This window comes from Camponotus floridanus, unplaced genomic scaffold (assembly GCF_003227725.1).
Source record: "Camponotus floridanus strain SB8 unplaced genomic scaffold, Cflo_v7.5 scaffold35, whole genome shotgun sequence".
NCBI lineage: Eukaryota > Metazoa > Arthropoda > Insecta > Hymenoptera > Formicidae > Camponotus > Camponotus floridanus.
The window spans coordinates 1,230,983-1,357,443 of NW_020229492.1; the positions used below are offsets into that span (position 1 = coordinate 1,230,983).

The 126,461-nt window shown below is 28.5% G+C and overlaps 6 protein-coding genes, 4 long non-coding RNA genes and 3 pseudogenes across 10 annotated transcripts; 3 read left to right on the forward strand and 10 right to left on the reverse strand.

The window, feature by feature from the left end:
* Nucleotides 1–3,026: 3,026 nt before the first annotated feature.
* LOC105254333 (NADH dehydrogenase [ubiquinone] flavoprotein 1, mitochondrial) lies at nt 3,027–6,394 on the reverse strand. The gene is made up of 6 exons (XM_011262946.2): nt 6,289–6,394; nt 6,068–6,132; nt 5,224–5,892; nt 3,988–4,220; nt 3,726–3,929; nt 3,027–3,422 (listed from the first exon to the last, which is right to left on the reverse strand). Exons 1-6 carry the CDS (start codon nt 6,365–6,367, stop codon nt 3,236–3,238), a joined length of 1,437 nt encoding a protein of 478 aa, XP_011261248.1. The 5' UTR covers nt 6,368–6,394; the 3' UTR covers nt 3,027–3,235.
* A 7,743-nt stretch (nt 6,395–14,137) lies between these two features.
* LOC112638681 lies at nt 14,138–16,860 on the forward strand (annotated as a pseudogene).
* A 304-nt stretch (nt 16,861–17,164) lies between these two features.
* Nucleotides 17,165–29,339, reverse strand: LOC105257361 (cytochrome P450 4C1). The gene is made up of 12 exons (XM_025410816.1): nt 29,073–29,339; nt 23,405–23,514; nt 23,072–23,162; nt 21,938–22,123; nt 19,662–19,755; nt 19,047–19,149; nt 18,788–18,893; nt 18,445–18,551; nt 18,305–18,373; nt 17,898–18,066; nt 17,541–17,720; nt 17,165–17,466 (listed from the first exon to the last, which is right to left on the reverse strand). Exons 1-12 carry the CDS (start codon nt 29,224–29,226, stop codon nt 17,300–17,302), a joined length of 1,536 nt encoding a protein of 511 aa, XP_025266601.1. The 5' UTR covers nt 29,227–29,339; the 3' UTR covers nt 17,165–17,299.
* A 4,421-nt stretch (nt 29,340–33,760) lies between these two features.
* On the reverse strand, nt 33,761–34,753 carry LOC112638689 (cytochrome P450 4C1-like). Its single transcript, XM_025410817.1, has 4 exons — nt 34,634–34,753; nt 34,495–34,563; nt 34,088–34,256; nt 33,761–33,930 (listed from the first exon to the last, which is right to left on the reverse strand). The coding sequence occupies exons 1-4, from the start codon at nt 34,718–34,720 to the stop codon at nt 33,770–33,772; spliced, it is 486 nt and encodes a 161-aa protein (XP_025266602.1). The 5' UTR covers nt 34,721–34,753; the 3' UTR covers nt 33,761–33,769.
* Nucleotides 34,754–45,387: 10,634 nt separating this feature from the next.
* On the reverse strand, nt 45,388–46,684 carry LOC112638690. The gene is made up of 2 exons (XR_003123122.1): nt 46,570–46,684; nt 45,388–45,652 (listed from the first exon to the last, which is right to left on the reverse strand). It is a non-coding gene; the product is annotated as an uncharacterized LOC112638690 (long non-coding RNA).
* A 2,991-nt stretch (nt 46,685–49,675) lies between these two features.
* On the forward strand, nt 49,676–51,628 carry LOC112638682 (annotated as a pseudogene).
* Nucleotides 51,629–53,593: 1,965 nt separating this feature from the next.
* Nucleotides 53,594–61,064, reverse strand: LOC112638683 (annotated as a pseudogene).
* Nucleotides 59,137–60,607, reverse strand: LOC112638692. Its single transcript, XR_003123124.1, has 3 exons — nt 60,240–60,607; nt 60,002–60,168; nt 59,137–59,700 (listed from the first exon to the last, which is right to left on the reverse strand). It is a non-coding gene; the product is annotated as an uncharacterized LOC112638692 (long non-coding RNA).
* Nucleotides 61,065–64,958: 3,894 nt separating the features above from the next.
* Nucleotides 64,959–78,375, reverse strand: LOC112638684 (cytochrome P450 4C1-like). The gene is made up of 8 exons (XM_025410798.1): nt 78,095–78,375; nt 72,073–72,182; nt 71,751–71,841; nt 69,089–69,311; nt 66,294–66,400; nt 65,873–66,011; nt 65,119–65,231; nt 64,959–65,041 (listed from the first exon to the last, which is right to left on the reverse strand). The coding sequence occupies exons 1-8, from the start codon at nt 78,246–78,248 to the stop codon at nt 64,959–64,961; spliced, it is 1,020 nt and encodes a 339-aa protein (XP_025266583.1). The 5' UTR covers nt 78,249–78,375.
* On the reverse strand, nt 70,780–71,741 carry LOC112638693. The gene is made up of 3 exons (XR_003123125.1): nt 71,374–71,741; nt 71,136–71,302; nt 70,780–70,834 (listed from the first exon to the last, which is right to left on the reverse strand). It is a non-coding gene; the product is annotated as an uncharacterized LOC112638693 (long non-coding RNA).
* Nucleotides 78,376–83,239: 4,864 nt separating the features above from the next.
* Nucleotides 83,240–96,842, reverse strand: LOC112638688 (cytochrome P450 4C1-like). Its single transcript, XM_025410815.1, has 12 exons — nt 96,674–96,842; nt 90,652–90,761; nt 90,330–90,420; nt 87,927–88,112; nt 85,671–85,764; nt 85,212–85,314; nt 84,920–85,025; nt 84,531–84,637; nt 84,390–84,458; nt 83,983–84,151; nt 83,626–83,805; nt 83,240–83,551 (listed from the first exon to the last, which is right to left on the reverse strand). The coding sequence occupies exons 1-12, from the start codon at nt 96,825–96,827 to the stop codon at nt 83,385–83,387; spliced, it is 1,536 nt and encodes a 511-aa protein (XP_025266600.1). The 5' UTR covers nt 96,828–96,842; the 3' UTR covers nt 83,240–83,384.
* On the reverse strand, nt 89,069–90,303 carry LOC112638691. The gene is made up of 3 exons (XR_003123123.1): nt 89,953–90,303; nt 89,715–89,881; nt 89,069–89,413 (listed from the first exon to the last, which is right to left on the reverse strand). It is a non-coding gene; the product is annotated as an uncharacterized LOC112638691 (long non-coding RNA).
* A 20,025-nt stretch (nt 96,843–116,867) lies between the features above and the next one.
* On the forward strand, nt 116,868–125,720 carry LOC112638686 (cytochrome P450 4C1-like). The gene is made up of 12 exons (XM_025410809.1): nt 116,868–117,149; nt 119,828–119,937; nt 120,184–120,274; nt 122,629–122,814; nt 123,612–123,705; nt 123,844–123,946; nt 124,099–124,204; nt 124,441–124,547; nt 124,627–124,695; nt 124,920–125,088; nt 125,266–125,445; nt 125,520–125,720. Exons 1-12 carry the CDS (start codon nt 116,996–116,998, stop codon nt 125,684–125,686), a joined length of 1,536 nt encoding a protein of 511 aa, XP_025266594.1. The 5' UTR covers nt 116,868–116,995; the 3' UTR covers nt 125,687–125,720.
* The last annotated feature ends 741 nt before the right edge of the window (nt 125,721–126,461 follow it).

A 126,461-nucleotide genomic window follows, 5' to 3' on the forward strand; every position in this document is an offset into this window, starting at 1 on the left:
AAATGATCCCAGGAATCTGTCTTTAAAAGATTGATTATGAATTTTGGGACATCCTGTATATATATATATATATATATATATATATATATATATATATATATATATATATATGCATATACAGTGTGTTTCGGAACGATATCGATCAACTTTCTCAACATATTCGGCAGATTATTCTAAAGAAGATTCATATCGATTCGTTTTCGAAATATTGGAAGTTTAATAAACCAAAATTACACATTCATATTCATTCTTTATAATTTAATTGTATATTTCTGTAAATTTTCCTGTAATTTTTCTTTAATGAGATTTTCTTTAATAAGATATTCTTTGCTTAAGAATGTTTTATATGTACAATCTCAGCAAAAAGTAAATCAATATCAAAATATTGACGAATATATCTACTTTTGATGTACTTTGAGTAAGAAATTGTGTGGGATATTACAATTTGATCAGAGATATATTTTTTAATATTTATTGCGATTTTACTGAGATATTCCGAATTTTGTTAATCGAAATGATTAACTTTTGATAGAGAATTTCGCCTTGTGACAGATATATGACTAACTTCATTGAATTATATTTAATATCTTTTTAACCAGTTAATACTTGTATAATATTATTTGACTAAATATTTCCTCTGTATCTAAACTACACTTTTGCAAATTTTAAATAAATTCTGAATATTATTTCCATGTGCTTTTGTCATGTGCTTTTGAATCGACGTGGTTATACGTTTCCCATAAAAACACATGTTAATTCGGTGCAAATTAAAATCCTTATAACTTGTAAACGCTTTAGTGAATCAATTTAAAAATTGTAAAGATATAAATATAATTCAATGAAAATTGTAAAGATATTAAATATAATTCAATGAAATTAGCCATGTATCTGACACAAGGCGAAATTCTCTGCCAAAAGTTAACCATTTCGATTAAGGATGTTTTGTACCTATATTATATATTTATACTATATATTAATACTATATATTTTCAAAATATTGAGACTTTAATGAAAATTATACTGAAGATTCTAAACATATGTAAGGACATTCTGTACAATTTTCATTAAATTCTCAATATTTTGAAAATAGATACAAAACATCCTTAAGAAGCCAAAATTACACATTCATATTTACACATACTTTATAATTTACCTGTAATTTTTCTTTAATGAGATTTTATATTCTTTGCTTAAAATGACATGCAGAACACACTGGTAAAGTTGATTAATTTCACTCTGAAACACTCTGTATATATATGAATATGTATTAAAAGAGAATAAAGAGATAACAACGGACCTACCATAAAAGACAGTGTGTGCGCTTACTAACTCGACCAGGATAGCTCTCCGAAATAGACGGGCTACCCCGAAAAAAATGTAACGGCTAACTTAAATCTTATTATTTAAGTAACTAATGATAATTCGAGAAAAAAAAATCGCGAAAAAGACAGTTCCGATTTTAGCGGCGCTAAGGAGCGAGAGAGAGAGAGAAAAAGAAAGAGAGAGAGCGAGCGAGAACGAGAGCGAAAAAGAGAGCGAGACAGACAATATCCGTCTGTTGTATCCGTGAACGAATGAGTGTGCTTTTGTATATATGTATTGTATACGCACATTGTACCGTATCTTTAAAGCCACATTAATTATCCGTACTGTAGTCGGCGGAAACGTTAGCGCTAGCGAATTCTCTTGTATGATGAACGAATAAATGCAAAGTATCGTTCGATAAGAACACTTGTAGTGGCGAATATTTTTATCGAACGGTTGCGGGCTCACTTCTTACGTTTCCCCCATAAATAACGAGCGGATCGTGTGCATGATTCATAGAGAAAGGAAGCGGTTCCCCCTATCCTTCATTCCGAATGCGCGTTTCCGTGGCAAAAATATTTTCCATTCGATATAACGATATCGTTTGTCTCAGCGTTACCTGCATAATACACCGCCAGTGCCGTTACTATAATTCGTGTAACTTCTAGCATTCGCATCGTGCGCGATGTACCATAATTCCCACAAAGACTACACTGAGGAAAAAATTATCTTGAAATAAAAAAATTTTAGTTAACTCAAGAAAGCTATTTATTCGGTGGGTAATAATCACGTATTCGGTGGGTACTAATCACGTATTTATTTGTATTCAAAACGTCAGTTTGCTTAAGTATTTATTTACGTATGTTTAAAAATATATATATCCTTAAAAAAATATAATTTTTAATCAAATATTTTTATTTTAATTTTACAAAATATTTATTAAAATGCATTTTTTGTTCCCAAAAATTTTAAATTTTTTAATTTAAAAAAATAATATATTTAATTTAATAAATTATAGTATATATTTAACGAACATAGTATTTAAATATAAAAAATATATAAATGAAAATAATGTACTTAATATAATATGCATATTTAATTAAAATTAAATGAGTCTGCTTAAATGAAATAAATGATTCCTTCCATTTACAGTAAAAGTTTCAAGAAAACAAATTTATTTGATTTAAAAAAATTTTTCCCTCAGTGTACGTAAAAGCATGTACGCTGTTTGCATGGGAGAGTGCAAATGTGAAAAAATAAATGTTAATCTTAGGGCCCTAAGTAAATTCGATTGATATTTGAAGATGAATCAAATTTTTCTTGTATTTTACGCATGCGATGTCCCCAACATTTCTCTCTCTGACATCATATATTTTTCTAGAAATCTAAAGTTGGCCTGCTGTCTCTTGGCATTTCATTTCAGGGATATTATTATCGAAGAAGAAGCGGATTGCTCATGTAATTCACAAGAGCTTCCTTAATGTCTAGCATCGTAACCAATTCTGATATTGACGACATCAATTTCCTTCGCGCTAAAGTGTCCGAGATAAAATATCACATGAGTTGATCCAAAACGCATCGCTTCGCAGACTTACTCTTCTCTCTGAATGCGTTACGAGCTTCTTGGCCTAATTTGCAATCTTTCTAAGGAAAAGGAATATCTACTTGCAATCTACATATATGTATATAAATATAATAAATATATAAATATATATAGTTTTTTTCTCTTATATTTCTTTTATTAATCGAATCATCAGGATGAACGATCAGCCCGGATTCGAAAGACATTGTTACATGAGAATCGTGACTATCGCATGTAAATTCACTTATATACACTGAAAATAAATATATAAAATCTTACCGGGATTGCTCTAAATATTTTTTTTTCTCTATTACATATTAATCTCCGGTTCCTATGCTGCTCGATTTTTCAATTGGACATGGCACGCTTTTGTTCTTTCAAGCGCGCCTCGATCTCTGGCCTAAAATGTCTGATTAAACCTTGTACAGGCCACGCGGCGCCGTCCGCCAGAGCGCAGATTGTGTGCAGTTCTATTTGTTTTGTAAGCTCCCATAGCATATCTATCTCGTGCACTTCGGCGTTACCATCGACGAACCTAAGAGAAAAAAATTTATATATTTGTAATAAAATCTAAATAATAATTTTATAAATTATAGTCAATTAATCAAAGATTCATTGGAAATAATGTAATCGATAAAAACTAGCGAAAAAATTTTTTTGTTTATTTGTTACGACGTTTCGACCATATGGTTGTAGTTCTTTTCAAGTATATACTGGAATATGAAACGTTGTAAATAAACAAAAAAATTTTTGGCTAGTTTTGGTCGCTTACATTATTTTCAATGAACCTCTAAATAATAATTTTTTCGAATTAGCAATTATAAGTTTGCATACTTACCTCTTTAGTATTTTAAACATCCAACTGATACCCTCCCGACAAGGTGTGCATTGCCCACATGATTCGTGCTTGTAGAAGCTTATCAAACGAGTGATAGCTTTGATTATATCCGTCTGCTTATTCATCACAATTACCGCGGCCGTGCCGAACGAGCTTTGCACTCTGATAAGGTCATCAAAGTCCAGCAACACGGTGTCGCACGCACTGAAAGAATATTTCAATCGTGATTTTTGTTGGATCATCGGATAAGCCGGATGTTTACCTCTTGGGAATGACGGGAGTTGAAGAGCCTCCAGGAATGACACCTAGTAAATTATCCCATCCCCCGATTACACCTCCTGCATGCCTGTCAATGAGTTCTCTTAAAGGGATGGACATTTCCTCCTCGACAGTACAAGGATTGTTTACGTGTCCAGAGATGTTAAAAAGCTTAGTTCCATGATTGCGTGGGCGACCAAATGAAGCAAACCATGCTCCACCTCGGCGACAAATTGTCTGTTATGAATAAATAATATTACGAAGGTAAAAAAATAATGTATAATAATATACAGGGTGTTTCAGACTACACGTACCACCCATTTAAAAACTAGAGAAATGGTTATTTCAAATAAGTAAAAACATTTTCTTTATAAATCGGGTGCGCTCTATCAAATGGTGATATTTTCAACTTCTGGTTCCGGCCGGAAATAGGCGATTCAGACCGGAAGTGCATTTTTTTAAATGGAACCCCCTATTTTCCATTGCATATTCTTGTAACTTACCTCGAAAGCTTTCCAAAACACTATAATAAATTATTTTTCCATGAAGTACTTTTCGAGTTATAAGGCTTGAAATCATTTCTTTTCGAGTTATAAGGATTGAAATCATTTCTTAATTTTACATAAACCATAAAATATCTTGTAAAATATTCATTTTTCGATTACTTCACCTTAATACTTTTATGTATAAAATAATGAGAGTAATCAATTGGTGTAAAGAAAACATACAGTTGATTTTAATAAAAAATATGGATTTAATTGCAAATTACATATTTTTTCTTAGAAACAACTATGTGTGTTTTCTTTACACCAATTGATTCCTCTCATTATTTTGTACATAAAAGTATTAAGGTAAGATAATCGAAAAATGAATATTTTACTAGATATTTTATGGTTTATGTAAAATTAAGAAATTATGTCTCATAACTCGAAAAGTACTCAATGAAAAAATACTTTATTATAGTGTTTTGGAAAGCTCTCGAGATAAGCTACAAGAATAAGTAATGAAAAATAGGGGGTTCTATTTAAAAAAATGCAGTTCCGGTCTGAATCGTCTATTTCCGGTCGGAACCAGACGTTGAAAATATCACCATTTGATAGAGCGCACTCGATTTATAAAGAAAATGTTTTTATTTTTTTGAAATAATCACTTCTCTAGTTTTTAAATGGGTAGTACGGATGGTGTGAAACACTCCATATAAGAGTATAAAAAAATCTTAATATCAGTATGTAATACGTACAGGCGCGACTGCTACAGTTTCGACATTAGTAACAGTCGTAGGACATCCAAATACCCCGACATCGGCCGGGAAGGGTGGTTTTAGTCTCGGTTTGCCTTGCTTGCCCTCGATGGATTCGATAAGAGCGGTCTCCTCGCCGCAAATGTACGCGCCCGCTCCTCGTACAATAAAGATATCGAAATCATATCCAGAGCCACAGGAGTTCTTTCCGATCAGACCAGCTTGATAAGCTTCGGCTACGGCGACTTGCATGTTGGACGCCTCGTTGTAAAATTCACCACGAATATAAATATAAGCGGCACAGGCACCCATAGCACGACCGGCAATCAAACAGCCCTCCACGAGCTTGTGCGGATCGTGTCGCAGAATCTCGCGATCCTTACATGTTCCCGGTTCACCCTCGTCGCCGTTGATCACCAGATACTTGGGTCTGCCATCCGCTGGCTTGTTCATGAAGGACCATTTCATCCCAGAAGGAAAGCCGGCTCCACCGCGACCTCTCAAGCCGGAAATTTTGATCTCGTTGATGATCCAATCGCTGCCTTTGTCCAATATCTCCTTAGTTTTGTACCAGTCGCCACGGCTCATGGCACCTTTCAACCGCCAGTCATGTCTGCCGTATAGGTTTGTAAAGACACGATCCTCATCGGACAGAGGTGAACCCTGTTTCTGTAAAAGAAAAAAGATGCTGATAAGATGGATAGTGACATTTAGCGTTTCATGCTATCATACTATTTTCTGCAGTTAAAATAATATAAGCATATATATTGAAGGTATGAAGCAAAGAAGATGAAAGATGTAAAGTACAATTAAGAAATAGTTTAATGTTGAAAAAGAGTCTTACTTTTCCTTCAGGGGCGGCATCGGCGAACGTTCTCTGCTGGCTGCTCAAACTAGATCCGAGGAGACCTTTAAATAGTGCAACTTATTTAATTACATAACCTCGCTCCCATGAAATATATCGCAATAGATGAAAATATTATTTTTGAAGTATGACATACGTTCAGGACATCGGCGATTTTTGACAATGCGCACTTTGATGACGAATGAATGCTCGAAACTCACCTAATTGCCTCCTCGAAATCTGCAAACAACGCACTATGCCACTTGCCATCTTGCCACCATCTTGCAGGGCACGAACCATTGAATCAGCTGATCGAGAAATGCCTCAGACATTATTTACTCAATCGGTCAAAGGATATATATCGATCGTCGATATACTTATGTGTCGATATCAATGCCATTTGCGTGACTGTTCTAGGAAATTTATGAATCTCACAACTCTCAGCTGTGGTTTTAAATAGTTTGACCAGAGAGAAGACCGAAAGCCAAGATGAAATAAATATTTTTCTATATTATTATATATATTTATATATTTTTATTTACAAAACACAAAATGCCTGCTGTGGAATAAAAATATTTTTAACCGTTTAACCGTTATAAATCTTAATCAGCAGTAAACTGATCTTTGATATTTATTAATCATTTTTTTAATTATTTAGAAATTTAATTATTAACACATGTATAGAATTTGTCAAATTAATCATTGATTCTTCTGAAGTTTTTATAATTAAGCCTCGAAAAATATAGATGTTGCAAAATATTTTAAGTCTCTTTCTTTATATAAAATATAAAGAATTCATATGTTCCATTCTAATATAGCTAACATTATTTATATATTTTTATTATAATTTTTATAGCAGCTTAATATTTTTATGCTTAATACTTTATATAATACAATGTACTAAATTATAAAATTTAATATAATTACAAAATAGTATTACTATTAATAAATAAATTGTATTCATATTCTTTTAGTCTCTAATCATTAGTTTCTAATCATTTCCAATCATTATGCATATCATTTGCATTTCTATCCAATATATTCTCTTCTTCGAGTTCTTGGATTATTATGATTTATTGTATTCTTTTGTGTTAACATCATAACAAATATCATCACTTGCCATGTTTATTTCTTCCATCGGAATACTTTCTATGGACATTTGTTCTCAGGTATAGATATTCAAATCACTGTAGTTGCCTTTTTCTATTATCTATTCTCTATTCTTTTTTCGATTATTGTCTCTTTTTCTTTCATTTTATTTAAACATATTTTACATTAACTTTTGTATTAAATTCTGTATTAAAAGAAAATAAAAAATTTTTCCTCCTCCTTATGGTATCTCCACCTTAACGGAGGCATTTACCGGGTGAGGAGGTTTGAGTACTCTTATTTAAAAATATTAATATAACAAATATTTATATAATCTTGGTATCTCTTTTAATCTTCTCCTTTTGGCATGGGTGACCCTATCAGTATAAATTACGGTCGATATTCATAATTCACTTTTATATTTAAGGTCATACTTAAAATTATCTTAAATATAAGAAAAGTCTATATGAATATCGGCGTATATTACCATCGACATAGCTCTCAGGTTTATTAGAGTACTCAAACCTTCTCATCCCGCAAATACCTCCATTAAGGTGAAGATATTATCGAAAATGAAAAATTTTATTTTTTTTCAATACAAAATTTAATACAAAAGTTAATGTAAAATATAATATAATTTCAAATGTAATACAAAATAATCTATAACATGGAATAATTTATTACACGAAAATGTCCAAAATATATGTATAATATTTTATAATTTAAATTTACTAAAAATTTTTACATAGTCCAGACAAGATTAACGATGATTAATCCCTAAGATTATTAAAATTTTAATATATTTTCCTTAGCATTAAAGGAATATTTTAAAAAATTTTAATGATCACCTAATAGCTCTAACAATTCTTTTTTTTTTACGTGGAGAAAATACTCCTTACCCCGGCATACCCCGGCCTATAACCTATTTAGCGGGCTCTCACATACCTAAAATTTCGTATTACATAAAAGTACATAAATTTTGTATTACATAAATACATAAAATTTCGCAAAAAAATTTGTATTACTATAAAAATTATTGAATGTTAACAATTTAATTTTCATCCTTATATAAATAAAATACCTATAAAAAGAAACAATCAAAAAATATTGACCCCTTAAAAATTCTTAATATTAATAATTTAATTATTGAAATATTTATTAATCTGTTTTCCCTAATATTATTTAAACCTACATTTCCTGATTATTTAAGAGATGCATACCCAGCCAACACGGAGACATCTTATAGTAGCTTTTTATGAGTTACATAAATTTTTATGAGTTCTTCAATTTTTTTCAAAAAGAGATGCTAAGGTACTCAGATTGTGATCTTATGCGCCATCTAAATGGACACTTTGTGAGTTAATTATAATGAGTTCTTTAAGAATAGTATTATGAACTTATTCTGAGGACGAGATCGTAGAAAAGTTAGTTATGCATATTATTGCAAATTGTAAAAATTTCGATAATTAAGAAAATTTGTGCAATTTATAATAGGTTTTTAATGATTTTCTAAATATTCTATAATTATTTTAAATTCAGTTTGTCAGACATTAAACTGATAAATAGTTATATCAGCAAGAGATGCGGTTCACACACAATTATGTTGCGTAGCACATGGATGTGGCTCTCCCAGTTTGTATGCGTATGAGCAGTGTGTCCTCTTTCTGGCACTACTGCTCATAAAAGGAAAAAAATTATACTTTAAATCTTATGTGTTAATTACTAGTCCTTTATATACGTTTCCTGATAAATCTTGAATAGTTAAGTTAAGAGTGGCAAGTAAAGAAACACATTTCTGATATTAAAATGATATTTTTCTGACTGTATGAATGTTATAACAGGTTTATATATGGGAACTCATAATCAGCTGCTTATCATTTAGTGTTCAAGAGTTTCAAAAAGTAATATTTTTAAATCACATCTTGAATTCATTTAATGCAAATTATAAAGAGGTCAAAAATATGAGTTCTTTATAAACATATTATGAAAAGTTTGCTGTCTGGGTAATATATTAATCACGTAAATTAATCACATAATAGCCCTAACAATCCTTTACTTCTTAAAAGGAATATTAAAAAATCCGAACGATTACCTAATAGCTCTATAACAATCCTATTTTTCGATTAAGTGAAATTATTCGAGGAAAGCCTATCTCTAATCACGTATTTTAATTACGTGCCCTAATTACATTTTCTAACCGCGTGTCCTAACTGCGTGAATAAATGTCCGACATTACGTACTATTGTACGTAAAGCTTTTCTTCAGGCCAGTTGAACTTACTTTTCGTTGATCTTGGCCTTTTTCACTCGATCTTTAATCAGAGATTGAAAAAGGAGATAAACACTCCCTTTTTTGCCGATTAATTAAAGGCAAATGAGCGTAAATATTTCACGCTCATCGTAACAATTGCTCGATTTTATGATCGTTCGTTAAATATTTGAATATAATTTTATTTTAACTCAAATAAAGCCAAATTACTACAAATTTCTGCATATTTCTAATAAAATATAAAACTCATGTGTGTGTATAACTTTTATCATATTACAAATTATTTAATTAATTAATTATTTGGCTTTATATTAAGTTAAAGTAAAGTTTAAAAACAATATCTACAAACAAATTCTACGATGGATGAGCTATAAGAAATTAGAATAAAATAAGAGCGCGTTATAAAAATAAAGTAGCATAAAAAATTGATAAAATTATTAATGCGTACTCTTTATTTAATAAATTAGACAAGATCTTTACAAAATATTTTCTTTTCTTGATTCTCTTTTTTTAATTAATACTTCAATATATTTTCGCAATAGATGCAAAGCATTTCGAAAGAATTTATTAAAAGTTATTTCATTTAAATAATTCTAGCTCATCCATTTTAAAGCAACGGATTACTACAATCTACAGTCTACATCTACAATCTCTACAAATTGGTTATCTTAAAGTTAAATAAAAGTGTTTCTCACTCACCGGCACTGATGCGCAACAGCGGAGTTATCGAAGCTACGTTGTCTGTAACATACAAATATAAAATTTATTTATAATAATGTTCACAAAATGCAATCAATATTTCAAAAAATTTTTATCGTTCGAAATTTTATATCCGATGTGTAAAATAATAAGCAGAGATAAACTTGTGGAAAAATTTTATAAATTTTTGAAACTGTTTTTTAAATAGAAAGTTTTATATGACTTTTATAAAAATTCTTTTCTCTAATTTTCTCTTTAATTCATTTAAATAATAAGACCGAATTATTATGCGTACAATTTATACCAATTGGTATACAAATAATAATAAATATTCACCATCAGGTTGCTCCGCCGATGCAAGATGCCTCTTCCAGGCCTCCTCCTCCTCTCATGTTGTTGACGCGCGATACTTTTAACAACACTCCCGTACTCACGAGCGATATTTTTACATCGCTATTTTTGTTATTTTTCGCGCGATACTAAACGGCACTTCCGCACTAATTCGGTACGATTAAAAATTTAGTCGCGCGATGTATATATTTAATATATATATACTTTGTACGACACTCCCGATTTCGGAAAATGCGACGACGCGAGAATATTACAACGCGAAAACACGGTAACGAAGCGCTTGCCGTCCGCGGCACCGAGGACGCGAAAGGGTACTTAACTTTCCATTCAGACACCTTAAGATTTATCATAAATTGGAAAATTTAAGATAAACCTCAAGGCACCGTCCAGGTACTAAGCTCTCCCACCGTGACAAGTATTCCATGGGAGGGTTATATTATATTTTATATATAATTTTATATATAATATATAATTAATTTTGTAATATACTATATAAATTTTAATTCGCAAGTATAAACGATAAATAAAAATATAAAAGATAAGAGAAAATCTATTATATAAAGCAATGTTCAAAGTAATTGTTAGAGAAAGAATTTGATAATATATAGAACGTCTCACATCACTACCTCACTGCTCGAAGGCCACTGAGGGAATGATCGTAGGTCAAAAACATTATCGCGCTACTGTTTACATCGCCAAGGTTGACTATGTAGAGAGAGAATTTGATAATATATGAAACGTCACTACTTTATTGTTCAAGGTTACTGTACGAATGATCGTAAGTCATAAACATTACCACAATACTGTTTATATCGCCAAGGCCGACTTATACTATATGTTATAATTCGTCGTTGAAATATTCTACGAATGATTGCCAATTAAGAAAATTTAAAACATTGGTCGAAATTTATTTAATTCTAATAAGTATCGTTAGAGAAATTATTATAATAAGGTAAATATTACGGTAATATTATATATATTAAGGTAATATTCAGAAAATAGGAATAATTTCTGCTTGCATATAAATAACATAATCATAACTAATGATCTACAATCCATCTAATCTATACATGTACATATAAATATATGTACGAGTCAAATATATATATATAAATTTAGTATTGTTTGAATACATTCAAAGTTATTTATAGATAAATTTATGGAATTTATGGAATTAATAAGCAAGAAAAATGAAAGCGTTTTCTATTTTTTGACCAACACAAGTAATGCAAAATATTGGTAAGAGATATTTTAGATAATTATTAGGTGACATGTGGCACTTCAATATTCTTATAAGACTAAAATTATTAATTTTAATGTTAGAAATTATAAAAAGTATTGTTCATTTTAATTTTCTGTACATTTTAAATAATTTGTAATGTCACAACATATGTTTGTTTCGCAGTTTGTTTCATAATAGAAAGCATACAACCGCGAATATAATTTAGCATAAAATTATTTTCTTTCATAAAATTTAATGTACTATATTTAATTTACCATATTTTTTATATTTTTTACAAACATTTGAAGATTTGTTTAATAAACATGTTCTATGTATTTTGTACTAAATTGCAATCATCAATGGCTGATCTGCATGGAATTTCTATTTTTGTTCGACTTACTTTGTAATAAACTTGATCATAATTGATCATAAACTCAACTGATGAGAGAAATGTAAATTTCGTTAGCTTGATCGGAAATAATTGGAACTGGGCATTTATATGGACTTTGTAATATAGAAAGAAACTACAGCTTTATATATTTTAACTCGCATTATTATTTCATATGAGATTTTTTATTTTCGCGGAATCTTTCACTTATTAATTACAGTGACGTAATTTTTAAATATCACCTGAGGAATTATAAGAAATGTGAATTATTAGACAGCATTAATAAGAAGGAAGCCAAAAAACATCTTACAGATATCTAAAATATGATAACACTTGAAGTCATTTTTAAGATGTTTTTTAGAGATATGTGTTGTCTGAATTTATATATACAGGGTGAATCATAATGGTTGTAACAACCTTTTACCATTAGAGATCAATTACCGACTGCAACTGTAATCAATTGAATGATTCATAGATGATAGCTGCTTGGATCGACCGTGTCTGCAGTAACGTACAAGCGTGTTAAATACTGTGAATTAAATAATATACATATTCTATGCATACTTTTCTAATATATTTAACTTTTTTATGTACATATTTTTCTTTCTACACGGTTTTTTTCTAATAACGCGATTTCTTATTATTGTGAAACGTATCTGCCACATAAAAAGAGATATCTTTTGCATTCGTGTATTTTTTAATACGATTTTTTTTTAAATAATGACTTTTTAATACATAGAATTTGACGGCGATTTTTTTCATTCTTACACAAATCATTTTAACGCGTAAAAAGAGTTGGATTGGTAAAGATACAAAAGTATTCTTTTTTTATTAAAAAAATGCGTAATTCTGCTTTCTACAAGAATTATTCTGCTTATTATTAATTTTCTAAGTTATAACTTTTACATTCTTAATATCTACAGCAGAATATTTCTTGTAGAAAGTAGAATTACGCATTTTTTTTTTATAAAAAAAGAATACTTTTGTATCGTTTACCAATCCAACTCTTTTTACACGTTAAAATGATTTGTGTAAGAATGGAAAAAATCGCCGTCAAATTCTATGTATTAAAATACCATTATTTAAAAAAAATCGTATTAAAAAATACACGAATGCAAAAGATATCTCTTTTTATGTGGCAGATACATTTCACAATAATAAGAAATCGCGTTATTAGAAAAAAACCGTGTAGAAAGAAAAATATGTACATAAAAGAGTTAAATATATTAGAAAAGTATGCATAGAATATGTATATTATTTGATTCACAGTATTTAACTCGCTTGTACGTTACTGCAGACACGGTCGATCCAAGCAGCTGTCATCTATGAATTATTCGATTGATTACAGTTGCAGTCGATAATTGATTTCTAATGGTAAAAGGTTGTTACAACCATTATGATTCACCCTGTATGTACATACATACATACGTATACATATACTCAATAAAAAAAGAAAACAAATAATAAATATTAAATTTAATATAAAAATTTAAGAAAGAAAAAAATTTAATAATATATATTATTAAATTTTATTTATTAAATTTATTATTATATTGTTAATATATATTATTTAAAAAAAAGGAATAAAAATTACGTATATGTAGAAAATGATTTGAAACTATTTCACATTAATTATTTGTGTACTATACATACATATTTTAACACGCATGTGTTAAATTTAATCTTCCACTCCATTACATTATGTTTGTTACACAGAACTGATTAATTACACAGACCTGCGAGGTTCAATTACAAAAAGCAGAGTAGGTGAATCTAATAGATTTTGTGACGCTGGAAACGAATTTGGCTGCAGAATTTTCCCAGCACGGTTCAGGATTTTGTGCAATTTGTAGTTGGATATCTAAAATGTCTAAAAATTGCACATAATTTGTAAAACTTTTTTTGTTAATAACTCTTGATAATAACTTTTTAATAAATAACGAGTGACAGCTAAAACGTTTTGAATGTTACTCAGGACAGTGACAACATATGTCAAGGTCAAGATCATTAACTTCACTTTGTTTGGTGGCAGAAATTTTTCGAATCAAATAATATGGCTTTTCTCGCAGCTGTTGGTTTGTCAGCTCTACTCCACTATTTCTCCTACTTAATTTTTCCCTTAATTTTGGATTGCGATATATTGCTCAGTTTTAAGGAGATATTCCTCAAACCTGTATGTAAGTACATTTATTTATAATGTTATTTATACGAGTCTAAAAGCAACGGGAAACTTTCCTTTGAGGGCCATAAATTAGATGAAATAAATGATGAAATAAAGAACGCTCGTTTGTGCATACGATTTATATAATTGCGCCAGAAGAATTCCAGATAGAACTTCCTTTATATACAGGGTGTCAGGAAATTTTTTGCAGTTCCGAAGTGTAAAGGTAAATTGGCTTAAATTAAGAAAAAGGTCTTCTACTGTTTTGCGATATTTGCGAATAATTAACGAAAAATTAATTAAAGAAAATCGACCAATGCGCGAGGAGAAGAGCCTTCGCCGCGCGCCGCCATTATGTTACAGTGACACCGTCTTCAATACCACGTATTTCTAGCCACGCGCATTGGCCGATTTTCTTTAATTAATTTTTCGTTAATTATTGCAAATATCGCAAAACAGTAGAAATTCCTTATTAATTTGAGCCAATCTACTTTTACACTTCCGGACTGCAAAAAATTTCCTGACACCCTATATAATATTTCATAACATAATTACATATTTAAAAAATTTTTTTATATAAAAAAACTCTGTACTGCAAAATTTGTTATAACTTATATGGATCGTGTAAAATAGAGAAGCTTATAAAATATAAATGTTTAATAAAATCTATATTGATTTATTTTGTTGCCACAGCTTCTTTGAAAGGCAAAATCGTATAGATAACAGGTGCGTCCAGCGGTATTGGAGAGCAGTTAGCCTACGTATTAGCTAAAGCAGGTTACAAATTTAATCTTGTCCGCTCGGAGAGTCGCTGAATTGGAACAAGTGAAAAAGAAATGTCTGGAAGGTAAATTGATATATTCCTTCCAATAAATTAACGATTTTTCTTCACATAATTTGAAATATAAAATTGTATAAAATTGTATAAAAATATGCTGAGATTTTTATAAACGTTTCACTCTCTTTTCTTCAGAAAACAAATATTTAAACGACAATGATGTGGAAGTGTACTCTTTAGATGTGCTTAATTTGGACGATTTGCTTAACTACTCGCACGAAAAAGCATTCCTACATGTAATCAACAAATTTGGCAAAGTACGTTTCACGTATTTATGATTTACGATCACGTTGATTTGCGCAATTCGATGAAATCTTTTATGTATATTTGTTATTTTTTATTATATTAATATTTATTATTTATTTACTATTTATTATTTATTAATTAATACTTATTATTTTTTATTTGATCGAAAAAAAATCTTACTACAGTATGCATTTCAGTTGGATATACTCGTTAATAATGCTGGTTGAAATCAACAAGGATCGAAATCAGCAATGGGAAAACATTCAAATAGCAGTCGATAGAGAAATATTTGAATTGAATGTATTGTCCATTGTATATCTTTAAGTAGATTAGCAGTTAAGTATTTTTTACAAACAGGCTATGGCCAAATTGTCATCAACTCTAGCGCCGCGGGATTTTTTCCGGCAATTATGTCAGGGTCTTATAATGGTATTAAACATGCGTTACATGTAAGTACTTTTAAGCCGTATACGATAATTTTGTTGAACGAATAATTTTGCGCAAATTTTTAAGAGAAATAGGTAATAACATTATATTATTTGCAGGATTATTTTAAATCCTTAATGTTAGAATATTCTAAGCATATCGATGTGACAATCGTTTGTCCGGGTCCGATACAGACGAATTTTCGGGCCAAAAGCTTTACAGAAAGATCTTGTGTAGTATGTATTATTACATGAAACACATTTCAATAAAAAGTAACAAAAAGAGTGAATAAAACTCACAATTTCGCTCGTTTTTCCGAGAGTATTTTAGTGAAACTCTCTCTCTCGAGTTTCGTGAAACACTCTGTACATTTTGCGCGTTAATTGATTATAATATATACACATATTTAATCAATTGCTGTAATTTGGTTTGTTTAGAAATACGGTATAAACACTAAAATAGACAAAAATAAAATAAGCGCAAATCATTGCGCAACTTTAATGGGCATAGCAATTGCAAATAAGCTGGACGAAGTATGGATTGTCAAACCGTATGTGTTGCGATTGGTCTACATATTTTATTGTTTCCCAAATTTTGGAAAACAGTATATATATATATATATATATATATATATATATGTATAGTACATATATATATCCGTTTCATTTATAATTCTCTTACTTACTAGTATATAATTAAATTGATCAAAAAATTCATTTTGGTTTTAAATTTTACTTTTATTAGATTATCCATTTACTAATCGAAACTTGATTAAAAATTTTATTGATAATCTCATGTATTATGTAAGATGAAAAGAATTTGAAAAAGCAGAATATAAATATATTTAGAATACATAGCACAAAAATTATAAATATAATTATATTACAATTAAAGTTATTATATAAAGTGTATTTGCACTTATAAAATTATAGAAAAAAAAAGAACAAAAGAAATTAATTTTTCGATTGATTTTAATATAATTGTATGAAATTAATAATACAAATTTATGTTTTTACGAAGGTTCTTGAAGTCCCTAGGTCCAAAATATCTAATGAACCTACGGGATGCTAAGGTTCCTAGTCAGAATTAATTGTTATTTTTAAAACAGTCTAATGATAATTAGTATTTATTTTCAAATTTGTCAATTTTAAAATTTATCATTGCTTTTCGAGCTTTTTACCTCTCACTCTCACAATAGCTTTCTTGAATAATGAATAATAAAGTTCAATGGCGCACAGAGAGTCGTAGTTTTCGGGGATGGGGTATATTATATATATAAGATTTGGATTGCAATTTGTGTCAACTATATCTACGCTGGTTATGCACACCTCCGCCGAATGTTTAACCAGGATATTCAACCAGAACAGAATCGAGGGTATTAAGAAAGATGCAAACAATATCCATCTCCATATTTTTATAATTAAATATAATGTTCATATACAATGCGTATTTTGTTTACAATTGCATATATATAATATATATAGCGATTTTCTCGCAATTTACACATTTTACACTCATGTAGTATTTACGATAGTTTTAAACGGCTATTTGCATTTGATGGGGATAAATCTCATATGAACCGGATGAGAAGGACGAAGTATTAAATCGACCCTCAGTTCAATATCCTTTAAATTCTTAACGGGCTCCAAATAAAAATTGTATACCAAAGGAGCTATAATAGCCTTCAATTCCAACAGACCGAATCGTTGACCTAATAATATACAAAATTCAAAGTCTCTCAAAAACTATTAGCATGAAGAAAAATGAAAATCCCAACCAATTCACCTATGCAATTTCTTGGTCCTGCGCTGAATGGTATGTAGGAATAAGGATGACGATTTCGTATGTTTTCGGGCAAAAATCTATCAGGATCAAATATTTCTGGATTTGGCCAAAAATTAGGATCTCTGTGTACTCCGTAAATATTAAGATGTAAGTTTGTTCCAGCAGGTACGACATATGAATCTGAAAAGTATTAAAAAATTTCAAAATTGAAAATAAAAGTTCAAAATTTAAAAAATAATAATTTTTTAGAAAAATAAAATGTACATAATATTTTATTTTTAAAATGTAATGTACTATACTAAATTTTACGTTCGATACTATATGTTTCGTGTTATGTGACATAAAATGATTAATTACGTAATTTTACATCTTCCGTAGTTTTGCGTAATATTAAAAACACGCTGGGATATAAACGTAACGCTTCTTTTAAACATCTTTCTAAATATGATAAATTTTGCAATGATTTCATGTTAAGTTTCCCTCCGTTCTCTTGCATCACGGTATTAACTTCAACTCTCACACGTTCCTATGTCATCGATAATAATAATTAAAATATATTTTTAATATTTTTATATGCATAAATATAAATAAATTTGTAATAAATCAAAACATATTGTTCATATTTGTTTTGAGATGTTTTAATTTTTCTGGAATTTATATATTGATATATGTATAGAAAAATATACTGTAAAGAAAAACTTGATATTTGTAATTTTATTAAAAATCTCAATATAAATAATATATTATAAGATATTGAAATATACCTGAACATCTTTGTGTTCAGCTAATAATAACAAAGCAAACATTATACCCGCTGCTGTAGTATCATGACCCTGTAATCAGACCGTCATATTGTTTAAATAATATGTACAAAAAATTGAAAAAAAATATTACATATATGTACTTCAAACATGAAAGTATCGACTTCCTCTCTTATGTCCAAATCAGTTAAAGAACTTTCTCGAGATGCCGCTATTAAAAGGTGCAACATGGCTAGCCGTTTTTTTTTAACTAGAAATAAGCAAGGCATATTATCATCATATTTGCATGTCGCGCTTTAACTACATAACATTGTTCTCGTTTAAAATTTAAACTTTTTTATAAATAGTAATAATTTATTTTTATAGTGAACATGTATTGCATCATTTCGTGTAATTATAAATATATATTTAGTGTAAATAGAGTATAATTTATAATTTTAGATTGTAAAGTCGAATTTAAGTTAGAAGTTCTGAGTTCTCACATACTTCCAAATACTTCGACATCTTCTGCCTCCGTCTCTTTATTATCTCCAAGATTCTTTAAGTGTCGATTACCTGTACGTTCATGATAAAGTTTTCTTTCCGCAATGACCTATACACAAATACTATATTAATTTTTGTATTAAATAGCAGTGGCATATTGTATTACATTATAAATATTAATAATATGTTATTAATATTACGAGATTTATTATACTTTTTAAAAGTGTTTGAAGGACTTGTGATAACATGACTCATAACGTACTTTTTCTGTAAATCCATGTAATATCTTCAAGATTTTTTTTTGTTTTCTTCCTTGTGTTGTTAATAAGAATATGAATTCAATATACAACCAAAGCCTTAATCCTCTAAACCGAAATTCATTAAGTTATATAATATCAATAAAAATGTTATTATTTTGTAAAGTCATCATGAAGAAATAGAGTAATCTTAACTCTAAATAATCATAGGTTATAGATAATATATAAAAAATTTTAAACTATGTGCGAGGAAAAAAAGTTATGTAGATCTTTCTAAAAACATTGTATTTTTGTTTTAGCTAAATATTTTGTTATCACAGCTAAATATTTTTTAATCTACAAATTTTGTTCAAACAATTTATTTCCCTTAATTTTTTAATGGTTTCATGATTAAAAGCAATTTGAAATAAAATATTTAATGCAGCATACACAATACATTTTAATTGCTAATTACGGGCTTAAACAAATCAATATTTATATTAACATTTATATAAACAGTTCTTCATCTTCACATGACTTTAATAATCAATCTATTGTTTTAAATGTATAGCTATATTATTATAATGAAGCATCATAGATATGTACACAATTATTTATTATTCTGTCATATATTGAATTACCTATAAATTATCAATTCGATTATTTCATGCATTGCATTTCGATACTGATGTTGGAATTCGCCGAATTTTTCCAGAGAGACGCCCATGGCAGTTTCTAAAATATATTTACTATACAGAGTTTTCAGAAATCGTGCACATAAAATGTACAGTATGATTGTCCATGCCAGTAAAGACAACTTTTTCCTCTGCTAGAAGTGCGTTTAAATACTACTTTTTAAACGGGAACAATTAATTAAATTACGCATAAATCACAGGAGTAGGCGCACACAGTTTTACGATATTATTAAAGATTTTATGAAAACTATGCATATTTCAATAACGCTATTTGGATACAATTTATTTAATAAGAGAACATAATTCTAAATGATATCACTGAAAAAACGATTGAAAATAAAATAAATGGAATAGAGAACATGTGAATAATTTTGATTCCAACGGTTCTCATATAGCATAGAAGTTTGCATCAACATTGCTGCAATGTTACAACATTGCACATTGCAGTGTAATGCTGCAAAAGTATTGCAGAGATATTATTTTGTAATATTACTTTGGCAATATTGCAGCAACACTTTAACATAAAGAAAATGTATAACATGTGTTTCTTTACTTGCCGCTACGACGGCACCAGACTTAACTAACTCGTATTCGAATTTTCGTCTAAAGTGGATATAAGGTCTACAAAAGACTAATGCAGTAATTATATTTCTTGTCTTGAATCGATTTAATTTCTAATTAATTGACTTGATTTATTTAATATTCTAAATTTTAATAAGGGATCTAAATTATTGAACAAATAATTTATTTAATAATCTAGATCTTTCGTTGGGATTCAGAATATTAAACAGACTTTTCTTCACTGAATGGATAAATAAAAAATAGTTAATTTATTGCACGTATTAAAATTTTGGTGTCGAAGGTATGTAAAATAATTGTATGTATATTATTGAGATAAAAATTTAATAAGAAAACATGTATAGATAAAAAACTAATTACTAATAAATTTATTAATATAAAACATTAATAAATATTTTTTAAAAGCGTGAAATTTTTTTAAAAGGAAATTTTTTTTCCTATTTTTTTAAAACATTTTCTTAATCTTTTCGAAGTTTATTTATGAAATTTAAAACGGTCTGCATTTGTACCAAAACGCATTTTAATATTACAAATACATTGCATCGTAACATTACTACAATCTTACATTGCAATATTCCTAAAAGTCGACATTTTTTAATGTTGCTGCAATCTCACAGCAATGGTGCAGCAACATTTTGCAGTAAATCTGCAATGTTGCAATATTGCGGTGAAAGACTGCTGCAATGTGTATGCAATCTGTGCGCTGTATGGGTCTAAAAAAATTAAAAAGAAAACTTAAAATAGTGAACAGCTCAACCTAACCTCAAGCACGCCGTACGATATTGAAAAATACATCGGGTTTTCCGTGTACACGCAATGAGCGTTATTCGTATTAAATTACTTAATAACGTATCTAATATAGATAAAAAGATGTACGCTTACACATGAAAATAAAAAAAAAACTTTTTTTTTACAAAATTTTTTACGATTAGCGATACCCACATACATATATATTTATAAGTACATAATTATAAGAAATTTCATTAAATTTGAACAGAAAAAGATTTGTTAAACAAAACACATTTGTTAAAAATATAAATAAATAAAAAATATTTTTTATAGAAAATATGGGAATTATATACTTTCAACTCATCTACTTCATTGAACTTAAAATCGCAAATTCAAAATAATAATCACTATTAATCATTTAATTGAAACAGTTAGATGAGTTTACTTATGTCTGCCAAATTCCTTCCTCTATAAATTGATACATCACTAATTAATCGTCATTACTACGCGCGAAAAATCTGACTTTACTAATATAATGTCGTACACCATATCTGATTCAACTGCCTAAAGGGCATATATCTGGCCTAGAGCACATATTCGTTAGCTTAAAGTTATTTTTATTTTAAAAGTAGTGTGCGGACAAATTTTTAAATAAAAAAGTTATTTCTTCTGGCACGCACAGTCAAGCTGTGCATTTTGTCCACGAATACTGGCATGTGATCGAAGATTATTACGGTGAATATTTCATTGATAGCTTTGACAATAAAAATTCGAATATTATTTATTTGCATTGTACCATTGTGCATGCGTGTGTCTACGTCTCGCAGTATGTGTGTGTGTGTGTGTGTGTGTGCATGTGATACTTCGTGTAGAAACAAATTCTTTTCTTAAGTTATAGTCATTTAGATTATTACCGCATATTGCGTTTAGCGTATATTCACTAATAAATGGTAATAAATCCTTCACAACTGTCCCTCCGACATCCTTCAAAGATTTTGTCATGCAATCACCTTCCTTGATAAAGATATCAACAAACTGATTTAATATATTAAAATGGAATGCAGGAGTTAACATCTTTCGCCGTGTTTGCCATTTAACGCCTGAAACAAAAACAAGATAAAATTATATGATAAAATACAAATAATAGAATATAAGACTTATATTATATATATTATAGTGTCTCTATTACAATTAATTTAATATTTGTTTATTGGATATTATTAAATAACAATATTATTCTACATTTATTTTTTTTCTTTCGCAAAATTCTTTTATAATACTTTATTACTACTTAAATGTATTTTTTTATGAAATTTCTACGCTAAGTGTTGAAAGTATTAACTTGAATTTAATTATTATTTTGTAATTAAATCTTTATATCAATCAAAAACAAATTGCAGAAGGCTAAAAACCAAACGCCCATGTACGAGCATAAAAATAAAAAAATATGTAATTATTATCAATAATTTACATTAAATTATAATAATTTAAATAGAAAATCGATCGACAAACGTTTCGGCTTAATCCAGGTTCTTATCAATGTCAATTACGAAAATATTATAAAACATGAGCAAAAATATTATAAAAAAGTTCATAACTTACAAAATATAAATCCTGCATTGAAGATAATAACTACTAGAAAAGTTTCCACTTCAATCTTTGCCCCAGAATGAAGATGTTTTGGAGCAAAAATCCAAATCAATTCATTTAAAAAGCTTTAATTATTATTTTGTGTTTCTTCTAAACAACGTTCCAACAATTCATTAGCCGAACCTAACCAAAATATAAATGCCGACACAATGCTCTATTGTGCACCACGCAGCCGGAATGCTGAGCGCGCGGCGGAAATCGCTCCTTACCAGGTGCTATGACTTTATCAATTTTGTGAATCGAGCTAAATCTTCTTGCAGACATATTTTTCATACCAAATATTTGCAAAATATGCAAAAAAATCATTCTTTCCGCTAAACTAGAATACTCCCAATAATACACGATAACAAACTGTAATAATGTTTGTACGTTTTTATATGTTAACATTATTATGGTACCTGTACTGGTGAGGAGACCTGTGCCCAACCAGGGATGTAGTATATTATATCCAGGACTTTTATCGATGTGCTTAGTGCTGTTTAATATTTTCTAAAATCATCGGAAACATCTATTTAGTAGCATTCAATCTCAGATGCACAAATAATTTACTAATTGTATCTCATATTTTAATCTAATCTGTATAGAGGTCTGTATTGATTTTTTTTATGTTTTTAAGGAATATTTTAAGAATATTTTTAACAAAAATCTTCTTGTGAAATACAAGATTACCTAATCTCTAGCTAAAGTAATGTCTATAGAGAATTAAATCTTGTCAGAAATTTCTTTATTACCTCCAAATCATCTGGATGACGGATGGACACAACAAATATGTGAAATGCCCATACCTTTGAAATAGGATAATACTTATCACATAGCATACACATTTTTTTCCATTGTTCCACTAAAAAATATATTAAGTATCCATACAAATAATACTAAAAAATATATTAAATATCCATACAAAAATTAAATTAAATAAATTATAATTAATTAAATTTGAATAAAATTGAAAATTATTTTGAATAATAATAATTAAATATTAATTCAATATTGGCAAATTTAGAGACACAGCGCAATAGTTGGAGAGCAAGAAAGAAATAGCATTTCTTTCCTTCTAATTATTCGTATATTTCAAATTAAATATAATTACACTGACACACAAAAGCGAACGTTTTGAATGATCTTTTGATCCCTCCTCAGTTCAATGCGATAACGCATTAAATTATAAAAATATAACGAACTGTCTTCTAACGAAAGATAACGAAAAATAACGTTGTGTAGCTAATGTTAAATTATATCTCGCAGATATCTGGTATATTTTACATTATTTTAAATAATTCCTCATATTATAGTACTGTAATGTGCCAATGTGTTAAATCCAGAGTCTGTAAACTCCTTTTGTTGGAATTTGTACCAGCGTTAATAACGCCTATCTAGAAGTCTGCTTTCAGATAATATGAACTATCTTCTGAAAAAATCAATATGGTAAATCAAAAAATACCATAGGTCAAATACGATTAAAGACATGTGTTACAATATATTGTTGTCAATTGTAGTATTAATTAATTGTTTAACACTACAATTGACAACAATACATTGTATTACCATTACATGAAACTTTATATATTGCTGCATGAAATTTTTGGCATTATGTTTTTATGACAAAACTACGAAATTTATCTAGAACGAAATAAAATAATCTCGTGTAATTATCGCTTATAAAAAGATGCCATGCACAAATTTTTAAAAATTGAAAATACATTAGAGAATGAACGTAATGAAGAAATATCTGGTACAAGTCCACAACATTCATGTAAAATAGTTGAAAGGACAAATGAAAATAAGAATTTTCAGGATTATATTAGTTTTGAATATAATATTGAACATAATCTAAGTATAGGAACTGTGAGTATATCAAAAAAATTAGTGCTGTTTGCACTAGATTTAAGAATAATAATAGGTTAATTTATTTATTTCATTATTTATATATTAACTTTCATTCACACACGTGTTATATACATTTTTATTTTAAGACAATAAACGCTAAGGAAGAAAGTACAAGTGCTGTCGATTATAAAAAACTTAAAGATATAGGTATCTGGCCATTATGTCTAACTCAATCTCAGAAAACAATTTTAATAAAAAAAGGTCTTGAAAGACATTACCTACATTACTATCCAAAAAATGACAAAAACAGATTCTTTTCTAAGATATATTATAACAGAAAAATGAGCAATGGAGAACTAATTGATAGGACATGGTCAATATATTTATAAACAGAAAAATCGTATTTTTTGTTTCTCAAGCAAGTTATTTCGAACTGGTTTAGGTTAACATGAAACCAATGGGTTTAATGACTGGCAGCACACATCAGAGTGATTAAAGCAGCATGAATTGTCTAAAGTACATTTTAAATCGATGGATATGTGGAATGACGCACGCAAAGGACTTATAAACAAAAATAATATTATTCACGTGTCTGAAAAATTATTTATCCAAGAAAAACAAAAATGGAGTATATAGTAATATTTTAGAAAGAATAATATCTATTATCTAATACCTATCCGAGCGTAATATGGCCTTAAGGGATTTATCTGACGTGCTTTTCACAAAAAATAATGGAATGGGAATTTCTTAGGATTAATTGAACTTATGTCTCGATACGATCCTGTTTTGATGGAACATGTCAATGAAGTAAAAAATAAAGTTTATTATCTCAGCAAAGATATACAGAATGAATTAATATCATTGATGGGAAATTAAATTAGTAATACAGCGACTGATCGTGTAAGGGCTGCCAAATATTTTTTAATCCTTGCACACCTGATACTTTCTATGAGGAGCAACTATCCTGCATAATACGTTACGTTTATGCACATGAAGACGAAGTACAAATTTGTCAAAGTTTTACAAGTTTTTTGGTTGTCAAAGACAGTAGCGGATTAGGATTAACACAAACCTTAAAAGAACATCTAACAGATCTTGGACTTGATTTAAAAAATTGTAGAGGACAAGGATATGATAACCGGGCATATATGAAAGAACACAGATCTTGTGTTCAGTAACAAATATTATGAGAAAATTAAAGAGCACTATTTTTACTCCATGTGGTTGCCATAATTTAAATCTCGTACTTTTCGATATTGCTAGTGTTTCTCCCAAGGCTATTACATTTTTTAGAGTTATTCAACGCATATACATTTTTCTGTCAGCTTCTAACTATAGATACGATATTGCGAAAAATATTTACATTTAAAGTTTACACCGAAATCATGATCTGAAACTAAATGGGAATGCCGGACAGAAAATGTAAAAGCTGTACGGTTTCAAGTTAAAGAACTTATAAAAACATTTGAAGAAATTTTAAGCGAATCTAAAGACGCAAAAGTTGCTACTGGAACACAATCTTTGTTGAAAGAAATTAAATCTTATCAATTTATAACATCAACCGTTATATGATACGAATTATTTGTAGAAGTGAGCAGAGTGATTAAATTGTTGCAACAAAAAAGTATGCAAATAGATGTCGCAATATTACTTCTAAAGGCTCTATTCAACAAACTATCAACTTTTAGAACTACTGTACGATTGCGACGAAAGTGTGCGAATTGCAAAAAATATTGCAGCAGAGAGTAGCATAATACCTTATTTTCCTCAAAAAAGGATTGCTGTTACAAAACGTTTGATTATAAATGTGCTGATGAAATAATAGCCTCAGAGGAGGAAAAATTCGCATGGAATATTTCCTTTTAATCATTGACAAGGCCATATAATCATTTATTGAACTTTATTATTGATTCAAATTATATCAATTATATAATTTTAGAGACAATTTTGGGTTTTTATATAGTTTTTGTAATATTAAAAATTTATCTGAGGAAATACTGAAAAAAACTGTAACGACCTGTACATTATATTACAAGATGAAAGTGACTCTGATATAAGTGGATTAGAACTATTGGAAAAATTAAGATCATTAATTTATATAATTTCTGATAATGAACAAAATTGTCTGTTTGATGTATTAAAATACCTGTTTAAAACCAAATTCAGTTCAGTTTATCCAAATATATATATAGCACTTCGTATATTGCTAACTCTACCAGTAACGATTGCTTTTTCAGAAAGGAGTTTTCCAAAATTAAAATTAATTAAAAACTATCTTCGTTCTTGTATATTGCATGAAAGACTATCGAGCATAGCAATGATGTCGATAGAAAATGACATACCTCATGAGACTGATTTTAATAACATAATTGTTTTTGCCGCAGCAAAAGCGAGAAAAATACATTATTAAGTTTACATATAATTTTTATTATATTTAAGTTTACGTATTATTGTATAAAATTTTTTTAAATCCCAAAGCAAAAAGTCAAGTATTTGTTATTTTTAAATATGTAATACAAAAATAACTATTTCTATATTTATAAAATAATACACATTATAATAACAAAAAGCGAACGCCTATGAAGGCCGCAGCACACACTTTTGCATAAGCGCATAACCATAAGCATAAGGAAATTGATTGGTCCCCAAGTATATGCATAAGAAAATGAACCAATCAATTTTCTTATGCTTATGGTTATGCGCTTATGCAAAAGTGTGTGCTGCGGCCTTGATTCCTCTTCAGCGCAATGTTAATAATATGCATTACAGTATGTTATATAAGTGTGTAATGCATTGAATTATAAAAATATTTGCCCTTTACCCTAGATTAGAACGCATGTAATGTGCCAATGTGTTAAATTCCAAAAGATTATCTGAAACATTCATTTTTGTTAATGTAATTTATTATTATTTATTTAAATTTATTTTAAAATATATAGAGTAATCAAAAGGAAGGAAGTATTGTCTCTTTCTTGAGCTCTAATTATTTATTGTGCTGTCTCTTGTAGAAAAAGTAATAAGGTTTTAAAAAGGACCTGATTAATATGCCTTAAAATTAATTGGTCTTTACTAGGTATAGAACACTTGGACCCTACATGGCTTGTAACAAATGGCGCTTTAGGGCCTGATAGAGAAATATTATCAGGAAACACTATCAGAACCGCATAAGAAAATTTTATATTGTTTGCAATTGATATTCATTTCTTCATGGATATTTATTCTGTCTTCTACGATATACAGAATGTCAGGAACATTTTTGCAGTCCCGAAGTGTGAAGGCGGATTGGCTCAAATATAAAAAGAAAGATACTATACTATTTTGCGATATTCGCAATAATTAACGAAAAATTAAGTTAAAAAATCGGTCAATGCACGTGGCTAGAAGTGCGTGACGGTCTTATTGTAACATAATGGCGGCGCGCGGCGAAGAAGTGATTGGGTAGGGGAAAAGCATTCGCCGCGCACCTACACACTGAGAATTTAATATAAAAAAAAATTAAACGTCTGCGATTAATTTTTGGAGCTCTAGGGCTCCTTTCGCAAAAAATATAAATGATAGCTGTCATTCAACTGTTAGCGTGTCGTTTATTTCGTGTCGTTTCTGCTGGTCCGTCTCTTGTCCGAGTGATGTATCGCCCTTCGCGCTTTGTACCGCTGAGAGGGCTTTTTGCATCGGGCTTTCTCGGATGGATCAGCCTTGACGAAGTCGCGTCGCTCCTATAGACCATGCATGCATAATCATTGAAGAAGGCTCGAATTGAGTCCGAAACGTTTGGAATAAAACGAATGGATTGTTAAAATTGAATTGCTGTTTTGGAAATTATTTTATCCACGCCCTACAACTGCGTTGGCTCTTTACTGCCTTTCACTATTCATTTTGATTTGTTAATTTAGAGGAGCCTTTAACTTTGTTTATTTTATTTCAATATTATTAACTTCTTTTGAGTTTTTTATAAATTAGTATTACATGAATTTTTCATTTTAAAAATGGGGCACAGTTAAAAAATCTTTATAAGTGCCTTTTTAATTATTTTCAATAAAGCTTGAGTTTCAAAATTATATAATAAAATAATTTAATAAAACCTAACCTAAAATTAAACTATAAATTAAACATCGGATAGTTATTAGTTTTTTTATTATATGTCCTTAGTAATATTTAATAACGCCCCATTATTGATGATGATAGGATAACCTTTTCTATGGCATCCCTATATTATTCTTATCAGGACCAATAGTTTCATGTACTAGCTCTAAAAATTTTCTACACGGGGTGTCTCTAATTTGCTAATTTTGATTTAATCTTTTATTATCGATTCAAAAATTTTAGCGAGACTAATTTTATTGTTATTTTTAATATTAACGTATTTTAATTATGGGAACAGACAAATAATAAAAAAAATTAATAACAAATGGTTATTTCAAAAAGAAATGCTCAGATATGTAATCTGCATGTAATAATCTTGGTATACATTTAGAGCAAAAATTTATAAATTTAATATTTTTGCTTGAATATATGCATGAATGACGAGTCATTTGTCAATTAATGCAAATAGAGTAGAAATGTTGTACTTGCCTGCTGAAAGTTGGGCTAGGTGTGAGTGACCAAAAATCGGAACGCTCGGAAGTCCCGGTATGAGATGAAGAAGTCGTCCTTTTCTTCCATAATGTGCGTAGTAGTAATATATCGATAAAATAAATATGAATAATAACAATATATTTATAAACATTGTTCCTTAACGTTGATATTTTTAACTGTCAAATTAAGCTTTTTCAGTTTATTGTTTCTTCGATTCTTCACATGTGTCACAAAATGGTATAAATTCTCCGACAGAATTGATAATTATCTTGTTTTTAAATGTTAATTCTAAATAGAAAGAGACATAAAGAGAGAAAGAATAATAGAAAGATCACTGAAATGTAAATCGTATATTCTTTTTATAATTAACTTTTATTTATGATTAACTAAAAGATTCATGAAACAATATGATTAATTTGTTCATTATTTATGTAATAAAAAATCTATGAATACAATAAAAATATTTTAAATTTTTCGATCATTACTTGCAATTGTTTTTTATTGTAAAAGATAAAATTTCGTGAAAATTTATTGTAAAATAATTAACAGTATCATAAATAGGATCATTATTATTTTTATATCAATTCTTATATTAATTCTTGTCGCAAATATTTAACATATAAATTGGTTTTAGTATTAACATTTTAATTATAATTTTATGTAGGTTATAACTGTATGAATGTATATAATTCTTAAGCAATTATATCACAATATCCACTTAAAATTCATTTCTGTGCAAATCTTTGTTCGAAAGTATCTTACTAGGAAGAACACGGAAGTGTCCGCCTCCGATTTTGATGAGCTTTTAATATGTTGTTTTCTAGACAAAAATTGGGAACACGTATTTTTTTATACTTGCTTATTATTATTATTATTATTATTATTATTATTATTATAATTGTTATTTTTATTATTTCATCTTGTGCCACCTTAAATTAAACAAGTTTAGAGTTTCGTGCGTCACTTTATGCATACATTTTGAGCTTATTTATATTTAACTGGCCGTCACGATCTGTCTTTCTTCCGCGCAAGCAGCTCAGATTTCACTCTCGGTCGTGCTTTTGCGATTATTTCGCACCGCGACACATTCGACAAACGCAAATTATCACTTACTACGCTCTATTCACCGGCGTAATAAGCGCAACGAAGACGCAAATACTCTAACGCACACACTACAATATAATACAATAGACGCTCACACGCACATTTAACAATCGACGATATCCACGCAATCAGACACAAAAAATCGCCCCGAGATAATTTGCGGGAATATTCCACGCGGCGACGACAGCGATACGACAACACGGGCGATGTACGCTTTTCGCGTTCTTCGGTGCTTCGCGGAAATTGATGCGTAAAAGACCGCATCTGGCGCCCAACTTATCGATATATCGAGACTACTTCCGCTCCGCCGCGGTTCGCGCGCGAACGCCCTCCATCCCTATTCCGCGGAGCGCGAGTATATGATCTTCGTTATTTTTTTTGACGACGATTTTGCTCCCCCCTCGCGCACGCTCCTCACCAACACCCCGAAGAGTGGCGAGATTAATAATTTGAATTGGTTAAAAACGTCGCAAAAATTGATTAATTTTTAATATCTTACCGCATATTAAATATAAATTTGATTTACTATATCAATGTTATTTTAGTTATGCACGCGAAAAAAACATAATTACATAGATAAATGTTCGTGTTAGTTATCTTCTGTTATGGAAAAACAGGATGCGCGAAAAATCGAGCGCATGGATGGACACGAATAGGTGTATTACAGAGAAGTTTATAATTAATTCTGGAAAATGACTTTTCGAAACATAATTTAATAATATATAGTTGGATTCGTAAAAAAATAACCTTTCACTTGGTAATAAAGAAATTTCAAAATTAAAAAAAAATATATTTAGTGGTGGAGGTATTTTAAAAAATTAAAAAAATAAAATTGTTTTGTTATTATTGTAAAGTACTCTTGAAGCCATTTAATTTTTAATTTGAAAATTTTTTCTATTTCTTATATTTTTTTAAATATTCATCTCGAAAGGAAAAAACCGATTTTTTTCAAAGAGGTGTTTTAGACACGCGTACGGGCACTAAATGGGTATAAAAAAAATACGTGTCCTTTTGTCTAGAAAACAACATATTAAAAGCTCGTCAAAATCGGAGGGGGACACTTCCTTGCTTTCCCTTGTTAGATCTATAAATATACTTTATAGTTTTATAAAAAGAGTTTTTTATAATAAACCAAAATTATTTAATTAAGCACTCGCAAATTGTATCAATAAACAAAGAATTATTTTTTTGGCTTTATTTAATTTATATCATAATCATTATTCTATTATATTGTGTTTTCATATAATATACAAATTGTATAATTATCGTGATTTCTTATAAGGGTTTATTCTATCGTTTTGTTGTGTATCTAATTGTTAAACATATTTCTGTAAAAATACTTTTGTTATAATATATATTTAATAAAATTATAACAAAATATAAAAATCGTACAAAACTGATAGCTTGTGATATTTCAAAAATTTATTAAATATTTATATAAAAATCATGCTTTTAAAATAATTATATTATTATTAACCATTATTGGGATTTTACAATAGTATTATAAAATTTTATTTAATATATTACCTGATAAATTTTCGAATAAAATGACTAAAACACTGGAATGTTTAAAATGCAATTGTAAATTTCTCCAAGCAGATACACATGTAAGTAAAACAGATCTCCTCGAACTAATAATGTAAATTTCACAGACTTATACTTATAGCCGTTTATCAACTCAAAAGCATATTAATAATCAGAATTTTATGCTTTGATATATCGACGGTTCAATAATTCCACTTTGCTTGACACAAACTCACACATAGACACGCGCGCGCACGCACGTACGCACGTGTGTATCTTGATGCTGTTACTGCTGTGACTTTTGCTTCCAGTCTGCTCTATATATGTATATATACATATATGAAAGTACTATACAGGAAAGCATAGACATAGTAAGTATAGACCGAGCATCCATTGTGTAAGCGTTAAGCATACGAAAAGAAAGACAAAAGATGTAAGATGAGTTTCTTTCTCTTTTCAATGCCGGAGAAGTGGGGAGCACTTCTTCACATCTTTTCGCGCCGGTTCGTCATGGAGGGGCGAGGAGATGAGGAGAAGTGCTCTTGGACGAAAATAACATGTTGTTAGGATTGGTCCCATAATAACTGTACCAATGGCGATTCTTATTATGTATGTCATAATTGTGATTCGGAATAGAATAATAACCTTGTGCCTAGTAATAATAACTTTAACTTTAGTTGGCACTGAAAATAATTATATTTATAGTAATTACAACTATTTCTTTAATCCTTTCTAAAAAAGGTATATTATGTCGAAAGTCTCGAAATATATCGTTGCTCCTTTTTTTAAATATTGATATGCGCGTTGTGACTTGCTTCATGTTATTTGCGGTTGTGAAATCAGCTATCAATTTTGACAGTTTGCGTAAAATAAAATAAAATTATGCTTAAAAATAATATTATCTTATAATATAAGGATTATAATCCCATACAACACCGAAATTTTGCAATAACATTACATAGATTTAACATTGAAACATTGTAATATAATTACTATTATTATGGTTAATATTATGGTGAAATGTATTTATAATATTAAAATGCGTTTTGCTACATGTGCAGAATGCTTTAAGTTTAATAAAAAAACTTTTAAAATATAAAAAGATGTTTAAGCAGGATAAAAAAACACGTCTTTGAAAAACGTCCATTAATTTTATTAATTAGTGTTTATAAAATGTTTCTTATCAAATACTTATCTCGATAATATATATACAATTATCTTACATACACTCAGAATATTTTAATACGTGGAATAAATGGATTATTTTATAAATATCATTTATATATCATTAATCTAATGACTCGACTAGTTTGTGTCATTACAGAAGATCGATATTGAAAGCAACATGATAATAAAACGAGATGTCACTTCCACGCCAAAAAAATTGTTGTTGAAGTGTTTATAGTGCATATATACGCATATATATATATATATATTTTTTTTTTTAAGTATTTTTTTTTACAAAAACTTGATATTTGTACTTTGATTAAAAATCTCAATTTAAATAATATATCATAAGATATTGAGGTACCTGAACATCTTTGTGTTTAGCTAATAATAACAAAGCAAACATTATACTCGCTGCTGTAGTATCAGCCCAGTAATCAGATCATTTAGAAAATGGTGCATATATATCTCCGTTTCATTTATAATTCTTTTACTTACTATTATGTAATTAAATCGATCAAAAATTCATTCATGTTTTAAATTTTATTTTCGTTAGATTATCCATTTACTAAACGAAACTGGATTTAAAATTTTATTGATAATGTATTATATATATTATATATATTATATGTATTATATAAAATGAATTTGAAACAGCAGAATATGAATATATTTAGAATACATAGCACAAAAAATTATAAATATAATTATATTACAATTGAAGTGATTATATAAAGTGGGTTTGCATTTATAAAAGAAAGAGGACAAAACAACTGAATTTTTCGATTAATTTTAATATAATTGTATGAAATTAATAATACATAAATTTTATGATTTTACAAAGGTTATTGAAATCCATAAGTCCAAAATATCTAATGAAACTACGGGATTCTAATCTTCTATCTGAATGATAGGTAGGAATAAGGATGACGATTTCGTATGTTTTCGGGCAAGAATCTATCAGGATCAAATATTTCTGGATTTGGCCAAAAATTAGGATCTCTGTGTGCTCCGTAAATATTAAGATGTATATTTGTTCCAGCAGGTACGACATATGAATCTGAAAAGTATTACAAAATTTCAAAATTTTAAAAATAATAATTTTTTAGAAAAATAAAATGTACGTAATATTGTATTTTTAAAATGTAATATACTATACTAAATTTTACGTTCGATAGTATACGCTTCGTGTTATGTGACATAAAGTGATTAATTACGTAATTTTACATCTTCCGCAGTTTTGCGTAATATTAAAAACATGCTGGGATATAAACGTAACGCTTCTTTTAAACATCTTTCTAAATATGATAAATTTTGCAATGATTTCATGGTAAGTTTCCCTCCGTTCTCTTGCATCACGGTATTAACTTCAACTCTCACACGTTCCTATGTCATCGATAATAATAATTACAATATATTTTTAATATTTTTATATGCATAAATATAAATAAATTTGTAATAAATCAAAACATATTGTTCATATTTGTTTTGAGATGTTTTAATTTTTCCAGAATTTATATATTAATATATGTATAGAAAAATACACTGTAAAGAAGAACTTGATATTTGTAATTTTATTAAAAATCTCAATATAAATAATATATTATAAGATATTGAAGTATACCTGAACATCTTTGTCTTCAGCTAATAATAACAAAGCAAACATTATACCCACTGCTCTAGTATCATGACCCTGTAATCAGATCATCATATTGTTTTAAATAATATACAAAAAATTAAAAAAAAATATTACATACACGTACTTCAAACATGAAAGTATCGACTTCCTCTCTTATGTCCAAATCAGTTAAAGAACTTTCTCGAGATGCCGCTATTAAAAGGTCCAACATGGCTAGCCGTTTTTTTTTAACTAGAAATAAGCAAGGCATATTAGCATCATATTTGCATATCGCGCTTTAACTACATAACATTGTTCTCGTTTAAAATTTATACTTTCTTATAAATAGTAATAATTTATTTTGATAGTGAACATGTATTGCATCATTTCGTGTAATTATACATATATATTTAGTGTAAATAGAGTATAATTTTAGATTGTCAAGTTGAATTTAAGTTAGAAGCTCTGAGTTCTTATATACTTCCGAATACTTCGACATCTCTTGCCTCCGTCTCTTTATTATCTCTAATAATATTTAAATATCGATTACCTGTACGTTCATGATAAAGTTTTCTTTCCGCAATGACCTATATACACAAATACTATATTTAACTAAGTTATTACTATATTTATTTTTGTATTAAATAGCAGTGGTATATTATATTACATTATAAATGTTAATAATATGTTATTAATATTACGAGATATATTGTAATTTTTAAAAGTGTTTGAAGGACTTGAGATAACATGACTCATAACGTACTTTTTTGTAAATCCATGCAATATCTTCAAGATTTTTTTTGTTTTCTTCCTTGTGGTGTTAATAAGAATATGAATTCAATATACAACCAAAGCCTTAATCCTCTAAACCGAAATTCATTAAGTTATATAATATCAATAAAAATGTTATTATTTTGTAGTCATCATGAAGAAATAGAGTAATCTTAACTCTAAATAAACATAGGTTATAGATAATATATAAAAAATTTTAAACTATGTGTGAGGAGAAAAAGTTATGTAGATCTTTCTAAAAACATTGTATTTTTGTTTTAGCTAAATATTTTGTTATCACAGCTAAATATTTTTTAATCTACAAATTTTGCTCAAACAATTTATTTCCCTTAATTTTTTAATGGTTTCATGATTAAAAGCAATTTGAAATAAAATATTTAATGCAGCATACACAATAAATTTTAATTGCTAATTACGAACTAAAACAAATCAATATTTATATTATCATTGATATAAACAGTTGTTTAGCTTCACATGACTTTAATAATCAATCTATTTTTTAAATGTATAGCTATATTATTAATGTAACATCATAGATATATCACACAATTATTTATTATACTGTCATATATTGAATTACCTATAAACTATCAATTCGATTATTTCATGAATTGCATTTCGATACTGTTGTTGGAATTCGCCGAATTTTTCCAGAGAGATGTCCTTGACAGTTTCTAAAATATATTTATTATATATTTATGTACATATATATTTATATTTATATATATTTATATATATATATATATATATATTATATACATATATATTTATAAGTACATAACTATAAGAAATTTCATTAAATTTGAACAGAAACAGATTTGTTAAACAAAATACATTTGTTGAAAATATAAATAAATAAAAAATATTTTTTATAGAAAGTATGGGAATTATATACTTTCAATTCATCTACTTCATTGAACTTAAAATCGCAAATTCAAAATAATAATCACTATTAATCATTCAATTGAAACAGTTAGATGAGTTTGCTTATGTCTGCCAAATTTCTTCCTCTATAAATTGATATATCACTAATTAATCCTCATTACTACGCGCGAAAAATCCGACTTTACTAATTTCTTGTCGTACACCATATCTGATTCAACTGCCTGTTTGGTGTAGAGCACTCATTCGTTAGCTTAAAGTTATTTTTATTTCAAAAGTAGTCTTCGGACAAATTTTTAAATAAAAGAGTTATTTCTTCTGGCACGCACAGTCAAGCTTTGCATTTTGTCCACGAATTCTGGCATACTCTGTGTCGTGATCGAAGATTATTACGGGGAATATTTCATTGATAGCTTTGACAATAAAAAATCGAATATTATTTATTTGCATTGTACTATTGTATCCATGCGTGTGTCTACGTCGCGGTATGTGTGTGTGTGTGTGTGTGTGTGTGTGTGTGTGTGTGTGTGTGTGTGTGTGTGTGTGTATATGCATGTGATACTTCGTGTAGAAACAAATTCTTTTCTTAAGTTATAGAATTCATATCAATATCATTTAGAATATTATCGCATATTGCGTTTAGCGTATATTCACTGATAAATGGTAATAAATCCTTCACAACTGTCCCTCCGACATCCTTCAAAGATTTTGTCATGCAATCACCTTCCTTGATCAAGATATCAACAAACTGATTTAATATATTGAAATGGAATGCAGGAGTTAACATTTTTCGCCGTGTTTGCCATTTAATGCCTGAAACAAAAACAAGATAAAATTATGCGATAAAATACAAATAATAGAATATAAGATTTATATTATACATATTATAGTGTCTCTCTTACAATTAATTTAATGCTTGTTTATTGGATATTATTAAATAACAATATTATTCTACATTTATTTTTTTTTGTATCGCAAAAATCTTTTATAATACTTTAAATGTATTTTTTTATGAAATTTCTACGCTAAGTGTTGAAAGTATTAACTTGAATTTAATTATTATTTTGTAATTAAATCTTTATATCAATCAAAAACAAATTGCAGAAGGCTAAAAACCAAGCGCCCATGTACGAGCGTAAAAATAAAAAAATATGTAATTATTATCAACAATTTACATTAAATTATAATAAATCAAATAGAAAATCGATCGACAAACGTTTCGGCTTAATCCAGGTTTTTATCAATGTCATTACAAAAATATTATAAAACATGAACAAAAATATTATAAAAAAATATAAAATCGTAAATTAACATTTAAATCTTTATAGATTGTTAAATAAAAAATATACTAAATTTTATTAAAATTGTCTGTTACGTAATGATGTATGGTTTACTTTTGAAAATTTTAACAGGAATATCTTATAGAGAGATCATATCTATTACTTCTATTTAATTGAGAATATGTGTATCCGGCAAAATTATCTCTCGAAATAATCCCATTTGCAGATTTCTTTTAAATTTATTAATTCATAAAACGATATTTATTAATTTATAAAACGATAAAGTTATATAAATTATATTATATACATTCATCATTTAAAAAAGATAATATTTAAATCTAATTATAATATTTCATTGTAGTTATTTTATTTTTTGTGATAAAGCAAATTGCAAACTTTAGTGCAACCGAAATAATTAAGTATTTCGAATGAGAAAAATTATTACAACACAGGATGTGAGTCTTATTAAAATAGAGTTCATTTGTACAATGCGTAATTTACTTGTCACATGAAAATTCCGTTACTTAAAAAAATAATGTTTGCTCCGACCGGATTTATTTATTATTATTTTTTACAATTTTAATGTTTCGACCAGTATAGCAATTCCTATTATTTTTTTATTTATTTAGTTTATTATTTGTCTTCTACTTTGCGTTGTTATGTTCACACAAGGGGGTGCTAAGAGAGTGTTCTAGTCTAGAAGCTGAATTTTTATATGTTATTTTTTCAAATTTTTTTAAGTAAGTTTTTTGGGATGTGGTTTTTCTCACCGCATCCCAAAAACTTATATATACTTGAAGTATATTTTCAAATTTTTTTACTAAAAACTAATTATAAACAAATGTAATACACAAAATTGAATAACGTAATAAAAAAAAATTTATTCTTATGATGGCTGTTCTGGTATGGCTCTTATGATTCTTGCTATTCTGCTTCTAAAATCTAAAACAAAAAACCAGAGAGATTCTTAATTAGTATGAGTTTGGCTATAGCAGATATTGAAATGAAAAAAATATTGAAATTTTAAAAACTGTAAAAAGGCTCTAAAAAAATAAAAAAAATATTTTGATTTGATTTTGGGAGGTGCTTTAATTATACTTATGCTGAAGATGTATGCATATACGACTCAATTGATCAACTGGTTTTAGAGATATCATAAGATATCATAAGATATGTGAGGGGCAAAAATAAAATAACGTATTTAATGTTTTTCACATTGATTACATAGAAATAATTTTACTTACGATCAATCAGCTAGTGCAGGGCCATGCAGGAGGCCTTCTTCCTGCTTATAAAAGTCTTACTGCGCTGTTCTCTCTTCCCTGCGATTTAATCTCTCATCTTTAAGGAAATCAGTTGAACGCCGTTTCGTGCGAGTATTCTTCCGAAAATTTGCGTACATCTCCGCATGCTATGACCAAAAAAGTTACTCATTAAGTTCATAACTTTCAAAATATAAATCCTTCATTGAAGATAATAACTACCAGAAAAGTTACCACTTCAATCTTTGCCCCAGAATGAAGATGTTTTGGAGCAAAAATCCAAATTAGTACGTTTAAAAAGCTTTAGTTATTATTTTGTGTTTCTCCTAAACAACGTTCCAGCAATTCATTAGCCGAACCTAACCAAAATATAAATGCCGACACAATGCTCTATTGTGCACCACGCAGCCGGAATGCTGAGCGCGCGACGGAAATCGCTCCTTACCAGATGCTATAACTATATCAATTTTGTGAATCGAGCTAAATCTTCTTGCAGACATATTTTCCATACCAAATATTTGCAAAATATGCAAAAAGAAATCTTTGTTTCCGCTAGACTAGAATACTCTCGCAATACACGATAACAAACTGTAATAATGTTTGTACGTTTTTATATGTTAACATTATTATGGTACCTGTACTAGTGAGGAAACCTGCGCCGAACTAGGGATGTAGTATATTATATGCACGACATTTATCAATGTGCTTAGTGCTGTTTAGTATTTTCTAAAATCATCGAAAACATCTATTTAGTAGCATTCAATCTCAACTGCACAAATAATTTACTAATTGTATCTCACATTTTAATCTAATCTGTATAGAGTTCTGTATTGATCTTTTTTATATTTTTAAGGAATATTTTAAGAATATTTTCAACGAAAATCTTCTTGTGACAAGATACAAGATTCCGTAATCTCTAGCTAAAGTAATGTCTATAAAGAATTAAATCTTGTCAGAAATTTCTTTATTACCTTCTTTATTTCCTTATTACATCATCTGAATGACGGATAAACACAACAAATTCGTGTAATCCCTATACTTTTATAATAGGATAATACTTATCAAATAGTGTACATAGTGTGAATTTCCATTGTTCCACTAAAAATTATATTAAATATCCATACAAATAATACTAAAAAATATATTAAATATCCATACAAAAATTAAATAAAATAAATCATAATTAATTAAATTTGAATAAGATTGAAAATTATTTTGAATAATAATAATTAAAAATTAATTCAATATTGGCAAATTTAAAGACACAGCGCAGTAGTTGGAGAGCAAAAAAGAAATAGCATTTCTTTCCTTCTAATTATTCGTATATTTCAAATTAAATATTATTACACTGACAGAAGCGGACGTTTTGAATGATCTTTTGATCCCCCCCTCAGTTCAATGCAATAACGCATTAAATTATAAAAATATAACGAACTGTCTTATAACGATAGATAACGTTAGAATAACGTTGTGTAGATAACGTTAAATTATATCTCGCAGATATCTGGTACATTTTACATAATTATTTTAAATAATTCCTCATATTATAGTACTGTAATGTGCCAATGTGTTAAATCCAGAGTCTGTAAACTCCTTTGTTGGAATTTGTACCAGCGTTAATAACGTCTATCTAGAAATCTGCTTTCAGATAATACGAACTATCTTCCGAAAAAATCAATGTAGTGGATTAAAATACCATAGATCAAATACGATTAAAGACATGTGTTACAATATATTATTGTCAATTGTAGTGTTAATTAATTGTTTAACACTACAATTGACAACAATACATTGCATTACCATTACATGAAACTTTATATATTGCTGCATGAAATTTTTGGCATTATGTTTTTATGACAAAAACTACGAAATTTATCTAGGCCGAAATAAAATAATCTCGTGTAATTATCGCTTATAAAAAGATGCCATGCACAAATTTTTAAACATTGAAATTACATTAGAGAATGAACGTACCGAAGAAATGCCTGGTACAAGTCCACTACATTCATGTAAAATAGTTAAAAAGACAAATGAAAATCAGGATTTTCAGGATTATATTAGTTTTGATCATAATCTTGAACATAATTTAAGTAGGAACTGTAAGTATATCAAAAAAATTAGTGCTGTTTGCACTAGATTTAAGAATAATGATAGGCTAATTTATTTATTTATTCATTATTCATATATTAACTTTCTTTCACACACGTGTTATATAAATTTTTGTTTTAAGAACACAATAAACACTGAGAAGGAAAGTACAAGTGCTGTCGATTATAAAAAACTTAAAGATATAGGTGTCTGGCCATTATGTCTAACTCAATCTCAGAAAACAATTTTAAGAGAAAAAGGCCTTGAAAGACATTACCTACATTACTATCCAAAAGATGACAAAAACAGATCCTTTTGTAAAATATATTATAACAGAAAAATGATATATTGTATTATATCAGAATATAATATATTATAACAGAAAAATAAGCAATGGAGAACTAATTGATAGGGCATGGTTAATATATTTATAAACAAAAAAATCGTATTTTTTATTTCCCATGCAAGTTATTTCGAACTGGTTTAGGTCAACTTGAAACCAATGGTTTTAATGAGTGATAGCACACATCAGAGAGATTAAAGCAGCATGAATTGTTTAAAATACATTTTAAATCGATGGATATGTGGAATGACGCATGCAAAAGCTTACAAACAAAAATAATATTATTCACGTGTTTGAAAAATTATTTATCCAAGAAAAACAAAAATGCAGGAATATTTTAGAAAGAATAATATCTATTATCCAATACCTATCCGAGCGTAATATGACCTTAAGAGGTTTGTCTGACGTGCTTTTCACAAAAAATAATGGGAATTTCTTAGGATTAATTGAACTTATGTCTCGGTACGATCCTGTTTTGATGGAACATGTCAATGAAGTAAAAAATAAAGTTTATTATCTCAGCAAAGATATACAGAATGAATTAATATCATTGATGGGAAATTAAATTAGTAATACAGCGACTGATCGTGTGAGGGCTGCCAAATATTTTTTAATTCTCCTTGCACACCTGATACTTCCTATGAGGAGCAACTATCCTGCATAATACGTTTATGCACATGAAGACGAAGTACAAATTTATCAAAGTTTTACAGGTTTTTTGGTTGTCAAAGACAGTAGCGGATTGAGATTAACACAAACCTTAAAATCAAACATCTAACAGATCTTGGGCTTGATTTAAAAAATTGTAGAGGACAAGGATATGACAACCGGGCAAATATGAAAGGACACAGATCTGATGTTCAGGCACAAATATTATGAGAAAATCAAGGAGCATTTTTCACTCCATGTGGTTGCCATAATTTAAATCTCGTACTTTTCGATATTGCTAGTGTTTCTTCCAAGGCTATTACATTTTTTGGAGTTATTCAACGCATATATACTTTTCTGTCAGCTTCTAACTATAGGTACGATATTGCGAAAAATATTTAAAGTTTACACCGAAATCATGATCTGAAACTAGATGGGAATGTCGGACAGAAAATGTAAAAGCTGTACGGTTCCAAGTTAAAGAACTTATAAAAACATTTGAAGAAATTTTAAGCGTGCGAGCCTGAAGACTCAAAAATTGCTAGTAAAACACAATCTTTGTTGAAAGAAATTAAATCTTATCAATTTATATTATTAACCGTTATATGGTACGAATTATTCGTAGAAGTGAACAGAGTGAGTAAATTGGTGCAACAAATTATGCAAATGGATGTCGCAATATTATTTCTAGAGGCTCTATTCAACAGACTATTAACTTTTAGAACTAATGATTACGAAAGTGTGCGAATTGCAAAAAATATTGCAGCAGAGAGTAGCATAATACCTTATTTTTCTCAAAAAAGGATTGCTGTTACAAAACGTTTGATTATAAATGTGCTGATGAAATAATAGCCCCAGACAAGGAGAAATTTGCATGGAATATTTCTTTTTAATTATTAACAAGGCCATACAATCGTTTATTGAACTTTGTTATTGATTCAAACTATATCAGAATTTTAGAGACAATTTTGGGTTTTTATATAGTTTTTGTAATATTAAAAATTTATCTAAGGAAATACTGAAAAAGAACTGTAACGACCTGTACATTATATTACAAGATGAAGGTGACTTTGATATAAGTGGATTAGAACTATTGGAAAAATTAAGATCATTAATTTATATAATTCCTGATAATGAACAAAATTGTCTGTTTGATATATTAAAATACCTGTTTAGAACCAAACTCAGTTCAGTTTATCCAAATATATATATATAGCACTTCGTATATTGCTAACTTTACCTGTAACGATTGCTTTTTTAGAAAGGAGTTTTTCAAAATTAAAATTAATTAAAAACTATCTTCGTTCTTGTATATCGCATGAAAGACTATCGGGTATAGCAATGATGTCGAAAATGACATATCTCATGAGACTGATTTTAATAACGTAATTGTCTTTGCCGCAGCAAAAGCGAGAAAAATACATGTTTAAATTTACATATAATTTTTATTATATTTAAGTTTACATATTATTGTATGAAATTTTTTTTATATCCCAAAGCAAAAAGTCAAGAGTTTTTTATTTTTAAATATGTAATACAAAAATAACTATTTCTATATTTATAAAATAATATATCTTTTTTATTTTTAGTGAAAAATAAATATATAAAATAGATTTCAATGTGAAAGATAATATAAAAGTTTTATGTCCAACATTTTATATCATACCCGGTCCCGCTCAGGTTAGAACCGGCCCTGCTGGAATATGACAATAAAAATGCACGATCCATCAATTTTACAATTATTTTTCTCTTATAACATAGTGATTCGATTTATAATTTAGATATCTCCCAGAAAAAGTGGGTTTATGATCTCAAATTCAATTAAATTATTGTTCGCGACTATCGTAACATAAAAGAAATTAAATTTATTATTCCTTCCTCCATTGAAATCTCGGATGAAAAGAGTTAAAAATATCCAAGATCCTATTGATGGAAGAGGGAATCGTCTGAGCTATATCATCCACATATCTGTAATAAAATAGCAAATTGAAAGAAATATGTTCAATATCATCATTGAATCTCAAGTCAACATGAGAGATACACAACAACATATCATTATCAATTTGTAAAAAGCTAGAATCTGATGAGTCATGTTTATAACTAGTAATTAAAATCAAAAAGAAATTGGCATAAGAATTAATGCGCGGTTGGAGCGTAAAGAAGCAAGAACACTTCTATCTTTTTTCAATATTAGTTTATTAAAAAACACATTATAATAACAAAAAGCGAACGCTTTTGATCCCTCTTCAGCGCAATGTTAACAATATGCATTACAAAGTGTTCTATAAGTGTGTATCGCATTGAATTATAAAAATATTTGCCCTTGACTCGTAGATTAAAACGCATGTAATGTGCCAACGTGTTAAATTCTAAAAGATTATCTGAAATATTCATTTTTGTTAATGTTGTAATTTATTATTATTTAATTAAATTTATTTTAAAATATAATGTTGTAATTTATTATTATTTAATTAAATTTATTTTAAAATATATAATCAAAAGAAAGGAAGTGTTGTCTCTTTCTTGAGCTCTAATTACTGTGCCGTCTCTTGTAGAAAAAGTAATAAGGTTTTAAAAAGGACCTGATTAATATGCCTTAAAATTAATTAATTCCCTACTAGAAAGAAAACTTGGACCCTACATGGCTTGTAACAAATGGCCAATCTACTTCCTTCTTTCGTTAAGGTCAAAAATTGACGGACACCCTGTATATCTATGTATTTAAAAATTTTTTTTATTTTTTATAATGAAAGGTATGAAATAAGTAAGTTTTTTAAAATTTTTAGAGAATTTATTTTAGAGAATTTTTAGTTTTTAGAAATTCTTTGTTAATTGAATTCATTGTACATTAATGTTATTATTAATGTAATATTATTAACTTCTTTTGAATTTTTTATAAATTAGTATTACATGAATTCTTCATTTTAAAAATGCGGCGCAGTTAAAAAATCTTTATAAGGGCCTTTTTATTTATTTTTATTAAAGTTTGAGTTTCAAAATTATTTAATAAAATAATTTAATAAAACCTTTAAATAATTTAATGAAACCTTAAATTAAACTATAAATTAAACATCGGACAATTATTAGTTTTTTTATTATATGTCCTTAATAATATTTAATAAGGCCCCATATTAATGATGATAGGATAACCTTTTCTATGGCATCCCTATATTATCCTTATCAGGGCCAATAGTTTCATGTAGCCCTATAAATTCTAATAGGTTCATACTAACCAATAGTTTCATACTAGCCCTAAAAATTTTCTACACGGGGTGTCTCTAAGTTGTTAATTTTGATTTAATCTTTAATTATCGATTCAAAAATTTTAATGAGACTAATTTTATTGTTATTTTTCATATTAACGCATTTTAATCTTGGAAACAGACAAATAATAAAAAAAATTAATAACAAATGGTTATTCCAAAAAGAAATGCTCAGATATGTAATCTGCATGTAATAATCTTGGTATACATTTAGAGCAAAAGATTTATAAATTTAATATTTTTGCTTGAATATATGCATGAATGACGAGTCATTTGTCAATTAACGTAAATAGAGTAGAAATGTTGTACTTGCCTGCTGAAACTTGGGCTAGGAATGCGTGACCAAAAATCGGAACGCTCGGAGGTCCCGGTAAAAGATGAAGAAATCGTCCTTTTCTTCCATAATGTACGTAATAATAATATATCGATATAATAAATATGAATCGATATAATAACAATATATTTATAAACATTGTTCCTTAACGTTGATATTTTTAACTGTCAAATTAAGCTTCTTCTGTTTATTGTTTTTTTGATTCTTCACACATGTCACAAATTAATTCTCCGACAAAGTTGATAATTATCTTGTTATTCTAAATGTTAATCCTAAGTAGAAAGAGACATAAAGAGAGAAAGAATAATAGTAAGATCACTGAAATGCGGAATAAATCATACATTTTTTTTATAATTAACTTTTACGATTAACTAAAAGATTCATGAAACAATATGATAAATTTGTTCATTATTTACGTTATAAAGTATCTATGAATACAATAAAAATATTTAAAATTTTTCGACCATTACTTGCAATTGCTTTTTATTGTAAAAGATAAAATTTCGAGAACTTATTGCAAATCATTAATTAGGGCGAGTATTTCTTATCTCAGGAGTTTCCCTTATATCAATTCTTATATTAAATCTTGTCGCAAACATTTATACATTGTTTTTAGCATTAGTATTTTAATTATAATTTTATTTAATCTATAGCTGTATAAATGTATAAAAATCTTAAACAATTACGTTACAATATTCACTTAAAATTTATTTGTATGCAAACATTTGTTCGAAAGTATCTTAGATCTATAAATATACTTTTATTATTTTATAAACAGAGTTTTTTGTTATAAACCAAATCTATTTAATTTAGCATTCGCAAATTGTATCAAAACAAAAAATTATTTTATTAATGTTTATATGATTTTTATTAAAGTCATTATTTCATTATATTGTGTTTTCATATACTATACAATTTGTATAATTATCGTGATTTCTTAAAAGAATTTCTCTTTCTGTTTTGTTGTGTATCTAATTGTTAAACATATTTCTGTAAAAATACTTTTGTTATAATATATATTTAATAAAATTGTAACAAAATATAAAAATCGTACAAAACTGACAGCTTGTGATATTTCAAAAATTTATTAAATATTTATATAAAAATCATGCTCTTAAAATAATTATATTATCATTAATCATTGTTGGGATTTTACAATAGTAGTATAAAATTTTATTTTATATATTACCTGATAAATTTTCGAATAAAACGGTCAAATAAAACACTCGAATGTTTAAAATGCAATTGCAAATCTGTTCAAGCAGATACACATGTCAGTAAAACAAATCTTCTCGAACTAATAATGTAAATCTCACTTATACTTATAGCCGTTCATCAGCTCATGGGCATACCCGGTAAAAAGTTTTTCATGTATATGCATGCAGAATTGAATATAATTGTACAAAACTATATATAATTGTGCAAAAATATGTATAATTATAAATAATAAAGTACAAGACATTATATATATTTATATATAAGTGCAATAACTCTTACATATAATTATATATAAGTGCGCATTTTGCATAATTATATATAATGTTCACAATGTTTTATGTATAATTATACATGGATTTTTATTAGTTTAATATATAATTATATGTAAGTCTTGCGTCATATATAAATATGTATAAGTAAATGGTCAAATATAGTTCAGATACAATCATACATAATTGTATACGATTCTATATAAACGAGAAATTTTGATCGAAATGTACATGTATCTTTCCCTCAATACATTCATGAACAACGGATAGGTGAAACATTTTGTTTTGTGCTTAATAATATTAATAATCAGAAGTGTATGTCTTGACATACCGACGGTTGAATAATTCCACATTGCTTAAGCCATTCAGACCTAAATTTTTTATGGTATTGTTATGTTATGTTATGTTTTTGTGCATAATTGTGTACATAGGGTCTGAATAGGTTAGAGACACACACACACACACACACACACACACACACACACACACACACACACACACACACACACACACACACACACACACACACACACACACACACACACACACACACACACACACACACACACACACACACACAGACAGACGCACACACACAGACGCACACACACAGACGCACGCACACACACGCGCACGCGCGCGCGCGCGCACCCACCCACACACACACACACACACACACACACACACACACACACCACACACACCACACACACACACACACACACACACACACACACACACACACACACACACACACACACACACACACACACACACACACACACACACACACACACACACACACACACACACACACACACACACACACACACACACACACACACACACACACACACACACACACACACCACACACACACACACACACACACACACACACACACACACACACACACACACACACACCACACACACACACACACACACACACACACACACACACACACACACACACACACACACACACACACACACACACACACACACACACACACACACACACACACACACACACACACACACACACACACACACACACACACACAGACGCACACACACAGACGCACACATCAATATCCTTTAATGACATGAACTAATCGAGACACATACACACACGCTCGCGCGCGCGTTGATATTGATATTGAAATTGAAAACAACATGATAATAAAACAATATGTCACTTCCACGTCAGAAAAATTGTTGTTGAAGTGTTTATAGTGCATAGATATGTATATAAGTGTATATATTGTTTAAGTCTGCTTTTTTTCTATAAAAATTATATAACTTTTGAAAATTACGTTTATTAGAAATACAAGAATTACAAAATTATATTCTTGATTTATAATGTTTTGAAATATTAAAAATGTTATATAATAAAGATATATGTAAAAATCATAGAAACTAATCAACCGACGCGGTGATATCGTGATGTCAAATACATAACAATAAATAAACTGGATCTGATCGTGAGAGTCACTATTTTCGATATATCGAGGCATTATCAAGTAGTTTATCCGGGATTTTTTTATAAATAAACTTCCGATTAAAATATTTCAGAAACTAAAGTCATAATCAAAAATTTAACAATATTTTGTAATAGTGATGCAATTTTTCGGTTGCGGCTTTTGAGTTTGAATAAAATTAGTGCAATCATTTCTGAAGTATGATAATCCTATACCAGTTGTGACATTTTTCAACATTTACACACTCTTGCAAGCACATATGCAAAGCGATTTTGTCTCTAATAAAAATCGCAACATAATTTATAATTTACGATTGTAAAAATCTATTAGCGATGTTCACAAAACATGGGCGGTTGTTTAGTCAATCAGAGATCAAATAACTATTTTATCGATGCATCAATGGTTATGAATGGTTATCAATTGTCTTTTGTTTATAATGATGTTTGTTTATAATGATTTATAATGATTCTTCTGAAAACGATCATGCTCCGATTTGAGTCAAATTTTGTAAATAGGTTCCTTTTAGGTACAAAAGAAGTATACGAAAAGGATTTTTGGCGACTCTAAAATTAAGGCAAACTGTCTAAACGTAATATTCACTTTTAAGAAAAAGGGCATAAAAAGTGCCTTAATTTTCGAGTCGCCAAAAATTCTTCTCATATACTTCTTTTATACCTAAAAGGAACCTATCTACAATTTGACTTAAATCGGAGCACGATCGTGTTCGGAAGAACAGCCATTATTATTATTTATATAATTATTAAAATTAATAACATAATATTAAAATTAAGTAATTAATATTTTAAAATTGACTAATCTTCCTGTGATTAAATTTAATTTATTTTCCTTCATTTTCTTTCAATCATTCTGATTTTTACACGTCTCTTTCCTCTTTTTTATTTACTTATTCTATACAATGTTCTCTGTTTCTTTCTCATATTCTCATATTTCTTCTTATTCTTTCCCAATCTTTTTATTTTCTCTCATTCTATATAATTATATAATATATAATATATAATATATAATATATAATATATATATATATATATATAATATATAATTATATGCACCCCTTAGTACGTAAATTGGTTAGTCGAATCCATAAAGGAATTGACGCAAAAGTTAATATTCTGAAGTCTTGCTTGATATTTCTAAGACGTTTGATAGAGTCTGGCAAATTGCAATATAAGATGAAATAAAATCTATCAATCCATTATTTTACTGTCCTATTATCCTACTATCCTACAAGATAAAACAAAATCTGTCAATTCATTGTTTTAATATTCTATAATCTTACCTTAAAGCTCGATATTTTATGAAACAAGATGATGCGCTCTCAGCTTTACGGTGTAATTCTTCAGAGCAGCGTGGTTGGCTCGTGCAGTACTTTTACTATATACTGCGGACTTAGTAATTATTGTAGGGATTTTTAGATTTTCCGCTATCATAGATGGATCGTTAATAACTCGATTGCGTGAAGTCGAGTAGATCGCCGGCGAAGGCATCGAGAGAGAGGCCGCGGGGACGGTTGACAGAGTCGAGATCGAGCGTTCAAAACAACAACACACGGAGATTTGAGCCGTTACCGCGAATATTGCCGACTCTTTGCTGACTCATTTTCTTTAACGTACTTTTATGTATTTTTATTTAAAAATAAGCGCATATGGAAAATACCACATTCTTTCCAATAAATAAACGATTTTTCTTCATATAATTTTAAATATTAAACTGTATAAAAATATGCTGAGATTTTTATAAACGTTTCACTCTCTTTTCTTCAGAAAACAAATATTTAAACGACAATAATGTGGAAGTGTACCCTTTAGATGTGCTTAATTTGGACGATTTGCTTAACTACTCGCACGAAGAAGCATTCCTACATGTAATCAACAAATTTGGCAAAGTACGTTTCACGTATTTATGATTTACGATCACGTTGATTTGCGCAATTCGATCAAATCTTTTATGTATATTTGTCATTTTTTATTATATTAATATTTATTATTTATTTACTATTTATTATTTATTAATTAATACTTATTATTTTTTATTTGATCGAAAAAGAATCTTACTACGGTATGCATTTCAGTTGGATATACTCGTTAATAATGCTGGTTGAAATCAACAAGGATTGAAATCAGCAATGGGAAAACATTCAAATAGCAGTCGATAGAGAAATATTTGAATTGAATGTATTGTCCATTGTATATCTTTAAGTAGATTAACAGTTAAGTATTTTTTACAAACAGGCTATGGCCAAATTGTCATCAACTCTAGCGCCGCGGGATTTTTTCCGGCAATTATGTCAGGGTCTTATAATGGTATTAAACATGCGTTACATGTAAGTACTTTTAAGCCGTATACGATAATTTTGTTGAACGAATAATTTTGCGAAAATTTTTAAGAGAAATAGGTAGTAACATTATATTATTTGCAGGATTATTTTAAATCCTTAATGTTAGATTATTCTAAGCATATCGATGTGACAATCGTTTGTCCGGGTCCGATACAGACGAATTTTCGGGCCAAAAGCTTTACAGAAAGATCTTGTGTAGTATGTATTATTACATGAAACACATTTCAATAAAAAGTAACAAAAAGAGTGAATAAAACTCACAATTTCGCTCGTTTTTCCGAGAGTATTTTAGTGAAACTCTCTCTCTCGAGTTTCGTGAAATACTCTGTACATTTTGCGCGTTAATTGATTATAATATATACACATATTTAATCAATTGCTGTAATTTGGTTTGTTTAGAAATACGGTATAAACACTAAAATAGACAAAAATAAAATAAGCGCAAATCATTGCGCAACTTTAATGGGTATAGCAATTGCAAATAAGCTGGACGAAGTATGGATTGCCAAACCGTATGTGTTGCGATTGGTCTACATATTTTATTGTTTCCAAAATTTTGGAAAACAGTATATATATATAATGTATAATTGTTGGGAAAGGCTCAATAACACTAACGCAAAAGTTTCTCTGTAAAACAAAGATTATGTTGATTTATTACATAGGAATTACTAATTACAATATTTACATTCTTACCTGTAAAACAAAGAAACGACATTCAATGTTAGTTTTTTAGCATCTCCTCAATTACAGTTATTTTAAATTATGAGTTATTATTTATGGTAGACTGTAACCTGTCTAACTGTTCTCTCTCTCTCTCATCTCCACCATCATTTTACTAACCTAAGCTGTTCTGCTATTCTACTGTACAAGTGGAAGTTATATTATTAACACGCATGATGGCGGGAGAATACAAATTATACTAAGGAAGTATACTTCCTTACATATATATATATATATATATATATATATATATATATATATATATACAGGGTGGGGCATTTATCTTGAGACAAGATAATATCTCGATTGGAGTCGATTATTTTGAAAAAAGTTTTAGACAAAAGTTGTATAGTTTCAAGGGGGACATAAGATGGTGTCATTAGTTTGATCTTGAAGAGCCACCTGAAGGACACGCGAAGGTCAGCTCCAACTTTTTAAATGGGATACCCTATATGCTTTTGCATATTCTTGTAGCTCATCTCAAGAGCTTTCCAAAACACTATAATTAAGTTAGTTTTCATTAAGTACTTTCCAAGTTATGAGGCTTGAATTTATTTTTTAATTTTACATAAACCGTAAAATATTTTGTAAAATATTCATTTTTCGATTATTTTATCTTAATACTTTTATGTACAAAATAATGAGAAGAATCAATTGGTGTAAAGAAAACTCATAGTTGTTTCGAAAAAAAAAATGTAATTTGCAATTAACAATTACATATTTTTTCTTAAAAATAACTGTCTTTTCTTTACACCAATTGATTCCTCTCATTATTTTGTACATAAAAGTATTAAGGTAAAATAATCGAAAAATGAATATTTTACAAGATATTTTACGGTTTATATAAAATTAAAAAATGAATTCAAGCCTCATAACTTGGAAAGTACTTAATGAAAACTAACTTAATTATAGTGTTTTGGAAAGCTCTTGAGATGAGCTACAAGAATATGCAAAAGCATATAGGATATCCCATTTAAAAAGTTGGAGCTGACCTTCGCGTGTCCTTCAGGTGGCTCTTCAAGATTAAACTAATGACACCATCTTATGTCCCCCTTGAAACCATACAACTTTTGTCTAAAACTTTTTTCAAAATAATCGACTCCAATCGAGATATTATCTTGTCTCAAGATAAATGCCCCACCCTGTATATATATATATATATATATATATATATATATATATATATATATACAGGGTGGGGCATTTATCTTGAGACAAGATAATATCTCGATTGGAGTCGATTATTTTGAAAAAAGTTTTAGACAAAAGTTGTATGGTTTCAAGGGGGACATAAGATGGTGTCATTAGTTTAATCTTGAAGAGCCACCTGAAGGACACGCGAAGGTCAGCTCCAACTTTTATATATATATATATATATAATATATATATATATATATATATATATATATATATATATGTATAGTACATATATATATCCGTTTCATTTATAATTCTCTTACTTACTAGTATATTATTAAATTGATCAAAAAATTCATTTTGGTTTTAAATTTTACTTTTATTAGATTATCCATTTACTAATCGAAACTTGGTTAAAAATTTTATTGATAATCTCATGTATTATGTAAGATGAAAAGAATTTGAAAGAGCAGAATATAAATATATTTAGAATACATAGCACAAAAAATTATAAATATAATTATATTACAATTAAAGTTATTATATAAAGTATATTTGCACTTATAAAATTATAGAAAAAAAAAGAACAAAAGAAATGAATTTTTCGATTAATTTTAATATAATTGTATGAAATTAATAATACAAATTTATGTTTTTACGAAGGTTCTTGAAGTCGCTAGGTCCAAAATATCTAATGAACCTACGGGATGCTAAGGTTCCTAGTCAGAATTAATTGTTATTTTTAAAACAGTCTAATGATAATTAGTATTTATTTTCAAATTTGTCAATTTTAAAATTTATCATTGCTTTTCGAGCTTTTTACCTCTCACTCTCAAAATAGCTTTCTTGAATAATGAATAATAAAGTTCAATGGCGCATAGAGAGTCGTGATTTTCGGGGTAGATTATAAGATTTGGATTGCAATTTGTGTCAACTATATCTACGCTGGTTATGCACACCTCCGCCGAATGTTTAACCAGGATATTCAACCAGAACAGAATCGAGGGTATTAAGAAAGATGCAAACAATATCCATCTTCATATTTTTATAATTAAATATAATGTTCATATACAATGCGTATTTTGTTTACAATTGCATATATATATAATATATATAGCGATTTTCTCGCAATTTACACATTTTACACTCATGTAGTATTTACGATAGTTTTAAACGGCTATTTGCATTTGATGGGGATAAATCTCATATGAACCGGATGAGAAGGACGAAGTATTATATCGGCCCTTAGTTCAATATCCTTTAAATCCTTAACGGGCTCCAAATAAAAATTGTATACCAAAGGAGCTATAATAGCCTTCAATTCCAACAGAGCGAATCGTTGACCTAATAATATACAAAATTCAAAGTCTCTCAAAAACTATTAGCATGAAGAAAAATAAAAATCCCAACCAATTCACCTATGCAATTTCTTGGTCCTGCGCTGAATGGTATGTAGGAATAAGGATGACGATTTCGTATGTTTTCGGGCAAGAATCTATCAGGATCAAATATTTCTGGATTTGGCCAAAAATTAGGATCTTTGTGAACTCCGTAAATATTAAGATGTAAGTTTGTTCCAGCAGGTACGACATATGAATCTGAAAAGTATTAAAAAATTTCAAAATTGAAAATAAAAGTTCAAAATTTAAAAAATAATAATTTTTTAGAAAAATAAAATGTACATAATATTTTGTTTTTAAAATGTAATGTACTATACTAAATTTTACGTTCGATACTATATGTTTCGTGTTATGTGACACAAAGTGATTAATTACGTAATTTTACATCTTCCGTAGTTTTGCGTAATATTAAAAACACGCTGGGATATAAACGTAACGCTTCTTTTAAACATCTTTCTAAATATGATAAATTTTGCAATGATTTCATGTTAAGTTTCCCTCCGTTCTCTTGCATCACGGTATTAACTTCAACTCTCACACGTTCCTATGTCATCGATAATAATAATTAAAATATATTTTTAATATTTTTATATGCATAAATATAAATAAATTTGTAATAAATCAAAACATATTGTTCATATTTGTTTTTGTAAGATACTGAAGTATACCTGAACATCTTTGTGTTCAGCTAATAATAACAAAGCAAACATTATACCCATTGCTGTAGTATCATAACCCTGTAATCAGATCATCATATTGTTTTAAATAATATGTACAAAAAATTAAAAAAAGATATTACATATACGTACTTCAAACATGAAAGTATCGACTTCCTCTCTTATGTCCAAATCAGTTAAAGAACTTTCTCGAGATGCCGCTATTAAAAGGTCCAACATGGCTAGCCGTTTTTTTTTAACTAGAAATAAGCAAGGCATATTAGCATCATTTTTGCATATCGCGCTTTAACTACAACATTGTTCTCGTTTAAAATTTAAACTTTCTTATAAATAGTAATAATTTATTTTTATAGTGAACATGTATTGCATCATTTCGTGTAATTATAAATATATATTTAGTGTAAATAGATATAATTTATAATTTAAGTGTAAATAGATATAATTTTAGTGTAAATAGATGTAATTTATAATTTTAGATTGTAAAGTCGAATTTAAGTTAGAAGTTCTGAGTTCTCACATACTTCCAAATACTTCGACATCTTCTGCCTCTGTCTCTTTATTATCTCCAATATTCTTTAAGTATCGATTACCTGTATGTTCATGATAAAGTTTTCTTTCCGCAATGACCTATACACAAATACTATATTTAATTTTTGTATTAAATAGCAGTAGCATATTGTATTACATTATAAATGGTAATAATATGTTATTAATATGTTATCACGAGATTTATTATAATTTTTAAAAGTGTTTGAAGGACTTGAGATAACATGACTTATGATGTACTTTTTCTGTAAATCCATGCAATATCTTCAAGAGATTTTTTTGTTTTCTTCCTTGTGGTGATAATGAGAATAATAAATCATTATACAACCAAGGCCTAAATGCTCTAAACCGATATAGTTTAAAAGAAAGAAATATATAGTTTAAAAATATATAGGTTTTAAAATATATAGATATATCATTATAATAAAGGATCTTAAATATTTTACACAATTATTTATTATACTGTCATATATTGAATTACCTATAAACTATCAATTCGATTATTTCATGAATTGCATTTCGATACTGATGTTGGAATCCGAATTTTTCCAGAGAGACGCCCATAGCAGTTTCTAAAATATATTTATTATACAGAGTTTTCGTGGGATTTTATGTCCACGTGAGAAATCGTGGACATAAAATGCACAATATGATTGTCCATGCCAATAGAGACAACTTTTTCCTCTGCTAAAAGTGCGTTTAAATACTACTTTTTAAACGGGAACAATTAATTAAATTACGCATAAATCACAGGAGTACGCGCACAGAGTTTTACGATATTATTAAAGATTTTATAAAAACTATGCATATTTCAATAACGCTATTTTGAATACAATTTATTTAATAAAAGAACATAATTCTAAACGATATCACTGAAAAAACGATTGAAAATAAAATAAATAGAATAGATAACATGTGAATAATTTTGATTCCAACGGTTCTCATATAGCACAGAAGTTTGTATCAACATTGCTGCAATGTTACAACATTGCACATTGCAGTGTAATGCTGCAGAAATATTGCAGAGGTATTATTTTGTAATATTACTTTGGCAATATTGCAGCAAGATTTTAACATAACGAACATGTATAACATGTGTTTCTTTACTTGCCACTACGACGGCACCAGACTTAACTAACTCGTATTCGAATTTTCGTCTAAAGTGGATATAAGGTCTACAAAAGACTAATGCAGTAATTATATTTCTTGTATTGAATCGATTTAATTTCTAATAAATTGACTTGAATTATTTAATATTCTGAATTCTAATAAGGGATCTAGATTATTGAACAAATAATTTATTTAATAATCTGGATCCTTCGTTTCAGGATTCAGAATATTAAACAGATTTTTCTTTACTAAATGGATAAATAAAAAATAATTAATTCATTGCACGTATTAAAATTCTGGTGTCGAAGATATGTAAAATAATTGTATGCATATTATAGAGATAAAAATTTAATAAGAAAACATTTATAGATAAAAACTAATTACTAAATATATAATAATAATTAATAAATTTATTAATATAAAACATTAATAAATATTTTTTAAAAGTGTGAAATTTTTTTAAAAGGAAATTTTTTTTCCTATTTTTCTTAGACATTTTTTTAATCTTTTCGAAGTTTATTTATGAAATTTAAAACGGTCTGCATTTGTACCAAAACGCGTTTTAATATTATAAATACATATTGCACCGTAACATTACTACAATCTTACATTGCAATATTCCTAAAAGCCGACATTTTAACGTTGCTGCAATCCCATAGCAATGGTGCAGCAACATTTTGCAGTGAATCTGCAATATATAGCTATCTGCTGTATAGGTTTAAAAAAATTAAAAAGTAAATTTAAAATAGTGGACAGCTCAAACTAACCTCAAGCACGCCATACGATATTGACAAATACATCGGGTTTTCCGTGCACAAGTAATGAACACGAACTTAATAACGTATCTAATGTAGATAAAAAGATGTACGCTTACACGTGAAAATAAAAACAAAACTCTTTTTTTTTAGAAAATTTTTTACGATTAGCGATACACATACATATATATTTATAAGTACATAATTATAAGAAATTTCATTAAATTTGAACAGAAAAAGATTTGTTAAACAAAACATATTTGTTGAAAATATAAATAAATAAAAAATATTTTTTATAGAAAGTATGGGAATTATATACTTTCAATTCATCTACTTCATTGAACTCAAAATCGCAAATTCAAAATAATAATCACTATTAATCATTCAAATGAAACAGTCAGATGAGTTTGCTTATGTCCGCCAAATTCCTTTCTCTATAAATTGATACATCACTAATTAATCGTCATTACTACGCGCGAAAAATCTGACTTTATAATGTCTTTATAATCTTTAAAATCTGACTTTATAATCTTACTAATATAATGTCGTATATCTGCCATATCTGATTCAATTGCTAGAGAGCATATATCTGGCCTAGAGCACATATTCGTTAGCTTAAAGTTATTTTTATTTTAAAAGTAGTGTGCGGACAAATTTTTAAATAAAAAAGTTATTTCTTCTGGCACGCACAGTCAAGCTGTGCATTTTGTCCACGAATTCTGGCATACTCTGTGTCGTGATCGAAGATTATTACGGGGAATATTTCATTGATAGCTTTGACAATAAAAAATCGAATATTATTTATTTGCATTGTACCATTGTGCATGCGTGTGTCTACGTCACGGTATGTGTGTGTGTGGGTGTGCATGTGATACTTCGTGTAGAAACAAATTCTTTTCTTAAGTTATAGAATTCATATTAATATCATTTAGAATATTACCGCATATTGCGTTTAGCGTATATTCACTGATAAATGATAATAAATCCTTCACAACTGTCCCTCCGACATCCTTCAAAGATTTTGTCATGCAATCACCTTCCTTGATAAAGATATCAATAAACTGATTTAATATATTAAAATGGAATGCAGGTGTTAACATCTTTCGCCGTGTTTGCCATTTAACGCCTGAAACAAAAACAAGATAAAATTATATGATAAAATACAAATAATAGAATATAAGACTTATATTATATATATTATAGTGTCTCTATTACAATTAATTTAATGTTTGTTTATTGGATATTATTAAATAACAATATTATTCTACATTTATTTTTTTTCTTTCGCAAAATTTTTTTATAATTCTTTAAATGTATTTTCTTATGAAATTTTTACGCTAAGTGTTGAAAGTATTAACCAGAATTTAAATATTATTTTGTAATTAAATCTTTATATCATTCAAAAACAAATTGCAGAAGGCTAAAAACAAAGCGCCCATGTACGACCGTAAAAATAAAAAAATATGTAATTATTATCAATAATTTACATTAAATTATAATAATTTAAATAGAAAATCGATCGACAAACGTTTCGGCTTAATCCAGGTTCTTATCAATGTCAATTACGAAAATATTATAAAACATGAGCAAAAATATTATAAAAAAATATAAAATCGTAAATCAAAATTTAAATCTTTATAGATTAATAAATAAAAAATATACTAAATTTTATTAAAAATGTCTGTCACGTAATGATGTATGATTTCCTTTTGAAAATGTTTACCGGATTATCTTATAGAGAGATCATCTCTATTACTTCTATTTAATTGAGAATATGTGTATCCGGCAAAATTATCTCTCGAAATGATTCCATTTGCAGGTTTCTTTTAAATTTATTAATTCATAAAACGATATTTATTATTTTATAAAACGATATTTAATTATTAATACGATTTAAACGATATTAAATTTATTAATTTATAAAACGATATTTATTAATTTATAAAACGATATTACTATTACTTTATAAAACGATAAAGTTATGTAAGTTATATTATATATATTCATCATTTAAAAAAGATAATATTTAAATCTAATTATAATATTTCATTGTAGTTATTTTATTTTTTGTGATAAAGGTAAATTGCAAACTTTAGTGCAACCGAAATAATTAAGTATTTCGAATGAGAAAAATTATTACAACACTGGATGTGAGTCTTATTAAAATAGAGTTTATTTGTACAATGCGTAATTTACTTGTCACATGAAAATTCCGTTACTTAAAAAAATAATGTTTGCTCCGACCGGATTTATTTAGTATTATTTTTTACAATTTTAATGTTTCGACCAGTATAGCAATTCCTATTATTTTTTTATTTATTTAGTTCATTATTTGTCTTCTACTTTGCATTGTTATGTTCACACAAGGGGGTATTAAGAGAGTGTTCTAGTCTAGAAGCTGAATTTTTATGTTATTTTTTCAAATTTTTTTAAGTAAGTTTTTAGGGATGTAAATTTTTTGGGATGTGAATTTTCTCACCGCATCCAAAAAACTTATATGTACTTGAAGTACATTTCCAAATTTTTTTACTAAAAAATAATTATAAATAAGTGTAATACACAAAATTGAATAAGGTAATAAAAAAATTTATTCTTATGATGACTGTTCTGGCATGGCTCTTATGATTCTGGCTATTCTGCTTCTAAAATCTAAAACAAAAAACCAGAGAGATTCTTAATTAGTATAAGTTTGGCTATAGCAGATATCGAAATGAAAAAAATATTGAAAATTTAAAAACTGTAAAAAGGCTCTAAAAATAAAAAAAAATATTTTGATTTGATTTTGGGAGGTGTTTTAATTATACTTATGCTGAAGATGTATGCATATACGACTCAATTGATCAACTGGTTTTAGAGATATCATGAGATATCATAAGATATGTGATAGGCAAAAATAAAATAACGTATTTAAAGTTTTTCATATTGATTACATAGAAATAATTTTACTTACGATCAATCAGCTAGTGTAGGGCCATGCAGGGAACCTTCCTCCTGCATATAAAAGTCTTACTGCGCTGTTCTCTCTTCCCTGCGATTTAGTCTCTCATCTTTAAGGAAATCAGTTGAACGCTGTTTCGTGCGAGTTTTCTTCCGAAAATTTGCGTACATCTCCGCATGCTGTCACCAAAAGTCACTCATTAAGTTCATAACTTTTAAAATATAAATCCTTCATTGAAGATAAGAACTACCAGAAAAGTTGCCACTTCAATCTTTGCCCCAGAATGATGATGTTTTGGAGCAAAAATCCAAATCAGTACATTTAAAAAGCTTTAGTTATTATTTTGTGTTTCTCCTAAACAACGTTTCAGCAATTCATTAGCCGAACCTAACCAAATCGCAGCCGGAATGCTGAGCGCGCGGCGGAAATCGCTCCTTACCAGGTGCTATAACTTTATCAATTTTGTGAATCAAGCTAAATCTTCTTGCAGACATATTTTCTATATCAAATATTTGCAAAATATGCAAAAAAATCATCCTTTCCGCTAGACTAGAATATTCCCGCAATACACGATAACAAACTGTAATAATGTTTGTACGTTTTTATATGTTAACATTATTATGGTACCTGTACTGGTGAGGAGACCTGTGCCGAACCAGGGATGTAGTATATTATATAAACGACTTTTCTCGATGTGCTTAGTGCTGCTTAATATCTTCTATAATCACCAGAAACATTTATTTATTATAGCATTCAATCTTAGATGCAAATAATTAATTAATTGTATCTCATACTTTAATCTAAACTGTATAAAGTTCTGTATTGAGCTTTTTTATGTTTTTAAGGATTATTTTCAACGAAAATCTTCTTGTGAAATACAAGATTCCGTAATCTCTAGCTAAAGTAATGTCTATAAAGAATTAAATCTTGTCAGAAATTTCTTTATTACCTCCAGATCATCTGGATGACGGATAGACACAGCAAATTCGTGTAATCCCCATACTTTCAGAATAGGATAATACTTATCAGTTAGTGTACAAAATACTTTCCATTGTTCCACTAAAAAATATATTAAATATCCATACAAATAATACTAAAAAATATATTAAATATCCATACAAAAATTAAATAAAATTAATTTTAATTAATTAAATTTGAATAAAATTGAAAATTATTTTGAATAATAATAATTAAAAATTAATTCAATATTCGCAAATTTAGAGACACAGCGCAGTTGGAGCGCAAGAAAGAAATAGCATTTCTTTCTTTCTAATTATTCGTATATTTCAAATTAAATATAATTACACTGACAAAAGCGAACGTTTTGAATGATCTTTTGATTCCCCCTCAGTTCAATGCGATAGCGCGATTAAATTATAAAAATATAATGAACTGTCTTATAACGATAGATAACGTTAGAATAACGTTGTATAGATAACGTTAAATTATATCTCGCAGATATCTGGTACATTTTACATTATTTTAAATAATTCCTCATATTATAGTACTGTAATGTGCCAATGTGTTAAATCCAGAGTCTGTAAACTCCTTTGTTGGAATTTGTACCAGCGTTAGTGACGCCTATCTAGAAGTCTGCTTTCAGATAATATGAACTATCTTCCGAAAAAATCAATATGGTGGATTAAAATATAATAGATCAAATACGATTAAAGACATGTGTTACAATATATTGTTGTCAATTGTAGTGTTAATTAATTGTTTAACATTACAATTGACAACAATACATTGCATTACCATTACATGAGACTTTATATATTGCTGTATGAAATTTTTGGCATTATGTTTTTATGACAAAAACTACGAAATTTATTTAGGCCGAAATAAAATAATCCCGTGTAATTATCACTTATAAAAAGATGCCGTGCACAAATTTTTAAAAATTGAAAATACATTGGAGAATGAACGTACCGAAGAAATGCCTGGTACAAGTCCACAACATTCATGTAAAATAGTTGAAAGGACAAATGAAAATCAGGATTTTTAGGATTATATTAGTTTTGATCATAATCTTGAACATAATCTAAGTAGGAATTGTAAGTATATCAAAAAAATTAGTGCTGTTTGCACTAGATTTAAGAATAATGATAGGCTAATTTATTTATTTATTTATTATTCATATATTAACTTTCCTTCACATGTGTTATATAAATTTTTGTTTTAAGAACACAATAAACACTGAGAAAGAAAGTACAAGTGCTGTCGATTATAAAAAACTTAAAGATATAGATATCTGGCCATTATGTCTAACTCAATCTCAGAAAACATTTTTAATAGAAAAAGGTCTTGAAAGACATTACCTACATTACTATCCAAAAAATGACAAAAACAAATCCTTTTCTAAGATATATTATAACAGAAAACTGAACAATGGAGAACTAATTGATAGGGCATGGTTAATATATTCATAAACAGAAAAATCGTATTTTTTGTTTCTCATGCAAGTTATTTCAAACTGGTTTAGGTCAACATGAAACCAATGGGTTTAATGACTGGCAGCACACATCAGAGTGATTAAAGCAGCATGAATTGTCTAAAGTACATTTTAAATCGATGGATATGTGGAATGACGCACGCAAAAGACTTATAAACAAAAATAATATTATTCACTCTGAAAAATTATTTATCCAAGAAAAACAAAAATGGAGGAATATTTAGAAAGAATAATATCTATTATCCAATACCTATCCGAGCGTAATATGGTCTTAAGAGGTTTGTCTGTGCTTTTCACAAAAAATAATGGGAATTTCTTAAGATTAATTGAACTTATGTCTCGGTACGATCCTGTTTTGATGGAACATGTCAATGAAGTAAAAAATAAAAAAATAAAGTTTATTATCTCAGCAAAGATATACAGAATGGATTAATATCATTCATAGGAAATCAAATTAGTAATACGATCGTGATCGTGACTGATCGTGTGAAGACGGCAAAATATTTTTTAATTCTTTTTGCACAACTGATACGTCCCATGAGGAGCAACTATCCTGCATAATACGTTACGTTTATGCACATGAAGACGAAGCACAAATTTGTGAAAGTTTTACAGGTTTTTTGGTTGTCAAAGACAGTAGCGGATTAACACAAACCTTAAAAGAACATCTAAATCAAGATCTTGGCTTGATTTAAAAAATTGTAGAGGACAAGGATATGACAATCGGGCAAATGTGAAAGGACACAGATCTGGTGTTTAGGCATAATTATTACGAGAAAATCGAAGAGCATTTTTCACTCCATGTGGTTGCCATAATTTAAATCTCGTACTTTTCGATATTGCTAGTGTTTCTTCCAAGGCTATTACATTTTTTGGAGTCAATCAACGCATATATACTTTTTTGTCAGCTTCTAACTATAGATACGATATTGTGAAAAATATTTAAAGTTTACACCGAAATCATGATCTGAAACTAGATGGGAATGCCGGACAGAAAGTGTAAAAGCTGTACGGTTCTAAGTTAAAGAACTTATAAAAACATTTGAAGAAATTGAAGAACGCGAGAGAGCCTAAAGACGCAAAAGTTGCTAGTGAAACACAATCTTTGTTGAAACAAATTAAATCTTATCAATTTATATTATCAACCGTTATATGGTACGAATTACTTGTAGAAGTGAACAGAGTGATTAAATGGTTGCAACAAAAAAAGTATGCAAATAGATGTCGCAATATTACTCTAGAGGCTCTATTCAACAGACTATCAACTTTTAGAACTACTGGTTACGACGAAAGTGTGCGAATTGCCAAAAAATATTGCAGCAGAGAGTAGCATAATACCTTATTTTCCTCAAAATAGGATCGCTGTTACAACACGTTTGATTATGAATGTGTTGATGAAATAATAGCCCCAAAGGAGAAAAAATTCGCATAGAATATTTTAATCATTGACAAGATCATACAATCATTTATTTAACTTTATTATTGATTCAAACTATATCAGAATTTTAGAGACAATTTGGTTTTTTATAGTTTTGTAATATTAAAATCTGAGGAAATACTGAAAAAGAACTGTAACGACCTGTACATTATATTACAAGATAAAAGTGACTCTGATATAAGTGGATTAGAACTATTGGAAAAATTAAGATTATTAATTTATATAATTCCGGATAATGAACAAAATTGTCTGTTTGATGTATTAAAATACCTGTTTAAAACCAATTCAGTTCAGTTTTTCCAAATATATATATAGCACTTCGTATATTGCTAACTCTATCAGTAACGATTGCTTTTTCAGAAAGGAGTTTTCCAATATTAAAATTAATTAAAAACTATCTTCGTTCTTGTATATCGCATGAAAGACTATCGGGCATAGCAATGATGTCGATAGAAAATGACATACCTCATGAGACTGATTTTAATAACATAATTGTCTTTGCCGCAGCAAAATCGAGAAAAATACATCATTAAGTTACATATAATTTTTATTATATTTAAGTTTACATATTATTGTATGAAATTTTTTTAAATCCCAAAGGCAAAAAGTCAAGTGTTGTTATTTTGAAATATGTAATACAAAAATAACTATTCTATATTTATAAAATAATATATGTTTCTTATTTTCAGTGAAAAATAAATATATATAAAATAGATTTCGATGAAAGATAATATAAAAGTTTTAAGTCCAGCATTTTAAATCGCACCCGATCCCGCTCAGGTTAGAACCGGCCCTGCTGGGATGTGACAATAAAAATACACGATCTATCAATCCTACAATTATTCCTCTCTTATAGCATAGTGGATGATTCCATTTATAATTTAGATATCTCCCAGAAAAAGTGGATTTATGATCTCAAATTTAATTAANTATATATAGCGATTTTTCTCGCAATTACACATTTTACACTCATGTAGTATTTACGATATTTTAAACGGCTATTGCATTTAATGGGGATAAATCTCATATGAACCGGATGAGAAGGACGAAGTATTATATCGTCTTCAGTTGAATATCCTTTAACATTCAACGGGCTCCAAATAAAAATTGTGCACCAAAGGAGCTATCATAGCCTTCAATTCCAACAGAGCGAATCGTTGACCTAATAATATAATAAAATTCAAAGTCTGTCGAAAACTATTCAGCATGAAGAAAAATAAAAATCACCAACCAATTCACCTATGCAATTTCTTGGTCCTGCGCTGAATGGTATGTAGGAATAAGGATGACGATTTCGTATGTTTTCGGGCAAGAATCTATCAGGATCAAATATTTCTGGATTTGGCCAAAATTAGGATCTTTGTGAACTCCGTAATATTAAGATGTAAGATTGTTCCAGCAGGTACGACATATGAATCTGAAAAGTATTTAAAAATTTCAAAATTGAAAATAAAAGTTCAAAATTTAAAAATAAATAAATTTTTTTAGAAAAATAAAATGTACATAATATTTGTTTTTAAAATGTAATATACTATATTAAATTTTACGTTCGATACTATATGTTTCGTGTTAGTGACACAAAGTGATTAATTACGTAATTTTACATCTTCCGTAGTTTTGCGAATATTAAAAACACGCTGGGATATAAACGTAACGCTTCTTTTAAACATCTTCTAAATATGATAAATTTTGCAATGATTTCATCGTTAAGTTTCCCTCCGTTCTCTTGCATCACGGTATTAACTTCAACTCTCACACGTTCCTATGTCATCGATAATAATAATAAAATATATTTTTAATATTTTTATATGCATAAAATATAAATAAATTTGTAATAATCAAAAACATATTGTTCATATTTGATTTGTAAGATACTGAAGTATACCTGAACATCTTTGTGTTCAGCTAATAATAACAAAGCAAACATTATACCCATTGCTGTAGTATCATAACCCTGTAATCAGATCATCATATTGTTTTAAATAATATGTACAAAAAATTAAAAAAGATATTACATATACGTACTTCAAACATGAAAGTATCGACTTCCTCTCTTATGTCCAAATCAGTTAAAGAACTTTCTCGAGATGCCGCTATTAAAAGGTCCAACATGGCTAGCCGTTTTTTTTTAACTAGAAATAAGCAAGGCATATTAGCATCATTTTTGCATATCGCGCTTTAACTACAACATTGTTCTCGTTTAAAATTTAAACTTTCTTATAAATAGTAATAATTTATTTTTATAGTGAACATGTATTGCATCATTTCGTGTAATTATAAATATATATTTAGTGTAAATAGATATAATTTATAATTTAAGTGTAAATAGATATAATTTTAGTGTAAATAGATGTAATTTATAATTTTAGATTGTAAAGTCGAATTTAAGTTAGAAGTTCTGAGTTCTCACATACTTCCAAATACTTCGACATCTTCTGCCTCTGTCTCTTTATTATCTCCAATATTCTTTAAGTATCGATTACCTGTATGTTTCATGATAAAGTTTTCTTTCCGCAATGACCTATACACAAATACTATATTTAATTTTTGTATTAAATAGCAGTAGCATATTGTATTACATTATAAATGGTAATAATATGTTATTAATATGTTATCACGAGATTTATTATAATTTTTAAAAGTGTTTGAAGGACTTGAGATAACATGACTTATGATGTACTTTTTTCTGTAAATCCATGCAATATCTTCAAGAGATTTTTTTGTTTTCTTCCTTGTGGTGATAATGAGAATAATAAATCATTATACAACCAAGGCCTAAATGCTCTAAACCGATATAGTTTAAAAGAAAGAAATATATAGTTTAAAAATATATAGGTTTTAAAATATATAGATATATCATTATAATAAAGGATCTTAAATATTTTACACAATTATTTATTATACTGTCATATATTGAATTACCTATAAACTATCAATTCGATTATTTCATGAATTGCATTTCGATACTGATGTTGGAATCCGAATTTTTCCAGAGAGACGCCCATAGCAGTTTCTAAAATATATTTATTATACAGAGTTTTCGTGGGATTTTATGTCCACGTGAGAAATCGTGGACATAAAATGCACAATATGATTGTCCATGCCAATAGAGACAACTTTTTCCTCTGCTAAAAGTGCGTTTAAATACTACTTTTTAAACGGGAACAATTAATTAAATTACGCATAAATCACAGGAGTACGCGCACAGAGTTTTACGATATTATTAAAGATTTTATAAAAACTATGCATATTTCAATAACGCTATTTTGAATACAATTTATTTAATAAAAGAACATAATTCTAAACGATATCACTGAAAAAACGATTGAAAATAAAATAAATAGAATAGATAACATGTGAATAATTTTGATTCCAACGGTTCTCATATAGCACAGAAGTTTGTATCAACATTGCTGCAATGTTACAACATTGCACATTGCAGTGTAATGCTGCAGAAATATTGCAGAGGTATTATTTTGTAATATTACTTTGGCAATATTGCAGCAAGATTTTAACATAACGAACATGTATAACATGTGTTTCTTTACTTGCCACTACGACGGCACCAGACTTAACTAACTCGTATTCGAATTTTCGTCTAAAGTGGATATAAGGTCTACAAAAGACTAATGCAGTAATTATATTTCTTGTATTGAATCGATTTAATTTCTAATAAATTGACTTGAATTATTTAATATTCTGAATTCTAATAAGGGATCTAGATTATTGAACAAATAATTTATTTAATAATCTGGATCCTTCGTTTCAGGATTCAGAATATTAAACAGATTTTTCTTTACTAAATGGATAAATAAAAAATAATTAATTCATTGCACGTATTAAAATTCTGGTGTCGAAGATATGTAAAATAATTGTATGCATATTATAGAGATAAAAATTTAATAAGAAAACATTTATAGATAAAAACTAATTACTAAATATATAATAATAATTAATAAATTTATTAATATAAAACATTAATAAATATTTTTTAAAAGTGTGAAATTTTTTTAAAAGGAAATTTTTTTTCCTATTTTTCTTAGACATTTTTTTAATCTTTTCGAAGTTTATTTATGAAATTTAAAACGGTCTGCATTTGTACCAAAACGCGTTTTAATATTATAAATACATATTGCACCGTAACATTACTACAATCTTACATTGCAATATTCCTAAAAGCCGACATTTTAACGTTGCTGCAATCCCATAGCAATGGTGCAGCAACATTTTGCAGTGAATCTGCAATATATAGCTATCTGCTGTATAGGTTTAAAAAAATTAAAAAGTAAATTTAAAATAGTGGACAGCTCAAACTAACCTCAAGCACGCCATACGATATTGACAAATACATCGGGTTTTCCGTGCACAAGTAATGAACACGAACTTAATAACGTATCTAATGTAGATAAAAAGATGTACGCTTACACGTGAAAATAAAAACAAAACTCTTTTTTTTTAGAAAATTTTTTACGATTAGCGATACACATACATATATATTTATAAGTACATAATTATAAGAAATTTCATTAAATTTGAACAGAAAAAGATTTGTTAAACAAAACATATTTGTTGAAAATATAAATAAATAAAAAATATTTTTTATAGAAAGTATGGGAATTATATACTTTCAATTCATCTACTTCATTGAACTCAAAATCGCAAATTCAAAATAATAATCACTATTAATCATTCAAATGAAACAGTCAGATGAGTTTGCTTATGTCCGCCAAATTCCTTTCTCTATAAATTGATACATCACTAATTAATCGTCATTACTACGCGCGAAAAATCTGACTTTATAATGTCTTTATAATCTTTAAAATCTGACTTTATAATCTTACTAATATAATGTCGTATATCTGCCATATCTGATTCAATTGCTAGAGAGCATATATCTGGCCTAGAGCACATATTCGTTAGCTTAAAGTTATTTTTATTTTAAAAGTAGTGTGCGGACAAATTTTTAAATAAAAAAGTTATTTCTTCTGGCACGCACAGTCAAGCTGTGCATTTTGTCCACGAATTCTGGCATACTCTGTGTCGTGATCGAAGATTATTACGGGGAATATTTCATTGATAGCTTTGACAATAAAAAATCGAATATTATTTATTTGCATTGTACCATTGTGCATGCGTGTGTCTACGTCACGGTATGTGTGTGTGTGGGTGTGCATGTGATACTTCGTGTAGAAACAAATTCTTTTCTTAAGTTATAGAATTCATATTAATATCATTTAGAATATTACCGCATATTGCGTTTAGCGTATATTCACTGATAAATGATAATAAATCCTTCACAACTGTCCCTCCGACATCCTTCAAAGATTTTGTCATGCAATCACCTTCCTTGATAAAGATATCAATAAACTGATTTAATATATTAAAATGGAATGCAGGTGTTAACATCTTTCGCCGTGTTTGCCATTTAACGCCTGAAACAAAAACAAGATAAAATTATATGATAAAATACAAATAATAGAATATAAGACTTATATTATATATATTATAGTGTCTCTATTACAATTAATTTAATGTTTGTTTATTGGATATTATTAAATAACAATATTATTCTACATTTATTTTTTTTCTTTCGCAAAATTTTTTTATAATTCTTTAAATGTATTTTCTTATGAAATTTTTACGCTAAGTGTTGAAAGTATTAACCAGAATTTAAATATTATTTTGTAATTAAATCTTTATATCATTCAAAAACAAATTGCAGAAGGCTAAAAACAAAGCGCCCATGTACGACCGTAAAAATAAAAAAATATGTAATTATTATCAATAATTTACATTAAATTATAATAATTTAAATAGAAAATCGATCGACAAACGTTTCGGCTTAATCCAGGTTCTTATCAATGTCAATTACGAAAATATTATAAAACATGAGCAAAAATATTATAAAAAAATATAAAATCGTAAATCAAAATTTAAATCTTTATAGATTAATAAATAAAAAATATACTAAATTTTATTAAAAATGTCTGTCACGTAATGATGTATGATTTCCTTTTGAAAATGTTTACCGGATTATCTTATAGAGAGATCATCTCTATTACTTCTATTTAATTGAGAATATGTGTATCCGGCAAAATTATCTCTCGAAATGATTCCATTTGCAGGTTTCTTTTAAATTTATTAATTCATAAAACGATATTTATTATTTTATAAAACGATATTTAATTATTAATACGATTTAAACGATATTAAATTTATTAATTTATAAAACGATATTTATTAATTTATAAAACGATATTACTATTACTTTATAAAACGATAAAGTTATGTAAGTTATATTATATATATTCATCATTTAAAAAAGATAATATTTAAATCTAATTATAATATTTCATTGTAGTTATTTTATTTTTTGTGATAAAGGTAAATTGCAAACTTTAGTGCAACCGAAATAATTAAGTATTTCGAATGAGAAAAATTATTACAACACTGGATGTGAGTCTTATTAAAATAGAGTTTATTTGTACAATGCGTAATTTACTTGTCACATGAAAATTCCGTTACTTAAAAAAATAATGTTTGCTCCGACCGGATTTATTTAGTATTATTTTTTACAATTTTAATGTTTCGACCAGTATAGCAATTCCTATTATTTTTTTATTTATTTAGTTCATTATTTGTCTTCTACTTTGCATTGTTATGTTCACACAAGGGGGTATTAAGAGAGTGTTCTAGTCTAGAAGCTGAATTTTTATGTTATTTTTTCAAATTTTTTTAAGTAAGTTTTTAGGGATGTAAATTTTTTGGGATGTGAATTTTCTCACCGCATCCAAAAAACTTATATGTACTTGAAGTACATTTCCAAATTTTTTTACTAAAAAATAATTATAAATAAGTGTAATACACAAAATTGAATAAGGTAATAAAAAAATTTATTCTTATGATGACTGTTCTGGCATGGCTCTTATGATTCTGGCTATTCTGCTTCTAAAATCTAAAACAAAAAACCAGAGAGATTCTTAATTAGTATAAGTTTGGCTATAGCAGATATCGAAATGAAAAAAATATTGAAAATTTAAAAACTGTAAAAAGGCTCTAAAAATAAAAAAAAATATTTTGATTTGATTTTGGGAGGTGTTTTAATTATACTTATGCTGAAGATGTATGCATATACGACTCAATTGATCAACTGGTTTTAGAGATATCATGAGATATCATAAGATATGTGATAGGCAAAAATAAAATAACGTATTTAAAGTTTTTCATATTGATTACATAGAAATAATTTTACTTACGATCAATCAGCTAGTGTAGGGCCATGCAGGGAACCTTCCTCCTGCATATAAAAGTCTTACTGCGCTGTTCTCTCTTCCCTGCGATTTAGTCTCTCATCTTTAAGGAAATCAGTTGAACGCTGTTTCGTGCGAGTTTTCTTCCGAAAATTTGCGTACATCTCCGCATGCTGTCACCAAAAGTCACTCATTAAGTTCATAACTTTTAAAATATAAATCCTTCATTGAAGATAAGAACTACCAGAAAAGTTGCCACTTCAATCTTTGCCCCAGAATGATGATGTTTTGGAGCAAAAATCCAAATCAGTACATTTAAAAAGCTTTAGTTATTATTTTGTGTTTCTCCTAAACAACGTTTCAGCAATTCATTAGCCGAACCTAACCAAATCGCAGCCGGAATGCTGAGCGCGCGGCGGAAATCGCTCCTTACCAGGTGCTATAACTTTATCAATTTTGTGAATCAAGCTAAATCTTCTTGCAGACATATTTTCTATATCAAATATTTGCAAAATATGCAAAAAAATCATCCTTTCCGCTAGACTAGAATATTCCCGCAATACACGATAACAAACTGTAATAATGTTTGTACGTTTTTATATGTTAACATTATTATGGTACCTGTACTGGTGAGGAGACCTGTGCCGAACCAGGGATGTAGTATATTATATAAACGACTTTTCTCGATGTGCTTAGTGCTGCTTAATATCTTCTATAATCACCAGAAACATTTATTTATTATAGCATTCAATCTTAGATGCAAATAATTAATTAATTGTATCTCATACTTTAATCTAAACTGTATAAAGTTCTGTATTGAGCTTTTTTATGTTTTTAAGGATTATTTTCAACGAAAATCTTCTTGTGAAATACAAGATTCCGTAATCTCTAGCTAAAGTAATGTCTATAAAGAATTAAATCTTGTCAGAAATTTCTTTATTACCTCCAGATCATCTGGATGACGGATAGACACAGCAAATTCGTGTAATCCCCATACTTTCAGAATAGGATAATACTTATCAGTTAGTGTACAAAATACTTTCCATTGTTCCACTAAAAAATATATTAAATATCCATACAAATAATACTAAAAAATATATTAAATATCCATACAAAAATTAAATAAAATTAATTTTAATTAATTAAATTTGAATAAAATTGAAAATTATTTTGAATAATAATAATTAAAAATTAATTCAATATTCGCAAATTTAGAGACACAGCGCAGTTGGAGCGCAAGAAAGAAATAGCATTTCTTTCTTTCTAATTATTCGTATATTTCAAATTAAATATAATTACACTGACAAAAGCGAACGTTTTGAATGATCTTTTGATTCCCCCTCAGTTCAATGCGATAGCGCGATTAAATTATAAAAATATAATGAACTGTCTTATAACGATAGATAACGTTAGAATAACGTTGTATAGATAACGTTAAATTATATCTCGCAGATATCTGGTACATTTTACATTATTTTAAATAATTCCTCATATTATAGTACTGTAATGTGCCAATGTGTTAAATCCAGAGTCTGTAAACTCCTTTGTTGGAATTTGTACCAGCGTTAGTGACGCCTATCTAGAAGTCTGCTTTCAGATAATATGAACTATCTTCCGAAAAAATCAATATGGTGGATTAAAATATAATAGATCAAATACGATTAAAGACATGTGTTACAATATATTGTTGTCAATTGTAGTGTTAATTAATTGTTTAACATTACAATTGACAACAATACATTGCATTACCATTACATGAGACTTTATATATTGCTGTATGAAATTTTTGGCATTATGTTTTTATGACAAAAACTACGAAATTTATTTAGGCCGAAATAAAATAATCCCGTGTAATTATCACTTATAAAAAGATGCCGTGCACAAATTTTTAAAAATTGAAAATACATTGGAGAATGAACGTACCGAAGAAATGCCTGGTACAAGTCCACAACATTCATGTAAAATAGTTGAAAGGACAAATGAAAATCAGGATTTTTAGGATTATATTAGTTTTGATCATAATCTTGAACATAATCTAAGTAGGAATTGTAAGTATATCAAAAAAATTAGTGCTGTTTGCACTAGATTTAAGAATAATGATAGGCTAATTTATTTATTTATTTATTATTCATATATTAACTTTCCTTCACATGTGTTATATAAATTTTTGTTTTAAGAACACAATAAACACTGAGAAAGAAAGTACAAGTGCTGTCGATTATAAAAAACTTAAAGATATAGATATCTGGCCATTATGTCTAACTCAATCTCAGAAAACATTTTTAATAGAAAAAGGTCTTGAAAGACATTACCTACATTACTATCCAAAAAATGACAAAAACAAATCCTTTTCTAAGATATATTATAACAGAAAACTGAACAATGGAGAACTAATTGATAGGGCATGGTTAATATATTCATAAACAGAAAAATCGTATTTTTTGTTTCTCATGCAAGTTATTTCAAACTGGTTTAGGTCAACATGAAACCAATGGGTTTAATGACTGGCAGCACACATCAGAGTGATTAAAGCAGCATGAATTGTCTAAAGTACATTTTAAATCGATGGATATGTGGAATGACGCACGCAAAAGACTTATAAACAAAAATAATATTATTCACTCTGAAAAATTATTTATCCAAGAAAAACAAAAATGGAGGAATATTTTAGAAAGAATAATATCTATTATCCAATACCTATCCGAGCGTAATATGGTCTTAAGAGGTTTGTCTGTGCTTTTCACAAAAAATAATGGGAATTTCTTAAGATTAATTGAACTTATGTCTCGGTACGATCCTGTTTTGATGGAACATGTCAATGAAGTAAAAAATAAAAAAATAAAGTTTATTATCTCAGCAAAGATATACAGAATGGATTAATATCATTCATAGGAAATCAAATTAGTAATACGATCGTGATCGTGACTGATCGTGTGAAGACGGCAAAATATTTTTTAATTCTTTTTGCACAACTGATACGTCCCATGAGGAGCAACTATCCTGCATAATACGTTACGTTTATGCACATGAAGACGAAGCACAAATTTGTGAAAGTTTTACAGGTTTTTTGGTTGTCAAAGACAGTAGCGGATTAACACAAACCTTAAAAGAACATCTAAATCAAGATCTTGGGCTTGATTTAAAAAATTGTAGAGGACAAGGATATGACAATCGGGCAAATGTGAAAGGACACAGATCTGGTGTTTAGGCATAATTATTACGAGAAAATCGAAGAGCATTTTTCACTCCATGTGGTTGCCATAATTTAAATCTCGTACTTTTCGATATTGCTAGTGTTTCTTCCAAGGCTATTACATTTTTTGGAGTCAATCAACGCATATATACTTTTTTGTCAGCTTCTAACTATAGATACGATATTGTGAAAAATATTTAAAGTTTACACCGAAATCATGATCTGAAACTAGATGGGAATGCCGGACAGAAAGTGTAAAAGCTGTACGGTTCTAAGTTAAAGAACTTATAAAAACATTTGAAGAAATTGAAGAACGCGAGAGAGCCTAAAGACGCAAAAGTTGCTAGTGAAACACAATCTTTGTTGAAACAAATTAAATCTTATCAATTTATATTATCAACCGTTATATGGTACGAATTACTTGTAGAAGTGAACAGAGTGATTAAATGGTTGCAACAAAAAAGTATGCAAATAGATGTCGCAATATTACTTCTAGAGGCTCTATTCAACAGACTATCAACTTTTAGAACTACTGGTTACGACGAAAGTGTGCGAATTGCAAAAAATATTGCAGCAGAGAGTAGCATAATACCTTATTTTCCTCAAAATAGGATCGCTGTTACAACACGTTTGATTATGAATGTGTTGATGAAATAATAGCCCCAAAGGAGAAAAAATTCGCATAGAATATTTTAATCATTGACAAGATCATACAATCATTTATTTAACTTTATTATTGATTCAAACTATATCAGAATTTTAGAGACAATTTTGGTTTTTATATAGTTTTTGTAATATTAAAAATCTGAGGAAATACTGAAAAAGAACTGTAACGACCTGTACATTATATTACAAGATAAAAGTGACTCTGATATAAGTGGATTAGAACTATTGGAAAAATTAAGATTATTAATTTATATAATTCCGGATAATGAACAAAATTGTCTGTTTGATGTATTAAAATACCTGTTTAAAACCAAATTCAGTTCAGTTTTTCCAAATATATATATAGCACTTCGTATATTGCTAACTCTATCAGTAACGATTGCTTTTTCAGAAAGGAGTTTTCCAATATTAAAATTAATTAAAAACTATCTTCGTTCTTGTATATCGCATGAAAGACTATCGGGCATAGCAATGATGTCGATAGAAAATGACATACCTCATGAGACTGATTTTAATAACATAATTGTCTTTGCCGCAGCAAAAATCGAGAAAAATACATCATTAAGTTTACATATAATTTTTATTATATTTAAGTTTACATATTATTGTATGAAATTTTTTTAAATCCCAAAGCAAAAAGTCAAGTGTTTGTTATTTTGAAATATGTAATACAAAAATAACTATTTCTATATTTATAAAATAATATATGTTTCTTATTTTCAGTGAAAAATAAATATATATAAAATAGATTTCGATGAAAGATAATATAAAAGTTTTAAGTCCAGCATTTTAAATCGCACCCGATCCCGCTCAGGTTAGAACCGGCCCTGCTGGGATGTGACAATAAAAATACACGATCTATCAATCCTACAATTATTCCTCTCTTATAGCATAGTGGATGATTCCATTTATAATTTAGATATCTCCCAGAAAAAGTGGATTTATGATCTCAAATTTAATTAAATTATTGTTCGCGACTATCGTAACATCAAAGAAATTAAATTTATTATTCCTTCCTCCATTGTAAATTGAAATCTCGGATAAAAAGAGTTAAAAATATCCAAGATCCTATTGAACATGGAAGAGCGAACCGCCAGAGCTATAGCATCCACATATCTGTAATAAAATAGCAAATTGAAAGAAATATGTCCAATTCCATCATTGAATCTCAAGTCAACATGAGAGATACACAACAACATATCATTATCAATTTGTAAAAAGCGTAGAATCTGATGAGTCATGTTTATAACTAGTAATTAAAATAAAAAAGAAATTGGCATAAGAATTAACGCGCGGTAATTGAAGCGCAGAGAAGCAATAACACTTCTTTCTTTTTTCAATATTAGTTTATTAAAAAACACATTATAATAACAAAAAGAGAACGCTTTTGATCCCTCTTCAGCGCAATGTTAACAATATGCATTATAAAGTGTTATATAAGTGTGTAACGCATTGAATTATAAAAATATTTTCTTTCGACCCGTAGATTAGAACGCATGTAATGTACCAATATGTTAAATTCCAAAAGATTTTCTGAAACGTTCATTTTTGTTAATGTAATTTATTATTATTTAATTATATTTATTTTAAAATATATAGAGTAATCAAAAGGAAGGAAGTGTTGTCTCTTTCGTGAGCTCTAATTACTGCGCCGTTCCTTGTAGAAAAAGTAATAAGGTTTTAAAAAGGATCTGATTAATATATTTTAAAATTAATTGGGCCCTACTAGGTATAGAACACTTGGATCCTACATGGCTTGTAACAAATGGCGCTTTAGGGCCTGATAAGGAAATATTATCAGAACCCTAAATGGAAACACTATCAGAACCGCATAAGAAAATTTTATATTGTTTGCAATTGATATTCATTTCTGCATGGATATTTATTCTGTCTTCTACGATATACAGTGTGTCAGGAACATTTTTGCAGTCCCGAAGTGTGAAGGTGGATTGTCTCAAATGTAAAAAGAAAGATACTATACTATTTTGCGATATTCGCAATAATTAACGAAAAATTAATTTAAAAAACCGGCCAATGCACGTGGCCAGAAGTGCGTGGCGGTCTTATTGTAACATAATGGCGGCGCGTGGTGAAGCAGTGATTGGGTAGGGGAAGAGCCTTCGCCGCGCACCTACACACTGAGAATTTAATATAAAAAAAAATTAACCGTCTGCGGTTAATTTTTGGAGCTCTAGGGCTCCTTTCGCAAAAAATAGAAGAAATGTGGCTGTAAAAGTCTTCGAGCTAATACGCTCTTTGACCGATAAGCCATGAGCGAGACTTGTGCCGCGGTCTTATATACAGTCTTAGATGGATTGTACTTTCGGGTTAGGTTTTTTCCCTTTCGCCATCTATCAGCGATAATGTATATATCTATGTATTTAAAAATTTTTTTTATTTTTTATAATGAAAAGTATGAAATAAATAAGTTTTTTTAAATAGAAATTCTTTGTTAATTGAATTCATTGTTCATTAATGTTATTATTAATGCAATATTATTAACTTTTTTATAAATTAGTATTACATGAATTCTTCATTTTATAAATGCGGCACAGTTAAAAAATCTTTATAAGGGCTTTTTTAATTATTTTCATTAAAGCCTGAGTTTCAAAATTATTTAATATAATAATTTAATAAAACCTTAAATTAAACTATAAATTAAACATCGGATAGTTATTAGTTTTTTTATTATATGTCCTTAGTAATATTTAATAAGGCCCCATATTGATGATGATAGGATAACCTTTTTTATGGCATCCTTATATTATCCTTATCAGGGCCAATAGTTTCGTGTACTAGCTCTAAAAATTTTCTACACGGGGTGTCAATAATTTGCTAATTTTGATTCAATCTTTAATTATTTTAGTGAGACTAATTTTATTGTTAATATTAACGCATTTTAATTATGGAAACAGGCAAATAATAAAAAAAATTAATAACAAATGGTTATTCCAAAAAGAAATGCTCAGATATGTAATCTGCATGTAATAATCTTGGTATACATTTAGAGCAAAAATTTATAAATTTAATATTTTTGCTTGAATATATGCATGAATGACGAGTCATTTGTCAATTAATGCAAATAGAGTAGAAATGTTGTACTTGCCTGCTGAAAGTTGGGCTAGGTGTGCGTGACCAAAAATCGGAACGCTCGGAGGTTCCGGTATAAGATGAAGAAGTCGTCCTTTTCTTCCATAATGTACGTAATAATAATATATCGATAAAATAAATATGAATAATAGCAATATATTTATAAACATCGTTTCTTAACGTTGATATTTTTAACTGTCAAATTAAGCTTTTTCTGTTTATTGTTTCTTTTTTGATTCTTCACACGTGTCACAAAATAAATGGTATAAATTCTCCGATAAAATTGATAATTATCTTGTTTCTAAATGTTAATTCTAAAGGGAAAGAGACATAAAGAGAGAAAGAATAATAGAAAGATCACTGAAATGCGTAAATCGTATAATCTTTTTATAATTAACTTTTATTTATGATTAACTAAAAGATTCATGAAACAATATGATAAATTTGTTCATTATTTATGTAATAAAAAAATCTATGAATACAATAAAAATATTTCAAATTTTTCGATTATTACTTGCAATTGTTTTTTATTGTAAAAGATAAAATTTCGTGAAAATTTATTGTAAAATAATTAACAGTATCATAAATAGGACCAATATTATTTTTATATCAATTCTTATATTAATTCTTGTCGCAAATATTTAACATATAAATTGGTTTTAGTATTAACATTTTAATTATAATTTTATTTAGTTTATAACTGTATGAATGTATATAATTCTTAATCAATTACATCACAATGTCCACTTAAAAATCATTTCTGTGCAAATCTTTGTTCGAAAGTATCTTACTAGGAAGAGCACGGAAGTGTCCGCCTCCGCTTTTGATGAGCTTTTAATATGTTGTTTTCTAGACAAAAATAGGGAACACGTATTTCTTTATACTTTCTTCTTCTTCTTCTTCTTATTATTATTATTATTTCATCTTGAACCACCTTAAATTAAACAAGTTTAGAGTCTCGTGCGTCACTTTATGCATACATTTTGAGCTTATTTATATTTAACGTTTTAATATCTTTTCTTTATATTAAATATAAATTTGATTTGTTATATCAATGTTATTTTAGCTAAACTTGCGAAAAAAACGTAATTACATACATAAATGTTTATGTTAGTTATCTTCTGTTACGGAAAAACAGGATGCGCGAAAAATCGACGGACACGAATAGGCGTATTACAGAGAAGTTTATAATTAATTCTGGAAAATGACTTTTCGAAACATAACTTAATAATATATGGTTGGATTCGTAAAAAAATAACCTTTCACTTGGTAATAAAGAAATTTCAAAATTAAAAAAAAATATATTTGGTGGTGGAGGTATTTTAAAAAATTAAAAAAGTAAAATTGTTTTGTTATTATTGTAAAGTACTCTTGAAGCCATTTAATTTTTAATTTGAAAATTTTTTCTATCTCTTATATTTTTTGAAATATTCATCTCGAAAGGAAAAAAACCGATTTTTTTCAAAGGGGTGTTTTAGACACGTGTACGGGCACTAAATGGGTATAAAAAAATACATGTCCTTTTGTCTAGACTAAACAACATATTAAAAGCTCATCGAAATCGGAGGGGGACACTTCCGTGCCTTTCCTTGTTAGATCTATAAATATACTTTTATAGTTTTATAAAAAGAGTTTTTTATAATAAACCAAAATTATTTAATTAAGCATTCGCTAATTGTATCAATAAACAAAAAATTATTTTATTAGTTTTTATTTAATTTATATCATAATTATTATTCTATTATATTGTGTTTTCATATATTATACAAATTGTATAATTATCGTGATTTCTTATAAGGGTTTATTCTATCGTTTTGTTGTATCTAATTGTTAAACATATTTCTGTAAAAATACTTTTGTGTTATAATATATATTTAATAAAATTATAACAAAAAAAATCGTATAGAACTAACAGCTTGTGATATTTGAAAAATTTATATTAAATATTTATATTAAAATCATGCTCTTAAAATAATTATATTATTATTAACCATTGTTGGGATTTTACAATAGTATTATAAAATTTTATTTAATATATTACCTGATAAATTTTCGAATAAAATGATTAAAACACTGGAATGCTTAAAATGCAATTGTAAATTTCTCCAAGCAGATACACATGTCAGTAAAACAAATCTTCTCGAACTAATAATGTAAATTTCAGACTTATACTTATAGCCGTTTATCAGCTCAAGAGCATATTAATAATCAGAATTTTATGTTTTGACATATCGACGGTTCAATAATTCCACTTTGCTTGACACAAACTCACACATAGACACGCGCGCGGACGCACGCACGCATGTGTGTATCTTGACGCTGTTACTGTTACTACTGTGACTTTTGCTCCCAGTCTGCTCTATGTATATATACATATATGAAAGTACTATACAGGAAAGCATAACCATAGTAAGTATAGACCGAGCATCCATTGTGTAAGCGTTAAGCATACGAAAAGAAAGACAAAAGATGTAAGATGAGTTTCTTTCTCTTTTCAATGCCGGAGAAGTGAGGAGCACTTCTTCACATCTTCTCGCACCGGTTCGTCATGGAGGGGCGAGGAGATGAGGAGAAGTGCTCCCCACTTCTTCGGCATTAAAATGAGAAAGAAACTAATCTTACATCTTTTGTCTTTCTTTTCGTATGTTTAACGCTTATACAATGGATGCTCGATCTATATTTACTATGTCTATGCAGGAAAGTAACACGCCTCCTACTAACCTGCATAATATATTAAATAATTTTTATTATATAGTCAAACGCATATGCCCCGATTCCTTTTCTTTTCAGATAATTGTTGTGGAACGATCGTATATCAGTTTCACATGCAGGAGTAAAATTAGTGTAAGCGTCACATTATTCATATAAATAATTTTCATAAATATTTCTTGTTTCAGTTTTTTTTGTATTTATGCTTAATTAAAGTGTATATAAATATAAATTAAAATACTTTAATAATAAAGTGTATATATTGACGTAATAATTTACCGGTGCATTTTTTTACAATGTGTTCATAAATTTTTATAGTTGATTTGAATAAGTTTTGACTCTTATTTAGGTTATAATACTTTTATTCTAAAAAATGTGTCCGAGGGCAAAAGTAACACAACACTCGGTGGACGAAAATAACATGTTGTTAGGGCTAGTCCCATAATAACTGTACTAATGGCGATTCTTATTATGTATAATTGCGATTCGGAATAGAATAATAACCTTGTGCCTAGTAATAATAACTTTAACTTTAGTTGGCACTGAAAATAATTATATTTATAGTAACTACAACTATTTCTTTAATCCTTTCTAAAAAAGGTATATTATGTCGAAACTCTCGAAATATATCGTTGCTCCTTTTTTTAAATATTGATATGCGCGTTGCGACTTGCTTCATGTTATGTGCGATTGTGAAATCAGCTATCAATTTTGACAGTTTGCGTAAAATAAAATAATCATTAAAAATAATCTTATAAATTATCTTAAAATAAATTATCTTATAATATAAGGATTATAATCCCATACAACACCGAAATTTTGCAATAACATTACATAGATTTAACATTGAAACATTGTAATATAATTACTATTATTATGGTTAATATTATGGTGAAATGTATTTATAATATTAAAATGCGTTTTGCTACATGTGCAAAATGCTTTAAGTTTAATAAAAAAACTTTGAAAATATAAGATGATGTTTAAGCAGGATAAGAAAACACGTCTTTGAAAAACGTCCATTAATTTTATTAATTAGTGTTTATAAAATGTTTCTTATCAAATACTTATCTCGATAATATATATACAATTATCTTACATACACTCGACATCAGAATATTTTAATACGTGGAATAAATGGACTATTTTATAAATATCATTTATATATCATTAATCTAATGACTCGACTAGTTTGTGTCATTGCAGAAGATCGATATTGAAAGCAACATGATAATAAAACGAGATGTCACTTCCACGCCAAAAAATTGTTGCTGAAGTGTTTATAGTGCATATATATGCATATATGTATATATTTTTTAAGTATTTTTTTTTTCAAAAACTTGATGTTTGTACTTTGATTAAAGATCTCAATTTAAATAATATATCATAAGATATTGAGATACCTGAACATCTTTGTGTTTAGCTAATAATAACAAAACAAACATTATACTCGCTGCTGTAGTATCATGACAGTAATCAGATCATTTGGAAAATGGTACATATATATCTCCGTTTCATTTATAATTCTTTTACTTACTACTATGTAATTAAATCGATCAAAAAATTCATTCATCTTTTAAATTTTATTTTCGTTAGATTATCCATTTACTAAACGAAACTTGATTTAAAATTTTATTGATAATGTATTATATAAAATGAAAAGAATTTGAAAAAGCAGAATATGAATATATTTAGAATACATAGCACAAAAAATTATAAATATAATTATATTACAATTAAAATAATTATATAAAGTGAGTTTGCACTTACAAAATTTTCGTCTATTTTGGAGATTTAAAAAGAACTGTGACGTGATGGAGCAATTCTGACGTTAGATTCGAATTCAGCCGGCCAAAATACATAAGAATTTGAAAAAGCAGAATATGAATATATTTAGAATACATAGCACAAAAAAATATAAATATAATTATATTACAATTGAAGTGATTATATAAAGTGGGATTGCATTTATAAAATTATAGAAAGAAAGAGGACAAAACAAATGAATTTTTCGATTGATTTTAATATAATTATATGAAATTAACAATACATAAATTTTATGATTTTACAAAGGTTATTGAAATCCATAGGTCCAAAATAATATCTAATGATAAATAATGAAACTACGAGATGCTAAGGTTCCTAGTCAGAATTAATTGTCATTTTTAAAACAGTTAATGATAATTAGTATTTATTTTCAAATTTGTCAATTTTAAATTTTGTCATTGTTTTTCGAGCTTTTTACCTCTCACTCTTAAAATAGCTTCCTTGAATAATGAATAATAGAGTTCAATGGCGCATAGAGACTCGTTGTTTTCGGAGATGGGGTATATTATAAGATTTGGATTGCAATTTGTCAACTATATCTACGCTGTTTTATGCACATCTCCGCTGAATGTTTAACCAGGATATTCAACCAGAACAGAGGGTATTAAGAAAGACGCAAACAATATCCATCTTCATATTTTTATAATTAAATATAATGTTCATATACAATGCGTATTTTGTTTACAATTGCATATATATAATATATATCGCGATTTTCTCGCAATTTTCACATTTTACACTCATGTAGTATTTACGATAGTTTTAAACGGCTATTTGCATTTGATGGGGATAAATCTCATATGAACCGGATGAGAAGGACGAAGTATTATATCGGCCTTCAGTTGAATATCCTTTAAATCCTTAACGGGCTCCAAATAAAAATTGTATACCAAAGGAGCTATAATAGCCTTCAATTCCAACAGACCGAATCGTTGACCTAATAATATACAAAATTCAAAGTCTCTTAAAAACTATCAGCATGAAGAAAAATGAAAATCCCAACCAATTCACCTATGCAATTTCTCGGTCCTGCGCTGAATGATAGGTAGGAATAAGGATGACGATTTCGTATGTTTTCGGGCAAGAATCTATCAGGATCAAATATTTCTGGATTTGGCCAAAAATTAGGATCTTTGTGAACTCCGTAAATATTAAGATGTAAGTTTGTTCCAGCAGGTACGACATATGAATCTGAAAAGTATTAAAAAATTTCAAAATTGAAAATAAAAGTTCAAAATTTAAAAAATAATAATTTTTTAGAAAAATAAAATGTACATAATATTTTGTTTTTAAAATGTAATGTACTATACTAAATTTTACGTTCGATACTATATGTTTCGTGTTATGTGACATAAAGTGATTAATTACGTAATTTTACATCTTCCGCAGTTTTGCGTAATATTAAAAACACGCTGGGATATAAACGTAACGCTTCTTTTAAACATCTGTCTAAATATGATAAATTTTGCAATGATTTCATGGTAAGTTTCCCTCCGTTCTCTTGCATCATAGTATTAACTTCAACCCTCACACGTTCCTATGTCATCGATAATAATAATTACAATATATTTTTAATATTTTTATATGCATAAATATAAATAAATTTGTAATACATCAAAACATATTGTTCATATTTGTCTTGAGATGTTTTAATTTTTCCGGAATTTATATATTGATATATGTATAGAAAAATACACTGTAAAGAAAAACTTGATATTTGTAATTTTATTAAAAATCTCAATATAAATAATATATTATAAGATACTGAAGTATACCTGAACTTCTTTGTGTTCAGCTAATAATAACAAAGCAAACATTATACCCACTGCTGTAGTATCATGACCCTGTAATCAGATCATCATATTGTTTTAAATAATATGTACAAAAAATTAAAAAAAGATATTACATATACGTACTTCAAACATGAAAGTATCGACTTCCTCTCTTATGTCCAAATCAGTTAAAGAACTTTCTCGAGATGCCGCTATTAAAAGGTCCAACATGGCTAGCCGTTTTTTTTTAACTAGAAATAAGCAAGGCATATTAGCATCATTTTTGCATATCGCGCTTTAACTACAACATTGTTCTCGTTTAAAATTTAAACTTTCTTATAAATAGTAATAATTTATTTTTATAGTGAACATGTATTGCATCATTTCGTGTAATTATAAATATATATTTAGTGTAAATAGATATAATTTATAATTTAAGTGTAAATAGATATAATTTTAGTGTAAATAGATGTAATTTATAATTTTAGATTGTAAAGTCGAATTTAAGTTAGAAGTTCTGAGTTCTCACATACTTCCAAATACTTCGACATCTTCTGCCTCCGTCTCTTTATTATCTCCAATATTCTTTAAGTATCGATTACCTGTACGTTCATGATAAAGTTTTCTTTCCGCAATGACCTATACACAAATACTATATTTAATTTTTGTATTAAATAGCAGTAGCATATTGTATTACATTATAAATGGTGGCATATTGTATTACATTATAAATGGTAATAATATGTTATTAATATGTTATTACGATATTTATTATAATTTTTAAAAGTGTTTGAAGGACTTGAGATAACATGACTTATGACGTACTTTTTCTGTAAATCCATGCAATATCTTCAAGAGATTTTTTTGTTTTCTTCCTTGTGGTGATAATGAGAATAATAAATCATTATGCAACCAAGGCCTTAATGCTCTAAACCGAAATTCATTAAGTTATATAATATCAATAATAATGTTATTATTTTGTGTAAAGCCTTATAAAGTCATCATGAAGAAATAGAGTAATCTTAACTCTAAATAATCATAGGTTATAGGCAATACATAAAAAATTTGAAATAAAATATTTAATGCAGCATACACAATAGATTTTAATTGCTAATTACGAGCTTAAATAAATCAATATTTATATTAACATTGATATAAACAGTTGTTCACCTTCACATGACTTTAATAATCATCTATTTTTTAAAATGTATAGCTATATTATTATAATGAAGCATCATAGATTTATCACACAATTATTTATTATACTGTCATATATTGAATTACCTATAAACTATCAATTCGATTATTTCATGAATTGCATTTCGATACTGATGTTGGAATTCGCCGAATTTTTCCAGAGAGACGCCCATGGCAGTTTCTAAAATATATTTATTATACAGAGTTTTCGTGGGATTTTATATCCACGTGAGAAATCGTGGACATAAAATGCACAATATGATTGTCCATGCCAGTAGAGACAACTTTTTCCTCTGCTAAAAGTGCGTTTAAATACTACTTTTTAAACGGGAACAATTAATTAAATTACGCATAAATCACAGGAGTACGCACACAGAGTTTTACGATATTATTAAAGATTTTATAAAAACTATGCATATTTCAATAACGCTATTTTGAATACAATTTATTTAATAAGAGAACATAATTCTAAACGATATCACTGAAAAAACGATTGAAAATAAAATAAATAGAATAGATAACATGTGAATAATTTTGATTCCAACGGTTCTCATATAGCACAGAAGTTTGTATCAACATTGCTGCAATGTTACAACATTGCACATTGCAGTGTAATGCTGCAGAAATATTGCAGAGGTATTATTTTGTAATATTACTTTGGCAATATTGCAGCAAGATTTTAACATAACAAATGTATAACATGTGTTTCTTTACTTGCCGCTACGACGGCATCAGACTTAACTAACTCGTATTCGAATTTTCGTCTAAAGTGGATATAAGGTCTACAAAAGACTAATGCAGTAATTATATTTCTTGTATTGAATCGATTTAATTTCTAATAAATTGACTTGAATTATTTAATATTCTGAATTCTAATAAGGGATCTAGATTATTGAACAAATAATTTATTTAATAATCTGAATCCTTCGTTGGGATTCAGAATATTAAACAGATTTTTCTTCACTAAATGGATAAATGAAAAATAATTAATTCATTGCACGTATTAAAATTCTGGTGTCGAAGGTATGTAAAATAATTGTATGCATATTATAGAGATAAAAATTTAATAAGAAAACATTTATAGATAAAAACTAATTACTAAATATATAATAATAATTAATAAATTTATTAATATAAAACATTAATAAATATTTTTTAAAAGTGTGAAATTTTTTTAAAAGGAAATTTTTTTTCCTATTTTTCTTAAACATTTTTTTAATCTTTTCGAAGTTTATTTATGAAATTTAAAACGGTCTGCATTTGTACCAAAACGCGTTTTAATATTATAAATACATATTGCACCGTAACATTACTACAATCTTACATTGCAATATTCCTAAAAGCCGACATTTTAATGTTGCTGCAATCCCATAGCAATGGTGCAGCAACATTTTGCAGTGAATCTGCAATATATAGCTATCTGCTGTATAGGTTTAAAAAAATTAAAAAGTAAACATAAAATAGTGGACAGCTCAAACTAACCTCAAGCACGCCATACGATATTGACAAATACATCGGGTTTTCCGTGCACAAGTAATGAACACGAACTTAATAACGTATCTAATGTAGATAAAAAGATGTACGCTTACACGTGAAAATAAAAACAAAACTCTTTTTTTTAGAAAATTTTTTACGATTAGAGATACACATACATATATATTTATAAGTACATAATTATAAGAAATTTCATTAAATTTGAACAGAAAAAGATTTGTTAAACAAAACACATTTGTTGAAAATATAAATAAATAAAAAATATTTTTTATAGAAAGTATGGGAATTATATACTTTCAATTCATCTACTTCATTGAACTCAAAATCGCAAATTCAAAATAATAATCACTATTAATCATTCAAATGAAACAGTTAGATGAGTTTGCTTATATCCGCCAAATTCCTTCCTCTATAAATTGATACATCACTAATTAATCGTCATTACTACGCTCGAAAAATCTGACTTTACTAATATAATGTCGTACACCATATCTGATTCAACTGCCTAAAGGGCATATATCTGGCCTAGAGCACATATTCGTTAGCTTAAAGTTATTTTTATTTTAAAAGTAGTGTGCGGACAAATTTTTAAATAAAAAAGTTATTTCTTCTGGCACGCACAGTCAAGCTGTGCATTTTGTCCACGAATACTGGCATGTGATCGAAGATTATTACGGTGAATATTTCATTGATAGCTTTGACAATAAAAAATCGAATATTATTTATTTGCATTGTACCATTGTGCATGCGTGTGTCTACGTCTCGCAGTATGTGTGTGTGTGGGTGTACATGTGATACTTCGTGTAGAAACAAATTCTTTTCTTAAGTTATAGTCATTTAGATTATTACCACATATTGCGTTTAGCGTATATTCACTGATAAATGGTAATAAATCCTTCACAACTGTCCCTCCGACATCCTTCAAAGATTTTGTCATGCAATCACCTTCCTTGATAAAGATATCAACAAACTGATTTAATATATTAAAATGGAATGCAGGAGTTAACATCTTTCGCCGTGTTTGCCATTTAACGCCTGAAACAAAAACAAGATAAAATTATATGATAAAATACAAATAATAGAATATAAGCCTTATATTATATATATTATAGTGTCTCTATTACAATTAATTTAATGTTTGTTTATTGGATATTATTAAATAACAATATTATTCTACATTTATTTTTTTTCTTTCGCAAAATTTTTTTATAATTCTTTAAATGTATTTTCTTATGAAATTTTTACGCTAAGTGTTGAAAGTATTAACTTGAATTTAATTATTATTTTGTAATTAAATCTTTATATCATTCAAAAACAAATTGCAGAAGGCTAAAAACAAAGCGCCCATGTACGACCGTAAAAATAAAAAAATATGTAATTATTTACATTAAATTATAATAATTTAAATAGAAAATCGATCGACAAACGTTTCGGCTTAATCCAGGTTCTTATCAATGTCAATTACGAAAATATTATAAAACATGAGCAAAAATATTATAAAAAAATATAAAATCGTAAATCAAAATTTAAATTTATTTAAATCTTTATTAATAAATAAAAAATATACTAAATTTTATTAAAAATGTCTGTCACGTAATGATGTATGATTTCCTTTTGAAAATGTTTACCGGATTATCTTATAGAGAGATCATCTTTATTACTTCTATTTAATTGAGAGTATGTGTATCCGGCAAAATTATCTCTCGAAATAATTCCATTTGCAGGTTTCTTTTAAATTTATTAATTCATAAAACGATATTTATTATTTTATAAAACGATATTTAATTATTAATACGATTTAAACGATATTAAATTTATTAATTTATAAAACGATATTTATTAGTTTATAAAATGATATTACTATTACTTTATAAAACGATAAAGTTATGTAAGTTATATTATATATATTATATATATTGCTCCGACCGGATTTATTTAGTATTATTTTTTACAATTTTAATGTTTCGACCAATATAGCAATTTCTATTATTTTTTTATTTATTTAGTTCATTATTTGTCTTCTATTTTGCGTTGTTATGTTCACACAAGGGGGTATTAAGAGAGTGTTCTAGTCTAGAAGCTGAATTTTTATGTTATTTTTTCAAATTTTTTTAAGTAAGTTTTTTGGGATGTAAATTTTTTGGGATGTGATTTTTCTCACCGCATCCAAAAAACTTATATGTACTTGAAGTATATTTCCAAATTTTTTTACTAAAAAATAATTATAAATAAATGTAATACACAAAATTGAATAAGGTAATAAAAAAAATTTATTCTAATGATGACTGTTCTGGCATTCATGGCTCTTATGATTCTGGCTATTCTGCTTCTAAAATCTAAAACAAAAAACCAGAGAGATTCTTAATTAGTATAAGTTTGGCTATAGCAGATATCGAAATGAAAAAAATATTGAAAATTTAAAAACTGTAAAAAGGCTCTAAAAATAAAAAAAAATATTTTGATTTGATTTTGGGAGATGCTTTAATTATACTTATGCTGAAGATGTATGCATATACGACTCAATTGATCAACTGGTTTTAGAGATATCATGAGATATCATAAGATATGTGACAGTCAAAAATAAAATAACGTATTTAAAGTTTTTCATATTGATTACATAGAAATAATTTTACTTACGATCAATCAGCTAGTGTAGGGCCATGCAGGGAACCTTCCTCCTGCATATAAAAGTCTTACTGCGCTGTTCTCTCTTCCCTGCGATTTAGTCTCTCATCTTTAAGGAAATCAGTTGAACGCTGTTTCGTGCGAGTTTTCTTCCGAAAATTTGCGTACATCTCCGCATGCTGTGACCAAAAGTCACTCATTAAGTTCATAACTTTTAAAATATAAATCCTTCATTGAAGATAATAACTACCAGAAAAGTTGCCACTTCAATCTTTGCCCCAGAATGAAGATGTTTTGGAGCAAAAATCCAAATCAGTACATTTAAAAAGCTTTAGTTATTATTTTGTGTTTCTCCTAAACAACGTTTCAGCAATTCGTTAGCCGAACCTAACTAAATCGCAGCCGGAATGCTGAGCGCGCGGCGGAAATCGCTCCTTACCAGGTGCTATAACTTTATCAATTTTGTGAATCAAGCTAAATCTTCTTGCAGACATATTTTCTACATCAAATATTTGCAAAATATCCAAAAAAATCATTCTTTCCGCTAGACTAGAATATTCCCGCAATACACGATAACAAAATGTAATAATGTTTGTACGTTTTTATATGTTAACATTATTATGGTACCTGTACTGGTGAGGAGACCTGTGCCGAACCAGGGATGTAGTATATTATATAAACGACTTTTCTCGATGTGCTTAGTGCTGCTTAATATCTTCTATAATCACCAGAAACATTTATTTATTATAGCATTCAATCTTAGATGCAAATAATTAATTAATTGTATCTCATACTTTAATCTAAACTGTATAAAGTTCTGTATTGAGCTTTTTTATGTTTTTAAGGATTATTTTCAACGAAAATCTTCTTGTGAAATACAAGATTCCGTAATCTCTAGCTAAAGTAATGTCTATAAAGAATTAAATCTTGTCAGAAATTTCTTTATTACCTCCAGATCATCTGGATGACGGATAGACACAGCAAATTCGTGTAATCCCCATACTTTCAGAATAGGATAATACTTATCAGTTAGTGTACAAAATACTTTCCATTGTTCCACTAAAAAATATATTAAATATCCATACAAATAATACTAAAAAATATATTAAATATCCATACAAAAATTAAATAAAATTAATTTTAATTAATTAAATTTGAATAAAATTGAAAATTATTTTGAATAATAATAATTAAAAATTAATTCAATATTCGCAAATTTAGAGACACAGCGCAGTTGGAGCGCAAGAAAGAAATAGCATTTCTTTCTTTCTAATTATTCGTATATTTCAAATTAAATATAATTACACTGACAAAAGCGAACGTTTTGAATGATCTTTTGATTCCCCCTCAGTTCAATGCGATAGCGCGATTAAATTATAAAAATATAATGAACTGTCTTATAACGATAGATAACGTTAGAATAACGTTGTATAGATAACGTTAAATTATATCTCGCAGATATCTGGTACATTTTACATTATTTTAAATAATTCCTCATATTATAGTACTGTAATGTGCCAATGTGTTAAATCCAGAGTCTGTAAACTCCTTTGTTGGAATTTGTACCAGCGTTAGTGACGCCTATCTAGAAGTCTGCTTTCAGATAATATGAACTATCTTCCGAAAAAATCAATATGGTGGATTAAAATATAATAGATCAAATACGATTAAAGACATGTGTTACAATATATTGTTGTCAATTGTAGTGTTAATTAATTGTTTAACACTACAATTGACAACAATACATTGCATTACCATTACATGAGACTTTATATATTGCTGTATGAAATTTTTGGCATTATGTTTTTATGACAAAAACTACGAAATTTATTTAGGCCGAAATAAAATAATCCCGTGTAATTATCACTTATAAAAAGATGCCGTGCACAAATTTTTAAAAATTGAAAATACATTGGAGAATGAACGTACCGAAGAAATGCCTGGTACAAGTCCACAACATTCATGTAAAATAGTTGAAAGGACAAATGAAAATCAGGATTTTTAGGATTATATTAGTTTTGATCATAATCTTGAACATAATCTAAGTAGGAATTGTAAGTATATCAAAAAAATTAGTGCTGTTTGCACTAGATTTAAGAATAATGATAGGCTAATTTATTTATTTATTTATTATTCATATATTAACTTTCCTTCACATGTGTTATATAAATTTTTGTTTTAAGAACACAATAAACACTGAGAAAGAAAGTACAAGTGCTGTCGATTATAAAAAACTTAAAGATATAGATATCTGGCCATTATGTCTAACTCAATCTCAGAAAACATTTTTAATAGAAAAAGGTCTTGAAAGACATTACCTACATTACTATCCAAAAAATGACAAAAACAAATCCTTTTCTAAGATATATTATAACAGAAAACTGAACAATGGAGAACTAATTGATAGGGCATGGTTAATATATTCATAAACAGAAAAATCGTATTTTTTGTTTCTCATGCAAGTTATTTCAAACTGGTTTAGGTCAACATGAAACCAATGGGTTTAATGACTGGCAGCACACATCAGAGTGATTAAAGCAGCATGAATTGTCTAAAGTACATTTTAAATCGATGGATATGTGGAATGACGCACGCAAAAGACTTATAAACAAAAATAATATTATTCACTCTGAAAAATTATTTATCCAAGAAAAACAAAAATGGAGGAATATTTTAGAAAGAATAATATCTATTATCCAATACCTATCCGAGCGTAATATGGTCTTAAGAGGTTTGTCTGTGCTTTTCACAAAAAATAATGGGAATTTCTTAAGATTAATTGAACTTATGTCTCGGTACGATCCTGTTTTGATGGAACATGTCAATGAAGTAAAAAATAAAAAAATAAAGTTTATTATCTCAGCAAAGATATACAGAATGGATTAATATCATTCATAGGAAATCAAATTAGTAATACGATCGTGATCGTGACTGATCGTGTGAAGACGGCAAAATATTTTTTAATTCTTTTTGCACAACTGATACGTCCCATGAGGAGCAACTATCCTGCATAATACGTTACGTTTATGCACATGAAGACGAAGCACAAATTTGTGAAAGTTTTACAGGTTTTTTGGTTGTCAAAGACAGTAGCGGATTAACACAAACCTTAAAAGAACATCTAAATCAAGATCTTGGGCTTGATTTAAAAAATTGTAGAGGACAAGGATATGACAATCGGGCAAATGTGAAAGGACACAGATCTGGTGTTTAGGCATAATTATTACGAGAAAATCGAAGAGCATTTTTCACTCCATGTGGTTGCCATAATTTAAATCTCGTACTTTTCGATATTGCTAGTGTTTCTTCCAAGGCTATTACATTTTTTGGAGTCAATCAACGCATATATACTTTTTTGTCAGCTTCTAACTATAGATACGATATTGTGAAAAATATTTAAAGTTTACACCGAAATCATGATCTGAAACTAGATGGGAATGCCGGACAGAAAGTGTAAAAGCTGTACGGTTCTAAGTTAAAGAACTTATAAAAACATTTGAAGAAATTGAAGAACGCGAGAGAGCCTAAAGACGCAAAAGTTGCTAGTGAAACACAATCTTTGTTGAAACAAATTAAATCTTATCAATTTATATTATCAACCGTTATATGGTACGAATTACTTGTAGAAGTGAACAGAGTGATTAAATGGTTGCAACAAAAAAGTATGCAAATAGATGTCGCAATATTACTTCTAGAGGCTCTATTCAACAGACTATCAACTTTTAGAACTACTGGTTACGACGAAAGTGTGCGAATTGCAAAAAATATTGCAGCAGAGAGTAGCATAATACCTTATTTTCCTCAAAATAGGATCGCTGTTACAACACGTTTGATTATGAATGTGTTGATGAAATAATAGCCCCAAAGGAGAAAAAATTCGCATAGAATATTTTAATCATTGACAAGATCATACAATCATTTATTTAACTTTATTATTGATTCAAACTATATCAGAATTTTAGAGACAATTTTGGTTTTTATATAGTTTTTGTAATATTAAAAATCTGAGGAAATACTGAAAAAGAACTGTAACGACCTGTACATTATATTACAAGATAAAAGTGACTCTGATATAAGTGGATTAGAACTATTGGAAAAATTAAGATTATTAATTTATATAATTCCGGATAATGAACAAAATTGTCTGTTTGATGTATTAAAATACCTGTTTAAAACCAAATTCAGTTCAGTTTTTCCAAATATATATATAGCACTTCGTATATTGCTAACTCTATCAGTAACGATTGCTTTTTCAGAAAGGAGTTTTCCAATATTAAAATTAATTAAAAACTATCTTCGTTCTTGTATATCGCATGAAAGACTATCGGGCATAGCAATGATGTCGATAGAAAATGACATACCTCATGAGACTGATTTTAATAACATAATTGTCTTTGCCGCAGCAAAAATCGAGAAAAATACATCATTAAGTTTACATATAATTTTTATTATATTTAAGTTTACATATTATTGTATGAAATTTTTTTAAATCCCAAAGCAAAAAGTCAAGTGTTTGTTATTTTGAAATATGTAATACAAAAATAACTATTTCTATATTTATAAAATAATATATGTTTCTTATTTTCAGTGAAAAATAAATATATATAAAATAGATTTCGATGAAAGATAATATAAAAGTTTTAAGTCCAGCATTTTAAATTGCACCCGATCCCGCTCAGGTTAGAACCGGCCCTGCTGGGATGTGACAATAAAAATACACGATCTATCAATCCTACAATTATTCCTCTCTTATAGCATAGTGGATGATTCCATTTATAATTTAGATATCTCCCAGAAAAAGTGGATTTATGATCTCAAATTTAATTAAATTATTGTTCGCGACTATCGTAACATCAAAGAAATTAAATTTATTATTCCTTCCTCCATTGTAAATTGAAATCTCGGATAAAAAGAGTTAAAAATATCCAAGATCCTATTGAACATGGAAGAGCGAACCGCCAGAGCTATAGCATCCACATATCTGTAATAAAATAGCAAATTGAAAGAAATATGTCCAATTCCATCATTGAATCTCAAGTCAACATGAGAGATACACAACAACATATCATTATCAATTTGTAAAAAGCGTAGAATCTGATGAGTCATGTTTATAACTAGTAATTAAAATAAAAAAGAAATTGGCATAAGAATTAACGCGCGGTAATTGAAGCGCAGAGAAGCAATAACACTTCTTTCTTTTTTCAATATTAGTTTATTAAAAAACACATTATAATAACAAAAAGAGAACGCTTTTGATCCCTCTTCAGCGCAATGTTAACAATATGCATTATAAAGTGTTATATAAGTGTGTAACGCATTGAATTATAAAAATATTTTCTTTCGACCCGTAGATTAGAACGCATGTAATGTACCAATATGTTAAATTCCAAAAGATTTTCTGAAACGTTCATTTTTGTTAATGTAATTTATTATTATTTAATTATATTTATTTTAAAATATATAGAGTAATCAAAAGGAAGGAAGTGTTGTCTCTTTCGTGAGCTCTAATTACTGCGCCGTTCCTTGTAGAAAAAGTAATAAGGTTTTAAAAAGGATCTGATTAATATATTTTAAAATTAATTGGGCCCTACTAGGTATAGAACACTTGGATCCTACATGGCTTGTAACAAATGGCGCTTTAGGGCCTGATAAGGAAATATTATCAGAACCCTAAATGGAAACACTATCAGAACCGCATAAGAAAATTTTATATTGTTTGCAATTGATATTCATTTCTGCATGGATATTTATTCTGTCTTCTACGATATACAGTGTGTCAGGAACATTTTTGCAGTCCCGAAGTGTGAAGGTGGATTGTCTCAAATGTAAAAAGAAAGATACTATACTATTTTGCGATATTCGCAATAATTAACGAAAAATTAATTTAAAAAACCGGCCAATGCACGTGGCCAGAAGTGCGTGGCGGTCTTATTGTAACATAATGGCGGCGCGTGGTGAAGCAGTGATTGGGTAGGGGAAGAGCCTTCGCCGCGCACCTACACACTGAGAATTTAATATAAAAAAAAATTAACCGTCTGCGGTTAATTTTTGGAGCTCTAGGGCTCCTTTCGCAAAAAATAGAAGAAATGTGGCTGTAAAAGTCTTCGAGCTAATACGCTCTTTGACCGATAAGCCATGAGCGAGACTTGTGCCGCGGTCTTATATACAGTCTTAGATGGATTGTACTTTCGGGTTAGGTTTTTTCCCTTTCGCCATCTATCAGCGATAATGTATATATCTATGTATTTAAAAATTTTTTTTATTTTTTATAATGAAAAGTATGAAATAAATAAGTTTTTTTAAATAGAAATTCTTTGTTAATTGAATTCATTGTTCATTAATGTTATTATTAATGCAATATTATTAACTTTTTTATAAATTAGTATTACATGAATTCTTCATTTTATAAATGCGGCACAGTTAAAAAATCTTTATAAGGGCTTTTTTAATTATTTTCATTAAAGCCTGAGTTTCAAAATTATTTAATATAATAATTTAATAAAACCTTAAATTAAACTATAAATTAAACATCGGATAGTTATTAGTTTTTTTATTATATGTCCTTAGTAATATTTAATAAGGCCCCATATTGATGATGATAGGATAACCTTTTTTATGGCATCCTTATATTATCCTTATCAGGGCCAATAGTTTCGTGTACTAGCTCTAAAAATTTTCTACACGGGGTGTCTCTAATTTGCTAATTTTGATTCAATCTTTAATTATTTTAGTGAGACTAATTTTATTGTTAATATTAACGCATTTTAATTATGGAAACAGGCAAATAATAAAAAAAATTAATAACAAATGGTTATTCCAAAAAGAAATGCTCAGATATGTAATCTGCATGTAATAATCTTGGTATACATTTAGAGCAAAAATTTATAAATTTAATATTTTTGCTTGAATATATGCATGAATGACGAGTCATTTGTCAATTAATGCAAATAGAGTAGAAATGTTGTACTTGCCTGCTGAAAGTTGGGCTAGGTGTGCGTGACCAAAAATCGGAACGCTCGGAGGTCCCGGTATAAGATGAAGAAGTCGTCCTTTTCTTCCATAATGTACGTAGTAGTAATATATCGATAAAATAAATATGAATAATAACAATATATTTATAAACATTGTTCCTTAACGTTATTTTTAACTGTCAAATTAAGCTTTTTCTGTTTATTGTTTCTTTGATTCTTCACACGTGTCACAAAATAAATGGTATAAATTCTCCGACAAAATTGATAATTATCTTGTTTCTAAATGTTAATTCTAAATAGAAAGACATAAAGAGAGAAAGAATAATAGAAAGATCACTGAAATGCGTAAATCGTATATTCTTTTTATAATTAACTTTTATTTATGATTAACTAAAAGATTCATGAAACAATATGATTAATTTGTTCATTATTTATGTAATAAAAAATCTATGAAGACAATAAAAATATTTTAAATTTTTCGATCATTACTTGCAATTGTTTTTTATTGTAAAAGATAAAATTTCGTGAAAATTTATTGTAAAATAATTAACAGTATCATAAATAGGATCAATATTATTTTTATATCAATTCTTATATTAATTCTTGTCGCAAATATTTAATATATAATATATATTAAATATTTGCGACAAGAATTAATATAAGAATTGATATAAAAATAATATTGATAATATATTTAATATATTGGTTTTAGTATTAACATTTTAATTATAATTTTATGTAGTTTATAACTGTATGAATGTATATAATTCTTAAGCAATTACATCACAATGTCCACTTAAAATTCATTTCTGTGCAAATTTTTGTTCGAAAGTATCTTACTAGGAAGAGCACGGAAGTGTCCGTCTCCGCTTTTGATGAGCTTTTAATATGTTGTTTTCTAGACAAAAATAGGTGTTTAGTACACTTAAGTGTCCCGCGGGAGCATTCGCGCTAGCGTTCGCTTTCCGCTCTCGTTTCGCCTAGCGGCGCTTCTGTACTTCACGAGAGGGCACCTCTAGCTGGCCTTGGCGTGTGAGCCTTTCTTGTCCTCTCTCTGCTCTCGGCCCTTGAGCTACGTTATACCTTTGTCACACATAGGCACGCAATATCTTGTGCAATAATTAGTAATAAGAAAGGCATTCTGAGCAAGCTACTGTACGTATTTGTGAGTTCTGAAATATACATATTTTTAAACGAGAGGAACGCAACTTTTTTCCTCGACCACGTGGCTACGAAGCACTCTTCCCGTCGGCATATACGTGGAGGGCATTCCAGCCCCGACAAAACAATAGGGAACACGTATTTCTTTATACTTTCTTCTTCTTCTTCTTTTTATTATTATTTCATCTTGTACCACCTTAAATTAAACAAGTTTAGAGTCTCGTGCGTCACTTTATGCATACATTTTGAGCTTATTTATATTTAACGTTTTAATATCTTATCTTTATATTAAATATAAATTTGATTTGTTATATCAATGTTATTTTAGCTAAGCTTGCAAAAAAAACGTAATTACATAGATAAATGTTTATGTTAGTTATCTTCTGTTACGGAAAAACAGGATGCGCGAAAAATCGAGCTCATGGACGGACACGAATAGGCGTATTACAGAGAAGTTTATAATTAATTCTGGAAAATGACTTTTCGAAACATAACTTAATAATATATGGTTGGATTCGTAAAAAAATAACCTTTCACTTGGTAATAAAGAAATTTCAAAATTAAAAAAAATATATATTTAGTGGTGGAGGTATTTTAAATAATTAAAAAAATAAAATTGTTTTGTTATTTGTTCGAAGTATCGTCTTATGAGGCGATTCCCGTGGCGACATCCGAAGGACTTGGAACAAAAGACCTTACGCATACCCCTTCGCACACATGTCTTTTCGTTACACATGTCCCTTTTGTCACACACGTTTCTCTACCACTTTAGTCTTGTCTTGTACCGTGGACACGCTCACATCGTGCCGTCTACTAATAAAGCAACGATTACTGAATCTCGGCATATTTAATCTCATTCCACTCCCTGTATATTGTCCCTGCATCGCGGCCTCATCTTCATATTAATAGGTTATGGGCCCAGGCTTTATCGCAATCAAGGGACAAATTAATTAACAGGCAGTAGACGCCAGACAAAGAGGAAACATGGCGTCATCGTCCGCAAGGATCGAGTTGCTTAATAAAGAAAATTTCGACACGTGGAAAATCCAAATGGAGGCACTTCTCATCAAAAACGATGCGTGGAATTATGTGAACGGAAATACAGTCAAACCGGAATTTATCGCCGGGAGCCAGGAATCTGCTATAGAAGTGAGAAAATGGGAAACAGCAGATCAGAAGGCCAAGTCCGACATAATTCTTTCAATAAGCCCGACTGAATTAAAACAGGTGAAAGGCTGCGGTACATCGAGAGAAGTGTGGAATAAGCTTTCGTCAATTTATCAATCCAAAGATCCTGCCAGAAAAGCCACACTGTTAAAGCAGTTAACGGTACAGCGAATGGGAGACGACGAAGACGTTCGCGAATATTTGTGCAAGTTTTTCGATACAGTGGACAAGCTCAGTGACATGGAAGTGAACATCAATCCCGATTTGTTAACAGTGATGTTATTGTATAGTCTTCCACAGAATTTCGAAAACTTTAGATGTGCTATCGAATCGCGCGACGAATTGCCCGCGCCGGAAACGCTTCGCATCAATATCATAGAAGAATACGACGCCAGGAAGAACGACGCACGTGTTTCGTCCCAGGGCGCCATGATCGTCGGACGCTTCGATAAAAATAGGAGTATGAAAAGCAAAAAGGAAAATACATCGCAGAAGAAACCTTTCAAATTTAAATGTCATCGATGTGGAAAAATCGGACACAAGGCATCCGATTGTTATTCGAAAATAGAGGGAGATAAAGCGTCTAAAGGGAGCTTCGAAAAAGGAAAGATGGCTGACGACGTGTGTGTCTTCGCATGTGCACCAATGAAGATCCTGGATGAAGCGGAAGTGTTCCAGGCGAAGGAAGCTACCCAAGACAAACCATGGTGTTTAGATACCGGATGTACCTCTCATTTATGTAGCGATTCGGATATGTTTATGCATCTTGCAAAGATCAAGGATAACAAGTTAAATCTTGCAAATAATTCGTCAACGATGATAACCGGAAAAGGAACTGTACGTCTCGAATCGGAAGTCGATGGTAATTCTAAACATGTTAATTTGAAAAATACCCTACACGTGCCCGATCTGCGCACAAATCTATTGTCGGTAAGCAAGATTACCGACGGAGGATTCAAAGTTATCTTTGAAAAGAAATCGGCAAGGATTATCGACCGTGACGGAGTCACAAGACTCGCGGCTAATCGTGTCGACGGACTGTATTATCTACAGGAAGGTAGACATGATTGCCGGGCTGCGGGTGTAAATAAATTCGATCGAACCTTCACTGAATCGTCAACGGAAATATGGCACCGCAAGATGGGTCATCTTAATATAGGAGATCTTTTAACGTGCAACCACGAAGGAATCGTACGCGGTATGAAAATCGTAGACGCCGAACGCGATTTCAAGTGTGATATATGTATTCGCGGTAAGATGACGAAGACTACATTCCCAAGGAAATCAAACAGAAAGACTGAACTCTTGGAATTAATACATTCAGATGTATGCGGCCCCATGAAGGCTGAATCGATCGGAAAGTCAAGATATTTTGTGACTTTTATTGATGATCATTCGCGATGGTGTGTGGTTCGAATGCTCAAAAGCAAAAGCGAAGTATTCAACGCCTTCAAGGAATTCAAGGCATTAGTCGAAAATCAGACCGGACGCAGGATCGAGTGCTTGCAATCGGACAATGGCAAGGAATACGTCAATCGGGAGTTCGACGATTTTCTAAAGAGAGAAGGAATCAGACGCAGACTGACGGTGACACACACTCCGGAACAGAATGGAGTTGCAGAGAGGAAGAATAGGACCCTCGTTGAAATGGCCCGATGTCTGCTGATTCAATCGAATCTCTCACCATCATTCTGGGGAGAGGCCATTAATACGGCAAATTACATACGCAACAGATGCCCGACTAGTAGTCTTGGCGGAAAAACCCCGCACGAAAAATGAGCAGGCGACACGCCGAGCGTCGGATACTTTCAAGATTTTGGCTGCTCAGTGCATTTCCTGGATAGAAATCCGAACAAGGGGAAATTCCAGTCACGATCCAAAAAGGGGATCTTCGTCGGATACGCTGAGAACTCTAAGGCATATAGGATATGGATTCCGGACGAACACCGAATAGACATTACGAGAGACGTAGAATTCATGGAAGTGCCGGAATCATCGAGCCAAAAAGGCAACGAACGCTATCTTGACAAAGAACTCACCAACGATCGAACAGAAGTCGAGTTTCCAATAGTAAGTGAAAGAAATGAAGACCGGGAAGACGACGTTGATGACACGATCGAGGGCGACCATTCGGTTGAAGACCGGGAGGTTCAAGCTCCCGACTTACGGATTGAAGCAAGAAGAGGACGTGGAAGACCTCGAAGAGTGATGACCGGATTCAGGGGAAGACCCAAGAAACAGTATCAAGTTACAGGCAACTACGCTGAAGAAACAGAATTCACTATGACCGATGAAGCAGACGATGCTGACGAGACAGAATTCGCAGCGACCAACGAAACAGAGGATTTCGAGTTCTCGTATCTCGCTGAAGTATCAATCAGCGAATGCTTGAAAGAGCCTGAAGCGGCTGAGTGGATTAACGCGATGGCTGTAGAAATGAAAGCTATCATCAGAAATGATACCTGGACGCTAGTGGATCGCCCCAAAGAGCGCGAGGTTATTGGCAGCCGCATCATATTGCGTAATAAGATGAATCAAGACGGATCTCTAGAACGAAGAAAGGCTCGTATAGTTGCTCGTGGTTTTTCACAACGCCCCGGCATAGACTTCAATGAGACTTTTGCACCGGTCGCACTTATCAGTTCAATTCGCATCATATCTGCTCTGGCGGTTCAACACAACTTGAAGATACACCAGCTGGACATCACGACGGCATATCTATATGGGGAACTTGAAGAAAAGGTTTACATGGAAGTTCCAAAATTTTCTGTTCAGATTCTAGAGAGAATAATTGCCTCCGAGAAAGACAAAAGAATCGTCGAAAAGGCTGAAAACATGCTATGCAAGTTAAAGAATGGAGATAAGGTTTGCTTATTAAGAAAGGTTCTCTATGGACTCCGACAAACCGGTCGTCGCTGGCATGTAAAATTATCTCAGGAGATTAAAAATTTTGGATTAAAGCAATCTTCAGCCGACCCCTGCGTATTTTTCGCTGGAAAGGGCGAAGACATAATTATCGTCGCGTATGTCGACGACATCCTGGTGGCTTCTCGAGATCCATCCAAAGTTGCCAAATTTACTAAATATCATTCTAGCAAATTTCAGGTCAAGGATCTAGGAGAATTAAAATACTGTCTAGGCATCGAGTTTTCTCGAAGCAAAGACAACGTTACGATGATCCAGAGAGGATACATTAAAGATATTCTAAATCGATTCGGAATGGAGGACTCCAAGCCCGTAGCTAGACAACAGTATCAAACTGAAGAAAAGCGAGAACTGCCCTGCGACACACCTACCATTTCGAGAACTAATCGGTATGTTAACGTACTTAGCTACCTGTACCAGACCCGATATCGCTTTTGCAGTGAGTCATCTCAGCCAGTTCAATAACTATTTCGACGAAACGCATTGGAAAGCAGCGAAACGCGTATTGCGTTATTTGAGAGGAACTTCAAACGTTGGTCTATCCTTCAGAAGAACCAAGGAGCATCTCTCAGGTTACACGGACGCTGATTGGGCCAACAATTTAGACGATCGACGTTCCTACACAGGTTACGCGTTCTTATTGAACGGATGTCCCGTATCTTGGGAATCCAGGAAGCAGAGGACCACAGCTCTTTCGTCGACTGAGGCCGAGTACATGGCCATTTCAGACACCGTGAAGGAAGCAGTATATCTTCGAAGGTTCATTGACGATCTTGGTTTTGAACTGCCGACAAAGTTAAAGATCTTCAATGACAATAATGGAGCTCGGAAATTGGCCGAAAATCCGGTATTTCACGCCAGAACAAAACATATCGATGTTCGTCATCACTATGTACGTGAGGTATTGCAAAGTGGAGCTCTGGAAATAGATTACACTCCTACGGAACTAATGGCGGCTGATGTTCTCACCAAGGGTCTCGCTAGACTGAAGCACGAGAAGTGTCTCGATCTTTTAGGTCTTAAACGCATTTGATTTTGTTTTGTTTTGATAGGATATCGCACGCTCATCGAGGGGAAGTGTTCGAAGTATCGTCTTATGAGGCGATTCCCGTGGCGACATCCGAAGGACTTGGAACAAAAGACCTTACGCATATCCCTTCGCACACATGTCTTTTCGTTACACATGTCCCTTTTGTCACACACGTTTCTCTACCACTTTAGTCTTGTCTTGTACCGTGGACACGCTCACATCGTGCCGTCTACTAATAAAGCAACGATTACGGAATCTCGGCATATTTAATTTCATTCCACTCCCTGTATATTGTCCCTGCATCGCGGCCTCATCTTTATATTAACATTATTATTGTAAAGTACTCTTGAAGCCAATTTTTAATTAGAAAATTTTTATCTATCGCTTATATTTTCTGAAATATTCATTTCGAAAGGAAAAAACTGATTTTTCTCAAAGGGGTGTTTTAGACACGCGTATGGGCACTAAATGGGTATAAAAAAATACGTATCCTTTTGTCTAAAAAACAACATATTAAAAGCTCATCAAAATCGGAGGGGGACACTTCTGTGCCTTTCCTTGTTAGATCTATAAATATACTTTTATAGTTTTATAAAAAGAGTTTTTTATAATAAACCAAAATTATTTAATTAAGCACTCGCAAATTGTATCAATAAACAAAGAATTATTTTATTAGTTTTTATTTAATTTATATCATAATCATTATTCTATTATATTGTGTTTTCATATAATATACAAATTGTATAATTATCGTGATTTCTTATAAGGGTTTGTTCTATCGTTTTGTTGTGTATCTAATTGTTAAACATATTTCTATAAAAATTCTTCTGTTATAATATATATTTAATAAAATTATAACAAAAAAAATCGTATAAAACTAACAGCTTGTGATATTTGAAAAATTTATATTAAATATTTATATTAAAATCATGCTCTTAAAATAATTATATTATTATTAACTATTGTTGGGATTTTACAATAGTATTATAAAATTTTATTTGATATATTACCTGATAAATTTTCCAATAATTATATTATTATTAACCATTGTTGGGATTTTACAATAGTATTATAAAATTTTATTTGATATATTACCTGATAAATTTTCCAATAAAATGATTAATTAAAACACTGGAATGTTTAAAATGCAATTGTAAATTTTTCCAAGCAGATACACATGTCAGTAAAACAAATCTTCTCGAACTAATAATGTAAATTTCAGACTTATACTTATAGCCGTTTATCAGCTCAAGAGCATATTAATAATCAGAATTTTTTATGAGGATACAAATGATTAAATAATTTCTCTTTGCTTAATGACACAAACATACACGTATTATTAATCTATATACATATATATACATATATATATATATATAAAGTATATAGTATATATTTATGTTTTGACATATCGACGATTGAATAATTCCACTTTGCTTGACACAAACTCACACACACACACACACCCGCGCGCGCGCGCACGTGTCTATCTTGACTTTTGCAAAATTATAGTAGTAACATTAACAGCATCAGGAAAGTAACACGCCTCCTACTAACCTGCATAATATATTAAATAATTTTTACTATATAGTCAAACGCATTCGCCCCGATTTCTTTTTTTTTCAGCTAATTGTTGTGGAACGATCGCATCATATCAGTTTCACATGCAGGAGTAAAATTAGTGTACTCACATTATTCATATAAATAATTTTCGTAAGTATTTCTTGTTTCAGTTTTTTTTGCTTTTAGTTTAAAGTATTTATGCTTAATTAAAGTGTATATATTGACGTAATAATTTACCGGTGCATTTTTTTACAATGTGTTCATAAATTTTTATAGTTGATTTGGATAAGTCTTGAATCCTATTTAGGTTATAATACTTTTATTCTAAAAAATGTGTCAGAGGGTAAAATAACACAACACTCTGTGGACGAAAATAACATGTTGTTAGGGCTAGTCCCATAATAACTGTACCAATGGCGATTCTTATTATGTATAATTGCGATTCGGAATAGAATAATAACCTTGTGCCTAGTAATAATAACTTTAACTTTCATTGGCACTGAAAATAATTATATTTATAGTAACTACAACTATTTCTTTAATCCTTTCTAAAAAAAGGTATATTATGTCGAAAGTCTCGAAATATATCATTGCTCCTTTTTTTTAATATTGATATGCGCGTTGCGACTTGCTTCATGTTATGTGCGATTGTGAAATCAGCTATCAATTTTGACAGTTTGCGTAAAATAAAATAATCATTAAAAATAATATTATCTTATAATATAAGGATTATAATCCCATACAACACCGAAATTTTGCAATAACATTACATAGATTTAACATTGAAACATTGTAATATAATTACTATTATTATGGTTAATATTATGGTGAAATGTATTTATAATATTAAAATGCGTTTTGCTACATGTGCAAAATGTTTTAAGTTTAATAAAAAAACTTTGAAAATATAAAAAGATGTTTAAGCAGGATAAGAAAACATGTCTTTGAAAAACGTCCATTAATTTTATTAATTAGTGTTTATAAAATGTTTCTTATGAAATACTTATCTCGATAATATATATACAATTAATATAATATATATACAATTATCTTACATACACTCGACATCAGAATATTTTAATACGTGGAATAAATGGACTATTTTATAAATATCATTTATAAATCATTAATTTAATGACTCGACCAGTTTGTGTCATTACAGAAGATCGATATTGAAAGCAACATGATAATAAAACGAGATGTCACTTCCACGCCAAAAAATGGTTGCTGAAGTGTTTATAGTGCATATACATATATGCATATATGTATATATTTTTTAAGTATTTTTTTTTTCAAAAACTTGATGTTTGTACTTTGATTAAAGATCTCAATTTAAATAATATATCATAAGATATTGAGGTACCTGAACATCTTTGTGTTTAGCTAATAATAACAAAGCAAACATTATACTCGCTGCTGTAGTATCATGACCCAGTAATCAGATTATTTGGAAAATGGTACATATATATCTCCGTTTCATTTATAATTCTTTTACTTACTACTATGTAATTAAATCGATCAAAAAATTCATTCATCTTTTAAATTTTATTTTCGTTAGATTATCCATTTACTAAACGAAACTTGATTTAAAACTTTATTGATAATGTATTATATAAAATGAAAAGAATTTGAAAAAGTAGAATATGAATATATTTAGAATACATAGCACAAAAAATTATAAATATAATTATATTACAATTAAAGTAATTATATAAAGTGAGTTTGCACTTACGAAATTTTCGTCTATTTGTGAGATTTAAAAAGAACTATGATGTGATGGAGCAATTCTGACGTTAGATTCGAATTCAGCGGGCCAAAATACATAAGACTAGCCTAGTCAGATCGCCAGCACAGGGCACGTTTTTTTGTTGGCTTGTGGAATTAATGTACTTGCTAGATATAACAGTTTTAATATTATAATATTATAATGATATTATCTATGTGACAGCTACAGTTCATATAAATTTCTAATTTTATTTTTAAAATCTCTAATTCTAAATTTTGATTATTATTTGTTGAAAGTTACTTGCAAAGTATTATTTATAAGCATTCCTTGCAAATAAAAGAGTTGTCAAGTAAAATATAGTGCAACACAATGCACATAATATAATAAAACACATAGTAGAATAGAAGAATGATTTTATTCTCATTTTAACAAATTTGTAATTTTCATAATACATAATTATTATTTACTCCTGTTATATTTAAGATTATTATTATTATTATATGTATTTTATATATATATATATATATATATATATATATTAAATGTATTAATATTATATATATATATATATATATATATATATATATACACAAGATAATATTTAATATAATATTTATTAATAATTATTGGCTATTTACACTAATGCTTATTACCGATATAATCTGTTTTAGAGAAGCAAATTAACACAATCAGCAGGATATTTCAGATGTATGCAGCAATATATTTCAAATATTGAAAGCAAGATACAAATGCAATATATTTCAAATATTGAAAGCAAGATACAAATGCGCTTTTTCGAAATCAAAAGTCAACAGGATTATTTTCAAAATTTTGTCAAATATCCAGAGTTGGGAACGTTATTTCAAAAAATAACGCGTTACCATTACCGTTACTAAGAAAGTAACGATTCGTTACTTTTTATAATACAAAAATTAAATTTATTTATTTTAAAATATAATTATTACTGTTATATGTTTGACAATTATAAATTATTCCATCATTGATGTTCTTCATATTCAATTTTTCATTTATTGTAATTTAGAAATTTTAGATTTATGAATACAGAGAAAAACATCATGCATGTATATAATTTTCTAAAATATTTGTAAACTGTTTTGTAATAGGAATAAATTTTTCAATTACTAAGGGGATACTATCTAGGATTACAGAATTAAAGTAACGATAAAAGTAATGGTTAAATTCGTTACCGTTACTGTAAAAATGTAACGACATTACCGTTATCGTTACAGACAGAAAAAAGTAACGATCGTTACCGAAAAAAAGTAACGGTAACGGTAACGACGTTACAAGTAACGTGTTACTTCCCAACTCTGCAAAAATCAACAATAATCGTTTAGTAAAAGTAACAATTGTGACACGAATATATCTATATATCTTTGTTACAAATAGCTTTTTATAATGTTTATAGTTATCGATTTATTATTTATGCTTATTTATGCTTATGTGTGTTAATAATATATAATTAAATACATGTGCATTTACAAAGATACTTTGTGGCCTGCAATTAACCGGTATTTTCATTTCTTTATTAACATGAAATAACGCAAAAGTGTTAATTATGTTCATAATTATAAATAATTGAAATTAAATTATGTTATATTATATGAATAATTCTAATCGCATAAATGAAAAAGTATCTAATATTTGACATTATATATATATATATTATTAATGACATTATATATATATTACATATACTAAGAATGTATTATTGTACCTTATATGTACCTTTATTTATTTTCATCAAAATTATTATCTTAAGTATTCCTGTAAAGATACTAGCCAGCGCTTATTTATTAAAAAGTTATTAGCAAAGAAAGTATGTGAATAAAGTTATTTGCAAAGAAATTAAATAGTATATTAATGTAATGTCTCTCAGAAAATGATGAAATTAAATAGTATATTAATGTAATCTCTCTCAGAAAATGATACATAAATATTTAGAAATATTAAAATAATAATTTTCTATGTTAATTTTTCAAAATTATTGAAAGTGTACATAGTATACATACAGATTAATATTTTTGTATTCTTTTGTTTGCTAATCTAAATTATTTCTTTGTATGCATAAAATCGTAGTTTTGTCATTAAAATAATTGGAAGATTTTATTTTTTGACAGCGTGGCATCGCTCATTCATGAACATGTCATTGTCTATGAGGTCGTAAACGTATGATATTACGAAATTTTGGAAGTCACTGACACCACGAGGCCAAGCAAACAAAAGTTCAATTAGGTGCATTTGAGGTAGGTGAATCTTGACAGATGGTTCCTAAAACGGTTATCTCGTTTGTTTCCAAATGTGTGTGTATGGTTGTTCCATTCAAATATACGAGATCTCTTCTTGCATATAATCGCATCGTTTGTAATATTAAACAAATCGAATATGCGAACTTATTTATTTAATTTTTTCGCAAATTTAACATTATTCGATATAACCTTCAATATTATTTTTACATTAAAATTACATTGCATATTAAACAAATTTAAATCATTAATGTTTCCTGTGCTTTATTGAAATTTCTAACTTAAAGCTATATGATAATATGCACTTCATTAAATTTTATTGTAATCATACATAATATATTCTTAAAAAAAATATTTAAATTGTCTCTCTCTCTCTCCCTCTCTCCCATCCCGCTTCACTCTCTCTCTCTCTCTTTCTCTTTCTCTCTTTCTCTCTTTCACACACGTTGTTGGACTTATATATTTTATTTATTTATTTTTTCTTTTTCGAAAAATTTTACTTTCAATTATTTCTTTCTTTCCCTATTTACCTATATTTTTGTTATATGTTATGTCTGAACTCTTTTTCATTTTTACGTGAAATATTATTTTACATGCTCTATTAAATTGTTTTTTATGTAATTTTTATACAAACGAGTAATTAATTCAACGTATATCTATATTCTCAAAATCATACTGATATATTCGAAAACTAATTCTTCGTTTGAACAGTATGACATTATAATACAGTCAAATAATTATCATTGTCATATTTTCGCATCAACGCAGCAAAAATGTACATAAATCGTAAATAAAATATATGTAGAAACTATAACTTATATTCTCTTTGCATACGTATAACTTATATCTCATTGTAACGTTATAATTATAGTTGCACAAAATTGAATTGTCTGTTTTGATGATTGCATATCGTGAAATATATACATAAAAATATTCAAGTTAATAAATTTTCACGTAAATGTGCTATTTAAATAACTTCTGTAAAATAGTCATTTTTACAATAAAATTTAATTAAATGAAGAGAATGCAAACTATATAAAATTATAATTGAAATTTCATTATTATTAAATAATTTTGGAAGGTATTATTCACAAATATTTTTATTATTATATTTTTTTATTAATTTTATTATATTGTGTAATATTTCTATTGTATATTTATGTTATATCTTTTCATCATATTTATTATATCATTTTTATTATATCATTTTTATTATATAGGGGAGACCGGGAACAATAATAACAGCGTCAAGTAACAAGCCTCCTATTAAACTACACAATATATGAATAATTTGTACTACTTAATCAAACACCCCGATTATTTTCCTTTTACCTAATTGTTGTAGACATGCAGGAGTGAAATTAGTGCATTGGATTTAGTGTATTGGGATTAGTGTATTTGGATTAGTGTATTGGATTGCATTATTCACCTAAATATTTCTTGTTTTAGTTTTTTTGTATCTATGCCTAATTAAAGTGTATATTGACGTAATTACTTGCCGGTGCATTCTTCTAAAATGTATTCATAAGTTTTTATAGTTTATTTGGCTAAGTCTTGCATCATATTTAAGTTACAATGCTTTAATTAATTAGTGACCTATAATACAAAAAATATTACTTTTGTCTCCGGACTCCCCTATTCTGTGTACAAATTTAGAAGTCCAAGAAACGCGAATATAATAGAATAGTGTGTCCAATGGAATCAGACATAATTGATACATATGGAAAGGAAACAAAACTCATCGATATGTTAAAATTTGTCTCGTGCTTATCTCCGCTAGCAGAAACCTTCGGCTTTTTGCTTCGGTTTATTTACTAGTCTTCCAAAGATGAATCCATGATTTTGCGAGGGCTGGTACCTAGAGACGTACCGTCTCTAGGAGAAATTATTTCCGACCCTTATCTCCCGCAATATCGGTGATACCCTATGAATGTCAATGAAAAAAATAATTGTCCATACAGCAGAGATCAATTAGGAAAATGTAGAATGTTACGTACTTGAATAATTAATGGCGGAATTAATACATACATTTCTTTTCTTGCTTTGCTATGATATTTGTAAACCTCAGCTTCCTCCTTTCGAGGCGAAAAAAAAAATAATTTATCCGTCCGTTAAAAATAACGATGAAATAAAGATGTTTCAAACGCGCGTAAAAAAAAGTAAGTAAAAATAGAGAACGGAGGAAAGCACTCTTTTATAAAAACACTCTCCATACTATCAAATTTGAGAAATAAGCTCTGAATGCTAATCATATATAAAACACATTTAATTCCTTCCAAGAGATCTTATATTAATGAATGAAAGATATTTTCTAAGCAAAATTAAATATTACTCTGTTCGAATATTGGAGTCAAGAGCACAAATGTCTTTGTCTCTTGATCTGGCACCTACAACTTCTCATACCTTTGCATCATTTCACCTCCTCCTTTATCGAAGTCCACCTACCCTGCGGATATAAGCTGTCATAAGAGTTACCTGCATTCAGCACAAATAACGTGACATATTTCTTAACTAAGTCAAGTTCGTTCCGGAAATAATATAATAGACGGAAATTTTATTTTGTCACAGTCACAATCGTGCTGAAAAAGTACGTAACATTTCCGTTTAACATTTAAATTTACTTGGAGTTAATGATATTTATCGCTTTTAATTAGAATTTTTTATTGGTATAATTTTATTAATAATTCTGAAAAATATTTACCTTTATACATGCTTCCCACCACTAATAATTTTGATCTTCACTATGTTGTCAAAATCATGTCCCTGAGTAATATGTAAAACAAAATGCGTTTTAATTTCTTAAAATTTTGATTATACTGGATACAATTTTAATTATCCTGCTCAATGCGTTTGTATTATAAGAATATTTTATGCATGATTACAGATTTTCTTATCGTTCTGCAAATCTGAGATATTTAAATTGTACTATTAATTATGCAAATGAGGGAAAGTTATTTTTTAATACGTGATTAATATATTTTGTTAATATTACAAAAACAAGCGGAATTCTGAATCATTAATATAGTAGTAATCATTAATATAGTAACACAACTATAAAATAACTATAAAATTACAACTTAATATTTATTTACTTTAACATCTTTTAAGTTTTTTATTATATTAATAATGTATATCAATATATGTATATTAGTGCATTAATTATTACCTGCTAATACACATAAATTAATATATGAATGTGTAATACATATGATTTAATAGTGGATAATAATACAGTGTAGATTATAATTTTAATATAATATAATGTAAAATATAATGTAAAATAATTACGAATGTTGTATATAATAAAATATTATATGTGTAATTAATATTATAAAATACATGTACATATAAATAATATTTAAGTATATATGTGTAATTAATATTTAAATATTATTTATATGTACATGTAAATAATATTTAAATATTATATGTGTAATTAATATTATAAAATACATGTACATATAAATAATATTTAAATATTATATGTGTAATTAATATTATAAAATACATGTACATATAAATAATATTTAAATATATATGTGTAATTAATATTTAAATATTATTTATATGCACATGTAAATAATATTTAAATATTATAATGTGTAATTAATGTTATAAAATACATGTACATATAAATAATATTTAAATATATTTAAAAAACTAAAAAGAAAATGGCATAAGAGCCAATGCGCGGTAGTTGGAGCGCGATGTTAACAATGTATATTACAAATAGTGACGCGTTACATTAAACAAATTTATTTTTATAATTTCTCGACGTGTAGGTGGCGCTAAATTGCTTTCCGCGGAGATCTAGCAAGCACTCTGCTGCCAACAGCCAATTAAATATATTATAGTTATGCTATGCGAACAGTTCATCATCGAGTCTCGAATAAACATGAGGCACACAGCGGTATACTGTATTATTAATTGTAAGAAAGCGCGGAATCTGATCTGCTGTGACGTCGCATAGAAATGTCTGTTAACGATCTCAAAAGTTGTGTGTTTACATATGACATATATATTTATTATATTATAATATCGTCAAGTGTTATTAGTCTTTGGAAGTTTCTCGAAATAATAAGTGCGCATATATATTTTTCATGTTACAATAATAGTGCATAAAACATTAATTTATTGCAGCTAATTATTGTAACGAAACATACACGTGCATAGAATTTGTGGTATATCTCATATACAGAGTAAGTCATTCAAAATTAAGTTTATTTCTATATATTTGTCTTAATTTCTTCTTTTCCACTAAATCATGGTAGAGACAGTGCTGTGTTTAATTTGTCCGTTTGTATTTTCTAACAAAAATATATTTTTACAGATATCTAAGATAAAAGTAGTATCATGTTTTTTAAACTATTGTTAAGTAGCAGTTTAACAATCATTGTCGTGGCGGCTTTTTTAACCGACGATCAGATAATTAAAATATCTCAAGAAGAGTTAAACTGGCACTCGAATTATATATTATCGAAACAGTATGATATCATCGTTACACATATTGAAAAAAATATTCTTGTCAGCAACTGTAGTATACTTACAAAGATTATATATCCAACATCAAGCATATTATTGTATTTACACGTAAAAAATGTTAGTCTAACTGTGGTTTATTATCCACATTATTCTATGAATGATATTAAAAATAAGAGCATTTATTCATCGGTAAAATCTATGTATGATGTTGAGAAAAACATTGTCAAATATACAGTGACCGGCAAAAATAAAAAGCCACCTTAACTATAAAACTGATTTGATGCTAAAAGGTAAAAAAAATTTATTATAAAGTTTTTTATAACTAAAACTGAAAATTTATTAAGTAATTTAATGTTTTTAATTAAAAAGAAATCATTTTTTATTTAATACTGTATTTATTTCTATATAATCATTTATTTAAGAGTGACAAAATAAAAAAGCCAGTTAAGGTAACATAGTATTACGATTTAAAAAAACAACAATATTATTTTAATTAATAATTAATATGATTTCCTTTAGCCTCAATTACTTTTTGCAGTCTTTTTGGTATACTTTCAATTAAATTTTTTAAATGTTGTAGATCCAAATTCTCTCAGGCTAGTTGTAATGCTTCAAAATAAGAATTCTTGTTAGTTACTCCGCTTTTATTAATCCTATTATCCAAAATTGCCCACAGATTTTCGATAGGGTTCAAATCTGGAGATTGCGGAGGCCATTCAAGTTGTTTAATTCGGCAGGAACGAAAAAAAGCTTGACTTTTCTTTGCTGTGTGTTTCGGGTCATTATCTTGTTGGAAAATAAAATTATCTTCTAGTCCGAGTTTCAACAAACACTCCTCCAAATTTTCATTTATTATATCAATGTAGACATCTGCTGTCATAATTCCGTTAATTTTGACAAGATTTCCCACTCCTGCCCATGAGAAACATCCCCAGACTAAAATATTTCCTCCGCCATACTTTACAGTTTTCTGAATGACGATCTTGAAGCTCTTCGCCGTGTTTTCTCCAGACTCTAATCCGCTTCTTTTGTCCAAATAACTCGAATTTGCTTTCATCTGTCCATAAAATATTTTTCCAGAAGTCCAATGACATATTTGCATACTTCCGAGCAAATTGCAAACGTTTTTTCTTATTGGTGACGCTAAAGAAAGGTCGTTTACGTGCAAACCGGCTGTGTAAATTTGCTTCATTGAGTCTTCGACGTACAGTGCGGTCAGAAACAGTAAGATAAATGTTTTCCTGAATTTCTCTAACAGTAATCTTTGGATTTTTCTTAACTTCACGGATTATTTTCATATCCTCCCGCTTGGATGTTGCTCGTTTTCGACCTCTTCCGATTCTATCTGCCACCGATCCAATTGATTGAAATTTTCTTCTGATCTGTTCTACTGCTCCTCTACTTACTTCATAATTTTTGGCTATATTCCGTTGGGAAAGATCTTTTTGAATATCTCGCACAATTAAGTTTCGAACTTGTGTGGAAATTGATCTTCCTCCCATTTTTGACCGCGAATTTTGTGTAATAATCGAGATAAGCCAATGTTGCAAAAATGATTAACAACAACGAGAAGTGAGCGCAATAACACGAACATGTTGACATGACAACCAAACAAAATATTGTATATATTAAATCGAACAAATCTGAATGGCTTTTTTATTTTGTCAATATAATAAACAGCAATATTTAAGAAATATAAATAAAACTGAAAAGTAAAAAATAATTTATGTAATTGTAATATAAAATTTTAAAATAAATAATAAATACTTCTTCGTTCATCAATGAAAATCTCATCGTTGTAATATTTTTACTCTTTCATTAAGCAAAACAGTATAACTAGGAAAGTGGCTTTTTATTTTTGCCGGTCACTGTATATATACACATATATTTATATATATTTATATTTATATATTTATTTATTTATATTTATATTTATTATATATTATATTTTTATATTTATTATATTATATTTATGAAATAGAGAGATGAATTGAAAAGTTTAATATTACTGGCAGTAACGAAAGGAATATTACTGAGATATTACTGAAATAGTCAAAATTATTAACTGATTCTTTCTATAAAATATTACTGATTTACAGCGCTGTACTTATATAATAATTACTGTAATCAGTGATTATTTACTGTTTTTCAGTGATAATACACTGATTCACTTTTAGAGAGTGCTTTATTCGACAACATTATTAAATATATTATTATGCTAAGAGAAAGACGTCAAAATGCGGTACATGTCATGATGTCAGGAATCTGTGACATTAGATCGTCACTTTTACGTCTTAAAAACGTCAATTCGTGTCGTCAAGAATATGTAATCAGTGAATGACCAATTTGTAACATCAAAATGACGTGTGCTTGTTACCTGGGTGATTGCAATTGCAATAAATTAATCGATACATAGGTAGCAATTATTTGGATAAGTATTACATTCGATATGCATGGTCGATTCAAATAATTGACATCTATAGGTATAATAATATGCGTAACATGAACTATACATTTTCTGTCACTTCATGCGCATCATGCGTGAATCGGAAAGTATATTATGTACCGATCAATTCATTCCATTTACAGTCGGTAATTTCTCGCATGATAAAAAAATTATACATCTCTCATCATCACGAGAACACAGCGCCTCTTTCGTCAAACGTGCGAACCGTACAAGAAAAATATGTGAAAAATGTAGCCACGACCACGACGGTGACGTTTCTTAATTAAAAAGTTTCACATTGAAACTTTGCATCGTTATATTTCTGCTTATAGAGCACATAGAGCAAAAATAAAAACACTTTCCTTATATAAATCGAACCCAAGCAATTGATTAAATGTAATAAGAATTTGATCGATTCAGCGGTTATTGAGAACCGATAATATGCATTACTCGCAACTTAGCCTTTCGCGTAAAGATACACGGTGTGTCTTGCGCTTGAGTGATGACTCGACTTCAAGACACTACCGTGTCTCTTGAGCGTAAAAATACACGGTGTGTCTTGCGCCTGAGTGATGATGACTCGACTTCAAGACACTAACGTGTCTCTTGATAACTAACACGAACATTTATCTATGTAATTACGTTTTTTTCGCGTGTATAGCTAAAATAACATTGATATAACAAATCAAATTTATATTTAATATGTGATAAGATATTAAAACGTTAAATATAAATAAGATCAAAATGTATGTATAATATGACGCACGAGACTCTAAACTTGTTTAATTTAAGGTGGTACAAGATAAAATAATAATAATAATAATAATAATAAGCAAGTATAAAAAAATACGTGTTCCCTATTTTTGTCTAGAAAACAACATATTAAAAGCTCATCAAAATCGGAGGCGGACACTTCCGTGCTCTTCCTAGTAAGATACTTTCGAACAAAGATTTGCACAGAAATGAATTTTAAGGACATTGTGAAGTAATTGCTTAAAAATTATATACATTCATACAGTTACAAATTAAATAAAATTATAATTAAAATGTTAATACTAAAACCAATTTATATGTTAAATATTTGCAACCAGAATTAATATAAGAATTGATATAAAAATAATGCTGGTCCTATTTATAATATTGTTAATTATTTTACAATAAATTTTCACGAAATTTTATCTTTTACAATAAAAAGCAATTGCAAGTAATTTGAAAAATTAGAAATATTTTTATTGTATTCATATATTTCTTATTACATAGATAATATTTTTTTCCATTGAGCAAGTTTATTCATGAATATTTAAAGTTAGTCATAAATAAAAATTGACTTTAAAAAATATACGATTAACGCATTTCAGTAATCTTCTTATTATTCTCTCACTCTCTCTTTATGTCTCTTTCTATTTAGACTTAACATTTAGAATAACAAGATAATTATCAATTTTTTCGGAGAATTACTACCATTTATTTTGTGATACATGTGAAGAATCATAAAAAAAAACACTAAACAGAATAAGCTAAATTTGACAATTAAGAATATCAACGTTAAGGAACAATGTTTATAAATATATCGTTATTGTTCATATTTATTTTGTCGATATATTATTATTACGTACATTATGGAAAAAAAGGACGACTTCTTCATCTTATACCGGGACCCCCAAGCGTTCCGATTTTCGGCAACATATTCCTATTTTCTGTTTCAGCAGGCAAGTACAAACTATCTACTCTATTTAATTGACAAATAACTCGTCATTCAGGCATACATACATAAGCAAAAATATTAAATTCATAAATCTTTGCTCTGAAACGTATACTTATCAAGATTATTATTATACAAGCAGATTACATATCTGAGCACTTCTCTTTGGAATAATTATTAGTAATTAATTTTTTTAATTATTTGTCTATTTCGAAGATAAAGTTGCGCTAATATTGAAAATAACAATAAAATTAGTTGTACTAAAATTTTTCCATAATTAAAGATTAATCAAAATTGGCAAATTAGAGACACAACACGGTAATTGGGGCTCAAGGAAGAAACAATACTTACTTCCTTCTGATTACACGTGTACTTCAAATTAAATATAATTATATTAACAAAAATGAACGTTTCAAATGATCTATTAATCCTTCTTCAGTGCGACGTTAACAATATGCGTTACAAAGTGTTGCAGACACATCAAATTATAAAAATATCTGTCCTTGATGCGTACATTAGTACATTAGAACGCATAAATGTTAGATTGTATCTCGCAGATATAGTTGTAACACAAATAATTTCAAATAATTCTTCAAATTATTATAATATGCCAATGTGTTAAATCTAACAAGTCAAGTAAAAATATAAATACAAGGAAATATTATGTAACATGCGTAATATACGAAATATACATAAATTAACTATTTATATTTTAATTACTAGTCAAAAACATGATTCATCAGATTCTGTGCTTTTTACAAATTGATAATGATCGTATGAAATATATCGTTGTGTTGTTGTCTCTCATGTTGACTTGAGATTTAATGATGGAATTAGACATATTTCTTTCAATTTGCTATTTTATTACAGGTATGTAGATAGCTTTGGCGATTCCTTCTTCCATGTTCAATGAGATCTTCAATTCTTTTTATCCGAGATTTTAGTTCACAATGGAAGAAGGAATAATAAACTTAATTTCTTTGATGTTACGATAATCGTGAATAATAATTTAATTGAATTGAGATCATAAACCCACTTTTTCTGGAAAATATCTAATTTATAAATGGAATCACCCACTATTCTATAAGAGACGAATAATTGTGGGATTGATAGATCGTGCCTTTTTATTGTCACATCCCAAATTTCACTCAAAAAAATTTTGAGTTGATCAGCATTTTCTTGGACAAGTGTTATCCTCTGGTTTACATTTTCAATGTAATACGAAAACACATGAGGTTGCCATTAGCCAAGAATCAAACAAATTTAGAGTTTAATGAAAACCATCCTTCAAAGAATCCTCTTCATATTTCACTATATCTTATATATGAACAATGATTTTTGGAACAATTTAAACGAATTCTTAGCGATCATGACACGGGATTATCTTACTTCAATTAAGATAAATTTCGTAGTTTTGCCATAAAAACATAATGCCAAAAGATTCATGTAGCAATATATAAAGTCTCATGCAATGATTGCGAAACGTCATGTTGGTTAGATTAGTAGACAATTGAAACAACGAATTTCGGGACATCGAAACCATATCCAGAGTAATATTTCGCAATTTTCAGTCATAATCAATCATAGACTCAAATTTTATGATTTTAATTGAGAAGAACCTGAAATTTTGGACAGAGAGTCCTGATTTGACAAAAGATTCTGAAATACTGTTCATCAAGCGATAAAAAATCACTTGAATTTATAGATAATATTCTTCCATCACGTATTTGCGATGATAATTGATAATTTATCAAACATATGAGATGTTTGTTCATATATTTATACGTTTGTTATTATTAAATCAATCGAGTTTGTTCTCGATTGAGTCTATGTTTATTTTCTAACAATCAAAGACATATTTAAACATTACATCATCGAATCATCAGCCAACTTGAAAGATACATAATAATATAGTTAAAATACATAATAATATAGTTAATTAACATTACAATTGACAACAATATATTGTAACATGTGTCTTCAAGCGTATTTGATTTATCGTATTTTGAGCCACTATGTTGATTTTTTAAGAAGATAGTTTATATTGGCTGCGGTCAAGACTGCACTATGAATGCTCCGAAACTTCATTCTTTATTTTCATAGAATGTAGTACAAAGATAGAATGATGTTTCAAAGCATCCAGAGCGTCTTTCCGTACGCAGCCATAATCATCTGAAAGCAGCCTTCTAGACGGCGTTATTAACGCTGGTACAAATTTTAACAAAGGAGTTTACAGACCCTGGATTTAATACATTAGCACATGTCAGTACAATAATTTAAAGAATTATTTGAAATAATGTAAAATGTGCTGCCAGATATCTGCGAGATATAATTTAATGTTATCTACACTACGTTATTTTAACGGAGACAGATATTTTTATAATTTAATGTGTCATCGCGGCGCGTATAACACTTTGTAACGCATATTATTAAAGTTGAACTAAATCAAAAGAGGGATCAAAAGATTATCCAAAACGTTTGCTTTTGTTAGTATAATTATATTTAATTTGAAATATACGAATAATCAGAAGGAAAGAAGTGCTGTTTCTTCCTTGAGCCCCAATTACCGTGTTGTGTCTCTAATTTGACAATTTTGATTTAATTTTTAATTATTATTATTTGAAATTTTTAAATTTATTCAATCTTATTTAATTTTTGTATTGATATTTATAATATATTTTTTAGTGGAACAATGGAAATTATTGTGTACACTATGTGATAAGTATTATCCTATTTTCAAAATATGGGGATTACTTGTATTTGGTGTGCTTATCCGTCATCCAGATGACTTAGAGGTAATAAAGAAATTTCTGGAAAGATTTATTTCTCTACAGACATTACAATTTAGGTAGATTATAAATTTTGTATTTCACAAAAATGCTTTTCAAGAAGATTTTTGCTGATAAAAATATTTAAAAAAAATAAAAAGCATTGATTCAGAATTTCATACTGATTAGACTAAAATATCAGATACAATTAGTTAATTATTTGTGCATCTGAGATTGAATGCTATAATAAATAAATGTTTTTGGTGATTATAGAAAATATTAACCAGCACTAAGCACATCGAGAAAAGTCGTTTATATAATATAACACATGCCTGGTTGGGCACAGGCCTCCTCACCAGTACAGGTAACATAATAATGTTAGCATATTATAAAAACATACAAACATTATTTCAGTTTGTTATCGTGTATTGTGGGAGTATTCTAGTCTAGCAAAAAAATAATATTTTGCAAAAATTTGGTATGGAAAATATGTCTGCAAAAGGATTTAGTTCGATTCACAAAATTGACACAGTTATAGCACCCGATAAGGAGCGATCTCCGGCGCGCACTTCGGCCACGCGGCGCACAATAGAGCATTGTGTCGCTATTTATATTTTGGTTAGGTTCGGCTAGTGAACTGCTAAAACGTTGCTTAGGAGAAACACAAAATAACAATTAAAATTTTATGAATTTATTGATTTGAACTTTTGCTCCAAAACATTTTCATTCTGGGGCAAAGATTGAAGTAGCAACTTTTCTGGTAATTATTATCTTCAATGAAGGATTTATACCAATTTTGAAAGTTATGAACTTAATGAGTGACTTCTGGTCCCAGCATGCGGAGATGTACGCAAATTTTTGGAACGAAACTCGCATCACCCGCTTGAAAACGGCATTCAACTGATTTTGTTAAAGATGAGAGAATCGTAGGAAAGAGGGAACAGCTCAGTAAGACTTTTATGAGCAGGAAGAAGGTCCCCTGCATACTCCTGCACTAGCTGATTGATCGTAAGTAAAATTATCTCTATGTAATCAATGTGAAAAATTTTGAATACGTTTTTTATTTTTGCCTCTCACATATCTTATGATTTCTCATGATATCTCTAAAACCAGTTGATCACTTGAGTCGAATATGCACACATCTTCAGCATAAGTATAGTAAAGCACCTTCCAAAATCAAGTCAAAATATTTTTTTAAATTCTTACAGTCTTTTTAAATTTTCAATATTTATACAGTTTTTAAATTTTCAATATTTTTTTCATTTCGATATCTGCTATAGCCAAACTCATACTAATTAAGAATCTCTCTGATTTTTTTGTTTTAGACTTTAGGAACAGAACGGCCAGAATCATAAGAGCCATGGACCAAATTTTTTTTTTATTTTATTCAATATTGCACTTATTTATAATTATCTTCTAGTAAAAAAATTTGGAAATATACTTCAAGTATGTACATATAAATTTTTCGGATGCGGTGAGAAAAACCACATCCCAAAAAACTTACACTGCTCTTTAAAAAAATTTGCAAAAGTAACATACAAACATTCGGTTTCTAGAATACTCCCTTAATCCACCAGCTTGTGTGAACATAACAACGCAAAGTTGAAAACAAATAATGAACTAAATAAATGAAATAATAATAGGAATTGCTGTACTGGTCGAAACGTTAAAATTGTAAAACTTAATACTAAATAAATTCGGTTGGAGATGACGTAAATATGATTTTTTGAAGTAACGGAATTTTTGTGTGACAAATAAATTACGCATTGTGTACAAACACACTCAATTTTAATAAGATTCACATCAGGATGAAATAATTTTTCTCACTCGAAATACTTAATACTTAATTATTTCAGTTGCACTGAAGTTTTGTTATCTATTTGTATTACAAACAATCAAATAAAATATTTCAATTAGTTTTAAATATTATCCTTTTTAAATGGTGAACTTATATATTATAACTTATATAACTTTATTGTTATATAAATTAATAAATTTAAAAGAAACCTGTAAATGAAATCATATCGAGAGATAATTTTGCCGGATACATATATTTCCAACTAAATAGAAATAGTAGAGATGATCTCTCTATAAGATTTCAGTTAAAAATTTTCAAATGTAAATTAAACATCATTAAGTAACTGACATTTTTAATAATTTTTCGTATATTTTTAATAATTTTTAATAATTTTTCGTATATTTTTTATTCATCAATCAATAAAGATTTAAATTTTGATCTATGTTTTTATATTTTTTTATGATTCTTTCGCTCACATTTTATAATATTTTTGTAATAACTTTGATAAGGACCTGGATTAAGCCAAATTGTATGTATTTCGATTTATTTTTTATTTATTATAATTTAATATGAATTATTGATAATAATTGCATATTTTTTTATAACGCTCATTACGTACATCGGCGCTTGGTTTTTAACGTTCTCTAATTTGTTTTTGATATAAAAATTTAATTACAAAATAATAATTAAATTCAAGTTAATACTTTCAATACTTACCTTTTGTAAAACTTTTATGAGAAGATGTATTTAAGAGATTATAAAAGAATTTTACGATATAAAAAAAACGCAGAATAATATTGTTATTTAATAATGGGCAGTAAACATTAAACTAATTGTAAAAAGAAACGCTATAATATGTATAAATCTTATATTCTATTATTTGTATTTTATCGTATAATTTTATCTTGTTTTTGTTCCAGGCGTTAAATGGCAAACACGGCGAAAGATATTAACTCCTGCCTTCCATTTTAATATATTAAATCAGTTTGTTGATATCTTGATCAAGGAAAGTGATTGCATGACAAGATCTTTGAAGGATGTCGGAGGGACAGTTGTGAAAGATTTATTACCATTTATTAGTGAACATACGCTAAACGCGATATGCGGTAACATTCCAAATGACTATAACTTAAGAAAAGAATTTATTTCTACACGAAGTATCACATGCACACGCACACACACCTACCGTGTCGTAACACACGTATGCAATACAGTACAGTACAGTACAATACAGTACAGTACAGTACAGAAAAAATAAATAATATTCGATTTTTTTGTCAAAGCTATGAATGAAAGATTCATCCGTAATAATCTTCGATGATTCGATCTCGGCACAGATTGTGCCAAAATTCGCAGACACGAAATGCACAGCTTGAATGTCCGTGCCAGAAGAAACAACTTTTTTCTTTGGCAAAAATTTGTCCGAACACTACTTTTGAAATAAAAACAACTTTCAGCTTACGAAGTGCTCTGGACCAGATAGGCAGTTGAATCATATATGGTGTACGGTATGATATTAGGAAAGTCAGATTTTTCACGCATAGTAATGACGATTAACCAGCGATGTATCAATTTATAGACGAATGAAATTTGGTAGATTTAAGCAAACTCATCTAAGTGCTTCAATTGAGTGATTATTATTTCGAATTTGTGATTTTAAGTTCAATGAAGTTAAGAAAATGAAAGTATATAATTTCCATATTTTCTATAGAAAATATTTTTTATTTATTTATATTTTCAACAAATGTGTTTTGTTTAACAAATCCTTTAATTAATTGTTTCCATTTAAAAAGTAATATTTAACGCACTTTTGCCAAAGGAAAACATTGTCTGGCACGGACAATCGTACTGTGCATTTTATATCCACGATTTCTGAAAACTCTGTATAATAAATATATTTTAGAAACTGCCATGGGCGTCTCTCTGGAAAAATTCGACGAATTCCAACATCAGTATCGAAATGCAATTCATGAAATAATCGAATTGATAGTTTATAGGTAATTCAATATATGACAGTATAATAAATAATTGTGTAAAATATTTAAGATCCTTTATTATAATGATATACCTATATATTTTAAAACCTATATATTTTTAAACTATATATTTCTTTCTTTTAAACTATATCGGTTTAGAGCATTTAGGCCTTGGTTGTATAATGATTTATTATTCTCATTATCACCACAAGGAAGAAAACAAAAAAATCTCTTGAAGATATTGTATGGATTTACAGAAAAAGTACGTTATAAGTCATGTTATCAAGTCCTTCAAATAACACTTTTAAAAATTACAATAAATCTCGTAATATTAATAACATATTAATATTTATAATATAATACAATATGTCATTGCTATTTAATACAAAAATTAAATATCGTACTTGTGTATAGGTCATCGCGGAAAGAAAACTTTATCATGAACGTACAGATAATCGATACTTAAAGAATGTTGAAGATAATAAAGAGACGGAGGCAGAAGATGTCGAAATATTTGGAAGTATGTGAGAACTCAGAGCTTCTAACTTAAATTCGACTTTACAATCTAAAATTATAAATTATACTCTATTTACATTAAACATATATGTATACTTACACGAAATGATGCAATACATGTTCGCTATAAGAATAAATTATTACTATTTGCAAGAAAGTTTAAATTTTAAACGAGAACAATGTTATATAGTTAAAGCACGATATGCAAAAATGATGCTAATATGCCTTGCTTATTTCTAGTTAAAAAGAAAAGGCTAGCCATGTTGGACCTATTAATAGCGGCATCTCGAGAAACTTCTTTAACTGATTTGGACATAAGAGAGGAAGTCGATACTTTCATGTTTGAAGTACGTATATGTAATATTTTTTTTAATTGTTTGTACATATTATCTAAGCACATAAAACAATATGATGATCTGATTACAGGGTCATGATACTACAGCAGCGGGTATAATGTTTGCTTTGTTATTATTAGCTGAACATAAAGATGTTCAGGTATACTTCAATATATTATTTAAATCGAGAATTTTATTCAAAGTACAAATATCAAGTTTTTATTTACAATGTATTTTTCTATACATACATCAATATATAAATTCCGAAAAAACATCTCAAAACAAATATAAACAATATGTTATGATTTATTATAAATTTATTTATATTTATGCATATAAAAACCTAAATTAAAAAATATATTTTAATCGTTATCGATGACATAGGAACGTGTGAGGATAGAAGTTAATACCGTGATGCAAGAGAACGGAGGGAAACTTACGATGAAATCATTGCAAAATTTATCATATTTAGATAGATGTTTAAGAGAAGCTCTACGTTTGTATCCCAGCGTGTTTATAATATCACGAAATACTGCGGAAGATGTAAAACTACGTAATTAATCACTTTATTTGACATGTTTTTGAATATGTCACAACACGAAGTATATATTATCGAATGTAAAATTTAATATATTATATTACATTTTAAAAATTCAATATTATATACATTTTATATTTTTTTTTAAAAATCTTACTTTAGTAAATTTTGAAATTTTCTTATATTTTTCAGATTCATATATCGTACCTGCTGGAACAATCTTACATCTTAATATTTACGGAGTTCACAGAGATCCTAATTTTTGGCCAAATCCAGAAGTATTTGATCCTGATAGATTCTTGCCCGAAAATATACGAAATCGTCATCCTTATTCCTACCTACCATTCAGCGCAGGACCGAGAAATTGCATAGGTGAATTGGTTGGGAATTTCATTTTTCTTCATGCTGATAGTTTTCGACAGACTTCGAATTTTATATATTATTAGGTCAACGATTCGGTTTGTTGGAATTGAAAGCTATGATAGCTCCTTTGGTGCACAATTTTTATTTGGAGCCCGTTGAATGTTTAAAGGATATTCAACTGAAGACCGATATAATACTTCGTCCTTCTCATCCGGTTCATATGAGATTTATCCCCATTAAATGCCAATAGCCGTTTAAAATTTAAAACGTAAATACTACATGAGTGTAAAATATGCAAATTGCGAGAAAATCCTTATATATATTATATATATATGCAATTATAAACAAAATACGCATGAATGATTGTATATGAACATTATATTTAATTATAAAAATATGGAGATGGATATTGTTTGCATCTTTCTTAATACCCTCGACTCTGTTCTGGTTAAATATCCTGGTTAAACATTCGGCGGAGGTGTGCATAACTAGCGTAGATATAGTTGACATAAATTGCAATCCAAATCTTATATATATATATATATATATATATATATATATATATATATAATATACCCCATCCCCGAAAACGACGACTTTCTATGCGTCATTGAACTCTATTATTTATTATTCAAGAAAGCTATTTTGAGAGTAAGAGGTAAAAAGCTCGAAAAACAATGATAAAATTTAAAATTGACAAATTTGAAAATAAATACTAATTATCATTAGACTGTTTTAAAAATGACAATTAATTCTGACTAGGAACCTTAGCATCCCGTAGTTTCATTAGATATTTTGGGCCTGGGGTCTTCAAGAACCTTTGTAAAAACATAAGCCTTTGTAATAACATTTTTTTTTATGTATTATTAATTTCATACAATTATATTAAAATCAATCGAAGAATTCATTTGTTTTCATTCTCTTTCTTTCTATAATTTTATAAGTGCAAACTCACTTCATATAATCACTTTAATTGTAATATAATTATATTTATAATTTTTTGTGCTATGTATTCTAAATATATT

Excerpts from the sequence above, each read along its gene's own strand:
- LOC112638686 (XM_025410809.1), top strand. The coding sequence starts at position 116,996 with ATGTTTATAAATATATCGTTATTGTTCATATTTATTTTGTCGATATAT. Across the intron at positions 119,938-120,183 it reads GTCATCCAGATGACTTAGAG|AAAATATTAACCAGCACTAA; the intron begins GTAATAAAGAAA and ends TGGTGATTATAG. Across the intron at positions 125,446-125,519 it reads AGGACCGAGAAATTGCATAG|GTCAACGATTCGGTTTGTTG; the intron begins GTGAATTGGTTG and ends ATATATTATTAG.
- LOC105254333 (XM_011262946.2), bottom strand. The coding sequence starts at position 6,367 with ATGGTTCGTGCCCTGCAAGATGGTGGCAAGATGGCAAGTGGCATAGTG. Across the intron at positions 6,133-6,288 it reads GATTTCGAGGAGGCAATTAG|GTCTCCTCGGATCTAGTTTG; the intron begins GTGAGTTTCGAG and ends CACTATTTAAAG. Across the intron at positions 5,893-6,067 it reads ATGCCGCCCCTGAAGGAAAA|AAACAGGGTTCACCTCTGTC; the intron begins GTAAGACTCTTT and ends TTTCTTTTACAG.
- LOC112638689 (XM_025410817.1), bottom strand. The coding sequence starts at position 34,720 with ATGTTGGACCTTTTAATAGCGGCATCTCGAGAAAGTTCTTTAACTGAT. Across the intron at positions 34,564-34,633 it reads TCGATACTTTCATGTTTGAA|GGTCATGATACTAGAGCAGT; the intron begins GTACGTGTATGT and ends ATCTGATTACAG. Across the intron at positions 34,257-34,494 it reads CTGAAGACAAAGATGTTCAG|GAACGTGTGAGAGTTGAAGT; the intron begins GTATACTTCAAT and ends TCGATGACATAG.
- LOC112638684 (XM_025410798.1), bottom strand. The coding sequence starts at position 78,248 with ATGTTTATAAATATATTGCTATTATTCATATTTATTTTATCGATATAT. Across the intron at positions 69,312-71,750 it reads AGGTCTCCTCACCAGTACAG|GCGTTAAATGGCAAACACGG; the intron begins GTACCATAATAA and ends TTTTTGTTTCAG. Across the intron at positions 65,042-65,118 it reads AGGACCAAGAAATTGCATAG|GTCAACGATTCGCTCTGTTG; the intron begins GTGAATTGGTTG and ends TTATATTATTAG.
- LOC105257361 (XM_025410816.1), bottom strand. The coding sequence starts at position 29,226 with ATGTTTATAAATATATTGTTATTATTCATATTTATTTTATCGATATAT. Across the intron at positions 23,515-29,072 it reads CCTAGCCCAACTTTCAGCAG|TGGAACAATGGAAAAAAATG; the intron begins GCAAGTACAACA and ends TATATTTTTTAG. Across the intron at positions 22,124-23,071 it reads AGGTCTCCTCACCAGTACAG|GCGTTAAATGGCAAACACGG; the intron begins GTACCATAATAA and ends TTTTTGTTTCAG.
- LOC112638688 (XM_025410815.1), bottom strand. The coding sequence starts at position 96,827 with ATGTTTATAAATATATTGTTATTATTCATATTTATTTTATCGATATAT. Across the intron at positions 90,762-96,673 it reads CCTAGCCCAACTTTCAGCAG|TGGAACAATGGAAAGTATTT; the intron begins GCAAGTACAACA and ends TATATTTTTTAG. Across the intron at positions 84,459-84,530 it reads TCGATACTTTCATGTTTGAA|GGTCATGATACTACAGCAGT; the intron begins GTACGTATATGT and ends ATCTGATTACAG.